At 36.2% G+C, this 144,179-nt stretch overlaps 3 protein-coding genes, 2 long non-coding RNA genes and 3 other non-coding genes across 9 annotated transcripts; 6 read left to right on the top strand and 2 right to left on the bottom strand.

Annotated features, from left to right (window-relative positions):
- Nucleotides 1-14,335: 14,335 nt before the first annotated feature.
- LOC117568682 (uncharacterized) lies at nucleotides 14,336-14,913 on the bottom strand. The gene is made up of 2 exons (XM_034249490.2): nucleotides 14,830-14,913; nucleotides 14,336-14,773 (listed from the first exon to the last, which is right to left on the bottom strand). Exons 1-2 carry the CDS (start codon nucleotides 14,884-14,886, stop codon nucleotides 14,423-14,425), a joined length of 408 nt encoding a protein of 135 aa, XP_034105381.1. The 5' UTR covers nucleotides 14,887-14,913; the 3' UTR covers nucleotides 14,336-14,422.
- Nucleotides 14,914-45,113: 30,200 nt separating this feature from the next.
- LOC127565662 (uncharacterized) lies at nucleotides 45,114-46,406 on the top strand. 2 transcript variants are annotated; one of them, XR_007954994.1, is made up of 3 exons: nucleotides 45,114-45,434; nucleotides 45,524-45,765; nucleotides 45,880-46,406. It is a non-coding gene; the product is annotated as an uncharacterized LOC127565662 (long non-coding RNA). The 2 variants fall into 2 exon arrangements; XR_007954993.1 differs by having other exon boundaries at nucleotides 45,867-46,405.
- Nucleotides 46,064-46,136, top strand: Trnak-cuu (transfer RNA lysine (anticodon CUU)). The gene has a single exon. It is a non-coding gene; the product is annotated as a tRNA-Lys (tRNA).
- Nucleotides 46,255-46,327, bottom strand: Trnar-acg (transfer RNA arginine (anticodon ACG)). The gene has a single exon. It is a non-coding gene; the product is annotated as a tRNA-Arg (tRNA).
- A 2,741-nt stretch (nucleotides 46,407-49,147) lies between the features above and the next one.
- Nucleotides 49,148-72,463, top strand: LOC117568148 (uncharacterized). The gene is made up of 4 exons (XR_004572125.2): nucleotides 49,148-49,293; nucleotides 53,096-53,148; nucleotides 71,976-72,006; nucleotides 72,118-72,463. It is a non-coding gene; the product is annotated as an uncharacterized LOC117568148 (long non-coding RNA).
- Nucleotides 67,013-67,689, top strand: LOC117568147 (general odorant-binding protein 56h). Its single transcript, XM_034248555.2, has 2 exons — nucleotides 67,013-67,170; nucleotides 67,241-67,689. Exons 1-2 carry the CDS (start codon nucleotides 67,114-67,116, stop codon nucleotides 67,601-67,603), a joined length of 420 nt encoding a protein of 139 aa, XP_034104446.1. The 5' UTR covers nucleotides 67,013-67,113; the 3' UTR covers nucleotides 67,604-67,689.
- On the top strand, nucleotides 68,424-68,495 carry Trnae-uuc (transfer RNA glutamic acid (anticodon UUC)). Its single transcript has one exon. It is a non-coding gene; the product is annotated as a tRNA-Glu (tRNA).
- A 15,615-nt stretch (nucleotides 72,464-88,078) lies between the features above and the next one.
- On the top strand, nucleotides 88,079-94,342 carry LOC117568145 (toll-like receptor 7). Its single transcript, XM_034248554.2, has one exon. The coding sequence runs from the start codon at nucleotides 88,885-88,887 to the stop codon at nucleotides 93,178-93,180; it is 4,296 nt and encodes a 1,431-aa protein (XP_034104445.1). The 5' UTR covers nucleotides 88,079-88,884; the 3' UTR covers nucleotides 93,181-94,342.
- The last annotated feature ends 49,837 nt before the right edge of the window (nucleotides 94,343-144,179 follow it).

The following is a 144,179-nucleotide window of genomic DNA, read 5'->3' as shown; positions in this document are numbered from 1 at the left end:
TACCCTTTACTCATTGTGAATAAAAGCAAAACAGTGCGGTATTCATTTTAAAATATTCCAGATAGATATTTGGTATATTGACATAATACTACATTTGAAATATGTCATAGAATAATGTACCACATTGTCAGCCAAAGCAATTAAGACCAGTTTGCAGTATTCGTTTTATTGCCATTACAATATTGTTTTTACAATTTTTATCCGATTGCAATCAAATTCTCAGGAATCATAAATACTTTACTTATGTATAATTGTCTATACCAAAATTTGCGAGCTTAGATTTTTGATATTTTGAGGGGTTTGAAGTGGGCGTGGCCAAAGTTTCAAACTTGATTTGCGTGCAAACATAACAAAAACTCTCTTTTATAATCATTTTCAAAAATGTTGAAAAGTGTGGTAATAACATCTCTTAAAATATACTAATTTAATAAACCAACAAATACGAAAATATACCAAAAAGTGTTATAATACTATTATCGAATATATCATAGAGTACAATATACCAAAGGATATATATGGTATAATGTTATAATACTATTATCGTATGTATCAAAATATACCAAACAATAGCAATGAAGGACCGACGGCTGCAGCCCGTTTTACGATATATTAAATGGTTTTCCTGTGGATAGTCGGTACAACGATAGATTACTTGAAATCATTTGCAAGATTGTAAATAAATAATAAATGTTAATACAAATGCAAGTACATCTCTTTCACAAGCATTGATAGCACTATTAAGGATTTTCATAAATGACATTTGCAGGATATTTCATTGTCAAATTTTACGCAGTCGAGAAGTCGAGAGAAAGATACTTTGCGCCATCATTATGGACAGAGTTTTATGATATAAGTATTTAAACGAGCTACAGAAACATTTTCATGGCTCATTCGGGAAATGTAGACGCGAAAAACTTAGAGCCAGAAGTTGGTCGTACGTCCTCATTTTGGCCATGAAATATTGTTATATTTAACCTTAAATCAACTGTTTCAAAAGTTCATAAACTTAAAGCGCCAAGGGGGGGCTGAGTGGGTCCGCCACATCTCAACGTTTGTGTGGTGCAGGCAAGGACAGTGGGGAATAAGCAGGGGGGGGGGGAGCGCCAACCAGCCACTAAATTGTTTACACGCAATTTCATCAAAACAATAAATCATGCAGTTGAAACGGCACAACAAAGGCGGCGACAACGCCAGCGTCAACGTCAACGTCGCCGTCGTCGTCGGCGTCTCTGCCGACGTCAACGTCCGTTGCTGGCGACGTGACGTCAAGTTGACATTTGGTGAAAATCAAATCAAAAGCATTTTTCCGCACAGCGGAAGTGGCGCTAGCTCAGCTCCCAGTTCAAGTCAAACTTGGCAAACACACATTTATAACGAGTGTTGTGTGTTCCGGGTGTATGAGTGTGTGTGTGTGTACGTGTCGTTGGCAATAAACTTGACAGCCATAGTCATCAATCCTTGCAAGAATTCTGCACAAGAGTCAAAGTTTCATTCTTCTTTTTCTTTGTTGTTGTTGCTTGCAGCTTGTCCCTTGCTCCATTCACATTTTTATTTAATTTATAAGTATAACATTTAATATTAATTATACGCCCTGTAAGCCCATAGCCCATAGAGTGCTGAAAAGCCAAGCGCTTAAATAAGTACGAGTATTTGTCCATTGGCCGGTTACCAGCCGCTTTTCATTTCATTCATAAACTATGCATGTTTATTTGTTCTTTCTGCTGCCCACAATGAGCAGAACATAAAGCCGGCGCCTTCTACTGCAAAGCCAGCGGAGCACAGAACACTGAATTGCTTCTTCCTTTTTTCGTAACCCTTTGCTGTAGTACTTTTAGTATTGTAAAAGCAATGCAGGGTATCTACAGCCAAGCAGATGCTCTATAAAACAACTTATTGTGAAAATTCGACTCTTTTTAATTTCAATGGCTACTGTTGAATAACAACAAGGTTATGTAAACACTTCTAAATTTATTTTTGAAATATACTTTGATTCATAAAATTGTTATCTTAAGTTATGCTAAACAGAACAAAATTAAATAAAACCGTAAATTAAAAACATAGGTTATTAAGTGAAATTCTTAAATTTTTCAAAAATAAATTAATATAATGACACAGCGACACTTTTGATGCCTATGCAAATGTACAAGGCACAAAATTTTGTGCATTTAATTTGCTCTGGAAAAAATATCAAAAGAAACTGTTAAAATGCATTTTTATGATATTTTCTTCAGTACAAAAATGAGTGTCAAAGCAATTTGAAAGCTGATTGAATTATAAATAATGAAATATACTATTATATTGTACTCCACATGAGATATATTATATAGTATAAGTATATTTATATTGAATTACATTGACATAAACTTTTAGCTTGCGAATTACTATTCGTGAAGTGAAGTTATTTCTTAACATAGCATAATTTAAAGTAGAATTAAAAAATAAGTAGATAAATTACCGAGTACGCATTTGGGTAAATTGAAAATTATAAAATATAAATTTATACTTATATAAGTAAATTGATGTGGAATTGAGGTGGCCTTGAAATAAACCTATGGCTTTCGAATAAAAAAGCTAAACGTTATACAGTTATTTATCTTAATAGATAATAGAATAAAAAGATTTTATAGATAAATTGCCAAGACATCCATAGAGTTTGGAGTGTTCAGTACGCATTTGGTTAAATTAAAAATTATAAAATAGATTACTATACTATAGTGTAAAGTATAGTTTACTAATAAGTAGATTGATATTGAAATGCATTATGTAGACTTGAACTAAACCTAGAGCTTGCAAAAATGTACTATTGATTAAGTGTTATATAGTTAGCCTATCAAAATACATACATAATAGAATAAAAAGTTATTATAGATAAATAGCCAAGATTTCAATGAAGTTCAGAGTACGCATTTGGTTAGAGCATTGAAACAAATGAGTAAAACTCCATAATGCTTACATTGTGGTTGCTTCTGGCTACGGGAAGACTGCTCACACATATATTACCCATACATATACATACATAAAATTGCCAGTTCAAACGCATACTCACACATAGAGCTACACCCACACGTAGACGTCCAGAGCGCAAGTTGAAAATCAGCACCGAGTTTTTATTTGCATTAAGAAATTATAATTATGGCAGCTGGTTTGCGAGCTGGCTGCCTGGCTGCCTGGTTACTTGCTTTTATCAGCTTTTGGGGTTACTTTCGCCCTTTTGCCATAGTTGTCTGCCTTCTTTCCCTCCCAGCCTATCTCCCGTCTTGCCACCCACTCGTAGCCCTGGCCCTGACGACGCTGCTGGCTGGCTGGAGGCGGCGACTGCGTGCGTCATAGAAGGAAGGCGATGGCGCACACTTTTTAATTGAAAAGTGCAAAATAATGTTAAAGAAAAGTAAAAAGTAGTCGCGAGCGTAAAATACGCTCCCAAGTACATATTATAACCCATACTCGCTTCTACTTCCCTCTTCCCTCTTCCATTTCCATTTCCATTCTCAGCCCCAATCTCAATCCCAAGAGGCATGCCACTGTTTGTACTTGCTACGAGCATTATGCGTCCGGACAGATGAATGCAGTTTTTTTTCTATTTTTATTTTTTGTTCAGCTGCGCAAAGGGGTCAGCTTCAATGAGGAGGGAGAAGAGGTGTGAAAGGGGCTTTTGCGTTGCGTTGCTTTGCTTTCCTTTGCTGGGTCGCTGGCCTGTCGTTCCCTTAGCTGTTGGCATAAATTCTGACTTCTTCAACGGGGCAGATAAGTCCAAGACATAGGGAGTTTAAGACGGAAGAAGCTGCCAGAGCACTGGCTTAGCTCTTTGGCAAACCCCTACAGAAATATCCCTTAGTACAAAGTGTAACTATGAGAACGACTATGACAAATATTTGTTATTTGACTTAATTAAAAAAATTATTTTAAAGAAATATTATATTTTCTTTGAGAAGACAGAGAGACACTGTGCTTCAGAGACTGAGATAGATTAGATTGCAGATCAACATATTTATGATTCAATAGGTGAATGGTGCATTTAATAATATAATTTGTATGGAATGTATTATAACCCACATTATTTTTGATAATTTAATTAAATAATATTCTATTGGAATAGCTTTTTAATGCTTAATGCAATTATGCAGATTGCAGAGACAAATAATAAAGATAAATCAACATTATTGAAATTTGAATCCGAGTATGTTAGATTTACTTCGAGCACGATTATTTATTTATTCTTTAGGAAAACAACATAAATATATGTTTGCTTTAAAGCAATTTGTTGGCATTGTGCATAATTGTGACTATGCTAATAACTGTTTTTCTTATAGTGAGTAATTTTTATTATAATTTTAAAAATATATATGGGTAACTTTATGTCGAAAATGTTGCGTGCGGTACTATCTAAAGTGAAAAAATATACTAAAACATTAAATTATTTTAAGGTAAGATGAATTGAAAGAAAAAACGCGCAAAAATCAAAAACAAAATCGTTAATCAATATTTAAATGATAATATAAGATGTTTTTAATCTTAAAATGCAAATTTAGCATACAAGTTTTGATTCAATATTGTTTCAATCTAAAAATCTTATTTCAAGATTGTTCTTTTTAAGAAGAAATCTTAAATCAAAGCTTTTTCAACCTAGATTTTTTTCTCTCTCTTTGAATCATATAGTTCCTGATTGTCACTTTAATTAGAGCTACAAAAAAGTTTTAAATTAATTGAACGAATTCGTGAGCAAACCATAAAATTAACGATTTCATATCTTTTATCGTAAGACACAGAGTGTTCCTAAAATCAATCCTAGTTTTAAATATAATGCTAAGTCAGAGATAAACTTTACCTATTTTGAAAATTTTTGTTTATGTAAATAGTGTTTGTCACGACAAATTCGACCAGAGAATTATCCATATACATATATGAGGAAAATTATAAGATCTAAAAAAGTTAAACTGGATAACATTATATGATTGGAAAGAATCTACATAAAAATTGGTTTAAATATATTTCCCTAGTCACTTTATTTCATAGCTTAATTATAGTTTAAATACAAATGTTTAAATGGACTGAAAACTGTCAATGTGTGGTTTGAATATATTTAACTAATTATTAATCAAGGCATAATTTGAGCATAAATAAAAATAATTTGATAAGCTGCATAGTCAACTGGTTTCGATAGATTTTAAATATGTAAAATGATGATTAATCAATCAGCCTCTTGGACAAAATCACTTCATATATTCACCAATTACTTAGCATAATCTCACGCTTTATTTAATGCCTTAAGCCTGAGATATCGCTCCTTAATTAGATGTTACAAATGTAAAAGTCACGCTAGCAGAATCGATGTGAGGATGGCAAAATATTCTTCTATTTATCGACAATTACGTCACTTAGAGCACTTGTAGTTGTGGCTGGTTTGATGTTGGCAATTGAATGGACTTTACTTAAGATGCATAACATTTGCGCTACTTATGCAAAACTGAGCTGCATTCCAGCCACATAGCTCACCTGGCCAGGCAATCTATCTATATAGCTTGTTGTTGGCTGTTTGGTTGCTGGTTGTTGGTTGTTGGTTGTTGGCCAGCTGCAGTTCGTTTGGCGAAATGAAGCATGTAATTCAGAGTGTGGAGCGGATCGCAAAATGCTCTACAAGTAATTTCAAATTGATGGCGCGAAAATTACGACAATCGCTGCGGGGCCAAAGTCAAGAAGCCACGTTAAGCGCAGCAGCGGAACCGTTAGAAAGCGCAACTCAAGCCAAGTCAACTGTGAAATAAGCTTCAAGTTGCCGTCTCTGTTGCTATTGCTGTTGCTGTCGCTGTTGCTGTTCCTGATGATGGCTAAAATGTTACACAACACAGCATTTCATTTTTGACCCGGGGAGCTAATTGTGCGCACAATTGATGATCTCAGGCCGGGCGCAGAGTGGGCGTGGCTCTCACTTTAGCCAGCAGCCGCATAGAGCGAGCACAAAAAAAACGAAGACGAAGACGAAAAAAAAGAAAAACTTAAGAACTTGCAGCAGCTTGTGAGGCGCCTGCTAGTTTGGTTTAGTTAGCAAATTGGCCTACAAACTTGTCACCATTTATCACACTCAGTGTCAGCATATCAAACAGCAGGCAAAACATTTTTGCCAGCGCGTGTCTGGAACATCAAAAACTTTTTGAGCAACGCTCTACAAAAATGCGTGTCGAGAACACAAAATGACACTTAAAGGTAAGAGGTATGCATGTATCAAGAGGGCGGTGGTTGGGGGGAGGGGAATTCGTCAGGGGAACACAACATATGCACACCCTGACGAAGACTTAAAGTCAGAGTCAGCCTCACACTCAATCAGGTATCATTTAGACTCTGGCAAACCATCAATCTTCGATGGCGTCCTGAGCTACTTTATCTTCAATGACATGCAGACATACTCGATACTAGATACTAGATATTCTCCTACTTACAGATATCGGGCTGGTAGGCAAATGTATTTGGATTTGCCAATGGCTTTTGTTTGCCCAACAATAACAATTGATGTCACCACCAGCAACAGCAGCATCAACAGCAGCAGCAGCAGCTCAACTAAAAGCATCAAAAACGTAAGAAAAACGCATTTTATGTCACATACTTTCAGGCGACTGTGGAAATTGCTCTCAATTTGTGCATGGAAGGAGGCTGAATGATATATGTAGTATCTCTGTATCTATCATTTTGTTTGGGGCGAACTTCCGCCTGTTTGCTATGGACACAAAAAGTCCCAAAGATAAACACTTCCATAGTTATAATGTTTGAACTGCGCTTCAAAGTCATCACGAACATTCATATTTATTGATTAATATTGTATGCTCCATAAAAAAGATACAATACACTGCAGAGGAAAAGAAAATTTTGTTAAACTTTTTTAATTAATTAATTATCAGAAATGTTTAGTTGTAATACATTTATAGATATTGATTTAATTTATATTGTTATTCTTTACCTAATTGAATATTAAAATATTGGAACTCAACGTTTATAATATACAGCTTCGAAATTTAAAATATATTTTAATATTAATTTAATATTATAGCAAAATTCAAAAATATCACTTCTCTAAAAAGATTTTGCCGAAATATTGGCTTAACATAATTTTACGATTGATATTGTAACAAAAGTATCATGAGAATAATTATTTGCGAATATTTATTGCCGGAAGCATAACTTTTATTATTTGCAAAAAAAAATGTAAAAATAAAATAAATAAATTATATTTTATTTATTTCGCAATATAATTATATATTCAACAGTGGCAAATAACATTGCCATTTCATACAAATAAATAAAAACTAATTGTTGTATTACAAAATGTTTTTCCTAATTGATAAAGACATATATGATACTAATTTTTGTTTTACAACATTATTTTCGTGATCAAATATACATATATTCTTATACGTTAAATTAATTTTATTTATTGAAATATTGTTATATTATATATTACATTCAATTGGTTTTGGTATCATTGAATATTAAATGTATTATCTATTATACTTTTTGTTGTCTTTTAAAATTGTTTTCTATATCAAATATATTTTAAATCTATTTTATTTATTCAATTTAATGAATATCGTAGAATATATGAAAATATTGTACAAATACATATTATTTTTATTATTATTATTAGCTTATGATATATTATTAAGTATTATATTAAATATTGTTAGCTTCTATTATAGTTTTATTGCTATACAAAATGAAAAAATGAAATGAATATTTCTCCTAAAATAAACTTATGATTTTGCAAACGTCTTGGAGATCAACTCTTTAACACTTGATGGATTTTCTTTAGTTGTGGGAGGAGGGATCCAACCCTTTGAGAGGGGCAAATTCGCTTGTTCAACTGCAACACGTAGTCGAGTGCAACGCTTTGGTCTTTGGACATTTCACATCTGCCATGCCTTGAGGAGACGTGCAGGACTCCAAGAAATATTTTTGTGAGTGATGCCAGACCACATGATTCCGAACCCTTTTGTGGGCAACCCATAGCTAAAGCCATTGACACTGAAGCGGCACGCGCTTTTGTGCGAAAATATGCAATTGAAATGTTAAATAAATAAAGGCGTAAATACTTGAAGGGCAAAGCAACGACAAGCACAACATTCAAATGCTGTTGCTCTTGCAGGGGGTAAGGAATATACTCATGCATATAGCGAAAAAATCTGTTTCTACCCAACGATCTCGGTAAAGCGAATACTGAATGCTCTATGATATAATGTATAAAAGTAAATATGGCTGATTATCTACAATACTATATAATAATGCTATTCATATTCGTTTAATCATTTATTCAATTAATATTTTTTATTATGTATATTTATCGAATGTTTTCTAAAATACTGTTTATAATTTCTATGAATAGGATGCCTTTTTTATTATTTTGGGTTGGAAGACTAAAAGTATTATTAGAATTATTAGCAATAAATGACTGATTTTTGTTTTAATTATTATAATTTTGTTTGAGTTTGTTTACGATCGCCTTGGAGTTATTTCTAGGCTACAGTGAATATTTTCTTAGCGATGACAAATCTATGTACAGAACAACGCGGGTGACAATACCGTAATACCCAACTCTAGTATTATATAGAAAAAAATGAGGAGAGGCCAGAGAACGTTATGCATTCCATAACTTTGGAGTCGTCATCAGACGTTGACGTTGAAATGAATGAATGAAAATATGCAGGCAACGTGATTCTCGGGGCGCGACTCCGACTACGACTCCGAGTCTGGGACTGGGACAGCAACAACAGCAGTAGCAGCAACAGCGACGGTGACGGCGACAGCGTCGCCATATTGTTTTGGGTGGGGAGGTGTGCAAATAGAGTCGGGGAGCTGAAGAGTTTTGGGGCGCCATTGGGAAACGTTACCGTTAGCAATGCCGTGGCAATGGCAGTATGGTTATCGCTACCTGTTACCTGTTTACGGCCAACACGACGGAAGGCAACGAAAGGGTGCAGAAGTAGGGAAAAGGATGTTAAGTCAGAGTATATAGAGTAAGGGAGAGAGGGAGGAGTTATGGTGGCTCCAGGAATATTCGCATTTGCTCGTTGGTATTTTCTGTCGAGTTCAGCGTAAATTCATTCATTTCCACTTGAATTTACAATTATGCGAAACTGTTGTTGAATGGGTTTTGACTTGGGCCATGGGTTTTTGCAAGATTGTGTGTGTTTGGAACTGAGTTCTCTCTCTCTCTCTCTCTCTCTCTATCTGCCTGCCTGTTCGTTGTTGGCTTCATTTATGCATATTTCCTGTATTTGCCATTGGCATCAGCATCACCGGCAGCAGCAGCAGCAGCAACAGAAATGGCAACAACCTCACTATTTAGCTTTTAATAAACCCTGCTCCAGCTGAAGATGACTGACTGCAACAGGAGCCCCAAGCTTATAGCTGTTAGTTCCCAGCTTCCCAGTTCCCAGTTATGTTCTCTCAGTTTCTAGCTGCGTTGCTGCCAATTGTCAACAATAGCGGCGAAAAGTTTGTTGCCAAGGTGCGTATGGAATCTCGATGATGGGATTTGTTTACCGCATGTTCCTGGAATGTAATTAACTTTACGAGGTGTGCATGCAAATACATTAATGTATATGCAGCAAATTTCTGCCTTTTTGGTGCATATTTCGAAATATTAATGCATCAAGTCTTTAATCATTAAAATCTTTTTGGGCGTTCATCTTAAAATATAAACAAATTATTTGTTACTAACGAAAATATATTTTTGGTAGGTGAATATAGAGTAAATTAAAAAACTGATTATTTATTATTCAGCATGTTGTATTCTGTAAATAGTATATCTTTAAATGTTTAGGGATTCTAAATATGTAAGTTGTAACGATAGTTGAGGAACTTATTTGATAGTTTGTTTGATTAGGCCAACTCGGCAGTACTGTGCAAGAAGTAGTCGATGACAGCTCTCCGAAAAGGAATGAATTAAAGAGACTCATAACCATGGTCTTTAAATTTAAGAAATACGTATAATAATTGATATAAATAAAAATATTGAGTAGGTCTATAATCAGCATATATAATATATATACGTTTTTAGTTAAGATTTGAAATTATTTATTTATAAAGTCAGGTAGTATGGAAGTAGTATACGTATTAGTAAATAAGATATATCGATAGTTTAAGCAACTTTCCTATTATTCGTTTGAATTGGTAGCACTGTTAAGGACTGAATAAAAGACACAAAAGTCTTTAAATTAAACTATATAAAAAGTATTTGTTTGTAATAAAAGCGAGCAGAACTAACATACATTTAGATAGTTTAAGAAAATGCATAACTACTCATCCATTACTCAGCATATTTTTACATTTTTTGTAAATATTTTTTTCAAATGTTGACTAACAAAGTTTTGTAGTATGTTAGTAATATACGCATTAAATAATAGTAAATAAGATATATCAATACGCTAAGCATTTATTCGATAGTTTTTTTTTAAGTTTGCAGCACTGTGCAATAAAGAAACACTAATAAGAAATAAATAAAAGACACGCACAGAAGTCTTAAAAATTAATATATAAAAAAATATTCGGTATTAATAAAATTATTGTTTAGTTAGGTAAACGTAATGGAAGAATCTATGGCAAAATTAATATTAAGTTTAAGTTTAAGCAAAAATGTAAGTCCGAATTGCAGTCAACATTTCGGGATTGATGCCACTTTAACTCAATTGTCGATTTGCCTATTTTGTGCTTTATAAAGAATTTTTGTCTATTGATTTCAATAGCAAGCTTCGCCTACTACTAATCAGGCATATGCTCTCTCGACATTTTTGCAATAAAAAATGTTTTTCAACAAGTTAAAAAAAGTAAGGAAAATAAAAAACTTGGTCCAACTCAAATGTCGCTTCCGGAGGGTGGCAAGTTTTTGTTTTTCCTATTTTTTTTTTTTTTTTTTTTTTTTTTTGCAGCCTAACTGCAGGACACTTCAGTTAGTTGCCATGATGCAATTCAATGTCATATCCTTGAAAGTTGAAAAACTGACTGCACGAATGGGGCTTTCGACGAGTCTATGGGAATATATACATATATCTCTCTCAAAAAAGTTGCTAAAAAAAGCTAAAGTTTTATTATTGAAAGTTCATCGATGAATGTGAAAAGTGGGAGGAAAAAAACAGTCGCTGGCAAGGATACTCAGCTGACTGCAGTTTGGAGCCAGTTTCCTTGCGGCTGCTTACAGCCTATTTCCTTTTATACATTTTCAACATTTTCAATTTCTTTTGTGTATGCAATGCCACATTGTAAGCAGTTGTCCTGCAATCCTACTCTACTAATTTCCTCGACCGGTCTTGCAAACGAGTCCAGACGACGTCAGCGGCATATCCTGCCAGCCTTCCAGCCTGCCAGCTTGCCGGCCTGCCAGGATGTCTGGGATGTCTGACTCTCTGCTTAGCCAGCATTTGTATGTAGGCAATGCGTTTGGGGGACGCCGTTGTTTGCATTTTTATTTGTATTTCATTTTCAATTGACTACCAGAAGGAGCAACAGCAGCAGCAGCAACAGCAGGCGCAGAGTAGAAGCCGCTTCCACCTGCGGGGTTACCTGAACTTTACAGTTAGCGCTTTGTGTACTTCAGCCATTCATCAGAGTTATTTACTTTTTAACGAGTTGATTTCATTCAATTTGTTTGCCTAGGTTTCAGTGGCTATTACTGACTGCAAAGGAAAAGGGTTGGCTCAGGTTGATTACTCTGACATTGCGCACTCTTCAAGGATCCACAGGCTAACCTCATGCTTGGTAATAATCACAAGTAATGCTTTATCTTATGCATCGCAATTTAACAAATCAAATTAAATTAAACGAATATATTGGTATATTATGTATTTGATATCTAATTGTATTTAAATTTTAGTTTTGGCAACTTCAATGTTATTTGCTTTGACACTAACAACTTACTCGTATTTACATAGAGCGACCCAATAAGTCGAAGAAAATCGAATAGCAAACGTTATTTTGAACATAGAGCTAGTTTTTTTTTATATCTAGAGTATTTATAACATGGTACATTTTAAATGAATTAGTAAATCGTTATATCAAATACAGCCTTCGGTATATTTCAGTATTTTGTTCAGTAATTAAGTCTATTTTAAAAATAAGACTTCGTTTTTTTACTTTTATTGTTTATTATTATTATTATTCTTGAGTCTTTATGATTTTAAATGTTATAGTATATCGATATACGAAATATAGCTTTTGGTATATTTTAGTACTTTTCAGTATATGTTCATTCAGTCATTTTAAAAAAATACCGCATTGTTTTGCATTTGTTGAAAATGGGTAACGGGCATCCCATTCTACTGTAGGCTTCTTACTTACTTATTCTTTGGCATCTTCGTCTCAAAATTAAAGTTCGAGTTGCCAAGGGTATTTTACTGATTTTAAATTTTAGTTTGTTTTTCTTTCGCATTATTTGCTTGCCATCTTCGTTCTCGTGTTTCTCGCTTGGGTCGTACCAAGTTTTCAGTGCCTTTCGGCGTTTTTCGGTTTCAATAAATATTTTTACAATGCACAAATTAAAAATTCTTCGTTATAATAATAGAAGATGGCCCGAAAAATGGCAAACAGACTGCCCACAAGCTGTGAAAGCATCGTTTGTCTATTTATCAACAAAACTTTGTATGCCCTCTGATAACAACAAGAATAACAGCAAATAGCAACAGCATCGAAGTGTCCCGGTCCTGGCCAATTCGATTGAGATTGTTGCCTGTGGCTATGATTTTATGAGCATTCTGTTTGACTTCAGCAAGCGTTCGGAAATAATTAAATTGTTCACATTTTACAGATGCTCCGCAATGTTCTCCAAGTACTCTACTGACAACCAAACCAACAGAATGTTCAAAAGTACTAAGCGTATTTTTTTACACAGTGGCGCCATCCGTTGGACGTTAGCAGAATGCCAATAAGTAGCTTAAATGAAAAAACTGCACTAAATATTGGAGTTTGTGAAAGTTACAAGACTAAAGCGAAAATATTAGATAATTGAGGAAATCAAATTTAGCAACTGTCGCCATCTGCTTCGAATGTTCTTAGAAGTTTTCTGCTAAAATTTGTTCCTAGTTAGTTGCTTCCAGACCTCGAAATTTAAACTGATGTTAGTTATTTTTTTGATAAAGCTTTTGTTAGAGAACAAATAAGAATTCTACATAAATAAATAGTTTTAATTTAAGAATGACCATGCATACAATGACATAAATCCAGAGCGTTATGAAGTAATTATACCCGCTACCCATAGGGTAGAAGGGTATTATAACTTTGTGCCGGCAGGAAATGTATGTAACAGGTAGAAGGAGGCATCTCCGACCCTATGAAGTATATATATTCTTGATCAGCGTCAACAGCCGAGACGATATAGCCATGTCCGTCTGTCCGTCTGTGTGTCTGTCCGTCTGTCCGTATGAACACCTAGATCTCAGAGACTATAAGAGATAGAGCAATAATTTTTTTTCGACAGCAATTGTTGTGTTTGCACGCAGATCAAGTTTGTTTTTTTTGCCACGCCCCCGCAAATCAAAAAAAATCAAAATCGAATAACAAGCGTAAATTTAAAGCTAGAGTATATACTATAATTAATATAGTAGTTATGATTCCTGAAAATTTTGTTGCGATCAGATAAAAATTGTGGAAGTTATTAAAGAAATACTTTTGTATGGGCAAAAGCGCCTACTTACTAGGGCTCTTAGTTTCTTTGGCCGACAATCTGGTACATTGTGCCGTCTATGGTATATTTTGAATGGTGTGCTGTATCGATATACCAAACATACCATTTGGTATATTTTTGTTATTTTTTAGTATTTTCGGTATATTTTAAAAATAATACCGCAATATTTTGCCCTTATTAAAAAAGGGTAGCGAGTATCTCACAGTCGAGCACACTCGACTGTAACTTTCTTACTTGTTTTCGTATTTTTTTTACAAAACGTTGAATAGGATTGTATTGCTTTTTCGTAAACAGTAACGTCATTTCTAAGCAGGTATTCAATTAGAACTAAATTATATATTTGAGTTTATAAACATTATAAAATTTAATATTAATACAAAATACTTTTCTGGGCTATAATGAAAGTTTCGTAGTGTCGTCAAGAAACCCGATTAAGGAACGTTACAATAATTTTAGCGATAAATACAAAGTTCGAAAATAAAATACTTTAACTCAACTGTCTAGTATGAACTTATATCGAATTTGCTAAATAATTAATAATTTTAGTTCAAAAAATTTTTAAATCAGTTCTTATAGTGAGTTATCTTAAAAATGTTTGCAATTAACTACTCCAAAAATAATTTTTTTCTACTAATGTTCAACACCCTGTTCATTAAATTTGTTGTAATTTTAGAAGTTAACTTGTTTTGCTGTATGAATTCGATTTATTTTGCTGATTTAAGTGCATTGGCTTGACAATCTGTTAATCTATGCAAGTGCAATCTATATATTCAACATATCATTGGCGTGTTTCTCAAAGCAGACCATCATCTTGAAGGCTGTGTCGCAGGGATTGCTGCCAACGATACTGCCACAAGCAGTGAGGGCATTTTGCACCTGAGCTTTAAGATTGGCATCGGGGAAATGCGCCAATATCTGGTCATTCAGCAGAGTGCCTTTGTCATTCATAAATCCAAACTTCACAAAGATGCATTGGGTGGCACACTTCATGTTATCCTTGACATCTTCAGGCTTCAATTTTCCCGATTTTAGATCCATCAAGTCTTGTGTGCTGACACCGTTCTCAGTCATGCAATCATTGAGAACTTCAGCAGCCTTCTCAGCGGAACTGGCCTACATAATACGAAATAAATTACAACCCAAATCAAATTTGAAAATGTAATACCAACCATAAAGAATCCAGTCAGACAGCTGAGCAGCAACGCCAAACTAAATGTTGTCTTCATTTTGCGTTAGTTTCGAATGCACTAAGTGAAACTCCAAACTGGAACTGCACTTTTATAGTGAATGCCCAGTTTTGTAACTGCATTAGTCAATCTATTTGTTCTCCAATGATTATCATCAGCAATCGGTTCCGCTTGGCGAGCAAGTGAGAGCAGTCAATGTCAATGCCATTGCTACTGTTATGGACTTACTTTGTGTATGGTGTAATTAATAATGTAATCAAATTATTTCGTATTTATTTTTTGAGAGTGACTCTGATTTCCACGTCATCAAGAAACTTTTTTACTATTTTTTATGTAATGGTAAAGTTCATTATAGAAAACAAAACTAATTATATACTTAACAATTCTATTGAAAATAAACATTAATTGCTCTCATATGTTCATTATTCATCATTCATTAATAACAAATACGTAAATTTGGTGATATTTGTCTATTTATTACTCAAATAACAATACTACATTAATAAACTATTTCAATTAATAATAATTTTATACAAAAAAAAGTATCTTTTTTAGAGTTTTATGAAAAATAAAATTAGTTTCAAATTTGTATTTGTTGAAAAACAAATAGAAAATTTGAAACCAGAAACTAATTTTCTTTTTCAACTGCAATTCGTAACGACCCAAACTCTAAATTGAAGCTTCACTATCTTTCAATTTTAATTACTTCAGTGATTTGCCTAATATTACATAATTCCTGGTGCATTTTCCCATCATCTATAACTATTATTAAATGAAATTGTTTACTGCAAATGCCCCGCAGAAATGCAACAAAATCATTTGTGTTTTGCATTTTGTCATTGAATATCTTGATTACCTATTTTGTTGTTGTTGTTGATGTTTTTATTATTTTTGCAACAATTTTGCGTTTTGTGTATATTAATTAATAACGTTTTGTTGTAACTGCTATCTAATTTTTTCTGTGCACGCGCTTCATTAAATTCTGCATATTACATAATTTTGTATAATGTTAATTGCATTTTTATGACATTATGTTAATTGGCTTTGTTTTTATGATAATTGTGATAGTTATTATTATTATTAATATATCGTATAGTATATTTTCATTGAGTTGAACATGATTTCAGTCGCTAATTGAAATCCTTTTAGAGTAATTAGGAAAATTTTAATGGAGTCCTGCCACAAGAGGCAAAAAGTTCGGTTCTATTCTCTCCTGTTCACGCTGCCAGTTGGCAGCTGCTTTCTCCCTCTTTTGTGGTGTAGTTGGAAAAACAAACTAATTTAGTAAATTACTATTTAGTGGCTCTTTTATGAATGTACATACTAAGCGAATAAGTATTTTGTATGTATAAAGATGGCGATGCTACCTGGCCGCAGCTTTGGCCACACACAAAGGTCATTTTCGGACTTTGAAGTTGCGCTTTGAAATGCGCCAAAGGACATTTAACAAATGGCATGCTTTGTGCTTATGTTTTCCTCCTCTCTCTGTCCTTTCCCCTCTTTTAGTTTGAGTGAGCTTAAATGTACACGTATGTGTGTGTGTGAATAGGTGTGAGAGCTAACTGGGTGAGAGGCGGGCGAGTGGGTGTGTAGTGGGCGTAAACATTGCAATTGCTGTCGAAACATCAAAGCAATGCGAGTTTTCCAGCTGACTTCATCAGTAGATTGTGTGAAGTATGCCAAAAATGTGTTGTAAACTGTCCAAATTTTTCTCGTTTTGCTCGCCGCACATTGTTAAAATAAGCAGTGTCGACTTATCAATGCTTTATGATATTTTCATTTTATTACTATGGCACAAAATGAAATCGAAATAAAAGAGTTAAAAATAGAAGTAATATATATGCAAAAATAAATGTTTTTCTTTCTTAATTCTCTTTTTAACAACAGCCTAATTTTCTGCTGTCGAAATTGAGATTTACATCTATTCAAATTAGTTACAGGGTATTCCATATTTCGTACTCCGATTTCCAATATTCTTTGATCGAACTTGGCTAGTTGGCTGGGTTGTGGATGGTAGTCGAACTTAAAGTAATGCCGTAAAATCGAATGCTTAACAAGCTCTTAAGCTTATGGCACGTGCTGAGCTTGAACCAACGTTGAGTCCGTTCGTTAACGCGTTTTTTTTTTCTTTGCGCCAAATCAAATGTACTGGAGAGTAAAACAATATTGGCCAAGCTTTTAAAATACATTTTTCATGCACTTCAATTTAATTGACGCGTGCCCTTCTACTCTACATTTCTTTTTTTTTGTTAGGTAAGTCTCGCGAAATTTGAGATCACAAGTTTCTCCAAATTTGCTGCAAAAGTGAAGAGCGAGCCATTCAATTAGTTTAACACCCTCAAGGCATTAAAATCGAGGGCAGTGATGGGTACAACTGAAGGGGAGGAGTGCCGTAACAATTGGCTCTCATCTTACAGACACTTCAAAAAAGGGGGCTACTGATACTTGAAAAGATACAGTGGCAAGTCAATGAAACTAGATATGCACATTAAGAAGAGCAATCCGCAAAGGAGGGGCATTAAAGTCAGGTTTAATGTTGTAAGAGAACACAATGTTATAATTATGAAATTTAACTCACACATAAATATTTTGTAATATAAAAAGTAATAAATATTAAATAATTTGCAATGTCTTTAATAAATTTGTATTTCCGAAATAAACGATTAAAGGAAAAGTAAAAAAGTATTTAAGTATACCAAAATAATATACTAAAAAATTCTAAATATACAAACATATCATTAATTAATATACTGTTCCGAAATTATATAGAATATAGTAATAATATACTAAAATATACACAGTTATAATACCCTTTAACACTATGAGTAGCGGGTATAAAAACTCAGTAATAACTTCTCAACATGCCCGCAAATACGTTTTTGAAAATTATACCTTAAACTTTGCTTGTTCTTAATGTAATTTATTTTAAACCTGTGTGCCATAAGAATGCCCAACAATATTTATTTCTTCATCTAGAGAACAATGCTTGGGAATGACGTAGAGGCTCGAACAATTGTTGATCTTTCTAAGAGTTTGCCCAAGAAATTTGCACAATTTACAATGCTTACCTAGCAAAAGCTTTTACAAGTCTTTGCCTACGCTCTCGGCTCCTGGTCTCGTTAAAGCCTGACACATATTATGGGCGACGAAAAATAACATAAATACAAAATGCAGCCAAGCATAAGAAGCTACCATAGTCCATTGACAACTACGTGAATTTCTCCAGTCTCCCCCTTGACTCATGTGACTGCCCTTAAGGTCCTTTAAAATAACAAACTAGACCGGGCAATGCCTTCACACTGGCTATGTAATATGTCCTAGGGCTTAGCTTGCATGTGTCCTGCTCCTGGTCCTGGTCGTTGTTGCTGTTGCTGTTGCTACTGCTGCTGCTATTTTGCTGTTGCAGGAGGCTGTGTTGAGGCCATTGTCTGACTGAGGCTTTACAACTCATAAACAGCAGCCCCGCAGCCGCCTAGTAATAACAGTTTAAGCTTGAGGCACTGCCCGAAAATTGTCCACATCTTCTTGTTTAATTTTTTTTTTGCGCCCTATTATTTTTTTGTGTTGCCCTTACTTATGTTATAAGGTACTTATGGTAGAATATGGAGTATGTCTAACTCGCAACACAAAGTTTAATTTCTGAACATAATTGAGGGAAATACAGAAATTTAACTCGATCATAATAATTATATGAGGGATTTAGGAGGACAAAAATTGGTGGTAGCTAAATTATCAATATCATTTTTAATTCTTTATACTCGTATTTTAGTTTATTTGCTATATAACAATATTTGATTTAAAATATCAAAACCTTTTCTCTGTAACAAGCCTATAACTTTAATTTCAATACAGATATATTAACATTGTTCCTTTTTCCTTAATTTTTAATTCCTTATATTTAGTTTATTTGTTATATAATAATATTTGAAGTATAACATCATAACACTGCATCTGTAACAATTTTATTACTTTACTTTGACTAACTAACTATTATTCCCTTTTTTGCTTTATATCCACTGCTTATAGCCAACTTCAAATAAATAAATAACCTATTTATTTAAGTTTGTAATATTGACATAAATCAAAATGAACCTTTTTATTAATGTTCTGCATAATAAACATAAGTATTTAAAATTTTACTACTTGGAGAATATATCACTCAATGAAATATACTTAATATAATAATATATAATATAAGTATAATCATATATAACATAATCTAAGACTAGTTAGTTACTGTTTGGAATTTCTCATAAAATAAAAACATACTACATAATAAATTCTATAAATATTCTTTTTTGTTTTGCTCTCTCTAACTGCATATTAGAGTATTCAGTATTCGCTACTCGGTTGTATGTTTGAGCTTTTTATTTTGATAACAAGCATTTTTACATGTGCTAAAAAACAAGTAAACCCCAAGCCCAGCCATGATGAGGAAAAGCGACCCGCGGTCTCCCCAATTTTTTGGCCTGCCCGGCTGCATGTGCGTTTATGACTTCATAATGAAAGCTAGACGGCAGTCAGGATGCTGGGACGATGACTTTGGGGAGGCATAAGTCGCATTACCAGACAGCCCAAACCCCCTCAGGCGGACCTGGGTTGGCGGCAGTTGCATTGCATTGAGTGGTGAAAAGTGTGGTGAGGGGGAGGAGAGGGGAGATGCTTGCGTTGTTGTTGTTATTGTTGTCGTTGTGGATTTGCGTAGGCGTTGCGTTAACATGCGACTAAGTCCTTTTATATCCTGCAGCATTCGCTTTGGCTACATACATATCTTTAGCCTTAGACTATCATCAATTGCTGTCCCCATGGTGTAGTTAGGCTGCCCCCGCCTCCTCTCCCCATCACCCCGCACCATTCCATTCATTCTTATATAGGCCAGCAACAGAATTTAATGCCGACCTCTGGGAGCTATTGTGGCCGTGGTAGCCGCATCTTGGTCGCGGCCCGAACTCTATGCAACTTTTATGCTCATGTGTGTGTGCACCACACATACATATGTGTGTGTGTGTGTAACGGACAGAGAGATTGGCTGCTGTTTTATAAACAATTTTAAATTGCTGTCCAAAATGGTCTCGGCCCATTGTAGGCAAATTGTTTTATATGCGCCGGGTTCTTCTGCACTTTATTGACTTTGATGGCCATGTGTGTGGAGAGAGGGGGGGAAGGAGAGAGGGTCCCCGGGAGGGATTACTTAGCATAATCTGAGCGTAACTGAAACTATGTGGCTCCATAATGCGCCACATTAACTTTGCAGCACCAAAATATACACATAGATTGCATAAATCACGGTGAAAATCAAAAAACATAAAAATAAACCCAAGATAATGCGCAAAAAATTAGAAATAAGCACAAAATAATAAACCAACTTCAAGTCACAGAGAAAACAAAAACACCAGGAAAGAAGAAAAATAAATAAAAAGCAAAAAAATAAGGAGGCAAACAAACAGTCGAAGTTGCTACAGAGATGCGGTACGATGCGCCATGTGGCACGGCAACGTGTATGTGGCACACATGTTGCAACCACACACACAGCACAGTTCACAGTACCAGAGCCAAAGGCAGCAAATAGCGAACAGTCGCGGCCACCCATCCACCTGTCCGACCATTCAGAGCTCCACATTTGATGCCCCCAACTCCCCGCGCTTTCGCTGCCACCCATTCACCTTGGCATAGCACCTAAAGAGCATAGCGTCTCTGCAACGACCGCATGATTTCATCTTTCGCTTTCGTGCAGACAACTTAAGCGAGAAACTCTCAGAATTGTGAATTACATAACTATATGCTCTGTCAAATACTCTATAAATATGGTCAACAAACATTTTTCATATAAATTGGGATGATTTCCCGTATCGAAAATCTGCTTATTCATAATTATTAAATTGATTAGAACTCTGCATATAGCATTTGAAAGAACATTAGGTTTATAACATGAAATACTAAAAAACACTTTTAGGAAGTGTTATTAACAAGGCTAAGTCTAAAATGAAATCATAAATTAACACGAAAGTTCTGTTTTGAATATCCTAAATTTAGTAACTCTAGCGTCTAATTCATACATCTTCTTGATTTCCTTTTATAAATATTAAATGCATATATTCGATTCTATAAATATACTAAATTTTGGAAGTCTGGCATCTGAGTCATATATATTATAGAATCCTTTTTATAAATACTAAATATATTCGATTTTAAAAAATATGAATTATTTCTACATATAGGCAATTATAGATTATAGATACCTCTTTATGTTTACTAAATATATTAGATTTTTAAAAAAAGTGTCAAATTTGTTTAAGTACTTTTAAGTATTTTTAATATTCGAATATTTTTGTGGGACAGTTTAATATATTATAAGCAATTTAAATTAATTCTATTGATTACTCTATTGTTTTAATATTTCACATATCAAGCATATATGTATAAAAGAGAGTGTATTTGTAGCTCGTTTTCTTAATCTGCTTTTTTTTTCATTAAATTCGCCTAAGCAGAATGTTAGCCCTGCCGTGTGTGTAAGATGATTTATGGAACAGACTTCATAAAGTTCATAAATGTCGCGGCAAGCAGGCGGCAGGCGGCAGACGGAATGTGGCGGGTAAGGCGAAAAGGAGGTGTGTATATATGTGACTGTAAGTGCCTAAGAGTGTGTGTGTGTGTGAGAGTGTTGGAAATACTGCGACAGACAACGCAACAACGAGAAAGCAGTCAACACACTCGTGCAGTTGACACTTTCACCTAGACGAAGAGGAGAGTTAGAGTAGAAAGGAGGGAAATGGGCACATTTTTGCGCATTTAATTAACTAAAATGCTATAAATATGATTTTAAATTAATTTACTTGCGTGCATTATTAATTTGCAAAGTGTTCGCTTTGTCAAGAGTGAGAACAGCTCATGAGTATACAAATTTTGCATGGAGTTGTTGCTCTAGATGCTTGCCAGAGATTAATGAAAATACAGCGTAGCTACCTTATAAATAGATGAAGTACAGATACTTTAGGATACTTCTCAAACTTAATATGTTCTATGAATTTCGATTATGATACTAATTTCATCAAGTTATTGTTCTGTAGAACATCTCATATACTTGACTGGATTATCTCTTGTCATGCTGCTTGAATAAGCTCATTCCTGCGACTGAATGTTATTACTTTGGAGAATACCATTTTGAAACTAATTTCTTGTTGTCCTGACACTTGCCACTTTACACTTGGCCCCCAGAGCGACACACAGGCACTCAGCACCCGGCAAACTCGCATCTCGACGACTGGCAACTGGCAACTGAGAGAGAGAGAGAGAGAGAGATGCCACCACATTTGAGCTTTGCCATGGGGCATTTTTCGGCGAAGCAAACGGATGACAAACTGAAGGCGGGAGAAGCGAAAAGCAAAGAGTGAGAGGAGAGAGGGGAGGGTATTAAATTGTCTGGTCGCATATCACGACGTAGTCAAATTTCCGCCGCCAACTGCAAATACAGCTCAGGCGCAATCTCCAATTTCAATCAAAAAACCGCACGCGTTGCGCGCATCCAATGTTCATCCTGGTTTTTGGTCCTTGGTCCTGCAAGCTTTCTACATACACACACATACACACTTACATTTGACAAGCGCAGGTGCATGGATGCGACCTCAAAGCTGCAACGAAATGAAAGTCAATTTTAAGGTTGATACATTGTGGACCCGTTGCCATGAAGCTGGCAGCCTTGCTGACACATGGAACAGGTGATAAGCCACTCAGCCGCAGCCAAGCCGATGAAAAGTGTCTACGGCGTAGTATGGCGGATTGCTTTACAGACAACGTGCATTGATACCCTGCAAATTGAGTTGCAAAGAACATCAAAGTTAGTTTCTTAAATTTCTCAATTCAATAAATACTAAAAACGAAGTTTTTAAAGGACTTATTCCAAATAAGTTATATTGCTTAATATGCTCTATATGACTAAAAAATAAATAAGTTTTTGAATATATCACTTCAGTAATAAGCACTACAAATTTAGAAAATTAATTTCTGAAATTGTTGAGTAACTATTCACCAATTAATAATGAAAAGATCGAATGGCTTTTGAGGTCAGGAAAAAGGTGGATACATTTTTTAAAATTAAGAAAAATTGCAAGATTAATTTCCAATTTATTTATCGCTTTTAATATTAAAATTTTGCAATACCTATTTCTTTTCAGTTTTTTAAAAGTATCTGAACTTTTATGATTTTAAACTATGAAGAATGTCAATAGTAATTTCCAATTTATTTATCGCTATTACAAGTCTAAATTATAATTAAACAATATCTATTTCTGTCCAAAAAGGGATGCTCTATCAATGATATATTTAATAATTCTATTCTTAGAATTTAGCCTTACTCTCATTAACTTAACCAAACAAATTACTTTTACTAAGCTCCCCGTTTGCATTCGAACTTGTCTATGTCAAATGTTCTTACTCATTTGTCAGCATTGATCACATTAGCTGGAGCTTAACATTAATTTTCTGATTGGCAGCCCCATCAAAATGTTCGCTCATAAAAATGTTGACAGAATACTTTTTTTTCATTTGTTGATTAAAACCTAATTATGCTTTTGCTGCTGCGAGAAAAAGAAGGAATTTTAAATGTGTTTTGAATATTTATGATTTCGTTAAAGAACAAAAACAAAATGCACGCCCATAAGTGTGAAAACTTTCCGACTTATATAAAAAAGAGAAGAAAATATTGTCAACAAAAATTTTGTTGTTTGGCACAGCAAAAAAAAAAACAAAAAAAAACAAAAAAAAAATGGGAGAAAATAAAGAAAAATAAAAAATAAAGCGACAGCGAAAGAGGCACCGAAAATATCACGTAATATAAAAACCACTTTGATGAATACGCCATGTGCATATAAAGCAGCTCTTCCTCTGCTGGGGCTGCTGTCAAACTCTAAAGGATAAAAGGCGGGCAAAGCCCAAGTGTCGCTAAGAGGCGCAGGGCGTGCCGCACACGCAGTCGAGACACGGCGACGCCTTTGTGCCGCGCTCCGTTACAGACAGCGTCGCAACAAGAAGGACGCGATGACGATGACGACGACGACGACGACGACGTCGACGTCAGCATAATGAATAGCAAGGTGCTGTAGTTGGATCTGACTGGGTCTCGGTCTGGGTCTCGTTCTGGATCTGGGTTTGGGTCTCGTTTCTTTGGTTTTGTCGAGTACACGTTGTACTTGTTGCCTTGGCACTCTTCGAGCTGCAAGTCAGCGTTTTCAGAGCGTTGGTAACGCGGATTACGCGGCGTATGCGTAACTCCATTGATTGGCTCAGATTGAGTATGGCTGGCAAACTGCTGCTGTAAAAGGTAGTCGAAACTTGGGCATGCGTCAAATATGCTCATAATTGCACAAGCTGCCAAAAGGGATAAGCCCTGGCATGCTGCTGCCGCCCTCGAGCTGCTCTCAACCAGCTGCCAGCTGGCAGATGGGCGTGGTTGCAATTGATAAGCTCCGCGGCTGGAGCTGAAATTGGGGCAGGCGATGGGGAATCAGCTTCATTCGAGGAATTTTTATGAAGACACTCGCGTTGTGGCATGTGGCAAGCAGATTTTCTTCATCATTACAAAATATCTCAATTTGTGGTGGTTCAAAATTGTCATGGGTAGGTAAAACTAAATAACTTTATTCTGTTTTATAAATAAAGCACATTTCAACATGTGATCAAATTATATGAACTTCTTTAGCTGTACAAGTTACAAATGCTAATGAAATATTTTTAATAGTGGAAATCAAAAAGCGAAGTCAAATATTTTTGTTTTGTTTGCCTTTCAACGGGAAAATAAATACTAGGGAAATCCTAAATGCAAATATAAGTAAATAGAGAGAATATTGAGAGAGAATAAAGTTCATTATAGAGAAAATAGAGTTACGTCAAAATATTGAAAAATAAAAATGACAACGAATGTTGCTTATAAATATTGTATTGTAAATTTTTAGTAGATCAATCGAATCTGTTCGCTGCTATAAGCAAGTAATGATGATGGTTTTACGTGACGAAAAACGGAAGTGATTTTTATACCCGCTACCCATAGGGTAGAAGGGTATTATAACTTTGTGCCGGCAGGAAATGTATGTAACGGGTAGAACGAGGCATCTCCGACCCTATAAAGTATATATATTCTTGATCAGCGTCAACAGCCGAGACCATCTAGCCATGTCCGTCTGTGTGTCTGTCCGTCTGTCCGTCTGTCCGTATGAAACACTGGATCTCCGAGACTATAAGAGATAGAGCTATAAGTTTCGACAGCATTTGTTATGTTTGCACGCAAATCAAAATTGTTTCAAATTTTTGCCACACCCACTTCCGCCCCCGCAAATCAAAAAAAATCGAATAACAAGCTTAATTTTTAAGCTAGAGTTACGAATTTTGGTGTACAATAATAATAGTATTTACGATTCCTGAAAATTTGGTTGCGATCAGATAAAAATTGAAGTTATTAAAGAAATATTTTTGTAAGGGCAAAATCGCCTACTTACTAGGGCTCTTAGTTGCTTTGGCCGACAATCTGGTATATTGTGCTGTCTATAGTATATTTTGAATGTGGTATCGATATATTAAATATACCAAATATACCATTCGGTATATTTTTAGTATTTTTGTAGTATTTTCGGTATACAGTAGAGTCTGGTTATAGCGACTTTCAAGGGACCGTCGTTATATCCGGAAGACCCACTAACCAAAAGGAGAAAAATAAAATTTTGTTTATATTGTGGTTGCCATAGGTTTTTAAAATACAACTAATTAATTTTTTAATCAATTTAATTTGTATGGGGACCCACCAAGTCATCGAGCTTTCGTCACAATAACTGGACCTACGCTATAAGCAGCGTCGTTATAACCGATTTCTACTGTTTTTTTTTTTAAATAATACCCCAATATTTTGCACACTCGACTGTAGCTTTTATAATTCTTTCTTTTTGTTTTTCGGAGAGGCGTTACTGACGTTGCGTTATGAATCTTGGTTGTGAAGAATTTATTAGTTAAATATAAACCGGAAACATTTTTTTTAATCGAGTAAAATGCTGTTTATAAAATAGTTGGATCTAAAGAATATATGCGTTTAAGTACAAAAAGCTATTTTAGTAGTGCATAATACATTTTTCTTTATGGTAAAAATGAAAATCTATAAATATAATATTTAAAATGAATTTTGCTTTTTTTTGGCATATATGATAAGCTCTGTTTAACAGCGATCCACAACAAAATTTATTGCTTTAATATTTGCATTCTTTTCCATAATATTGTTTAAACAAATACCTGAAAGGAAAGAAAAAATCGGACAGTGTGTTTGCTTAACCATTACGTTTGCATATGCATTTGTTACGTTTTCTTATTTCGAATAGCTTTTCTTAGACGTTTCAATTGCAATTATTTTGGCGCGCAAGAAACAGGTCACAACTTCCAGAGGCTGAGCAACTGCGGCTGCAACTGCCTAGATTCATGAGCTACTCTTGTAGGCAACCATAAAACCATGAGTGTATAACACATATGTATGCATGCAGAAGAGGGAAAAGCTACTTATGCAATATGAAATAAAAACGCAGGCTCATCAAAAATGCCAGAGCAATCAGGTTGAAAATCAGCGCAACTACGAGAAGAGCCCGAGCAACGACGCATCGCCGACTAACGGCATACAAACACTACTTAAAAATTCCACCTGCCTCATAAATTGGCCTGGCCAAAGGGGCCAGGGACAGGGACAGGGCCAGGGGTTGCACCTCAAAAAGTATGCATTGGGGAGCCATTGTGCCTCCATCCGCCCCCTGCCACACAGTTTTAGAAATATGGCAAACAATTATGCGCTTGAGTTTTATTACAAATGCCCGGCAGTTATATAAGCACATAAGAGATGGATTGGGGTTTGTTTTTGCAAAGTGGAAAGTGGAGGGGGGTTAAAGGGTATAATATTGCAGGCGATAATAACCAGGTCTCATATGCATCGAGGGGGTTTCCTACCCCGACCTCCGGTTGACACTCTCCCGCACTGTCAACGTTGTGACAGGCAAAACGGAAGCACAGGAAATTTGTACCCTTTTTTTTTGCATTCGCTCCTCGAGTCCTGAAGTCCTTTGTTACTTGCCGGCATTATCTTAAAATAAGTAAGCTATGTTCATACCCTAACCCCATCCGATATATGCACACACATATAGTACGTATCTGAGTAAGTCTTGCATGCCACCTCGTTTCATATTACGTCTTGAGCGTTTGGACATATGACTACAACCCCAAAACAACATTGTCGTCTCCTGCCTTTGGGGGCCAAGTTCTGTCCTCATATGCGAACGGGTATGGGGATGTGGATGGAGAGGGGGAGAGAGAGAGAGAGGGAGAGAGAGTCAAGGGGAGGCCTGCGCATATTTCAGCATGATACGACAGCTTGACAACATTAAATTTGCATTGCTCTTGCCGGAGTTTGTTTATGGAAAACGAACGGCAGGCAGGGGCGGAGTGTCAGCCAGTCAGTCAGTCGAGTTGAGGCAGACTCAACATATGCCCTATCCCCAACCAATAGTCTAACTTATACCATTACAATTTCGTGCACTGCACCTCCCCTGACATTACTGGCCCCCGCCAGCGATTGCTTACAATTAAAGTGATTGAAAAATATTTTCCAAGCCATTTTCTGCGCAAAAGTAGAGGCAAATGTATTTTCTTTTTCCTATAAACAAGATTCTCAAAGTAAGAGTGGGGTATATTGGTTGATTGGAAAAGGTTGTTAATCATATGTGATATTTATAATGTAAAATCTAATTAGAGTGGCAATTCATTTTACGAGTGAATTTATGGGTAGTTAATATACCAAATTTTTATTAACAGAGTCCATTAACTTTTTTGAAAGAAGTATTTTCGTTCAATGTAAATCAAACCGATATTTCAATTTATAAATTTATTCTAAACACTTCTTTACAATTCACTACAATTCATTAGCTAATATGTGGGTAGTGGCTTAATTGCTTTGATTTATCATCTAATATATCTTCTACTATATGATATATTTTTAATTTAATAGTATCTCGATATACGAAATATACATTTTGGTACAATTTTTATAGGAAATGGGTATCAGGTATATATGTATATATATCAGGTATCGAGCACATTCATTTGAAGATTCTTCACTTGTAAATTAATGAATTCTAAAAAATGAAATTCATTCAATATGATATTTTTCCTACATTAGGATGTTTCTCATCTTCAATAGAATCGACAGTAAATATTATGCAACTTCTCACAGGGTATTCATTAGTCTAGTTTTCGCTTGCTTCATTGCATTTGAACATTCTCTCTGCTGCCTTTGCGAAATTAACTTGGAAAAGTGCAGCCACGCAAAGTGGCCTGACGCTGGTTATGTTTCTTTTTTTTTGTTATTGTTATTGGGTGGGGCACAGGACTTGGGATGGATTGTTGCATGCATTCAAGCGCAAAGTTGCAGATACAAAATTGGCTAGCGGGTAGTAAAAAGTGATTGCCACACAGTGAGAGGCAGATACACTTCAAAGAGGGGGGCGGCGATGCCGTTTGCAATGCGGCCTTTATGTCATAAAGGCCAATTATGTTAAAATGTTGCTGTTGGGCCAAAGCCGAAAGAAAGTAAGAAAAAGCGTTGAGTCCTGTCGCGACAATTCCGTTTACTGACAGCTAATAATGCCGCATTGCCTGCTATAAGGAAGAACTACTACTATTCCCCTTTGTCGCTGATAGCTGTGCTGCGTATGTCCTGTCCTGCGATATTTTGGGGTCCTGTTCCGCTCACCCACAAATGCATTGTCAACGCGTTCGCCTGATGTACGGCGCTTCCTGTGTCAGTTCCGGCCGTGCACGCGACAACTTTCCATTCCTCGTTCTGATTCTGATTGTGATTCAAGCGCTGAGCCTGCTTCTGGGTGCAAAAAGTTTGCGTTACACTCGAATGCATCGAATGCCCATCCAGAACTGACAATAACTCAAACACTAGACCTAAAGGGAAACCATTGGGCGGAGGTCACAGCCTGCTTCGGTGGTTGCCTGGTGCTGCAGTCCTGCTTGGGCTGGGGCCATCTATCGCTTAGCAAATGGCTGTGATTTCCCATTTTTTGCGCAGCGAGACGAGTTGAGTTCTTGTGATTAATGTTACGGACGTTTTGTGGTAGGAGCAATTAGAGCATTGACAGGCCTTAAAACGGGGCGGAGTAAGGTTAAGCGATAGAGAGAGAGAGAGCGGGGAGGAGGCACAAAAAATCATAACAGCTGCGGCGACAACGACTGTGACAACGAGAAGGCGAACGACAAAAGCAAATGGCATGTAAAATATGATCACATTTTTAGACATCAACTTTATTAATATGAGTACACGTTTCAAGGGTCCTTGATGAAGCAAAAATTGTTGATTATGGATTATGGGGAATGAGAAGAAGCAACAACCAAGAAGAATAGATTCTCTTGGAATAAACTGAATAAGATTGGGGTATAAAGGAATCGCAGATGAGATAACAATTCGGTAAACTGAAAATTATTTCATAATTTTTAAGAATTTTGTAGAGCCATAAAGTAGACCGTGTTTTCCACAATACTTATAAATTAAAGTGCAGTATAAATCTTACAACATAAATATTTTACTAATGAATAATTTATTTACATAATATATTTTTATACTAGCCATAGGGTTGCTTATTTGGTATTTTCTGTAATCTATAGATTATTGTCCATATAAGAGTATAACGATATATCAAATATATCCGTCGTTATGTTTTCAAATACGTATGTATATTCTTCAATATATTTTCATATTTTTTCAGTGTATTAATTGGATATATTTTAAGAACAATACAAAATTATTTTTATTAAAAATGGGAAGCGTCTATTTTACAGTCGAGCACTGTCGACTATAGAGTTGTTAGTTGTTTGTTTTTATTGTATATAAAGGTAACTTATATGGTAATCAAAATAAAATAGCTAAGTCTTAGTTTGTGAAAAAAAACGTTAAAAATGACTAAAACATTTTTTGAGGAAAGTCTTCTTGAACTTTTTCAAATAAGATAAATACAATAGTCATAGAACGATAAAGAGTTAGAAATACTGAGTGCATTCACCTCAAAGTGTCTTAAATAATAAACATTTAATAATAACTTTAGCCATATTGAACTTGTTGTTTTTTGAATGATGATGAAAACTTTTAACACAGTGAGTGTTTTGGTCATAAGGCAAATTAAACTACGACACAATATTCATGCCGCATAGAGCAACAACAATGGCAAAACCCCATGGCAACTTGCGAAAGGAAAAGCCATTTGCTGTGAACATGAAGTGGAGAATAGGGGTCGGGGTAGGGAAACAGAGAGATGTGGTGTTAGAAGTAACAACAAAACAGTCGCATTATTCCCTCGACGTGTTTTTGGTGTATGTATTTTTTAATCAAAAGCCGCAAATTGCCGCAACGCAAAAAATGACAATCAACCACCCCACAGAGAGAGAGAGAGAGTGAGAGAGAAGGTTGCCCAAAAACCGAAACAGACATCGAGAGAGAAACCCATAGACCGGAGACCAGAGACCGGAGCCCAGAGACCAGAGCCCAGAACCCAGACAGAGGAGTCGCGTTGCTGTCCAATACATTTAACGCCTGGCTATATAAAAAAAAATATTACAAAAAAATGAAAATGAAAAAGAAGCGTTGGAAATGGCTCTGACATGTTGCCTTTGACATGCATTTGACATTTGACAGATCGCGCATAGTGCAGACCCAGGCCAAAGCGAGACAGAGAGACAGTCAGACGGACAGAACAACCCGAGCATTTCAAATGAAATGACTAAATTATGTGCCAAGTGGTGGAAAGTGGAAAATGCCAAAAACGGAGAAAAAAATAAAGCGGAGTCAAATTAAAAATGCGTTTTGCCAGGTAAATTCCCATTCACAGGCACTCGAGCGTCAACATTTAACTGTCATATCTGACAATTGAGAGATCCCGGGGCGAGTTGTGTGTGGGTGCTGGATGCGTGCCACAGATTGACATATAGTCGCTTATAATGCCTGCAACATCTTCTTATCAGAGCGCTGAGCGTCGAGTGGCACTTGAGGCATTTGGCTTTTGGGTAACCCTTTTTTTTGCGTCTTTTGCCCCATCAGTTTGATTGACAGACCACAGCAACCACCAAGGATATATGAGCACTGCAGCATCATCATCATTGGCAACAGCAACAGCAATGGCATATTTGAGCTGCATATTTGCTCATTAATAGCGATAAGCGTGTTAAAGTTACAGTTAATGCGTAGACATAAACCTCTGTAAGAGAATAAAGCTCCGATTACCGAACCACCCCACTCCGCAACACTACAGTGGGATCATTGTAATTGAATTAAATGCAATTAAAATACACTTGTTATATATAACAAATATATATATATGGATAACAAATTAACCAGAATTGAAAAAGTACTTTAAAATTTTTAATATTTTTTGTAAGTTAAACATAAGTCCATATTAATTTTTTTTTTATATTTTTTTTTTAATTTATAGTATTGATTAAACAATTCGGTATTTAATATAATATACATATATAATATACTACAACATTAAATTAAAGAATACGGATCTATTATTCTGAGGATATTTATAATACATATTTTGTAACACAAAAAATAAATAACGAAATATAAAAAATTGTATTAAAATTATTCACATTAATGCTATTATTTCTAAAAACGTTATATTATAATTGCTTGATATTTTGTGTTATTCACTAAGAAACTTTTGTAGGGAAATTGATAGAAAAAGTATAATATAATGATATAAGCAATGTATATTTGTAAAATACATAAAAACTTAAATTAAATATGTGCATAAATTATTACTCAATAATTAAAACCAATTCATGTTTTATGAGTTGCAAACAATTTATGGATTAACACATTTTAAGTTACTAGTATTATTTATATACTCTATATCACATATATCTATAAATACATACATATATATATCACAAGTATTTTATTAGTATACAAGTTTCGTCATCACTCTAACCACTGTGCGTAGACCGCTCAACCCTTTCAACACGCACTGTGCACGCAATTCATTAAATTGAAATATTTTTGCAGATCGATCATTGTGCCGGAGACGAGTCGTGGGACGAAGAGTCCTTTGTGAGCTGAGCTACCCCGTTGCAGACAAATATGCAAGCCTTTTAGGCACCAATTATTGAATGTGACTGGGCAGCAAGCACAGTTGCGCTCCCACTCCAACTGCACACCCCCATCTCTCAGATCTATTAATCTCTTTTATTGTTGTTCAAAGCGCAGAGGATGGAACAGGAACACTTGTGCAAATATCAGCAGCAGCAGCAGCAACAGCAAAGACGATGCCAGTTTTTGGGCATGTGCAAAGTCAATGCACAAATATAATGAGAGACTGAGGGAGTGGAGGAGTACTATGCACAGTGTAATATAGAGAGAGAGAGAGAGAGCACTCACTATACCTATTCCCCAGCACGCAGCACTCACTCACCCAATTTGAGAGACCGTCAAAGATGCCGCGCGTGTGTTTTGGACACGCGTTTGCCGGCTTACAATGCACGATGTTGTTGTCTGCTTGGGGGTTGGGTTGTGTCTGTGTATGTGTGTCGGTAAGGGTTGCTTGCAATCCACATTTACAGCGAGTGTGGAGTGTGGGTGGTGCGTTGCATGCATGCACACATTCACATCTTTGCTGATTGCATTCCCCGGCTTACCTACTCACCTTGTTTGTTGCACAGCATGGGCGAAGTCCTTGCCAGCTTTACCACGTGCGGCGACTACGTGCCGAGGTATTGATGTGGGTTATTGTTATAGGCCTTTTACCGTTATTAACATTGCGCACAAATTGGTATAAATTCTGCGAAAACGCACGACACACACAGAGTCCGCTCCTCCTCACTCCACAGTGTCCACAATGGATCCACCACATCCACCCGAACAGGTTGTAGGCGCAGTCAAGGATAATGGGCGCAGGCAGGACTCATGCACATGCTGTGACCCCGCTGGGGGTTGTGGTTCTTGATGAATACTACAGTATACATACACATGCGAGTACTATACGCAGACGGGTTGTCTGCACAATTGTTCTTCGAGTTGCGACTCAACTTCAAGTAGACGTTAAGGAGCGAGCAAACCCGAAAGAAGCCAGCCCAGAGCTACCAACCAACCACACGGCACACAACGCACTGAGAGATGTGTCAAGCACTGGTCACAGTCACCGGGATGCATTCATCTTCGTCCCCCATGAATGCATGAATATTAAGTCCGCACTCTTGACAAGCTGGGAAATACTTATAAGCACTCTGATAACTTAAGGATATTGATTTTGATCAAAGACAAAGCTGTTTACTTGATTGAAAGCTAAGATACCATGAAGGTTGTTATTATAATACTGATTATATTATAATACTGATTACTTCAACATAATACTCTTTTTTACTTTTAAATTTATTCCATATCATACCAATTGAACTTATCATTTAAACTTTGCCTTACAAACTAATTTCTGTTAAATAAATTGTAATTAAATGTTTCTTAAAAAGTTTTTGATCATGAAAATTGTATTCTGAAGACTTCAACTCTGTTGAAAGATCGTTTGCATCTTGAGTCCCCCGTTGATTTTTCCAACTTTGACAATTTATCATATGGAAGCCTCCTCAGTGCCATACTCCAAGTAATAGACACCTCAAAGAGAAGCGTAGGCGTTTCATTATGTCTAAGACTTGTACCATTAATTATTTTATTTGAAAGTAGAATCAGTTCCATTTTCTTTGGGCATTATCCCAGCTAAGATTTTGTAATTTATTTTGATGTACTCGTACCTCATGCTAGGATTACCCGTCACTTCCTTTAACAGCAATTTTTGTTCTCACAGCCTGCGTTGACATTCCGCTCAGTTTCTTATGTTAGCCCATCTTGGGAGCTACGCCCTAATTCCAGCTATTTTTTAACGGCCTTTTCTTCGTTCTCTCACTCTCTCATTTTTTCCACCATTCGAATTTTTCAAGTGATTTAGTGCAATTAGTATAATTAACACAGCTCGTAAGATGAGACTAAGACGACATTTGACAATGAAATGTGCGCCACATGTCTTTAACCAAGTTTCTGCGCTTTGCTGTTCTGTTCTGTGCTGAACCTGAAACTGAACCCCGTAACCGAACCCATACGATGGATGCTTAAGCCGACATGTGTTGCCGCCTTAAGTACCCAAAATGATTCCCCGGAAAGAGATTCCCTCAAACAGAGCAGAGCTCAGTGTGAAATTTGAAAATAAAAAGAACTTCAAATTATTTATTTTCCCATTCAGCGAAGGATGTGTTCAAGTCCTGGAGAGCACGTCACATAAAAATCTCTCAACCAAAAATAACTCAAAGAAAGTACAAATTGCGTGAGAGGTATAAAATCATTTAATTAATTAAACCTGCTATTTTATAAGGGGTACAAAGTCTTTTAATTAATTAGAGCTATAGCTGTTATCCTTAAATAAGTTTTAACAAGTCATAATAGTAGGACAAAATTGTTATATAATTTTAAGCATTGGTTTATTCAAATATATTTGTTAATATACATATATAATTTGAAATCCTCTATCTCAATTTACTTTTGCAAAAAAAAAAAATGTATTAAAACTTATAACTTTAATACATTTGCATTTTGAAAGTGCTTATATAATATGTGTATTATCTCATATTATTTTAATACATATGTACCTTGTTTTAGTTAAAAATATATATTGAGTGTAATATTTAGCTGTTAATTCTTGACCTTGATCTGATTAAATTCCCTGCCCCTTTTATTTTATTAGTTCATGTAAATTTCATTAACGAAGCAGACAACTTGAAGCTTGTAATGCAACTGGTAAACTGCATTAATTTGAAATTCGGAGATATGTCTGACGTTGCAAGAGTGATGATGTTTTGAGGCAATGAATAGTGAAAACATTTTCAGAAGGCCACTCGTCAAGTTGACTGTACAAACAATTGGATAATTGGAAGTGCTGTTGTCCGATACGTTGGTAGCTTGTCATTAAATAGTTGCGCAAATTGCAAGAGTTGTAAGTCAGCTGCAGATAGGCGAAGCACTTGCATGGGGCATGCGGCATGTGGCATGTGGAACGCAAGTTTCCTGTGCGTCACAAAAGTCAACACTTTAGAGCAATTCTGAGCAATTAACATTGACAGTAAATATGGAATTTGTGCAATGCAAAGGCCAAAAATGCCTACGAGGCAAAGAGGTAAGAGTGGCATGCTCAGGTATCTCTAGACTCCACCTGAGCATTTGGGCTGGGCACATCCTGCAGCAAAAGTCAACTTCATTTGCAAGTCAACAGGCTGTGCAGAGCACTAGAGAGAGAGAGAGAGAGAGAGAGAGAGAGAGAGAGAGAGAGAGAGAGAGAGAGAGAAAGAGAGTACAGGGAGGTGACACATCAGCAGCATTCATCAACATTCACAGTGAATACTACAGGATGTTACAAGACAGTGCAGTCTGCTTGCTGCCAGTGTCGTCTACCATCAAAGGGGTTTAAGAAATCTTAATAACAATAATCCATTCAAATTATAATTACCAGCAATAAGTTACACTAATATCAACTTTTAAAAGCTGTAAATAAAAAATATTTGTTTAAGATCTTCTTTTCCTTTTCATCCCTACGCAAAGATGGAGTTTTGACTACGTCCCTGAGTCTAGCAAATTTCGAAGTTTACCATAGTTGAAATATCTTTCTTTGCTGTTGTTTCACATAGGCCTGAACTGAGTTGCCGGCATGCGATGTTTGATTTGCTTTGGCATGGAAAAGGGGGACAGCACAGCACAGGACAGCATAGGAGAATGGAGATTGGTTGGGATCGGAACCAGGACGTGTGCGTGCTTGTCAGTGACAACTGGAAATTAGTTTAATAGTCCAACTGTCCAACTGGAAGCAGTTCCATGGCTAAACACACACATTTTGTTGATAGTCTTAGTTATGACATTTATTTTTTAGGTACACACAAATTGCTTTCGTTGTGCAACCGTCGCGTCGTCCCCCTTTGGCTTGTGTCCTTTCTCTCTTCCCAATACCAATAAATATGATACGTGCAACTGTTAAATTAAGCTAATCATATAGAGCATGATAACCATAATCAACTAGTAGAGTCTACATTTCTATAGAAAGAGAACGCCCAATGCATTTCGTATCCCAAAATTACACTTCGAATTCTAAGATAATGACATATTACACTCATTGTTCTGGGCTTTATTTATCAAAAAATATCAATGGGGTGTTTGTTGTCATAAGTTATTTAATATTATTGCTTTTTCATTTGGTAAGTATTTAATTGAAGGTCATGATTATTTACACTCGGGCCTACTTATATTTAGGTCAGTTGAGTACAATGCACGTCAATAAAGTAAATACATGTATGTTGAAGAGTAATTGTTAAAGACATTATACGTTTTGTTTTCTATAAATTTGTAATTATAAAATGTAAACAATCCTTTGACAAACAAATTCCCGTTTTGTTTCTTAAGATTTTTTTTAATAAAATTAAACAAAACAAGTAAGAAATTTACTGTCGAGTGTGCTCGACTGTGAGATACCCGCTACCCATTTTTAATAAAGGCAAAATATTGCGGTATTATTTTCCAAATATACCGAAAATACTAAAAATATTAAAAATATACCAAATGGCATGTTTGGTATATCGATATAGTACACCATTCAAAATATACCATAGACGGCACAATGTACCAGATCGGCCAAAGTAACTAAGAGCCCTAGTAAGTAGGCGTTTTTGCCCATACAAAAGTATTTCTTTAATAAATTCCACAATTTTTATTATTAAATTTGAAACAAACTTGATCTGCGTGCAAACATAACAAATGTTGTCGAAAAAAAATTTGAGCTCTTATAGTCTCTGAGATTTAGTGTTTCATACGGACAGACACACAGACGGACAGACGGACATGGCTATATCATCTCGGCTGTTGACGCTGATCAAGAATATATATACTTTATAGGGTCTACCTGTTACATACATTTCCTGCCGGCACAAAGTTATAATACCCTTCTACCCTATGGGTAACGGGTATAAAAATTTATGTGGCAAGAAACGTCTGATGCTGTCGGGCCTTAGTTGCTTTGCTTGACAATTTGGTATATTATGTAATGGTATATATTGAAAGTAAAATTATACCGATATACCACATATTATGTTGATATACCAAATTTAAAAGTATATTGATATACCAAATATAAAATCCGGCTTATTTTAGTATTATTGGTATATTAACTTGGTATATTTTAAATATAACTCAGTTCTGTTTTGGTTTTATTAAAAATGGTTAGTAAAGAGAGCACACAAACTTGTTTTTATTAACACTATTTATTTAAAATTGAATTCACAATTCATAGTTTTATTACAATACTAATTATTGAATAATTTTTCACTCGATTATGAAAACGATTGCCAAATAAATCAATTTCAAGTAGCTAAATTCTAGAATTTCGTTTTGAATATTATTCCACGAAATACTAATTATTTTACGAACTAAGTCTTAACAGTTTCCTTGTTTTATTATTTTTATATTGCCAATTATTTTAGAGTTGTGTTGAAATTTAGACAAATAACAACACACAGTGCTAGACATTTTAATATTATTACAATGCTTTGTGTAGCGTCTTTGAGCAGTCAATATTTAATTGTAATACAATAGCTTAGCAACCATAAACAAAATGCCTAATCAAATCAAAGTTAGAAACTGAGGAAATTTAATCGCTTGATAGGCTTACCCCCTGCACAGTGCCGCACCCCTCTTCCCTGAGGGGGCAATCAGCTAACCAATGGAAAAATGAAATGCGCAATGAGAATTTGTGCGACATCAAACGAATTTCCCAGTTAATAAATCTCATTCTCAATTGTACCAAATACGTAGTGCTCTCCATTACGCTGCAAAGTGATGCTATGTAACAATGCGGCTCTGGCATTGTGCCAATAAGATGAATGCTAATTTAGTAAACGCAACTGGACAGATATGGATTGTAAAATGCGTTTCGTTTTTAATCCAATTTGCATATAAAATGACACAAAGCCCGCTAAATGCAACCCTTAATAAGTCACCAGGGGACTCGAACGGCGGTCGAGCGAGCACTTGAAAAATATTGTATAAATCCCAAAAGCAGCCCACAACGCACAACGCACCACCAAGGCCACCATCACCATCATGATGAGGCGATGTTTCCACCACTTTACAATTGTCAAGGTTGGGCTCTATTGCTTTCTCAACCATTGTCAACTATAAATATGCCAAAGTTTCTGGTTACCATGGCCCATTGGCTCAACCCTCCCAGCAACAGAACCAAAAAAAAAAAAAAATTTAAGTATTGTCAATATTAGTAAATATTAAAAAATTTAGGGTTGCCAACAAACTTTCTGTGGGGGGTTGCTCTCTGCCTAATGAAATGCTAAATTTCTGTAAGCCGCAAGTATTACAGTATTTTCAAGGTTCGTATTACCCTTCGTAATTCTCATTCTCTGTGTTCTATGCCAATTTTTCACTTTCCTTTCTTTGTGCTATATATTGCGACGTGTGTAATTTTTTATTAAAGACATTAGTCAAATAAGTGCATATTCCTATAGTCGTATGTTATATTCCAATAGACGGGACGATCTGGTTCTCATATAACGCCCGCTGGGCATTCATCTAAAATGGCAAACGCCCACGCCCAGAACCGAGGGCCGAACACCCGTCGCACCACCCCCCAAAAAACGCCGAGCAACAGAGTGCGTCATTTGTTACGTTTATTATTGTATTTTTTTTTTATTTTTTCGCTTACTCGGAATACCCTGGAATACTGCACAAGGAAACGAGTAATATGAAATGATTCCATTTCATTTGAGTTCCAACATATTCGAGAAGAATTTTCAGTTTTACATTACTTAAACTTTTACTTTCACATATAATATTTTTTAATATGTTATTTTTTACATTTTGTAATATATTTTGGTATTAAATGATAAAGAGCGAATTCAGCAGGTAATATTGGTCAGTAATTGTACAATGTATGCGAAACTTTTTTATTCCATTAATTACAAAAACAGCTAATAAATACCAACAAAATACGGGCACACTAAAAAAATGAGTAGTGGCAATATAGGTATTGACGAATATTTGACGAACAATATTTCCCAATCCGAAAAATAGTAAACAGGTATCACTATTACTGATTAGAGCTATGGAACTTATGTTTCATTTGTGGCTGCAGGGTATCCCGCAGTCGTTTACGCCAAGCTGCTGAATTGTTCTTGTTTCCGATATAAACGGATTTGGTTACGTGGCACTGGCACTTGCCTGGAGAAAATTAAACTTTTCGCTTCGCTTTTGTGCAAAACACAAAAACATTTTATGCACTTATGACACTCGCACCGCCCCCTCACATTTCCCCTTTCCGCTTCTCCTGCATCACTCCATCATGCAAGCTTGCAAAGGAAACTAACAGAGCCACCCTCAAACAGCCCTTTTCCTTACTTTTCACTGACTTTTTGTGCATGGACCGAGCCCAGTTTTCTTTTTCTTTTTTTTTGTTTCGTTATTGGTATCGCAACTCTCTGCTCTATATTGGCTTCATTTTTAGTTACTCAGCTGTTCCGCAGTTCTCCCTTTTTATTGTTTGCCACCTCCTCATGCTACGCCGCCACATTTTAAGGGCAGTTGCAACAAATGTGTTGCTGGGGTTAATGTTGCGCCTGGATATATCAGTGTCTGTTTCAGAGTATTTCGTGTATTATTGTTGTCACGATTTGCACATATTTCATAAATTCGGGCATATTGCTAATTTGTGCTCTAAATTTGTGCAAATGTGTATTTATTTGGTTAGGTTTCGGGTTTTGGTTGTGATGGCTTTTTATTGCATTTATTGTTTCCTATTTATCAAATTGGATTTTCAAATGGGATTCACGTTTCAGCTTATTTTGGTTTATGCGATTTGTGGTTGCATTTGTGGCATCAACAGAGTTTCCCGTGTTGGCAAACATCGCTAATCCATGACCAAAAATCAAAGAGACTGCATTGATCAGGTCAATCTGTCAGCATAATTGATATTTCTTTGTGTTTGAATTCATATTTTAATTCATAAATCAAAGCCAATTTAAACCGAAGTAGTTTTTTCAAAGCTTTTCTCGGAAAATAAATACCTCCATATTCTTAGTGATAACAAAACATGAAAACAAACTCAAATCAGTATTTGTTTCATAGAATTCGTTGTTTATTTACTTATCGCAAAGATGTTTTCTTGCACTTATTAGAAAAATTAACTAGAAAAAATTGAAACTTCTGTAGAAGTACTTCAATCAATAAGTTCAAAAACATTTAGATTAACAATAATATTGCTTTGCTTATATTAAAGTTCCAAGAATACAAAAAAAGGTTAAATAAGAGAACTGCTAATATTAAATAAATAAGAGAACTGCTAATATTTAATGTTGTATCCCTCATTTTCAACAAATTCAACACATTTTACTTTATCGACACTTTTAAAATTTACATTGTTATTTCTAATTCCTTACGTCTCTTTACAAGTTGAAGCACTTCAACACTTTTGCAATCTGAAATAACAAAAAACCCTTTGTCGTTGTAGAGGCCTAAGGTAGACTTCCCCCTTAAAGTGGCTGTTGATTTATGCTGATGGCAACGTCAACGGATTCTAGGAATAAGTACATCGATCTATTGCATTCCATGTAAATGACGGGCCAACGACAACCACAGCCAGTTGTCAGCTGTGCTGTTGTGTCCCTTTGACAGGACAACGGGACTGCAGCTTGCACTTCCTGTATTTGCTGCACCTTTTGTGTGCCCGAGGACAACCACCAAGCAAAGGGCCACAGACTAGCGTGAGGTCTAGTCCTGGCTCATTTGACTGCCTGTCACAACAGAATGTTAATGTCCATGGCATATTAATGGTTTTTCGAAATTATCCTTTTGCAACATTGAGAAATTATTCATTTTTACGGGTGGTTTTCATATTATTATTATTGCTATTATTTTCATTATTGAGGTTTGGCTTTGTTCGAGTTCAACAGCTGATGGACCCTCTACCTGATTACAGAACTAACGTGAAATTTGTTTGGGAATCCTAGAACAATGTTAATCTTCAAATCTTGAGCTCTTCAGCCATTTGTCAAGGGGCGCATCAGTTTGTAATTCTATACCCCGACCTATAGCTCAACTCTACCCCTAACTCTCGTCCCATACCTATGTACATATGTATGTATAGCATAAGTGCGTGTTTCTAACACTTTGTTGCAGATTTTGTGCATTTATCATGCATGTGGTCGGACGTCGTGTCGTTGTCTCGATTTGGAAATTGGAGTTGGGATTCGGATTCGGATTCAGATTGGAAATGGGATTGCCGCAGAAAAAAGGGGAAACTGGAACGCGTGCCGTGGCATGTGGCTTGGGTTTTAGTATTAAATTGTTTTGCGGTTGCTCTGATAATCAGGACAATTGTACAATATATTTTATTGGACGGTTTGAGCCTCTAGCTCTTCTTTATTCTCATTCTTCTCCCCAAAATACCATTCAGTTCTTGTATTTTACTTAAATTCAACTTATATATAATTCAGATGAAATATTTGCTTCGATTTCAAGTATTTATCAAACTAACTACAGGTTATTTCATATTAACAGTGGAGTAAAATTTATATCGTCTATAAACTTTTACTTATACAACAAGAAATAATAAACCATAACAAAAATATATGAAATCATTTTACGACGATTCTATCCCGACATTTGAATATATTTTATTTTTATATTCTAATATCTTGAATGTATTTCCCGTCTATTGAAGATTTACTGAGTTTATTTACTTGCTCATTCGATGGCACTTTGCAACTCTGAACTTATCCAACACTTAAAACTGCAAATGACCAAACATTTGTTTGGACCGAGTGCCCTCTTACCTCAACCGTTATTGATCAAATTTGTTGGCTTCAAGATATATGGCCCCGAACCTTAGTGCTACTCATAAAGTACAAACAGAGTCCGGTCAGTGCCTATGATAAATTTGGCATTTCCGCTTTGGAAACTAAGACATCGAAAGGCAAATAAAGGAAGGGATTCTGAAGTCGCTCCCCTGACAAAAAAGAGAAATAGCTGCAATGCATACGTCATTTAACCCCTTTACGCCATATTTTTCATAAGCTTGGCCCACTTGGTGGATTCAGTGTTTGGGTGCGTCTGCCGTGGCTTTTTGCTATACATACTCCCTTCTAAGGAGTATATTCACTATGAGCTGGAGTATGTCAGTTAGATAGACACAGATATATAATATAAAAAAATAATAAAGACAATCTTGATCTACAAAATGGTCTACAAATATCTCATTAGTTTCCAGTTTGGAATACCAAATAATGATGTAACATAGAGAAAAGAATTTATTTATGCCACACTGCTATTTCAATGTTCACATTTGTATGAAATGCAATAGCCTAAATAATATAATATAATTTCAACATTTTTAGTAAGTTTGTCCGCTTGGACATAAACACACTCGCCATTATATAAAAGGGTATTTAAACTTCGTTGTTTACACCATTACATTTTCTCCAAATTTTTGTTCTTTTTTTCTGGTTTGACAAGTGTGCTAAATTTGAGCAGGCCAAAAGGATGCGTCGTCGTCTGGTGATGCTGCCGATGCTGTCCTTCGGTTGATAAAATATATGCGAATGGGGGCGGCCCGCATATATAGAGACATTTATTGATAGATAGCAAACGCATCGCTTGAACCCTTTTACATTTGATGAACGTATCGAATTCCCCATATTGCCAAAAGCTGCTAAATTTATGGCTCTTTGATTTATTTTAACTTTTAACACGCCCAAACAAATGCTGCCAATGAGCCTCGCACTCCGGCTCAGAAAGAGTAGACGGGATGCGGTAGACGGGGGCGTGTCGAATTTTACGGGGCAGTAATGCTTTTTGTTGCTATAGGGTTGCCTATAGGGTTGCCACTCTGAACTTTGTCTCACAAATCTTGTAAAGCTGTTTCGAATATTTATGTTTGACTTATTGAATCTTTAATTGAATGCCGAGAAGCCTCCAAAAAAATTCTGACTTTACTTCAATACATTAAATACATAGATATACTCTATTAAATTTACTAGAAAATTGTATTTCTTATTTTATAGTATAAATCGAAATATTTTGACAGCATTTTGCGACTCATGATTTAAAAGAAAATACCTTTAGAACACTGAATTCTTATATTGTTTCCAATATATATTTATCTAATATTACACTTACTTATTTATTTTTAAAATACATTAATAAAAAGTTACTTAAGAGATCTAAATTATAGACTATAAAGTATTTGTACCGACTTTGCGTAAATTGATTACTTTTTATACCCGCTACCCATAGGGTAGAAGGGTATTATAACTTTGTGCCGGCAGGAAATGTATGTAACAGGTAGAAGGAGACATCTCCGACCCTATAAAGTATATATATTCTTGATCAGCGTCAATAGCCGAGACGATATAGCCATGTCCGTCTGTCCGTCTGTGTGTCTGTCCGTCTGTCCGTATGAAACACTGGATCTCAGAGACTATAAGAGATATAGCTATAATTTTTTTTTCGTCAGCATTTGTTATGTTTGCACGCAGATCAAGTTTGTTTCAAATTTTTGCCACGCCCACTTCCACCCCTGCAAATCAAAAAAATCGAATAACAAGTGTAATTTTAAGGCTAGAGTTGCGAATTTTGGTATATACAATAATTACTATAGTATTTATGATTATTTATTTGGTTGCGATCAGATAAAAATTGTGGAAGTTATTAAAGAAATACTTTTGCATGGGCAAAAACGCCTATTTACTAGGGGTCTTAGTTACTTTGGCCGACAATCTGGTACATTGTGCCGTCTATGGTATATTTTGAATGGTGTACTATATCGATATACCAAACATACCATTTGGTATATTTTTAGTATTTTTAAGTATTTTCGGTATATTTTGAAAATGATACCGCAATATTTTGCCTTTATTAAAAGTGGGTAGCGGGTATCTCACAGTCGAGCACACTCGACTGTAACTTTCTTACTTGTTTAGTTTTGTTAGAATATTTTGTTTAAAGAATATAAGTTTGAATATTTAATTAAATAATTCAATACAATATAATTTAACCTAATGAAAATAATTTAATGGCGTATACATAACTTAAACTTAACTTGGACTTTAACATCAAATGAGATAAAACACAAAAGTAATATTTAAATTATAATAGATTAAGGGGTTCTCCATTTCAGTATTTATTACAAAATAAATTGTCATTCCAGGATTTATGGGTATATTTATTTAGTTCTATTAAAGGTTGTAACAAATATGAAAAGCCATAAACGTTCTCAAGATCAGGTTTATTTTCCAGGTTTTTTGCCGTTCAGACTATTATATTATTTTTTCCTTTAAACTTAAATCACACGAATTCTTCTTTTGAGTCTTTTGGTGCGCATAATTATGCTGTCTACCTTAAATCATTCAATTGTGAGGATGCCATGCATTAACCGCACTTCATTTCCCCCCTTCCAAGTTTTTGCTCATCGTACACCCCAATCAGAAGAGAACTCTATACCATTTGCGTATTACGCTTCATTATGCAGATTTCTTGGCGTTTCGTTATTGTCGTGTCGACGTCATTGTTGTTGTTTTTTTCAGGCCGCCTTATTTGTTATTGTTGCATGGCTTGCGGCTTGAAAAAATATTTTTATTTAATTTATTTATGAATGAAACGGTGGTTGGGTTTGCCGCTGCCATCAGGCAAAACTGGGTAGGCTGGCAATAAAGGCAATTGCCACACACGCCCGTCTCGCCACCCATTCAACCCACTTCGACCCGCCATGGAATCGCTGGGATTTCAGTTTGCTGGTGCCTACCGCATTGTCACATAGATAAGCCGCGTCTGGCTTAACTCATAAAAAAAAGTGCCAGCAAAAGGATAATAAAACAACAACACCAACAACTCAGGGGCTGACTGGATGGCGAAGGATGCAGTCGAGGCTGGCAAAAGGCAAAATCTGAACGCGTGCGGATTTAAAAATTTCAACAAAAATAAACAGCAAATAGTCATAAAAGGCAGCAGCAAATGGAGGAGTCGGCGATGGTGGGAAATATCTCCGAGAAAGAACAACGCCTCACACATGATTCCACACAGAAAAAGAAGCAATTAACATTGAATGATCGAATGGAAATACCCTGCAAAGAATCTTATATCAACACAAATTATAGAAATAAATACAAATACTATTATATAAATAAATACGATTATGTTCGCACACATATTTGTAACCTTGATTTTTAAATCATTATACCCCTTTAAGGCATTTAAAATGTGTACACGGTATAGAACAAAAATATTTCCAAATGGATTTGGTTTGGGCAATGCTTTCAGTTCAGTTCAATATATAATGACAATAATCAAAAATTCTCAGGCTACTCATTCGGCTTTTGTAATTTGCCGCACGCCGTCGAGATACGAGATACAAGCAAGAATCGACACCGAGACGAGATGAGAGAAATGAATTTAAAAACAATTTGCGGTCGGAACACACAAAAGCAACCATGAGGTAAACCGCAAAGACAACAATTAAGCGTAACAAATGATTATGAATAAACATTTTTCTACTATGCTACGGTTACACATACTCCCATGTAGTTCATCACACACAAATCTTTGTAACACAAATCTTTGTAACACAAATCTTTTCTATGTGTGTGAGTTGCCCTGAGAAGCGGAACAACAGCAAAAGGTGAACTCGTTGGCTGGTAATGGAATTCTGGCCGTTGGGCTATTTTTAACCGTACTACTTCCCTTTGTTAACTTTAACTTACCAGCGGTGTGATCTTCAACGAGTTGAAGCAATCATTTGTTACAACGTTTTATGAATGAACGCTAAGGTATTTCTATATTGAATTTATTCATAAAGTAGCCTAAGCTCGCTACACATTAAAACGTATACAAATGAGTTAAAAATATATCTCATTTGTATCATCTATAGATAACCATGAAAGGCACCACCGCACATGGTAACCAAAAACCAAGCATAAACGAAACTGAGAAATCTAAAAATAAATCAAAAGACATAAAACACTTGTACAGAAAAAGCAACAAAAAGCTCGTACAAATTATAAAAAGAAAAAACGTGTGTGCGTGTGCTTAAGCTCAAATGAACTTTTGGTGATCTGGCTATCAACTGCCCGGCTAGCTCAGTCGGTAGAGCATGAGACTCTTAATCTCAGGGTCGTGGGTTCGAGCCCCACGTTGGGCGAAAATCAATTTTTTGTTTTTTTATTATTGCTTATAAAAATAATTGATTATTTTTTTAAATTTTAGGTATGCATGTAAGATTGATTTTCATAAAATAGTATTTTGTGCAAAAAAGCATCCGATCCTGCCAGGAGTCGAACCTGGAATCTTCTGATCCGTAGTCAGACGCGTTATCCATTGCGCCACAGGACCGTTGAATTCGTGCTTGGCATGAATTAAATAACAAGCAAGATTTATTTTATGAGTATTTGTGAGCTTTTGCTTGCGTGTTTGTTCTGAATGAAAAAAAAAAACAACAAACAAGTAATTTAAATTGACTTTCCATTTCACAGCAGTACAGCAATCTCGATACACGACTAATCAAATATGCTATGTTGTACCTTGGAGTGAAAGCTGTTTTGTTAAGCGACCTTCAGCTATTTGCATGCTGCAATGCACACACACGCGTGCCTCTCACTTTTTCTCTCTCGTTCTTGCTCTTCCCATCTCGCTCGCATTTGAAATTCGCTTGCTGCAATGCTAAGAGGAGGTGGTCCAGTGTTTTGGCCCCGTGCCCAGCCGCAGGACAATTTATATTACAAAAAACTTCACGCAAAGCTCGTTGGATAAACAAATAGAGCAGACCGAATAGCCTCTCCTCTCCTCTCTTGCTCTAGCGTCCTCCGCCTGTTCAATTTTTTTGTTTCTCGCTCGCACTGCTCGGCGCCTGTAAAATATTTTCAGCATGCAGTAAAAATTAGAAGAGGGGATAAACAAATACATTTATTACATGCAAATACAACAACAATGACGTCGACGTTGCCATCGACGCTTTTGTTGCGTCAGTCTCGCCAACAACTCACACCAACATCCCCCTCCACCCACTCACCCTCCAGCCCGAGGGCGCAACGCACACACGTGACTTTAAAGCTCGTGGGATTACATTCAACGCAGTTTTGTGCGGGATTTTTGGTATGCAAAAAAGCTTAGGAAATTAATGCGCCGAAGGAAATGCATTTAAATTATGTGGCTGAATGGTTGGCTTGGCTTCGCATGGGTTTGGTTTGGTTTGGTTTACGGGTGGTGGTGGGGGTTTTGGGGTTTCACAGCCGTAGGGAGAGTGTAACCGGAGGTGTCCGTTGTGACAGCCACAGCCACCCGACAACCGACCAAACCACCCGCCCTCCCGCATTAATTTATAATTTCACCCAGCGACGCGACGCTTAACAAATTTAATGGCGGCTTCACAAATGAATACAAATTGCAATTTGAACTTTGAGTTTTACAAATTTCGTAATTAACAGCAAAACATTTTGCATCATAATTTCTGAGCCTTGGCAAAAGTATTTCGAAATTTAATTAAGTTGCATTGGCCACGCCAGATTTGTCCCAGGTCTTACACAGCAGGGAGGCAGTGGGAGACACTGGGGTGTGGCATGGCCAGTTGTCCAACCCTTTTTCGCAAATAAAGTCTTGGGCAAAAGTTTTTTAATGCCTTTTCCAGACGGTGGAAACACATAAATTTCCATTGCCCGAGCAAATAAACATTATGCTGCAGTTTTACTTTTCATTATTTTTTCTGTTGTGCCTTCAAACCACACTATGCAACAAAGTAGAATAAGTTTTATTTTTCACTGAAAAAGCTATTGAGTAAAGGTAAAACTTAAAAATATAATTTTAGATGATAATATCTCCAAGATATTACTTAAAACTCATTTCAATGAAAACGGTGGAATTTTCTATGATCTTCGATTTCGTAAAAGGTATTCTATTAACTGGTCAAAATTTGCCCGATATTATATGTGCGCATAATAAAGTTTCCTATTATCAAATTTGACCGAATCGATTGTTTCTTAGTCTCATTTAATTGTAACTATTTGTTATCTCTGTACAAATTTGATTTACATATATCAAACTAACGTTATATCCGAAAATAAAACATACAAATAAACATAAAATATACATAAATATAAAGTATTTGATGTTTTTAAAAATGATTTGAAGATGGTTGTGTTATTTACCCCTTGTTATTTTTTTTAAAGATATTTGTACTATTATTTGTGAACAGAAAATAAAAAAGTGTTATAATAATCGGACAAATTAGCGAGGCAAAGGATTTCTGTTATATTTATTCACCCACCGTAGATTGGAATTTTGAAAATATCGATTGATTTTTAAATATCGATATTCTAGTTAAACTATTTACCAGTGTTGCCTAGGTTTCTTTACATATTTTTGAATGATTTACATACATAAAATTTAAATCTTGTTTTTAAATGATATTTGTACACATTTTTATAATTTTATGTTGAATAGTGTCATGATTGTTTTTCCTTCTCTGGGTGCTGTGCGCTGATTTGATTCACCTTCTGCTGACGTATGACATTGCAGCATCAATTGTTGAGAATACACGTAATAAAATCGTCATAACGAGTTGCAGAGTTCGACGCCGAGGTTGAGTATGAGTTTGAGGTCGAGCAGCCATTTGAGGCCGTTGCTGTTCTTGGTCATTAACGGCGTTAAGCCCTTGGCCCCCTTACTCTGCACCGGAAGGATGTCGTGGCTGAGTGACGTGTGTGTTTGCACAACTGACACACGCACACACACACACACACACACACACACAGAGGACACCCAAACCATTACAAGAGGCAGCATTCATCCTTGCTGGCATTGTCATTAGCGTTGCTCGAGCGGCGTTATCCCTTTTTAATAAGGTTTACTCAGCATTTTTTATAGTACTGCTGATATATTGTATGTTTATTATGTGAGATTTGGTTTTTGTTATGTGCAAGCAATTGTGCAAGCTACAACCCAACTGAACTTTGATTGGGTTCGTTGGGTTGGGCTTAAAGTGCAGTTAGCGGCAAGCTTAAACATTTTACCGCCTGCTCACAAGTCAAAACAAAGTCAAATTTGTTTTATCGGTAGGGTTGCACAACTAATTGTCAATTGTATATCGAATATTGATTACTTGCTTAGTATTTTTTTTTTTTTAATTTTCTTCTTTTGGAAATATTGTCTTTTGTTATTCGGTCACATTATAAATTTATAACTTATGTCAAGTCAAGTAATTGTTCTTGAAGTTTTCATTTGTGGTCTGACATTTCAACACGAGGAATTTCAGTGTTTTTTTTTTTTTAATTTGTGCCATTTTTATTATCAAGATAAAATTTTTGGTGAGTAAATGTGTAGAATTGAGCATTATTTTCAGAAGAAAACAAAAACTCACAAAGAGAATAAGTTTTAAAACGTTTTTAGCAAATTTTTATTCATATACTTGTACAAAATAAAATTACAAAATTATTTTTGCCACTTGAGTGCATTTTATGGCTGTAAGACTATTAAATTTCTTAGTTTAAAAATGATTAAAAAATAAAATATGATTCATATTATGAATTTTGCATACCGAATTTATCCAAAAAATGGAGCCATCGATGAAGCTCGATTCGATTGTTCGACCAAAACAAAATCTATCGATGTAATCGATGGCCCAATCGATTGTCTTCCATCTCAAATAGTAACAAAAACAAAAGCTGCGATAGAGAGAATAAGAAGAAAAAACATGTGCGTTCACTTGAAATTAAATTGTTATCAAATCGATCAAAGCCGCAGCATCATTATCTGTGCATTAGTCGTGGGTACAGAGTAACAACAAAAACAAAAAGGGAGGTAAAAAGCATAATAATAAGAGGAATACATCAACAGCAACAAGAGCTGACCAATGTGAGCTGAGTTAGTTTGATATGCGCGTGTTTTTCATCTACTCTTCGTCTTGAGCTTTTTTCTTTTCCTCATGGTCATGTAAGTGCAGTGCTCAGTGCTTAAGATGAAGGGGAGAGAGAGAGAGTGTCCAGTGTTTTGCCAGGGCGTTGAGTGTTGTTTCGTGGCACGGCGCCTGGACAGGGCTGCAATAACTTCTAATTAATACACGAAAAGCATAACGAAAGCTAATTATGAAACTAATGAGCTTGTTGGCAATGCAAGCAGCAAGAAGCGAGAAGCAGCAGCAACAAGAACAACATGAACAACAAGAACAAGTTGAGCAGCAACAACAATAACAACCTTAAGTGTTAACGACGCTGTGCTTAACAAGCTGAGCGCCGCCGTCGCAGCCGCCGCTCCAGGTGCGAAATACCATGAAAGAGTAAACGCGAATGGACGCTGCCAACAAACACACGCACGCACGCCAAGTTGTATGTATGTGAGTGTGTCTGTGTGTGTGTACATACATATTTCATTTCAATTTCCTTTTTGGTTGCGCGTCTTTTTAGCATACTTGATTATGGTCTTTTGGCCAGCAGCAGTGGCAGCAAAGGCAGCAAAGGCAACAACAGCACAAAGAAAGGGGGCTGGGCACTGGACGTCGCCGGCCATCAGTCACTTATGCGCACGGCACGTCACTCAAAGCCAGCGCACTCACACATTGTGAAGACACACATGCAGCTAAATAACAGAGCGGGACGTTGAGTTAGTTGCAGTGCCACAGAGCAAGTGAGGGAGAGGGAGAGAGAGAGAGAGGAGTCACCCAATCCCGCTGTCTTGCAGTCTCGCTGTCCACTCGTGGGGCTCGCCTCACTCTGAACGACTCGTCCGGTGCGACGCCGCTACTGTTATTATCTTGTTAACTCGTTGTTACGTCAGTCGTTCACTGAGTCTGCTCTTGAGCTTCTACACACACACACATATGTTCATATAAGCATATGAGACTTACCCAACACTGATGATCATTTGATTGCCCACACTGAACGGGTCAAAGACGAAGAAGGTTTTTAGCTTAGGGTTTAAATTTATACCAAATTACAGTTTGTAATGCACCAAATTAATGATTCAAGATGGTTAAGAGTTGCTTAACAACAACATTTAGAATGGGGACTTGAGTGCCAAAGAAGCTCAAGAATGAAGTGTTAAAGGCACAACCAATTTCTCAATGAACATTTAAACGTCTTTGAAAAAATTTATTTTTGAGTTTGAATCTCGAATTTTTTAATTTTGCATATTTATTTACTTAAATCAATCAATGCACAGTTTTGCAGATAATTTTAATTTAATATATTTACTTTTAAAAGCGTTTTATCCAACATCTATGTATGTTTCCGATCTTTTGAAGATAAATTAGAGATACGTTGAAGATTTGTAAAGCAATTTTAATTAATAATTCAATTCTTCCATTTTCATCTATAAAATCATATTGTATTTTTGATTAATAAATATATATATATAAAAAATATATATTTCAAGCAAGGAGCTTCTTAACTTCCAATAAATTTACAGATTCATATTATCCTATACATTTGGTTTTACTAATTGCTTGTTCTACCTAAATTTCTATAACGCCCAGATACATATGTTTATCGAAATACGATGACAAATTGCTCAATGCCACATTTTCACCTAAAACGTAACTGTGGTGCGTCTAAGTGATGCCCCCCTTTTCTTTCGGAGAACCTAAAGATCAAAGAGGAACTACTAAATTACTTGGATTTGACTTACTTAACGTTTTGATATGAGGTGTGAAGGATATACAACAAGCACCTTCGAAAATATCTCTGTCATCTCACTTACAGTCATCGAAAGCCATTTTCCCAATAGCACCCAATTCGAGCCGATCAATGAGTTCGACTTGAATCCGCAAATTGAAAATGGAGTCAATGTCAACTCTGTTAAAAATCATGATTCACAATTTAAGAAAATACTAAAAGTTTATGAACTCATTTTTGATAGCCACAAATATTGTAATTTGGGCAAATAATTTAGTATTAGATAATATTAACTCAAAAATATCGCCGCGACAAAATGACTGAAAATGATGTCAATATCGATATTATATCAAACTCCCTATCTCAGTCCCTGCGCGAGAGTCGGAGGCATGTTCAGTGCCAATGGCATGTCCAGGCTCAGGAACCGGACCTCAGCCAATGCTGATGCTCATGCTTGTGATGTGTAATAATAATATACACACAGGTGTCCCAGGCTTTTGCTTTTGGCCGTGGGGCAGCGTCAGCGTCAGCTACAGCTTCGTTTCGTACTTCATCAATAAACAGCGTCTGAAACAAGTGAGGTGAGGCGAGAAGAGGCGAGGTGAAGCGATGCGATGCGATGCGAGATGGCGCTGCATGTAGCACATGTAGCGGCGATTACGCGTAATAATCATTATAATCAAAAGTCGCAACACGAAATGAGTTTCGACTTGTTGTTGTTCTCGAACTCTTGTTATTGTTATCGTTGTAGTTACCGCTGCTGTTGTTGTTGTTGCTTTTGCTGTTGCTGTTGTAGTTGCCTTACAAGGATAACCAGTTAGGGATTGTTATGGTCGAGTGGCGGTGTGCGCTCCATATAGAATTGATTAATATTGGTGCTGAGGCATTGGGGGGCATAGGAAGCGGGCTGTGGCCGTGTGTTTGGTGGTTTCGTCATCTCATTACAACATTGTGGGCCCAATGAATTTTGTGGCATTAATCTGTGGGCTCAATAGGCGCAGCATTGACGCAGGACGCAGGTCGCGGCCCAAATTAAACTTGCTCTGTTCGCTTTCCGACTCCGAATCCGGCTGTGGCGTGGCCCATAAAAAAAACTTTGTTAATCATAAGTATGAAGGAAGTATTTTGCTCCAGAGAATGGGAATGCTGTTTCCCTGATGGTAGGTTAAGGTTCAGTTACCGTTTCTCTTACGTCCAGCGTCAGTAACCAGGAAGTCATTCTTGTTGAGTGGGCTTCAGTTCATTTATTCCTGAGATCGCTAATGAGGTATCCTAACTTATTTTTGAATGGGGGAGAAGTTTGTGAAGATTCACAATAATCATTTCATATCTAATGTATAGTTTAAGGATTAATTAAAATACTAATTTTATGGTATTTAATTAAAACGAACCTTTATAAAAACACTTGTTTTCATTATAAAGTACTTTGTCGCATCGACATTCATATTTTATTGATTGTTGAACAATTTAACATTTTAATTTTCTTTAATTTTATTCACAGTTTTAACTCCCAAAGGAATCATACAATAGAAATCTACATTAAGTTATGACTCGGTAAGCTTATGATCTTAATATAATTTAATATTATTATATTATTATTATTAGTTTGTATTGTTAATAATTAATTAGACTCGCTATTGGAATATATATTCTTGATCATCGTCAACAGTCGCGATGATTTATCTATGCCCGCCTGTCTGTCCGTCTGTCTGCCCATCTGTCTAAATAACTACCTTGATCTCAAAGAAATAGACCTATACTTTTTTTTCTAGATTACTTGTTATATTAATATACCAGATATTTAGGAATATTTTAGAATAATAATTTTGCATATATGAATGGTAATACTGCACAGTTTGGCTTTCATTGAGAATGTTTTTTTCACTGTCGAGAAATCTGTAGTTTTTTATTTGTTTTTTTTTTTTCCATTTGGATTGTGGTATAACAGAAAGTTAGTTAGTCAGGACAATGAACTTAAATATGTGTATCAAAGATTGCTTTGGCAATTTAAAAATTCTAACGCTTCGGTTCATTGCTGCCAATTTAAGATTATTGTATTAGGTTATGGTTCTGCCATATCTGTGTGCTCATATTTTAATCTTTTTCTAAATGTTCTCATTCACACGTATAATATTATGTTTACCGTATCTGGTGTTTCCGCCTTTTAGTATCCCATTCCATGCCATTGCACTCGTATCATAGTGCGCACATCTCAGCATTTTTCGTTAGTCACTTCAAGCCGCTTTTATGAGACACTTCATAGCTTGGCTAGAATATAACCTTGACTCAGCTCAGCTTCGTTCATCTCTCGGGCCAAGCCCAACCCCTTTCTATGATATGCGATGTATATCGCATGCATATTATGGGTAACAAACACACAGCGTCAGGTAGAGCTGAGAGTTACCACAGCTTGAGCTCTATAAACACAAAAAATAATAATTAACTGACCATCAAATCAACAGCACGTACACCCTACGTGACCATCATTTTACGAGTGAACACTGTCCCGCTGCCTCCCTTCTTCCTCCTCTCAACTCACAGCTTGCAGGTTGCGTTACTCATTTGCTATATGTGTTATGGATAAGTTTTGGTCTAGGAATACGTGCGAAAATGAAAACTACATCAAAACAAGAAAACACTGATGGTCAAAGTCAAATGGATTGCGGCAGGGTGGATGGCATCATCGTCATCAGACGGAGGAGATGAAAGGTGAAACGGTTAAGTGCCTGCTCCCGCACTTACCGCATAATTAATATGGCGAAATGCAAGCGACTGACAAAGGGACAGAACAAACAGGACAATAGGCAGGCAGGCAGGACAATGTGCTGTCAGTGCATTACAAGCACTCGACATTTGCATGTGATTTACGCACTGTGGCAATCGCTCAGAACTTGAAAAGCATAATTAGAGATGGGCGAAATTTCAGGAACGTAAAAGATGAGTGTGAATAAGAAGTGTCGAAAATATTGGAGTGATTGTTCGAAGTGAAATAAATTGAATTGAAAATGTTATTTTATTTTTATATTTTATTTAAAGTATACATCAAAGTAATCTCTCAGAACTCGAAAAGCATAATTTGAAATGGAGAATATTTATAGGGAAGTTTTGGACGTTATTTAAAATGACATTTTTCGATATAAAATAAATATTTCATTTAAAATTATAATGTTATATTACTTTTATATTTCAAATGTAAATATATATTGCAATTGATAACTATAATTAAATGTACATCTTATTGAAATTACAGTTAAGTATTTCGATTGATGATGATTGATTGATTGATATATGTTATCAAATCAATAATAATAAATAAAGATTGGGAGGACTCAACAGTTCTATATATATGATTATTTTAAATAAATTTCTAGACTTTTTGTTGATTAAGGTTTGTAAGATTTGTCAATCAAATTGCATGTCAATTCGTGTCACGACCAAATAACATCTCTAGCACACGGAGCACGGAACTTGAAACTGGAAATTCAGCCTCCAAATCGCAAACACTCGACGCCCTAAGGCAAAGTCAAGCCATAAAACTTAGGCTTAAGTGCAAATGCGCTCAAATCTGCACTTAGACAACTAACTGTGACTGTCTCTCCCTGAGTGTGTGTGTGTGTGTGGATGTGTGAACGCATGCATGTGTGAGTGTGTGTGTATTACTATAATTAAATTGAAAATTACTGCCAAGCAATTGCAATTGTCCACACGACTGGACAGTGCCCCTGCGTCCTGCATCTCAGGGTCGCCACTATAATGTTAATAATGGGCTAGTGTGTGTGTGTGTGCGATTGTGTGTAGTGATGTGCGTGCGAGTGTGTAAGTATGTGTGTGTGTGTGTGGCCCTAATCATTGTCTGTGCATCTGTCTATGGCAAAATGTTTTGGGGGTTGGGCTCGGCCTCGCATAAGTTATAAATTATGCATAGATGCATAATTTACAGCTCGTAAGGTCAGACAGTTGCATTTGCCAGCTCTCAGCACCAGCCCAAACAGTCCCCCTCCCTCTCAGACCTACACACTCGATTGCAACCCCAACCATAGCTGAGCATTTGGACAACTACCATTAGTTGTACTTGCTTGCAATTGCGGTAATAAACCTGATGTTGTTATACTCGTATCTGCAACCAAATTATTCCCCTCGCCTATTTCCATCATAATAAATTAGATTGATTTCTATACTTCTTGTTATTCTTTTGAGTAGTTGCGTATAATTAGAAAAAGTTTTCAAATAGTAAATCAAACTTTTTCATTAGTAAAGTGTTGATTACTTTTTTGGATATTCATAGAATATAGGATTTCTATAAGCCATCTGGAATAAATGGTTTTATTAATTTGTATAAGTTATTTTTGCAAATTTGAGTGAAACTCCATGAAAACAACATTTCTTGTTTCTTTTATATAGTTAAGTAATAATATGAAATTACTAACTTAACTTTAGGATAAAAAACGCTGATTGCAAAGGTTTCTGACTACTTGAATTGTTAATATCCTGAAGTTGAAGTTATTTCTATATTATCTTTACAAATTTATTAATTTAATTGGTTGTAATTTACTTGCTTTTTTCAAACAAAATTTATTATTGGATATATTCGATATAACATATAACATATGTATATAAAAAAGTAAAAAACAAATATTTACTTAATAAAAACATGTTTTGTATATTTTTAAATATACTCAAGGAAGCTTCGTGTTAACTTTAAATTATAAATGTGCCAAGCAGGTATCACGTGCAACGCCTTTTCACGTTCATTATATCTTTAAAACGCAATCAACTGTTCTGTTTTGATTTTCAAACACATCGTTCTGACTTTTCGCAAACCAGCAACATGAAGAGCTACAACAAGAGGAACAACAACACGTTGTTGGGTTTGGGTTTGGGTTCCACTTAAGATACTATAGGTGTAGTCAGTGCACATCGCATCGATTGTAGTTCATTGTACCATAGACAGAGCTGAATACGAGAGTGTTTCTGTGAGTGTGTGTGTGTGTGTGTGTGTGTGTGTGTGTGTGTGTGATTGTCTCCAGCGCAACCCGCAGACACCTCTTAACCACCTTTGAGAACTTGTTTTTGCATTGGTTTTAACCACATCATTTTGATGTATTTTGTGGCTTGGATAGTTTAGCATTGTTGCCTTGTGTAGAGTTGTTGCTTTTATTTTATTTTTATTTTTATTTTTACTGTATCATCATCACGAGTTGCACGCACGAGCTGCGTCTGCGTCTACGTCTGTCGCAGTTTTGCATACAGGAAGGGATCCAGTCAGTAACTAGGGAGTATGGTAAGCAATTGGGCAAGGGAAAGAGAGGAGAGAGGAGGGGATGCCCAAAGTGCCGACAAGTACAACGACGGGTACAAATTATCATGCATGTGTTTGTCTTCATTTCTTTGTCTTATTGCATTTTATTCAAATTTCCTACCGTGCGGTTTTTACGTTTATATCGTCGTCGGCATCGATTTGCAATTCGCAATCGTAATCAGCTCGAAGGCAACTCCACAGAATGGGAATTCTACATACGATAGTATTTACATACTTGTATGTAGTATGTGTTTCTCTCTTTTTGCTGAGTTTGATTCCCATCAGATTTGTCTGAAGTTTGTTGTGCCAGTTTTCAACAACGGTGATGTTGAATATTTATGGATTGTATGTAAAATGCAGCGGTCAAACTATATGTCAAACAAATAGATCATAGCTCAAATGCTAGTGAAATGTCAAAGAAAGCACTAAAATTAATTTTGATGTTATATTGACTCACTGGAAACATTTAATGATACAATTAATCAAAGAAAGATAGTTATGGTATAAAATATTTATAGCTAAAAACAAACCATTCTTTTTGAAGATACATGCAGTTAACTGTTGAGGCAAATTTTAATTTATTTTAAACGATCGTAATATTCATTACATTTCAGTTTGGAATTTTGTTTTTATAAAAATATGAACTTTTATGTTTGTATATTTTCATGTTTATCAAACCACACTTTTCAGAGTTTCGAAAAGTAATTTTAAAGTTATTTGACCGAACAAATTTTGAGAATTTGAAAACAAATCTATTGTTAACCTGAAATAAACAAACCCACAGAGTGGGTCAAGTATGATATTATAATATTTATGCGATAACCACATTGAAGGACCCTTCACCAAAGACTCATCTGTAGCTCTATAAAAGCGGGTCAAGCCACCATCACAAACATAGTTACAGTTCTGTATTGTGGTCAAAACGAAAAGACTAAATATTTATATGACTTTGTAATGGCTGGCAAACGATATTTGCATTGGCATCCACTTGAACCCTTTTGACCACCCATGAAATGTGGAAATACCTTGGCATTTTATAACTCCCGAACAAGTCACGTGTTTTTCCCTCTTCTTTCTCTAATGTAATTTTTTGTGTGTTGGGGCAGATGAGAAGGAAAAGAATGAAAAAACCTTTTGTCTTTTACTTTATGGTCCGTAAGGGTCGACAGCTGTGTTTGTAACCAATTTGCTATCGAATAAAAAGAAGCAAACACACAAGGTAGTAGCTGGGAGATGAAACCCTGAAACATATTTTACACTCATGTAACTGCACTTCAACTTTTCGAGTTTTTTTTTTTTTTGGCATATTTTAAAAGTTTTTCATTTGCATTTAGTAGAGGACAGCTGGGTGTGTATCTGTGTGTGTGTGTGTGTGTGTGTGTGTGTGTGATGAGTTCCCTCTCATAACAATTTTCACCTGTCCAGGAAAAGTAAAAACTGGCTGGCAATTAGGCTTGGCCAAACAATGAGACAGCTTGCTGCTTGCTGCCCGGAGGCAAGTCAATGCATTGATTTGCGTCAGCCTTAATTTGATGACTATCTAAGTGACTTGACTGCGACATGCTGCGTGCTGCTGGTGACACACGCACAATTGTGGAACGAAGGCCATTCAAAATTGCTTATCAAAGTTGCACAATCAAATGAGAGATGAAGTGTGGGGGAAAAGGCAGCAAATGCCGCACAACGAGGCATCTGGATAATGGGTACTCGCATCGCACTCGTTGTACTCATATTGCTTATTCAGGTTTCGGAGTATCGAGTACTCACCAACTTGACTGCAATGTCATACGCACTCGAGTGCGAACGTGGCATAGACAATCAGTCGGTAATGTGTGCAAAACAAATCAAGCAACAGCGACTGCGACTGCGACAGGCGGCATATATCATACAGCGAACGGTAAAGATATAATCAAAAGCAGCACCCTGCTTTGGTTTTACATGCCACCAGGGCTGGGTGAATGCCTTGCAAAAATATATCAAAGCAGAGAACGTACTTGTGTGTCATCCATAATTGATTTGCCTTTGATGTTTATTCTCTCGACAATTGGGTTAATGTTAACATGTTTAACAGCTCTTACACGAATGTTAACAGAAATGTTAGTAAATTTACCATATTTCAAAGATTTTAATTTCACTTAATTTTTAAACTATGTGACAAGAGTATAGAATAAATATCTTTCAATAAAAATATATTTATTTATTAGAATTTAAATATTAAATAACAAAATAAAAGACACAACAAATTTTACACTGCCATTAAATTCTAATATTTAAATTTATTTGTAAGGATAATCTATCATTTAAAATGATTACAATTTTAGTTTATATATATGTTAAATATGTTCATTCATTAAATATAAAATGCAATTTAAAATATATTCTTAATATAAATAAATAATTATTATTATTTTGTGAATATAAATAAATAATTATTATTAAATATGATAGAAACGTAATAATTAACAAAATTGTGTTTAATAAAAATACACAATCCTATCTTGGGCATTTCTTTCGAATAGAAAATTAATATTAATTTAATTAATACATTTTTAAGAGTTCCATTAAAATTTTAAATGGGAAAATTATTATAAGCGGAATATGATGTTCATTAAATTTTTTTGAAATTAAATATTTAAATTTATTATATAATTTTTCTAATTATTTACATTTATAATGAAGAAAATTCGAGTAAATTTGAATAAATATTTAAATTACTTTAAAATTATTTCATTGATTTCGAATATTAATGTATTTTTTAAATACTTGATAATTATATTTAGTCAATACCTCTAAAAATGAATTCGTAATAATATATATATTGTTTACTAATTCTTTTATTTCACATTTAAATAATATGTTTAAGAGATGTTAATAAATAAAAATAATAATATTCTTCTATTTAAATCACTTTAATTCTAATGGAAAATAAAATGCAATATGCTATATATTTCCATTTTATAACACTTTGTCGTAACTACTTTTTTTTTGCCGAAAGTAACCATCCCTAGTTCGGATTCGGTTTATGAGAATATCAGAAATCTGTCTCGCGATGTAACTCTGCTGTTGTTGCCTCAGGCTTTGTCGCTGCCGGCAATGTTTTGCCATCGCTGTCGCTATTGCTATTGCTGTTGCTGTTGCCGTTGCCGTTGCTGTCCTGGGCCGTCTTCGCACTATTTTTCATTTGATTGCGCCGCTGCACATGGCTGTCATCTGCCAGCCAGAGATGCGGCTCGAGCCGACCGCCAACCCGCTTTGAAAGCCAGCTGCAGCTCAGCTTCTTAGACGTCGAATGACGCGACGCGCGCCCGCATATCGATTTCAGGCGCATTGTGCCTGTTTGCATACAAATATCCTAAGGACATGTTACAGATCCCTATCCCCCCCAACAGACTGCTCGCTCTTCGACGCTCTATGCTGGTAACTGGTGGCTGCTTTGGTTACCCTTCCCTGTCACACGTACGCATGTAAATTGTATTTGTGCGCAGCCCTTGTCGTCGTATTTAGTGTTCCCTGCTCGGGCGACAGTTCCTGCTTCTCTGCTGCGTCTGCTCCTGCTTGCTCCTTGTGCTTGATTTCATTTGCTGGGGCAATTGTCTTCAACGGCGCTTGCATCGACTTTATATTTTTTTTTTTTTTTTTGCCAAAAACTTTTAGTCTTCTCTCCACACTCAAAATGCTTTGCTCTTTTGCAACTTGTCAGCCAAGTGGCAGCCATTTTTTTTTTGCGTTCATTTCTGTTGCTTCATTTTCAATCTCTCCACACTATTCCCACTCTTCTCTCTCTCTCTGTCTCTCTATTTGATGCATGTGGCAGGACTTTTGCGCTTTTGGCTTTTGTGCGTGCCTTGGCCTCCGCTTTTGCCTGTCGCTGACATTTGATGTTTAATTTCAATAACTCTGTGCGTTCGTTTTTTAATTTTTTTTCTTCTTTCATTCTTTTTTCTCCCAACATTTTTCGTCTCGCAAGCATTTGACTGTCTTTGACTGCCAAATAGCTTCAAGTGCTGTGAATGCTTACGCTCACACATACACACTCACACACACACACTCGCACTCACACTCAGTCGATTTCAATTACAGCTGCCAATGGCGAAAAGTGTTGCTGTTGAATTACATAAATTAAATTTTTTGAAGAGGACAGACAGAACGAAGTCTGTTGTCAACGCTCTAAGCCCGTGCGGGGGAGGGGGGAATACGATATTATAGGGATGCCGATGGAATGAAGCCAATTGAATGTGCATCACGTTTTATTGAAGTTATCTATCAGGCTACACAAATTTATATTTCTTGCTCAATTCAATAATATGTTTGATGAAAATAATTGAAGTACTTTTGAAAGTATGAATATGACTTATATGTATGTTCTAATACATAATACATACTCATATGTAATATTTATATTTATTTATTTATGTTTATTTATTTTAAATATATATTAGTTAGTTAGCTCTAGTTTTGAAGATAATGTCTACTTAATATAACTTTTAACCAATAAAATTACTTTCAGTAGTTGTTGGGAATTAATATTAAAGAAGTGAGATAGTTACAGTTAAAAATACACCAAATTAATATACCGAAAGAATACTAAGATATACCAAAGATGTTTTAAGTATACCATACAATAAAAAATATACCAGATTGTCAATCAAAAACTAAGTGTTTATAGCAGCAGACGGATAGACCGACATGACTATATCGTCTCGGCTTTATTGCTAATCAAGATCAAGATATCACTTCTTTTGCCTGTCACTTACATTAGTTAGAGGCACAACAGTGTTCCCATATATTGAATTTTTATAATGTTAATACATCTATTCCATTAGAGACTCCATCAACATCCATTAACAATATTTAACAATAGCTGAGAATTAGATGATCTTTTTTTTACTTTTTCATTACCTTAGTTTCTATTTCTACTAGAGAGCCAAAATCCGTATAATCTGTATCAATAATCAACTAATAAGCGATATTTAATAGCAGCTATAGTAGATGCATTTCTATGAAGCACAAACATAGTTATAGATATAAAAATTGTATTTTGACTTAAACCTAATATTATGATGATCGTTATAGATTAAAACTATTTGAGAGTAGACTTATTTTCTTATTCTTATCTGCTCTTTGCTAATTTCTTTTTAATAAATTCGGTCTCAGGCTTGTCTAGATCAATTTTTCAGTTAGTTAAACACAATATTGCGCCATATTCATTGTGTTTTTGTTACAAAAAGTTTCTGTATATCGACTTATTCCGCTTTCAGACTGTTTCTCTCCTCCAGATCTGTTGCTCTTAAATGCTTCCGCTCAACATCGTTTGCCGGCTTTGTCTTCCCTCCCTAAATATGTAATGAAATTTGAGTGAAAAACCAATTACTCTACCACAATGCCCGAAAATAATTTTGATTTCATTTCCTGCAGTCCGGCACTTTTGTGGTCAACGTTGCAACCACTGCAACATTTACTATACAACAATATGAACAATAACAACAGCGAAGTAACAGCAACAAAAATGAAAAGAAAGAAAAAGGGAGTGTGGAGGGAGAAGAAAACCTTTAACAGACAAAGAACTCACGTGGTCTGGGCCATTGTTAAAGGTCAGCCAACATTTAGGGGTTTTCACTTTCTGCCTTGAGTCGAAAACAAAAAAACAACACTCTCAGCGGGAGTTCCACAAAACATTTTGGGAAAAACACAAGCGGGAGGTGTGAAATAATGCCAACTGAAAGAGAGCACAAGGAAAAGGAGAGCGGAGGACGGAGGAGGGGCTAAAATGAGTGATGAACATATGAGTTAGAAGTTGGCCAGAACAGAACCCCGTAGCCAAGTCCGATTGCGATGATCAAAAGTTCCGACCAAGCAGGCGGCGGGCTTTAAGCCATGGCTAACACAGTTGTCAGTTCTTGTTTCTGCTATTGCTCTCGCTGCTGTTGCTGTTGTTGTTGCTGTCGTTGTCGTTGTCTCGCCAGCTGTTAATGAACATTCAACTGGCTAATTAATTTTATACATTTATTAAACTTTCGGCCCCTGCGGAAGCGTGTGGCATGAGGCATGCCACAACTGCTGCCATCGTCGCGCTCCACGAAACTATTTACCATACAAATCTAATTTTATCAACTTTGTCTTTTGCCTGCTTAACTAGCTACACGGACTGGCGGTTGTCCCACGTCCTGTTGCACCCAGCCCCTTTCTTCCTTCACCTCCCTCCTTTCTTTCCTTTCATCCTTCCAATTTCTCTTTGAGTCCTTGTTGGTCTTGGTCACTGCTTCTCTGTGTCAAAACATTGTGACACAGTTCTGCTTTCTTACAATTTGCTCGGTCTATTTTCTCGCGCCATTCTTTTGGCTCATTAACGTTGGCCTTTGTTTTGGCCCTGTCATCATCTGCCGTCTGTCTGGAAGCAGGCGCCAGTCATCCAGCTAGCCAACTCGCAGCCAGTCCTTTTGTAATTTATAAATGTCCACAATACGTACGAACTCTTGGCCATTTCTAATATCGGCCCTGAGCTGCTGTCGCTGCTTCGGAGCTGAGCTGTGCTGGGATCGGCATGTAAATCAGGTCAAAACAATGCAACTGACAGGGAATTGTGCTGTTGGTACTGTACTGTTCAGTTACTTGGTTCACTCATTCAGTCGTTCGTCCTGCCACAATGACACATTCAGGACTCTTGCACAGTTTACTTCATTATTGGTTACTCAGCAATTCATTCACAGGACACACCTTGTAGTTCCTGCCCGACAAAGTCGCTCTCATTCCTCCTCCTCCTCCTCCTCCTCCTCCTCCTCCTCCTCCTCCTCCTCCTCCTCCTCCTGCTCTTGCTTCCTCTGTCTTTTGCTTTTGCTTTGCCCTTTTTATGGCCATGTCCTTTTGCTTATCCTGGCTGACTAATGACAAGCAGAAGCAGAAACAGCACCAGCAGCCGCTCGCTCAGCTAGCACGTTGCCAATTCGTTCCCGTTGCCCCGGTCTTTTGTCAACGACTCTTACTCATAGTCATTGGGCCGCCTCAACATTGCTCCGCCCGTTTATCCCTCTCCAGCTCCCGCTCCCTCTCCCGCTTATCCCGCTGATGTCGCTCCTCCATTCAGTTCCAGTTCTTTGGCTTTAATGGCGCTTGTCTTCTTTTGCTGCTGCCCGTGCCTGTGCCTGGTAAAAAGCCAACTAGGGGCTGACTCCGACTCCGACTTCGAGTCGAGTCCGAGACCAAGTCCAATGGGCGTGCTGCCACAAGCACTGTCAGTGGCAAGCGGCAAGTGGCAAGTAGCATGGGCCAAGCAGGTGCGCATTTTATAACAAAAGCATAAATTATTTCCTACTGTCAGCATTGCTTTCATGCGGCTTTCGACAGTCGGACAGACTGTGAGACAAGCTCGTCCTGTAAATGGCACTTGCCTCCACTTATTGTTTGGCTATTGATTTGAATTTGCCCAAAGAATTATACAAGTTATATTCTCTTAATCGCATCGAGGAGGGGCAGGGACAGGGACGGGAAAGGAAGGAGATTGTTTCGGAGCGAACTACTTGTTTAATTGTTTTTCAGTTAGTGCGCACTGGTTTCCATAGAAAGTCCACTCGATTTGTTTATGCAGAATAAATGCACAATAAAATATAAAACAAACAAAGAGAGAGCCCGATGAAAGACATTTCTAGAGCGACAGTTAATATTTATTGCTTCATAAGCTTCTTGACTTCCAGGGCTAAAAATACAAGTGCATTCTAGCCTACTATAAATATTGCTTGTACATGATAAATTTCAATATTTTCTTTGTGTACTTTTACATATATATTTTTCAATTCTTTATTTACCTTAAAATCTGTGTTTGAATTTGAAATTAAATTGTAGAGTAACTGCTCGTTGATTACCAAACGTTACTCTTCAGTTTATTTTATTAATTGCTAATCATGTGACTTGATTAGAGCTAAAATATGAAATTACACATTTAATTGAGCTTTGCTTCGTGATTTTGCTCTAATTGCATCATTCCAAATTTTGCTTGACCATAACTAATAACACTTTAACTGGATAATTTCAAATTAGAGAGAAAGAGAGAGATCGAGAGAAGCGCTGTTAAAAGCAAAACAGAAAGAACAGATAATTTCAATTATAATTTAATAATGACCTTGTCGATAATCTGCAATTGTCAGGCTGGCCTTAAATGTAACATATACGTATAGTATATTCGGAAATTAAAGAGCCGAAATTATCAGCAAATTTGTTGGTCAAATGTGGAAAAAGCGTACAACAAATAGCGGGGGGAAAAGTGGGAAAATTTCGTATGGAGCTCAACGAGATGAATAATTTACACAAAGGCTTAAACAAAAGCTAAAATTTGCCAGCCGCACACAAATACAAATGGAATAAATACAATAAATAAATAATTGATTTGTTGTTTAAGCAGACAGTAAATTGTGTTCAACCTTTTGTCTGTGTGTATGTGTGGGTGGGTGTGTATGTGTGTGTGTAAATGAAAGTTTGCTGGTGGTTATCCGAACCAGACTTTTCCAGATACATAGAGTTATAGATATGTCTGTTTATTTCAACTGAAATATAATTACAATGTTGAAAAAAAAATACAGCAAGTATTAAAGTAATGATAGTATGTAACATACCCTATAAAAATGAATACTAAGTTCTGTAAATATTTATTTATATTGATTTAAAATTTTTAACTTATTATGGAGTTTAGTATTACATTTTTACTGTAACAAAATACTATGTTTATACCCGCTACCCATAGGGTAGAAGGGTATTATAACTTTGTGCCGGCAGGAAATGTATGTAACAGGTAGAAGGAGGCATCTCCGACCCTATAAAGTATATATATATTCTTGATCAGCGTCAACAGCCGAGACGATATAGCCATGTCCGTCTGTCTGTCTGTCCGTCTGTCCGTCTGTCCGTCCGTCCGTATGAACACCTAGATCTCAGAGACTATAAGAGATAGAGCTATAATTTTTTTTCGACAGCATTTGTTATGTTTGCACGCAGATCAAGTTTGTTTCAAATTTTTGCCACGCCCACTTCCGCCCCGCAAATCAAAAAAATCGAATAACAAGTGTAATTTTAAAGCTAGAGCTACGAATTTTGGTATATATATAATAATTACTGTAATAGTTATGATTCCTGAAAATTTGGTTGCGTTCAGATAAAAATTGTGGATGTTATTAAAGAAATACTTTTGTATGGGCAAAAACGCCTACTTACTAGGGGTCTGAGTTGCTTTGGCCGACAATCTGGCACATTGTGCCGTTTATGGTATATTTTGAATGGTGTACTACATCGATATACCAAACATACCATTTGGTATATTTTTTTAGTATTTTTTAGTATTTTCGGTATATTTTGAAAATGATACCGCAATATTTTGCCTTTATTAAAAATGGGTAGCGGGTATCTCACAGTCGAGCACACTCGACTGTAACTTTCTTACTTGTTTTAATCTAATTTAATAATTTTAATATTTTTTATTTAAATATTTCCTTACCACATTTATTACAAATAATTTAATTTTTTTTTTCAATAAAATAAATTAATCATTTTTATTTTTAATAAATATTATATAAGCCTATGGCTAAATAATATAAATATCTTTGAACTGTATTTATTTTATGTTAGTTGATTAAATTTTTTAATTGTTTTATTTATTTAAAGATTTATTTTGTAATAAAGTTAATAACAATTTCTAAATTCAAAAATTTCATTGTACAATAATAGTGCAAATTGTTCTTTATTTTTTTGTCATTATTTTAGTTTGATTTGTTTTTCATTATATTTTAAAAATATTAATATTTAATTATATTATATGGTTTTTATTGACCAATATGTCTATTGAACTAATTGAACTCTTTTTATTTTAACAGATTTATTGATTCATCTTATTTTTAAATTGAATTTTATTTCAAAATGCATGAACAAAATGAAGTTGTCACAATTTCATTTAAATATTTGACCTTAATTTCAATGCTCATGTATCTCACTTCCTGTTACATTTGTAGTAAGCTAGTTATCATGCACTTTTTACGCTGAAATGCGGTTGCTGGGTATGTTATCGAATGGAAATTCTATTGCGCAATAATTGTGCGCATTGTGCGTAATCAAATACTGAACAATTGCAAAAAGTTTAATTGCTTTAATTGGCCTCACTTTCGTTGCGTTGGGAAGCCCTTATAAAAGCATTGACTGTTTTGGTGAATTCATCACAGTCACAGTTGAAACTCAATTGCAAAATGAAGGCAGCTCTCTTCTCAGCCACTTTGGTCGTCCTGATGGCCGTTGTCGTCCAGGTAACGTTGTTGTCTAATCCTTTGATGCATAAACAGTTCTTTAAGAGTGCGAACACTTTGCTTTTGCCAGTGCCAAAATCCAAATTTCCAGCAGCTAATGAAGCAATGCATGGACGAGACAAAGATGACGGAGGCGGAGTTGAAGGAATTCATGACGGGCGGCATGAAGAGCACGACCAATGAGAACCTCAAATGCTACACCAAATGTCTGATGGAGAAGCAAGGTCACATGGTCAATGGACAGTTCAATGCGGATGCCCTGCTGAACACCCTCAGAAATGTGCCGCAAATGAAGGATAAAATGGATGAGATAACCTCCGGTGTGAATGCCTGCAAGGACTTGAAAGGCACCAACGATTGTGATACCGCATTCAAAATAACCATGTGTCTTAAGGAGCACAAGACGATGGGACCTCATCCAGGTGCTCAATAAGCTTGGTTATTCGATAAAGAAGGACTACTCTTTGGACTCGAAAGTGTTTTACAAGAATTTTCAATAAATGTTGTTTGTGTTTCATATTGCAGTAAAGCAAATTTCTGGTGATGGGGTTTTTTTCACATACATGAATGAATGAAGCAAAAAAAAAAACAAAAAAAATTAATTGGAGAAAGATGTTGTCAATAAAAAGAACTTATTGAAAACACAAAAGTGAAGTGCTAATAGTAAATTCATAAAGTAATCAAATTTAATATTTCGATGCAATACAAAACAATTAGGAAAGCTGCATTCGAGTGTGCTCGACAGTGAGATACCCTCTACCTATTTTGAGTAAAAGCAAAATAGAGTGCAAAAACCAGATTGTCATCCAATGCAAATACCACTAGTAAGTAGGCATTATTGACCATAAAAAAGAAGCTTAAAAAATACGCTTGATATTCGATTTTGTCACTGAGATCCAGTATTTCATTCTGACATAGATGAACATGGCTATATTGTCTCGGCTATTGACACTAATCAAGCGTATATATATGTTATGTACGTATATGTACATATACTTTATAGACTTGGAGATGACTCTCTCAGGCACATGTAGTTATAGCACCTTTCTATCATATTGATAGTGAGTAATATTCCAAAGAACTTAAATTCAAATATAAAGAAAAAATGAAATGTACACAATTTTATTATACAATTTCAATTCGAAGAATTCAAATTTAATATTCGAAGTGCCATTTTAAGAACATGCAATGAACTAAAATACATAAGTGAAATATTTGCAAAATATACAATGTATAACTGAACAAAAATTGTATCCCATATGGTCTAGTGGCTAGGATATCTGGCTTTCACCCAGAAGGCCCGGGTTCGATTCCCGGTATGGGAAATTAATTTTTTTAAATAAATAAATAAAAATAGTAAATTATAAAATAAAACTTAAAAATATTCAGCTGTGTAATCTATATTATAACATCCCCCCAGCATTTTAGAATACTTATTAAAATGCCATCTCAGAGATCATGTGACAAAAGCGATTGTGTGTAACCACTTGTGAGTTGATTAGATTTATTTATCTTAAGTGAGATCGATGTGATATTGTGTTCAGGCTGAAGATCAGAAATTCCTCGTATAAGGTGTGTACAAGGGCCAAGCCCAGCTCAGAGCACAGCATCCTACACTAGAGAGGTGACAAGCAGGCTGACCACGTTACATAATATGCACAAGATGCGTATACCGAGTATTCCCCAAATGCATTTCCCAGTGTGATTTATCAAGAGTCGCCACAGAACGCAGCGATGCACGCACGGACAGTTCTAGGAAGCAGCCATTGAGAAGCGACAAGCGACAACCGAGAAGCAAGAAGCTGCAATCGAGTGAGCGACAACCTGTTTGGTACAAGACAACGCGATGTTGTCTACGAATATCATTTGTCAATTTTAATAAGTTTGAAATCAAGATAATTAAAACAACGCGCAACTGTCTGCGGGTGAAATGCGGGAACTCCGGCGAAACTTCTCCGGTAACTGGTTGGGTAAAGCGGTGGTGGCTGCAGTTGAACCCCAAATGGAAGCGAGCAAGGCAATCCTTTCCTTTTTCTTTGGAACATTGTGACACCAATTACCGCTAATAAATCATTTTCACGTGTGCGTCTGTGCGTGCCCCATTCCCACAACTCTCTCCCTTCCTCAATCTTTTTCTCTGTATTTCTGTACTCGGGTAACATATGAGCTGCGCTTAATGGCTACAAGCGAGCAGTATGTGAAGGGACAGGGGCAATGTAACCATAGAAGATATAACATAAATCAACGCCGCCAGTCTTGCAACGTCAGTTCATTGCACTTGCAACACGGGGTTGAGATGCTGAGATGGAGCACATGAGCACATAGCTGAGCCTGTTGCAGGTTGACAAGCCCTGCCTGGCGACATGATGAGACAACGAAATTTTCCTACGTACATATGTGAAAGAAAGCCAAAGAAATTCTTTGAAGGACAGTGAATGCTCCCACTCCAGCTTCTTCTTGTGACCATCCCACACCATTCGACCAGTCAATGACAATTTACAAAAACGAAAAAAGATTCTTTTGGTCGTCTGCGCATTGGAGATGTAATCGTGACACGAATTTTTGTTGCCACAAAAGTTGAGAATGGAATTTGCAATAAAAATCTATTTGAAAATGTTTAAAATGATAATACCTCGAATTTAAGAAGACTTAATATTTTTTTATGATAAATTTCCTTACTTTTATTTAGTTTATGTAGTTTTTAAGTAATTTATTCTCCAAAAATTAATGTATTATGCTTCTCACATTGTTTTTCTTTAAACTCTTTTATTAAACGTTTCTTAGCTTGGAATCCGTTCCTTATTTACAGTTTTGTTACTAATATTATAATCGAGTGCTTTTATTATAATTAATTTTCCCTTTTTTTTTTTAAATTCTTGTTAAACTTGTGTTATTCAAATCGTGACATCGTGTCACGATCGAAAACACGACACGATGCCATCGCTTGCTGCGGATTCAGTTTCAGGCGAGGCTGAGCTACTTTGAATTGAAAGGTCGAGTCGTAGTTGGAGCTGTAGCTTGGATCGGGCGTAGCCATAGTAGCAGCCGTATGCATACAAATTTGTTGTGCCTCCCCCTGGCGTCTGTGTTGCCCCCATCTTGGCGTCCCTTGGCCCTCGTCAGGGAGAGACCTGGACACACCGCACTTGAAATTGTGCAGCTTGGCCATGCATATAATGGCCTGGCCTTTTATCAACTAACAAATACAGGCAACAAAAAACTTTGACGATGGATGACTCCAGTCCGCAGTCGTCGACGTCGTCGTCGTCGTTGCCTGCACTGGAAAACTCAATTTGAATATTGTTGAAACTGAAAACAACACAAAAAGAAGCTAAAGAAAAGCCAAGCAAAAGCACAGACCGAGTCGACCAAAGACTCCAATATTCCAAGACACAGAGAGTCAGATGAAGACGAAAACGAAGACGACGACGAATACAATGAGCAGGAGGAAGAAGCAGAGCAAACGCTCATGTGCCACATGCCACATGATGAAATGCAGTCAAGTTAAAAAGTGTCACTTGAGTTATGAGTTCATTGTTTGTACGTAGTTACGATGCCGCATCACAGAAAGGGGGAGTTAAAAGTCTCTCTCTCTCTTTCTCTTTCTCTACCTCTCTCACTCTGCTTTTCAATGGGATATATTGTAAAAGTTGCTGTTGATTTGGGTTTACGCTTTTGTTGTATCTTTGAAAGGGTTGCTGTTGTTGCCATGTTTCTCTCTCGCAATCGCTTCTTAGTGGTTGCCACTGGAGACCAAAGTGATGCTGGATGACTTGGCAGTCTGCTTAGTCTTGTTTATAGTCATGTCTCAAAAACTACAACTAAGCCTAGACTATCTGCACATTTAATAATATACCATTTCTGCAGCTGAATCTCATGTTAGCGCGCTAAATTAACTTGTCATTGCGAAAATGAAAAGCTACAAAATTAATTGAAACGGGCATAAAAATGAAACAACTTCAAAATGGTTTCTAATATCAGAATATGTACATTTTTGAAATTTTTAATATGAAAATAAATTAAACATACTAAGAAAAACAATTGACTAAAATTTTTGTAATATAACATTGTGTTTTCATATCAATGTTGTTCCAACTAATAAAACTACAATTCATTTTTTAAATTAAAACTTTAAAAATGGTTATTATTATTAACATATGCATAAACACATTTGTATTTTGTAATAGTATTCAAATAATTTTAATACAATAAGAATACAAATTATAATTATAGCTATATAATGTATTTATATAACTACAAAATATAATATATTGATTTTAATCAATTGATTTGATCAATGGTATTCATATTATTAAACTAAACCTTTTTTTTGCCAGCTCATACAAACGCTACAAAATTAATTTTAACTGCATATTAGGAATTTATTATTTTATTTTAATTTTGAATACAATTTGTATAATGAATATAATATCTACAATTTTTCAATATTTTTGTTGTATTACCGCATAATGTTATTAATTTATTTCCATCTAATAAATCTTTTTTTTATCACCTTAAATTAACTTGACATTTCCGCACATAAAAAGACACAACATTAAGTAAAGCTATGTACATATTAGACGTACATAAACTATATAAGCGACTTAAAATTGTTTTTATGTTGTTTTCAATTTTAAATATGAGTAGAAATTCTAAAACATATTTAAAAATATTAATTTATATTAGTTCAAATTTTGCATTTTATTTTAATTCTATTTTTTTTCTTTTATAATTAGTCTTTTTGTGTTTGTCGTTAAATTGAATGCTTCTTTAATAATATTTTTATATTATCTATTTCTTTACAGATTTCATATATCTAAAAATTAAATGGAATATGTAAGTATGTAATCTTTTTATCTTTCTTATTTTCGCAACCGATGACAAAGCTGAAGAAATTTAACTGGATGTCCGACTAAAAGATTTCAAAAAAACCAAAACAAATTGCAGATTCATCCGAATATAAATGGTAAAATTGTCTAAGAATTTTTAAAGTCCACATTAATGCAGCGAAATGGATTATCTAGTCTGTTATTGGATCAAATTATGTGTGGATTTGGCTGGCTTTGTGTCTATTCCCATGACTTGACCGCCTTTCATGCTCGTATTGTTAGCGATTTCGCATGGAGTCGAATCGAAGATAAGTTTAGTTTTAACCTTGCATTATGTTCATAAATCAACGTACGAGCTCAAAGAGCAGCAGTCACAGCAAATTGCTAACATCCGGGTAATTTGAATAAAATTGTGTTTATCACTCGGGACGCGGCGGCGTCAACAAAAATGGCTCAGGCTCTGAAAAAGGTATGCGTAGTGTTGCTCTTGAGAGATACAACTATAAATAGACCGACCGACTGAAGGGGGAGCAATTAAAACCCGAATATTTGGGTTGAGTTTTTCGGTATATATTTAGGCGCGCTTAATTATGGCAGGGGAGAGAAAAAGTAGGCGTCTGGTAATGAAGGTATTGAAAAGGCGGTGACATGCAACCGATAATTAAATTCCAAACAGAGAGGCAAGAGCTCAGTTGAGCTGAGGCATAGTTCCCACATCATAAGGATTTAGCAATAAAAATGAAATTGTTACGTATGTAAATTTGAAGAGGGGTTTGCTAGGTCGGTGCAGCAGCAACAACGGCAGCAGGCTGATCTATGTGGTCGTTACGTGTCTATGCATCTTGAGCGGGTAGCCAGAGTTAGGAGTTAGGAGGGGTTTTCCCTATACAATTGTGCAGAGTTCCGTTACTTTTCTCACATGATGACGAGGACGCGGGGTGGAGAGTGAAACGTGTACCCGCACATAATTGTGAAAAATACAGAAAACTAAAGTGTCAACTTTTGGGTTGTAAACGTCTCTGGCAACCTCATACTCCCTCTACCCCCCCTCTCCATGTGACGCCTTTGTGCATTTGCTTTCTAATTTGGGCACACGCTCAGCCCAAGAGGAAACAACAAAAGGGCCAAGTGTGCGACGGATGAGTGGGGGAGAACGAGAGGGTGGGGGAAAATGGCATTTCCGTTTTTCACACAAACATTCAAAGGCAATTTTTCAAAATTGAAATTCATTGCATATTGAAACACCAGACCAACAACAACAACAACCACGACGCCTGTCTACGCGTCCATTATTCTTCATATCAGGCATTCGTATCTATGGCAATGCATCGCTAAATAAGATCGTTCACTGCTGATAATGTCGAGGCCTGTTCCTATTCCTAGACCAGGGCCAGCAGCAAGTGTTGAAAATTGCCGAGGGGTGACAATTGTTAGACCAAGCTGAGCTAAGATAACTGCTCGCGTCCAGTCTAGAGGAAAAGCGATATGGAGCTAACACCCATCTTCAAAATTAGTTCCAGTGCTGTCAAGTAATACTTTTTATGCCTTATATTGCGATTTAACTGACCCTCAATAAGATACTTCCAATATTCGTATCTCATTCCGAGTGAGTCATTTTATGGGCTCATCAAAATATTGGGTTCAATTGTGAAAGAAATAATTGGAAGATGTACAAAGATAGTGGCAATGTATAGTAATTTTATTTTAAATTAAAATCAGTCAAACAAGTGCTTCACATAAAAAATAATTGCTTTATATTAACTTTATTGATATAGATTTCTTATTTGAATCAAGTTCAAGCTTGTAACTTTGGACTCTTAAAGTAGTTTGTTATTAAACCTATGAAATTTTTAAAAAGTAGACTTCAATTGATATCATATTTTTCCTAAGTACTAAATATATTTTTGTTGATGGCTAGTTGTTAAATTTCTGTATACAAAAAAAAGTATAGTATATATAATATATTTTAGTATTTATTTAATAAGTGAACAATACGGACAAACATAAATAAACTGTGTTTATAAATCTTAAGGAATATTAAAGAAAACCCCGATAAGAAATAATGCCAGCAGCAACTGATTTACATATTTGCCAAAATGCAGTGAAAGACCATATTGAAATACCAAATGTAGTCTTCGGTGTATTTTAGTAGTTTTTCTGAATATTCATTTGTTTTATTCTTAGAGTTCATCTTACAGTAGCCTTTTTACTTGTTATTCATACAAATAGGATAGGATAGTTTTTGAGTAGAGTAGTCTCGCAGTTTATGCTTATTTGAAGATCAGGACCTGTGGGTAAATTTACTAGTATGTTTTCCAATTTGCTCTTGAGCAGCTTGAGGAATTTGTTAGGTATAAAAAAATGTACCTAAGATACCCTTAGTTGTCCATCGAATATTAAATATGACTAAATCAAATTTATTTTAGTCCAACAAAGCACTTAATAATTCAAGAGCAGAGCGAAACCAGTGCGGTTAAGGGTAAAACTCGAATCGTCAGCTGAAGGGGTTTTTTGTGTGTGTTGAACCTCAGTCGGTGACGTTTGTAACAAAATTAAACCAATTTTCTCCTACCCAGTTCAGTTTTGTGGGCGAAAAGGAAGGTATCAATAGCCGGGCGAAACCTGACTCGCAGCTCTCACTGAAAACATTCGAAATGTAAACAGGACCCCAACAATTGAGTGAATGTCTGAATGAAGGCATGACAGCAGGCTGGTTGGACAGACGGACGTTGCTTGTCAATCAAATTGTCGCGAGGGACGCACGCAAATTTATTAAATCGATATGCCGTCAAAATTGAAAGTGGTTCGCTTCGGTTTTTTGCATGTCTGGGACCTTGACAGGGCCGCAACCCAGAGACGGGACATCGATGAGGGACAGGAGAGATGGAGGGCATGAGGAGGGATAAGTTCGCAGCACAGACAGTTGAAAGCCCAATCTAAACATTTGCATTGATTGCATTTCGCTGAAAAGTAAAGATACTCTTTTATTCTTTGTTTGCCTGTCTTTTTTATTTAGCAAATATTTGAATGTCGTGTAAAATTTAACAGTTGCCATCTGAAAATTAGCCAGACACTGAGAGGATGAGGGGAAGAGAGTGCGATTGGTAAATCTCCAAACTTGGCTGCAACTTTATTGTTATTACAAGCGATTTTCTAAAATAATTAATAGCAAAATGTGCGATGACGACGGGGGGCGGGGCGGTTGGTCGGTCTGTCTGTCACTGGCAGAAATTACAGAATTACGGAGCATGTTGCGCGGCGAACAAACAAAAGAAGAGGAAACGTAGCAAGGGAAAGGGAATAGGTCAAAGGACATTCGGTACACGCAGCACACGCAGGACACCCAAGCAATTGTGCATTTTGTCAATGGGAATTAAATTGGCAGTCGCTAGACTTGACTCTCTCTCCCTCTCTCCTCGCTCGCTCGCTCGTTCTCGCTCTTGACTGGCACTCTCTGAAATGTCAATTCAGTAATGCTGATACACTTAGAGAAAAAATAATAAATTTCTAGAATTTTGTTGCAACAATTTATTCTAAAATGTTTCAACTAATAGAATAACCCAAATTTCAAAATGAGGACATAATTCTTAAATCAAGACTTTTGTATCTTAAGTCTATTTAGTTTTTCGTTCGTATAAAAATATGTGTGTATGATCGAGTCTTGGAAATAGTCAAATTTCTACACTTTTAGGTTATAGCATATTGTTTTTTTATGTAAGTTATTATCTTATAACAATGAAATTGGCAACCATATAACATATTCTTAAAACAATTCACAAACTCGCTTTATCCAAAAGAATTTTAAGAATTTTCTCAAATTTAGACTTTAACTTTAATCTATATTTTTTCGACTCGTTGCTTTGTTTTTTTTGTATTTACCATAATATTCGTTTTTTTTATGGAAGAAATATAGTAAAATTTATACATTTTACTACATTTAATAAAAAATATATATTTATAGGTTTCAGCCTATAGTTACTTCAATTAATAACTTATACTAAAGTAAAATTAACTACCTACCAAAATGTGAATGACAAATAATATAAATATATTATATATATATATACATATATAGAATTGCATTCTAAAACGCACTTCAAAAGGACAATGTAATGTACTTTTTTAAATATAGAATTTCATATTTGAATCAAGAATTTTATATTTGAAATTCTTGATACTAGAACGAATGTGTCTTGATTTTTCTCTCAGTGGAGAGCCTGGAAGAGTCAGGGCAAATCGACAGGATATCCTCAAAAGCATCGCAGAGGAGAGAAGGGGAGGAGAACTAAGGCTCAATTGTGGGCATGTTGAGCGGTTGCTCGAATGGCTTCGATCGCTCAGTTGGCTGGTCATTCCCATCATTAGCGCCTGTACGTGTCAAATTGATGCTGTTATTGTTGTGCGAGTGTCTGCGCGTGTGTGTGTGCCTGTGTGCGTGTGTGTGTGTGTGAGAATAGTATTTGACATTTAGCTTAGCCGCGGGTGACAAATTTAATGGACGTAGCCGAGCATCTTTTGTGAATGGTCCGCGGGGTGGAGGTGAGGATAGGGAAACACTATTGATTTTTGCCCCGAACTCGCAGCTATTTGACTATCTAATTACTGCTGTATGCGGCACAGACATTTGGCATAAATATTTTGTAAATAAAATGAATCCAGTACACAATGAACTCGTTGCCCCAAATCGTCGGACAGCTGCCAGCATTTGCACTGCGGCCACAAGATAAAGGAATTAACAGACTAAAACAGTCCAAAACGACCTTAAGACCCGCAATTTCACCCTTTTCTCGGGACGAGGGAACGCACTCGGGATGACGATGACATGTGTTAAGGCGCTGAAAATGCTTATCTGTAGTTCGTGCCCCACGAATCGCACAACGTTCCTTCCACACACATACATATTTTCTCCTTGCCACATTCTGTGGTAGATATGTTCCTTTTATTATTGTTATTATGACGGGAAGCAGTTTTCTATTACAGCGGCAAGCAAGTTGAATTTTTATTTGCTCATAAAATCTGTTGAAAGTTTCCTTTTTTGGGTTACTCACTTTTTTAAGCATTTTAAGAGCGGATGCTAAACGCTTGTTGCCAAATTTCATTGCATTATTCGAGCACTCAAAGTTCAATAATTCACAGATAGACATTTCCGTAATGCAAATCATAAACCAAAATGAAAATAATCTTAAATTTAAACTCGTGATTTCTAAAAGTCTTTAAAAATATCGTTGAATGAATTTGGTACTATTTGAATTTGAACTAATTTTTCTTATATATTTCATATTGGATAGTGAGTTCTTTAATGGAAAACTTATACAGCATAAAAAAAAAAAACAATCGTGAAATAAATGTTCTGATATTTCAAATTCTGGACAAATATTTTTAAATGTGATTTATTTTTTTATGAATTTTAATTGCCATTTTTAATGTACTTTTTAACTTTCCAAATTATTTTTATATTTTTGTTTATATATTCTTTATGTATTCATAAATTTTATTTAATTCTTGAATATATTTCCTATTTAAAGTATGAATATTTCAAAATTATACATTATACATTAAATACTTATTTGTATTTCGTTTACATTTAAACATAGCCTTCCTTGCTTTCGACAATTCACTTACTTTAATTGGTCACTGATTTCCCGTACACGTGAATCAGATATTCAATTCCTCTGCCAACACGTTCAACTCGATTGAACATAAATCAATTAATTGTAGACAGCTTGTAAGCAAATCGAACTCGTAAATTATAAACAGCAATTGTATTGCATACGCAGCCAAGTAAAGAGAGACAAAAACTTCAGACACTTTGAATAAGGTTGCCACAAAATGCATTTAGTTATTTTCAACATGTCTCTCTGAACAATTATCAGAGTATCTATGCCTGACCATTTCCATAATACTATCTCAGATGTCCAAGCACGAGCTTTGAGTGTGGCTTTGTCTTCGGTTTTTGGTTTTCGGGCTTTTGGCTCTGCTCTCATATAAATTATTTTTGATTGATGTGGCTCGCAGTGCAGCACGTGCAACGAGCAACTCGTTGAAATTCGTAAGTGAAAAGAATGAAAAAGTGAGGAATGAAAAAGTCCAGATTTTCGAAAGTAGTTGACTATAAGATACCCAACAAACTGATATTCGATTTTAGAGCAAGGAAACCTACAACAGATTATCACATTAAAAAATTTCACTATAAATAGCAAGATTATTTCAGATTTTGTTTTTTTGTAGAATATTTTAATGGCTAAGGTATATTGATAAAATATAATTAAAAAATTTACATTACATTTTTGATTTCATTTCAATAAAAAAAATTGTTAAAAAAAAAATTCAATAAGTCATGCCATTAATTTTTCGTTTTTTGGTGAACTGGACGTTATACAAATTAAAATGTTCATTTGAAGTTTTATTGTACTTTTGATTTACTCATCTTAAATGCATTTTCCAAAATAAGTTTCTTTAAATATTCTTTAATTTTGTTTTTGGATTTTGTTTATACATTTTTCTATGAAAACATTTTCTATTCATTTACCCTTATATTTTGTTAGTACATTCCTTTCATGTTTTTGTTATAACAATTAATGTTTTTTTTTTTATTAAATGCATTTATTTTGAAGCAGTTATTCCCTGTTTGTCCTCAATATTTTGTACAGGGTATAAAAGCAGAAGAACTAAGCAATGTGTTGATGATTAAAATGCAGCCAAGGTTACGTGTGGCGTTTTCTATCTACCAGGAAAAATATGCTTTAATTGTCTTGGCTTTTTTTCTGTTTTGGTTTTTTTTTTTTTTGGTTATTGCTTAAATCTTATGAGTAAGAGAAGAGTACGTATGATTTTTGAGTTCTTATGTTCTTAGAATTAACGAGCTGAGCTACGTGCACGGCATTTTCAACAATTATGATTATTTTTTCAGTTATGCCCTGCATGACAAAATACCCACAGCAAAAGTCGAGTTATTTATGGTTTAGTATGATGACACGAAAGTACGAAATAGTTCTGGTGTTTTACCGTAAACTAGTTTAAACGCCTAGTTCTAGGAAAGCGTCCAAATGAAAATTGTTAAATTCTATCTGGAAAATAGAACTCAAGAGTTGCACGTGTCCAAATTGAAGGCACACTCCCGCTTAAAGAGAAGGGAGGCAACTTTGTTTAATTTAGTTACCGAGCCTCTTAAAGTGCTATAAAACGCGTTCAACTGCGCCTCAGTTTCAGTTTCAGCTTCTACTTCAGTTTCAGTTTTTCCCTCCAATTTCACCTGGCTGCTGGTTTTATTAACTTGGTCAAGTCATATGCGAGTATGTGTAATTGCTATTATTTCTTTTCTTTCTTTTTTTTACTACGGTCGCTATGCTCTCTGTACTCTGTCGAAGTTTTCCAAGAAGCGGCGCTCATATTTTCTTCGACTGCCTCTGTTCACTTTCTAGGGAAGGCGTCACAGTTTTCTGTGAATGACTTAAGTGCTGGTTACCGAGTTTTAATCAATGGCAACGAGATAAAACGTTCAACTAGAAGCGATAAAAAACAAACGAGCGGAAGATACGAGAAAGATGCTGAGATTAATCACAGCTTCTTATAAAAGATTTTTTTAAAACTAAACTGATAAATTATCACGAAGTGCGGGCATTTATTAGCAGTTTTTATTACTGCACTTTAAACTCAGTTGTGATTCACGGTTTTAGTTATGGTTAGTTTTAGAATTTTGCTGAAAATATTTAAAGGTATTGAATGGGAAGAAGTGAAAAATATGATAGGAAATATTTCCTATTAAAGCGGTTAATTATTTCGTAACCTACCGAAAAAATTTGAAATTTTTTAATAATGAAGTTTGATGATTTCGTTTTGTTAAAAAATTGGTTTGCTGAATTTTGAGTTTTGGTTTTATACAAATATATACAAATTTTTCAAGTTCTAAGAAACGAGAATAAAGGGAAAATTTGATGGGAAACATTTCCAAATAAAGCGATAATTACTAATATTTTTTACTGTTATCAGATGTTGAAAGAATTTTAATTTATTGAATAATGTAAAAAATATAAGGATAGTTGAAGTTTGAGTTTTGAGTTTGAGTTATAAAAACTATACAAACTTTGGAAGTTCTGAGATTTTATTTTTTTAACTATTAAGAATATAATTTTGAAAATTTGTGTGTCATAAGAGTTTAAAATGTCAATATATAATTCTAAGACACAATTTAAAAATCAACCACTATAGAAATAAAATTTCAGAGTTATGGTATATCTGACAAAAATTGTTGCCTTTAGTTTCTTCTTTAAATTTAAAATTCGCGTTCTAAGGAGATTGAGGAAAAGCGAGATGGAAACAAATATAGAAACGGAGGTTTGAATTTCGTTCACAACGCAGAGAAAACGCGGCACTTTCAGTTTAATTGGAAAGTAGAATATGCAACACTTGTGAATGAAAACGGAAAAAAGGCAAAAAAAAAGGGAAAGAAAATCGGAGTTGAAAAGCAAAGCAAATAGATCAAAACATCATCGAAGCGATTGGAAGAGAATGTGGGTGGAAAAGAAAAAAACGCGGAATGAAATTATAGTTGAGCCACAAGTTGGAGGCAGGAAAAGTATCTGACGAGAACAGCAGCGCTTCCTTGGCTCCTTTGCAAATAGGCCTTAAAAATCAGCAAAGGACGAGAGGCAAAAATCAACAGAATGTGGCCACAGGAAACCAAAACCGTGTTGTGGCGGCGGCCCATGGCTAAACAAAGTTGCACAAGATTGTGCAACAAACAGTGGCAGTGGCTGTGGCAGCCAGGAAGAAGCAGTGGCAAAAACTGCAGTACGCTCTTCTGCGCTGCGCTGCATTGTTGTGTTGTTCAGGGCGGTTCTCCCTCTCCCCCTCTCTCACCACTTTCCTTCTCTCGATGGAGCCTTAACTCGACACAACAGCCCACTCACCTGTTAGTGCCAGCTTGTTGGCCACATCGCAGCTTCAGCTTCAACTTCAGCTTCTGCTCCTATCTCCTTCTGTTGTTGTTGTTGTTGTTGTTGTTCTTGTTGCTGCTGCATTTCCAGCTGAGTTGTTGCTTGGCGAGTTTCGCAAACTTCTGGCGTTGTGATTGTGTGCGGCATAATTGCATGCGATTATGCTGCCTGCTCAGCTGTGCAATTTATATCATGGGACCAGCCTCAACAGCGACAACAACAACAACAACAACAGCAACGAGAATAACAACAACAAAGCCACGATGCAGAAGAAGAGCTACAACAATAATAATAACAAGCGCAAGTTCAGCAATCTTCACACTTGTTCCAGCTCCAGCTTCGGCTTCAGTTCCAGCTTCAACTTCACTAGCAACGCACAGTGGTTGAAAATTAAGTATTAATGCCTTACTCATCAGAAATATAATCGGTTGGTTTAGTATTTGGAATAGAAATAGAATGTTTTTTACAGAAAGAAACCAATATAGAAAAACTATGAACAATACATATGAACATACATATACAAAAAAAGTGAAGTCACATTTATTTAGGATGCATTAAATACTTTCAAATTCTATATTTTTGTGAGGACCGATGTAAATTTTCGAATTTTATTTGAATCATTTTTATCAAGTAAGAAAGTTACAGTCGAGTGTGCTCGACTGTGAGATACCCGCTACCCATTTTTAATAAGGCCAAAATATTGCGGTATTATTTTCAAAATATACCGAAAATACTAAAAAATACTAAAAATATACCAAATGGTATGTTTGGTATATCGATACAGCACACCATTCAAAATATACCATAGACGGCACAATGTACCAGATTGTCGGCCAAAGCAACTAAGAGCTCTAGTAAGTAGGCGTTTTTGCCCATACAAAAGTAGTTCTTTAATAACTTCCACAATTTTTATCTTATAGTAGTTATTGTATATACCAAAATTCGCAACTCTAGCTTTAAATTCGATTTTATTGATTTGCGGGGGCGGAAGTGGGCGTGGCAAAAATTTGAAACAAACTTGATCTGCGTGGAAACATAACAAATGCTGTCGAAAAAAATTATAGCTCTATCTCTTATAGTCTCTGAGATCCAGTGTTTCATACGGACAGACGGACAGACACACAGACGGACAGACGGACAGACGGATCAAGAATATATATACTTTATAGGGTCGGAGATGCCTCCTTCTACCTGTTACATACATTTCCTGCCGGCACAAAGTTATGATACCCTTCTATCCTATGGGTAGCGGGTATAAAAATTCATTGCAGACATTTTTATTCTCGTTATCCGTATTATACATTACAGTATTAGAATATTGTACCTCTAGCAAATTAAAAAAGTGTATATTATATTCTTGAACAGCCATGATATATTTTTAATGGTATAGTACATCAATATAAAAAAATAGCTTTTGATATAGTTTAGTATTGCTTTTATATTAATGTGGTTTGTCTTAAAATTAATATTGCCATGTTCTAATTTTATTAAAAATAGGTAGTAGTTTTTTCACAGTCGAGCACACTCGAGCTTTCTTGTTTATTTTTCTAAAAGCGAAAATGTATCCATAGGTTATGTACTTTTGGTTTCCATTGTATTTAGTTATACTAAAAATTCACGAATTCAGTAATTCGATTGTCATAATTAGTAAAAATATACAAAATATTTAAGTTTCATTTACTTATTGATATTAAAAAAAAATAAAATAGTTTTAGAGAACTTCTAAATTTCCCATTAAAGAATTTAATAATTCAAAAAGTTTATTTTATTTTTGAACTTTTAGAATATTATTTCTGATTTGTTTAATTTGTCCAGTTAGGTAACAGTGCACCTATCTTTATTACCATTTCGTTATTATAAAAAAAAAAAAGAATTTCAACAATGAAATAATATTAAGAAAAAAATGTATTTCCTATGAGCGGTGTTTATTCTTTATCCTATGTTGTAGGTTGCAATTTTCAACTGTAGTTGGATTTCATTTTTTTGCTCTTACTTCCATTGACTTTATTCCACTGTGCAACGGTTGCTCAATTTGGTCGCATCCTGTTGTTCAATTCCCCGTCGCCCCTCGCCCCCTTTTCCATTTCCCCCCTCGCTGGTGCTGCTGCCATTTGGATCCTTTACCAGCGCCTGTCAATTTCAGCTGCCGCTTTTGCCGCACGGCACCGAAAATTTGTTTTTAGTTCAATTTTTGGTCAAAATTCTATGTCCGGCCGTGAAACTGGCCTCGGCATATTTTATATCAACTCGGTGGTTCAGTGGCTATCGCTCGTTGGGGGAAGGTCAAGAGAAGGGGGAGAGGGGGTGGGAGGTGTTTCAGCCATGGCCATGTGGGTGCAGCGACAGCATTTGCCATTTGCGCAATTTGTTTTGAGCTTTTGCCTCATGACAAATTCCATTTTTCGGGAACCTGCAACAGACTTGATAATGGAACCGAGCCGAGATGGACTCTAACCGACTTCCCCTCCTCCTACTTCTGCTTCCCTTTTGTGCTCTCCTCACTCTCTTGTGCTCCATTGAATCGGAATCGCTTTAGGGTTCCCATTTTGCAGCCTGTAATCGAAAATATTGCGCCACGTTTGTCGCACTTTTGGTAATTAAACATTGCCGACGCATTTTATTGTCCGCTCTCTCTCTCTAATTATTTATGCATACATCAGCAGCGAGCAGCGAGAGCAACAAAGGCCTCGAGATCCATTGAGAATTAACGGAGGAATTTATCGCGCAATTTAATGCACATTTACGTAACCATAAGTACAATCTATGTATATATTTTAATACTGATATTCTTTGCTCTATAAATTGAAATATAATACCGCACTATCGTCGACGTCAGCTGATAACCCTTGACTTCTTCGGAGTCTCCTCTCTCTCTCTCTGCATTCCCCTCAAATAGAGCTGTTCCCGACATTCTTCGACTGCAGATAATTCATGGTGGGCTTCCACTCTCCTCTGCTCTCTTCTCTTCTCTCAAAGATAAGAAGTCATCACGCAAACAGTTGTTGGACTCTTGTAGACTATCTTGGGGTCGATGGCCATTACAATAAATATACTTAGTTGCAGATGAAGCTGCTACTTGCCCATAAATTGTTGTGTTATTCATATGCGTACATATTTATATAGTGTCACAAACTGGAGCACAGCTCTTGGTTCATCTGAGGTTGAACCTTATACAAATATAGATCATGAATCGGCAATTAGCTAATAAACTTTTAAGACTTGTAAAAAAGCTTTTAGACTTCCGTTGCTTTTAAATTCTCATTTCCAACTGCAGATTATGCATCTTCTTCTTGTCTTGAACGAAAATATGATGGGTAATTTAAGATCACTTCAAAATCTTTTATATGTTATTTTAAATTAAAACTAAATAACATTTTGTAAAAACTTTAAATAAATATTAGATAGAATGCAACAAGAATTCAGTAAAAATAAGCAATAAAAAGAAAGAAATAATGTACAAGGTATTATTTCGTTAGTTGCACTCTTATCTTTTACACAAAAATTGTGCAATTATGTGGAATATGTAATTACAATAAAAATAAATATCTTTTTCAGTTTATTTTCATTTAATCTTAATTGAATGTGCACTAACATTTTATAGTCAAACCAATATCATATCAATATTTATGCTGAGATTTACGTCTTGAAACTTTATAATAACAACATACTACATTTTTGTAAAGTGTTCAATTGAACATTTTCATACAACATGATAAATGAGATGAATACTTCCACTCAAAATATTGCCTCAAGAATTATGCAACAATCTGAAATGTGCTTTTATATGCAATACATTCAATATAAATGATTTACTTACAATCAATAAATTTAATTCTGCTACATTTGTAAACTTATTTTATGCACTTTTCTCAATTAATGACTAAAATTCAGAAAAAATCGATTACATACAACGTTTTCTGCTAGGAACTTTAGCATTTTTGTATTATCAGCAGATGGAATTAAAGTTTATCAAACTATGTGACTAAATGAATTAACAGAATTCTCTAAATACAACTGTTTCTCTTAAAACTTATAAAACACCTTTCAGTGCCAGTTGTGTATTCATATTGCGAACAGTCATGATTTAAGGATTTTATACAAAGAAATGAGATCACATTAAAAAATGTGTGTTGCATTGCTGTGAGAAATGTTTTTTTGCACGTTTTCATCATACTAAATATATTATAAAATTGATGAAGCCAAAGGCCAAAGCAGCCAGCGCTAGTAAATTTTAATATATAATATATATTAAGAATAAATAATAAATTAATAAAATTGATTAGCGCTCGGCTTAGAGTTTTCTACATTTTCAAGCTTTACTTTAATTCAAATATATTATTATTATTATATTTTCATTTTGGGCACTTAATTATCACTTAAATAACTAAAATTCCTTCATTTCATGCCGTAGACCAAACTTTGAAAAATATTTAATTGCTGATAATTGTATTTATTTGACAATTTTTGTTTTTCAGTTATTTATGAAACGCTTAAAAAAGGAAGTGTTGTTTCAATTGGCAACTTTCATTCAAACGCCATTTTTAGTAAAGCTGAAATCATTATTTCAATATAACTAATTTTAGAATCTTGTGGAAAATTTCTCTTACAGTTATTAGTTTTTGAATTTTAGTGGACAATAATAACTATAGAATTTATAATTCCTGAAAAATTTTGTAATGCAAAAAATTTCTACGGCAATCGGGTTTCAGTTGCTTTGGTGGATAATCTGGTATAGTTTTATCTTTATGGTATATTTCGAATGTAGTACTTCATCGATATACCAAATATGGCCTTCGGTATATCGTAGTATTTTTGTTGTTTATTAATTCGGCATATTTTAAGATTAATACCGCACTGATTTGCTTTAATTTACTGTGGGTAACTGGTATCTCACAGTCAAGCACACTCGACATTACTTTTCTTACTTGTTTTTATTTTATCTTATACTGGAATAAGTATATTTTTCACTCTTTTTCCTAAATATTTAAACTTAACTTTTACTTGTTATATTGCAAAAAACTATGAATTGAAACCAAAAGATTGTATCGCGTTAGTTTTGTTAAATTGCTATTACCAATAAATAAATATATATTTTAAATAGTATATATCTTATATGGGTAAATCTTTGGCTATCTAAATTGAAAAAGCATACACCAAAGTATTTTTTATTTTGAGTAATTATGAATTTTATATCTCTTGATTAGCACTTTAATTAGAGCTAAGAAATATTTTGCTATTATTTTTCTTTTTTAATAAGATAATTGCCAAAATGAACAATTTCGGTCTGAAACCAATAAATGAATACATTTATTATATTATCGTAAAACAGAAAGAGTTTCTAAAATTAATCTAAGCTCTAAATATAATGATAATCAAGAGCTCTAAGAATAAGATTTTTTTTATTCTTAAAATTGTTTCAGTTTATATTTTTCAATTGTAAATAGAGCATGCGACAAATGCCCTCAGAAAATTACTTTAATATGTTTTTTTATATATTTATTTTTTATAAAAATATCATAAAAAAGCTTTAACTTTTCACATTGCATGTCAAAGACATGTTTTTTGTTTGTTCTCTCATTAAGTTATTGTTTTATTTTTAGAATTATAAATAGAAAACATACTAAACGAAGTCATCGCTTCAAATCAATGCACTTAGCATAGAGTCCTGTTTTGTCCTGCCACTGAACTTATTGCTGCTCCCAAAGCCTTCATCATCAGCGGCCAACTTAATATGAGGTAGCATTTTGTTGTTGCTATTTTTACAGCCGTGGCACATACACACACTCATAAGCACACACACATGCAAACACAAGGAATAGTAAAATGGAAACAAGTTGAACAAGTTTCCGACACCTTTTTGCAGCAGCCAAAAAAAGAAGATGAGGAGAGAGAGAGAGAGAGAGAGAGAGAGAAAGAGAGAGACGGAAGAGAAACAATGGCAATGTGTTGGGACTTCGTCTAGTTGGAGTTGGAGCTGAGAACGAAGAGAAAAAGAAGCAAAGGGAGGGAGGGAGGGGGTGTGAGTAGGAAGCGTGCTAACTTAGTTACAAAAAGGAGACGAAGACGGGCGAAGCAGAAGCAGAAGCAGAAACTGAAGCTGAAGCAGCTCTGCACCTTTGGCAATTTACTTGGCTTTTGTAGATTTGTTGCCGCTTGTTGACGACTGCCAAGGACTAGGAATTGCTGCCAAGTATCTATGAGTGTGTGTGTGACTCTGTGTGTGTGTGTGCAGACCGCAAGCATCTTCCGGTCATGTGTGGGCGCTGGTTTCCCGCTCTGTCAGTTAATGAAAAAGTTGCCATGAATAATAAATGCATTAGACGAAACTTGCAACAAACAAAAAAGTTACATTCAACATTCGTCTGATAAATACCTCAAAGAATGTGTAGAGTATCTTCAATGATAAATAATAAATAAAACATTTTTCAAAATGTCCGAAAATGTGGCAAATGATTCGAGATACTTGAAGTTATGGCCAACTTGGCCTTGGCCTTAAAGAGCGTGAGGAAATACAAACAAAATCTTGAGGGAGACTTCAAGAGCTATCTATGGATAGAGATGCAGATGCAGATGCAGATACAAATACATTAACAGATACAAACTTAGGATAAAGGTTGATCTAAACACTCTAAATATAACGCGACTGCTGCCACTTGAGAAACTCGCGCCATTCTCAAATGTATCTGACAGTGCGCTGTGTATCTTGAAGTACGTGTATCTAGAGCGTGTGTGTGTGTGCATTAGAGTTGCTGGCAATGTGTTAAACATCTTTTAGCGTTGACAAAATTGCATGCCACCCTTGCTCCGCTTTGCCTTGCAGCTGCAACAATTAGAAGTTGCCTCGCAATAGGAAACGTATCTGACGGATGCGCCTTCAAAGTTGTTCCTGCTGCTGTTGCAGCAATAAGAAAACTACAGTTTAACCGAGTGCTGAGTGATGTGTTGAGTGAAAGAGAGCGAGCGAGAGAGAGAGAGAGCGGCAGCTTAGGCAGCACAATTTTAGAATTTTAGAAATGAGCAGCGAACTCCCGCGGAGTAAATAATTTTAACTAGACATTTAAACATTATAAAACAAATTCAACATTATAAAAATATTGTTATAATTAAACCCATATTTAAACACATTTGGAAAACACAACTCTTTTTTATAAACATACAACCTTTGTTTACTTTGCTGAAATTAGATTTGAGCCGCTTTGCAATTTATTCAATTTGAAAAACCACTCAAGAACTCACTCAAACTTGCGCTCTCACATTGAGCATGGCACACTAGCGCCAACCGGCCATGCAGCGGCCGCAAAAGTAACTAAACGTCATGAGAGAGCGGGAGAGCGAGAGAGCCACACATCGTTTTATCGAGCCGAGCGAGCACATGCGCCTCCTTCGTGCAGTGTGTGTGTTTTAACGCTCTCTGTCCCACTCTCTCACTCTCTATGGTTGGCGTTGCGAGTCGTGTGCGGCAATTGTAATTGTCGTTAGTCGAACGGCTTTGACTGTGACTATTGGCGAAGTAGGAAAACAGTTCGAGTGCGAGCGCCGTACGGTACGGACGTGTGCAGCACGCACAAAAATTTTCAAATTGAATAAACGCAAAATCGCTAAAGAGCAAAGAGAAAAAAAGTAATACCAACCGAAAAAAAATAAAGTGCAGAAAATGAAAATTGAATTGGATTAAAGAAATGCCAAAACAGAGCAAGTGTTTAAGATTGCGAAATACCCAAAAAATAAAGCAATTCAATTAAAGTGCGTAACTTCGTGTGTGTATCTTTGTGATGTGTGTGTGTGACGACTAACAGTGACTAAAAATGTCAATTCCATGTACACAAAACTAAGCAACAGCAGCATTGTGCATCGCATTAGATACCCTAGAAAAACAAAAACAACATCCCCTTCCCCCACCCATACACACACACCTACACAACACCAACACAACCAAAAAGCAAACACAAATGGAGCCTAGGCTTCAATTACTGCTCCTTGCGCTGCTCGCCATCAGCGCCAGCTGCAGCGCTGCCAACGACGACAGCAGCGCAGCCAGCGTGATGTTAGGCGGCAGCAGCAGCAGCAGCGGGAGCGGCAGCGTCAGTCTCTCCAGCGATTATACTTCGCTGCTCGCTGCCTCGTCGTCGTCAGCCGCACAACTCCCCGCTGCCTCCTCGCCCGCACCCGCGCACAGTGGGCCGGTGAATCAGTGTAGCTGGAGCTACAATGGCAGCAGCGGCATCGTCCACTGTGCGCTGCGACTGATTGAACGGCAGCCAGGACTCGATCTCCAAGGAGCCGATGGCAGCAGCCAGCTGACGATCAAGTGCAGCGATTTGTATCTCTTCGAGTCGACGCTGCCCACAGCGGTCTTTGCCCGCCTGCAGACTCTGGACACTCTACGGGTGGAGTCCTGCAAGTTGCTGCAGTTGCCCAACAACGCCTTCGAAGGACTGAGCACGCTCAAGACACTCAAGCTGAGCACGCGGAATGGAGAATGGGGAGCAGCGAAAGTCCTGGAACTCTACCCGGATTCGTTGAACGGACTTAAACAGCTGACGGAACTGGATCTGAGCGATAACAATTTGCGGGGCTTGCCTGCGGGTTTCTTATGCCCGGTGGGCAATCTGCAGACGCTGAATTTGACCAGGAATCGCATTCGGACCGCGGAGCAATTGGGTTTCGCGGATCTCAATTGCAGCGGGGCAGCTGCCACGGGAAGTGGCAGCGAGTTGCAGCTGCTCGATGCGAGTCACAACGAGCTGCGCTCTATCACAGAGAGTTGGGGAATCTCGAGATTGCGGAGATTGCAGCACTTAAATCTGCAGCACAACAACATCTCAGAATTGTCCGGGGAAGCCTTGGCTGGACTTGCCTCACTGCGAATTGTGAATCTGAGCAACAATCACCTGGAGACGCTGCCCGAGGGACTTTTCGCAGGCAGCAAGGAACTGCGTGAGATTCATCTGCAACACAACGAGCTGTATGAGCTGCCCAAGGGACTCTTTCATCGCCTGGAACAGTTGCTGGTTGTCGATTTATCCGGCAATCAGTTGACCTCAAATCATGTGGACAACACAACGTTTGCCGGTCTCATTCGTTTGATTGTGCTGAACCTCGCTCACAATGCTTTGACCAGGATTGATTATCGGACATTTAAGGAGCTTTACTTTCTGCAGATCCTGAATCTGCGCAACAATTCGATTGGCCACATCGAGGACAACGCTTTTCTGCCCCTCTACAATCTGCACACCTTGAATCTCGCTGAGAATCGACTACATACCCTGGACGACAAGCTCTTCAACGGGTTGTATGTGCTGTCTAAGCTGACGCTGAACAACAATTTAATCAGTGTGGTTGAGACTGCGGTGTTTAAGAACTGTTCAGACTTAAAGGAACTTGATTTGAGTTCCAATCAGCTGAACGAAGTGCCGCGTGCTCTGCAGGATTTGGCCATGTTGCGAACGTTGGATTTGGGCGAGAATCAAATACGCACCTTTGACAATCAGAGCTTTAAGAATCTTCATCAGCTCACGGGATTGCGTCTGATTGATAATCAGATTGGGAATATCACGGTTGGCATGTTTGCCGATCTGCCGCGTTTGAGTGTATTGAACCTCGCTAAGAACCGCATCCAGAGCATTGAGCGTGGTGCCTTCGACAAGAACTACGAACTGGAAGCGATTCGCCTGGACCGCAATTTCCTCTCCGACATCAACGGAGTGTTTGCTACGCTTGTGTCGCTGCTTTGGCTGAATCTCTCGGAGAATCATCTCGTCTGGTTCGATTACGCCTTCATTCCGTCGAATCTCAAGTGGCTGGACATCCACGGCAACTACATTGAAGCCCTGGGAAATTACTACAAGCTGCAGGAGGAGATTCGAGTCAGGACTCTCGATGCCAGTCATAACCGCATCACGGAGATTGGTCCCATGTCCATTCCCAACACCATCGAGCTGCTGTTCATCAACAACAATCTGATTGGCAACGTCCAACCGAACGCTTTCGTGGACAAATCAAATCTGGCTCGTGTGGATCTCTACGCCAATCAGCTGAGCAAGTTGCAACTGCAACAATTACGCATCGCTCCGGTTGCTGCCCCCAAAGCTCTGCCCGAATTCTACCTTGGCGGAAATCCCTTCGAGTGCGATTGCACCATGGATTGGCTGCAGCGCATCAACAACCTGACCACACGGCAGCATCCGCGTGTCATGGACATGCCTAACATCGAGTGCGTCATGCCACATGCTCGTGGCGCCGCCGTGCGTCCCCTGAGCACTCTGCGTTCTCAGGACTTTCTCTGTCGCTACGAATCGCATTGTTTCGCTTTGTGTCACTGCTGCGATTTTGATGCCTGCGACTGCGAGATGACTTGTCCCCACAACTGCACCTGCTACCACGATCAGATCTGGTCCACGAACGTCGTGGATTGCGGCAACCAACAGACCATGGAGCTGCCACGCCGTGTGCCAATGGATTCGAGCATCGTTTACCTCGATGGCAACAATTTCCCTGTGCTCAAGAATCACGCATTCATCGGGAGGAAGAACCTCAAAGCATTGTATGTTAATGGCAGCCAAGTGGCATCGATACAGAATCGCACTTTCGCCAGTCTGGCCACATTGCAGCTGCTGCAACTCTCCGATAATCGACTGCAGACGTTGCACGGCTACGAATTCGAGCAGTTGTCCGCGCTGCGTGAACTCTATCTGCACAACAATCAGCTGGGAAACATTGAGAACGCAACTCTTGCGCCTTTGGTCTCCTTGGAGCTACTGCGTCTTGACGGCAATCGTCTGGTCACACTGCCCATCTGGCAGCTGCATGCCACGCACTTTGGTCAGCGCTTAAAGAGCATTTCGCTGGGTCGCAATCCCTGGAGTTGCCGCTGTCAGTTCCTCCAGGCGCTCACCTCGTACGTGGCGGACAACGCTTTGATTGTGCAGGACGCGCAGGACATTTACTGCATGGCTGCCCCTGGAAGTGGCAACACGGCTCTGGGCTACGAGGCAAGCATCGCAGCTGCCACCGAGAAACGCGAGCTCGACTTTAACGCCACAGGCGCCGCTTGCACCGATTATTACTCAGGTGGTTCGATGTTGCAACACGGAATTCCAGAGTCTTACATCCCGCTACTTGCTGCTGCCTTGGCGCTTGTTTTCCTCCTCGTTGTCGTCATCATTGTGTTCGTCTTCCGCGAGTCCCTCAGGATCTGGCTCTTTGCGCACTACGGCGTCCGTGTCTTTGGTCCACGCTGCGAGGAGTCCGAGAAGCTCTACGATGCGGTGCTCCTCCACTCGGCTAAGGACTCGGAGTTTGTTTGCCAACATATCGCCAGCGAACTGGAGACGGGTCGCCCCGCATTGCGTGTCTGTCTGCAGCATCGAGATCTCGCCCATGATGCCACACACTATCAACTGCTTGAGGCAAGTCGCGTGTCGCGTCGAGTTGTCATTCTGCTCACACGCAACTTCCTGCAGACCGAATGGTCGCGTTGCGAGCTGCGTCGCTCGGTGCACGATGCTCTAAGGGGCAGGCCACAGAAATTGGTCATCATCGAGGAGCCCGAGGTGGCCTTTGAGGCGGAGAGCGACATCGAGTTGTTGCCCTACCTAAAGACTTCGGCGGTGCATCGCATTCGACGTAATGATCGTCACTTCTGGGAGAAGCTGCGCTACGCCCTCCCCGTGGATTACCCCACGTATCGGGGCAACAACTATACCCTAGACCACAACCACGAGCGCATCAAGCAGCCCGCCAGTCCTGGTCTGCTCTATCGCCAGGCGCCGCCGCCTGCCTACTGCGGTCCAGCGGAGGCGGCTGTGGCAGCTTCCGCAGCAGCTGCTGCTGAGCAGAACTACTCGACTGCCACCACAGCCACGCCCAGTCCCAGGCCACAGCGTCGCGGGGAGCGAGAGGCGGGAGGGGCTGCAATCGGACCACATCACTTGCATGCGCAGTATTATCAGCATCACGGCATGCGACCGCCATCGGAGCACATCTACTCCAGCATAGACTCGGACTACTCCACGCTGGACAACGAGCAGCACATGCTGATGCAGCAACAGCAGCAGCAGCAACCTAGCAGCTTGCCCCTAGATGCCCAGCGAGCGCAGACCTGGCGACCACAGCCGAAGCAGCAGCTGCAGCAGCAACATGCGGGCACAATGGTCAAGGCGACTCCTCAGCAGCAGACGGGACAGCAGTCGGGAGCACAGTCGGGACAGCAGCAAGGTCCACATGTGCAGGCGTATCTCGTATAGAGCAGAGGAAGAGTGGGGTAAGAGAGTGAGAGAGAGAGAGAGAGAGAGAGAGACACAGCGAGACAGTAAGAGAGATAAAGACAGAGAGAGAGAGAGAGAGAGAGAGAAGAGGGGGAGAGCTAGAGAGTTGACAGTGATTTCTTTGGGGACTGGTTCCTGTGCATCATTTTAATTACTAAAATATGTGCGACTAAAACTAAGCGAGAGAGAGAGAGAGGAAGAGAGGGAGACAGCAGGTAGTGTTATTTTGTTTAGTCAGTGCAAAGTCAGTTTAGTTGCACTAAACAAACATAAATCCAAGTACACTAAACACACACAAGATGCAACTCAAAGATACAAAACACAATTGCAGTTCCCTCTCTCTTTTTCAACTCGCATGTGTGAGGAGCGAAACAGCAACAAAACTCTAGAAAGAAAGACAGAGAGAGGAAGCGAGTGCTAGAGGGCGCCCTATAACAATGTCAAGCTGCAAAGTTTTCTAAAGTTACCACTCGAGTGGAACTTTTGTTTCTTGTGGTTGGTTGTTCGTTTCCCCCTCATTCATTTTCATTTTCTCATTTTCTTAGCTGCAAATGCGTTTAGAGCATTTCTCTGATAACTTTTTAATATGCTTTTAATCAGTTCAAGCCAAAACAAAACAGCACAAAACTACAGCAAACAGAGAGAAAAGCAAGCTTAAGATTTATGAGCTGAAAACTTTCCAGCTGAGATTTTCAATCCTTCGCATGTGAAAAGCTAATGCCGGAGATTGACTTTGTTTATTCGGGATTTTGTTTAATTCTATTAAAATTCCATTTTAATTCGAAATATTTTTAATGCACTTCCAAAGAAGAGATTCAAGTGAATCGATTTGCTGCTTTAAATGAACCTTTATTTGCTTACACGTACACGAAAAAAAGTCTGGCCACACTGGCATTGCTCTGCTCTTTGAATCCTGCTCGATGCTGCTTTGATCTTTTGTAAATATGAGAAAACTTGATATGCCTAAAATAGAGTTAAGCGAATGCCACTGCAAATACGTAGTCTCCTACAATTAATTCAATAATCACATTCGAAGAGAAAACCACTTGTAAACACATTCACAAAAGAAGAAGAAAGAAACTTAGCTAGCAAACGGTAAAAGTAAAAGAACTTCAAAGAGATATTTAAAAAAAAATAATAATAATGATACTAAAAACTATGGCAGTAAAGCTCATTTTAAACACTTACGCTTACCAAAATATTGTAATAATAATGATAACTCTAATAATAATAGTTGGGTTGAAGAATGAAAAAAATACTACATGGCGTATACACAATATGGAATACTAATATACTACATAATTACATATAAATGCGTATATGATGTGACTGTAAAAAAACAAAAAAATGTCGAAAAATACTATAAAACTGATATTATATAACTACGTATATATGTATGAGATAAACTTTATATAAATGTAATACACACACACACAATGTTTGACAACTGCCTATAGCAAGTACGAGAAAAAAACACTTGAAAGCATTTATTTCAAATTTAAAGCAACAACAAATATCTGAATACTTATTGTATGTAATGTTTAAAGATCATCAGCAAAAGCAAAAAAAAAAAGAAAACTCGCCTACTCGTCATTAAATTTTTAGCAAAACAGTTTCAAAAACACAAGCAAATTAAGCTATCGATAACTAAAGAACCAGCTAAGACATATAGATAGATACAAGATACAGTTTAAGAATGTGAGAAAGATACAGTGGAAGAGAAAGAGAAATGTGTGTAGATGGATGGATAACACTTGTACCAGTATAAAAGCCCAAAACTGTTATTTATTTTTTATTTTGTATAATATATAAGTTATTATTTAAAGCCCCACTCTATAATATAATATGATGTACTATCTATGGATAATTCTCGATAATTCTTGTGAATAACTATTTATATATTGATATATTATATATATATACATCTATGTACGACAAACAACAAAGATATTTTTCTGTTTCGCAAGCGAACAACAAATGCAAAAATGAAAATGAAAAACCTTTTTTTAAAAACTCAAATTCAACGTGTCTTTTTATTTCACCGATGATGATGATGTTGGATGGTGGGATTTCACTCTTTTATATTTTTTTTTGTTCGTTTTGCTAATTTAATTCATCATGCACATGAGTTGCTCTTTTTGTAATCCCCATGCGGCACAACAACTATGTTGCATGACTCAATCGGAGGGAAAGGGAGAGAGACACAGAGAGAGAGAGAGAGGGAAGCTGCCTCGGCGGCGGCCTGTCAAAGTCAACTGAGCAAACGTAACTCATAGAGTGATAAATCATTTTTTGTTTTTCTCTATAATAAAATATATGAAACCAAAATACAAATGCGCCAAAACTCGCCCCCTTTACCTTTATTTTTTTTTTTGTTAAGCGCCAGTTCTCTGCATAGTTGCCCCTACTTTCAGTCTGGTCGAGTCGAGTTGAGTTGAGTCTCTGTCAGTTTGCGGAGTGTTTGTCTGCCTAAATGACGGCATGTCTGTGCATCACATTGAAGGGTAGCAAATACACTCACACTCACACTTATATTTCTATGACGTTTTGGCATTTATGCCAAGCTCAACTCTCGAGTGCTACCAAAGTGCGATATGCCTCCGTCTTGAGGCACGAAATACGAGTACTATAAAAAGAGCTGACTAACTGAAGACTGAGCTGAGGCCCAACACTTGTTGGAGCTGCAGCTAAACAGTAACGAGTTGAAAGACATTTGCTCTTCACAATTGGTCGCAAGAGTCTCCAGTGACCTGACCTTAGCCCAGGTGAGAATTGTAAAGCGATTGTGGCCCCGCAACTGAAGGATAAGTATAACAGCTTGAGGTGTAGCAAAAGAGTATTTTTAGGTGCTCTTGAATAATAAAGAAAGTATAACTCATCATTGTAAAATATTGCAACATTTTGAACCTTTCTTTACACATTAGGTGTAAAAATATTGTTTTTGAAATTGGTAAGTTATTACTTGTTTCTTGTAAACAAAAGGTGCTGAAATGTTTCAAAATTATTTATAATATTCATTTATTAGAATAAAGCAAAAATTTCAGAAATATTTTAATAATATTTATAATTTCCTTTCAACATTCTTCCTATGACTCTTCCTATGACGTTAGGCCAATCAATTTTTCTTGTCAATCACACAAATTTATCAATTTTACAATTTATTTTACAATAATATTTTGAACATTTATTAGAATATTTTGAAAAGTAAAGAATAACAGGTTTACTAGAACTTTTCTATATAAAGAACATAATCTGCAAGAGAGTAAAAGCATTTAAACATTATTCAAAATATTTCGCATATGATTTGAATTTCCGGAATATAATAATAATAGTAAAAACTAAATTGACCGCTTTCCTAGATGAATATAAATATTTAAATCTTAATTTTAATTCATATTAGTTTGGCAGTTCTATTTTGAGTAAAAATATAAGCTGTATGTTATATGAAATGTTAGGTTATTGATATTTTGATTTTAACAAACATTCCAAGGAAATACAAATTTATTCTGGTTTTGTATTTATATGCAATACCATAACTTCTTTAATAACATTAAATTAAGTTCTATATTGAGTTGGTCCAAAGTGATATTGATTATTCAATTAAAAAATACTATTTAGATTCAACTTATTTATAATCATTTTAAAGGTATTCTGAATTGCCAAAAAAAAGTTTTAATTTTATTTAATTTTATTTCATGCATCTACGCTAATTTTTAATTGAATTAAACGCCGTTAAAAAAATACATATTTCAAAAAGGAACAAATCTCATTATTTTGTTTAGTTTCATTTTGTAATGTCGAATTCGGATTGCATTAAGCTGAATGTTTTAAATTATTGTATTTGCTTTGAATAAGAACAAATGTCATCAAGCAGGTTTTGTATTTAACAAATCGCAAACGTTTGTTTAAACTTTTTTCTTTGCTTTAACTCATTAAATTTGTACGTGCATTTTCAATATAATAAAATGCCAATCATTAGTAGAGTTCTATGCTACTTTCTAAAGAAATTGCAGCTGCTGTATTAGCTAAAAGTAATTAATTATCTAAAGTGATGATTCAATTCTATTTGCAAATTAGAGAGATTCTCTTTATTTCAGTTTTAGTTTCAGTTGCGAGTTCTGGAAAGTAGCTCAATTTCTGCCAGCAACTTGCACTTAATTTCGTTTAGAGTGCCAAAAACGAGAAACGATTTGAAAACTGTGTAGAAATGAACTTTCATTTGTTTGTTTCCCCCTCTTAGAGTTCTGCCCTTCCCCCTTTAGAGTCGCACACACCTCGCTGCTCTTGGGAAACTTTTTTAATTTGCTTTCATTGAGGTTGTCGTTGGCTGTTTGCGTCAAAAGCTGTGCCACACTCTACAACATGCAACTAATAGAATTACAAAACCTACAAAGAAACACACACAAGCACACACACACACACACAGTCATGGAGTGTGTGGAACCCTCGGTTGCATGTAACTATAAATGCGTATCTAGATACAAATGGTTGCAGACACAATGTTGCCCCAGTTGAAGGTTTTCAGGGAATGCTAACGTCGAGTTTCGGAATTTTTCGTGAAATTCATTTAACAATTTCTTAATTGTTTGCAGATACACATCTGGCACGCAAGAGGGACAGAGGGGAGGGGTGAACGCTTTAAATCAATGTAGGCTACACCAACAACAAGAAGAAGAAAAAGCAGACGTAAATAAGCGTAATATCTGTATCTTTGTATCTTCTGTGTGTGTCAGCGTTTGTCTAGAGCCATATTACTTACTAGGCAACTGATCAAAATTCAATACGTGTTGCAAATATCGAATTTCCATCAAAACAGAAACAAAAACAACACCCATAAAAAACATTTTGAGGGTTGCACAAAAAAACATATCTCTATATACAAAAGTATTTCTCATATGGGGAAAAACGTTGTGTTTGGCAAAAAAAGCAGAAAAAAGCGGAAAGAAAAAAGAAAACCAGTAGCTTGGCCTCTTCTTTTGGGCTCGCCTGCTTATTATGATAATAAATTTTTATGCTGCAAGAAATAAAACCAAGTGCACGAAGGAAGAAGAGGAGAGGGATAAAATTAAATAAAAAAACGTATCTGAGACGCCCACTCCGAGAGTGTTCGACAAGAAGAAGAAGAAGAAGAAGATGAAGGGAGGATTGGAAGCGTAACGTAAAGTGAATTAAATTGAATTGAAAACTCTAGCAAAATAATAATACAGAAAAGGGCTCCGACCGGGGCAAGTTTAAACGCTCCGAAAGCGACCGGACTCTGTCAGCACTTGCAATCAAATTATTTAAATGTAATAAAAAAGGTTCGCAAAATATTTGCGGAGAGAAAAAAAAAACAGGAAAACACACACACACAACAAATTTCTGGTGTCAAATGTCTGGACAGAATGTGGGCCAATATTTTGCATAAAGATTTAGCACAGACAAACAGCGAAATACGATTTTATTTGATATACATACTTGCAGATACACAAATTGTTGCTGCTGGGCATTTTTTTTCCGCCCGCTTTTTGTTGTCGTTTATCTGAAACATTTCCTTTATGTATTTGTCACACATAGGAAAAACGCTTTTCGTCACGTACCACGCACAGAAATAGGCAAATAAATCTGTGAAATGAACGCTAACGCTTCGGTAACTATAGCGAAGCGAAGCTCTCTTGTACATTGAGATACATTTGTATCTTCCACTATGGGGAGACGACACAGTTTCACAGTTTTCAGTTTCCATCCAGCACATAAACAACGACAACTACAACGGCACAAAGGTGAAAAGTTCAATGTAACACTGTGCAAATCAAACTGTCGGCCAAAACATTTTCCACTTCTCTTCTCTTCTCGCTTTTCTTTCAAAAGTGGGCGAAAATACAAGAAAAACCCATTGCGCCTGGGCATATTATTTCGTTCTTTTCTTTGCCCTGATAAATAAGTCAAATTTAATTATCTCCTCTGAAGCAGTCGAAATGTTTTGCTTGTGAAATGTGTTCATTAGCGTTGAATATCAGCTGTCTGATTTACTTTAATTTTTCTTTCATTTATTGCGAAGTATTCAACTAAAAATAGCTTTGAATAGTAACTTAAATGGTAATGCGAGTAAACAAATTTAAATAGAATAAATGGGAGAGTCTCAATATTAGCCCGAATAAAATGTAATTAAATTAATTATGAGAAATATAAAATACATAAATAAGCGCACTAACAAAACTTAATGAATACAAAATAATAACAATTACAAAATCATAATAAAATGGTTACAATACAAAATAACTCTTAATAGGAATTCGAGTAAATAAATGTGTAAGGAATAAATAAGAGCATCTTAATATTGGTATGAATCAATTGGATGGAAAAGTATGTTTTGTATATAAGAAATTGTACAAAGTAAATGAATGCATTTATGGGTTATAAAAACACTATTAACTTCTGAATTTAAGATTCATTTGCGCAATAAGTTAAAATTAGAAATTCTAATAAAAAAGTAGGAATCCTTTAAAATTTAATGTTATCCAGAAAATTTATACATATGTATCCTATTTTTTTAAATTGAAAATGAATTCATTATATATTCATTATTGATCTATTTTAAAAAATGCCAAATGCCAAATTTAATGATTATAAAAGTCTGAAAATTTCTGTATTTCAATTTTCTTTTATGCATTAGCAACTAAAAAAGGTGAATTATATATTTTACATATCGAATTTTGATTAAAGGATAAACACTTTAAAATACTATTTTACCATAATAATAATTTGCAAAGATTTGGGTTATAGAAAATATAAAACATGAAATAAAATACTAAGAATGTTATCAGATTTTACAGGTTATACAAAAACTAACATTGGGAATCATACTTTTACGCAAATTATAGTTATACCGAGTAAAATAGTAAGCTATTTTAAATAACTACATGAAGAAGGTTCTGATCCTTTTATTTTTCCAAAGGTACAAGGAGAAAATATGTTTTGACTGGCTATCGGATTTCGATTAAAGAATAATAATAATAACGATTTGTGAATATATTGCAAATTTGCAAATATTGAAATTATGAAAATGAATAATAATAATTAATGGTTTTACAAAACACTTGTATTAGTAACTATATTTTACGCAAATTGCAAATAAGTGCATTATAAAAATATTTATAAACTGTTTTATGGAACTTCATTAAGAATGCCAACAAAATTAATTTGTTGTTAAAATTGTTGTGTGTTAAAATACCGTCAAATTCTTAACTTTCCTTCATGCATTAAAAACTTTAGAAGGTAAACATACATATATTTGAAATGACTAATGAATTTTGATTTGCATTATAAGTTGTATAAGTTGACAGCAGATCTAACAATGTTTTGGTGGTACTTGAAGTGATAAATTTGAGTAACAAAACATGATTGACATTAAAAGTGCCGCATTTTAAATTAAAGTCGCTCTAAAACTGAAGGAGCAAAGTAAAATTGCAGCGTTAAAGTGCTTTCTTCATATGCTGTAACTATGCATAATCCAATATATTTATAACTAGCCCTACTAAACACTTCTAACTTTTGGGGTTACTTCACAACGCTGAAGTATGCTCAGGGAACTTTGACCTGATGAGGCCACTGTTGTACTCTAAAAACCTTTAGCACACTAAACAGCAACAACAAGAGAAACAACAAAGCAGAGCGACACTTGAGCACACAACGTAATAACAACAACAGGAAAAACAATTAAAAAAGGTAACCCGAAACTGGGCAGAGACAGAGAGTGAGAGAGAGAGAGAGAGAGAGAAGAGAGGGAGAGGGAGGAACTGAACTCGACTCGAACTGAACTCAACTGAGCTCCTCAGCCATAATTTGTAATTGTTTGAGCCCACGCAAAAGAGACAATATGACAACAACAACAACAACGACGACGACAAAAGTGTAACAGTTTTTTATTGTTGTTGTTAAAAACAACAAACAGAAATTAAAACACATGTGCACAAACAAACAAACAAACACACGAACAAGCCAGGCTGCGACACATGTGGGGCATGCCACACATACACACAGACACACATTAAAACCCTTGCCACAGGGCCACAGAACATGCAGATTTTACCGTGTCTGTGTCTCTGTGTATGCGCTTCTTTAGGGGTTTTTCCTTTTATTTTTTTTGTGTGGAGTAAATGAACCCAGCAAGCCAAAACAAATAATTACACCGAGTAGGGGCAACGACAACAACAACAACAACACGAACAACAACGACAACAATAAACGCAAGCAAAATGCGAACAGGCTTCGCCAACCAGGACAAAGCTCGTCCTGCGACATTCTCGTTCTCGTCCTCGCCATGTTGAATGCGACGCTGAATAAATGCTGACAATGGACGTGAAATTATGACAAACACATACACACACACACAGATACACACACTCACACACACTCACATGGCAATAGCTGTCAGTTTTATGTATGTGTTTGCGTCGTCTGTTGGCACTTGTGACATTTGCGTTATGGCGGGACCCTTTGGAGCTTATTAAATTCGCCAAGCTTAGCACTTGGCTGAGAGCCTTAACATCAGCTTGGCCATGTCTCGGGTCTCGGATCTCGGGCCTCAATTGGGTCAGATTCAATTTGGTTAACTGCTTGAAGAAGTCTAGTTGTTGTTAATCCACAGGCCAAGCAAGTCAAATTAATTATATGTAGTGCTACTTTAGTACAGAAAATGGTTTCACTTTTCTACATGAAGCACACTTTTTCCCTCTGCACAACCATATTTTAATAATAGTGAAAAATATTCAACGTATTTATAATTTCAATATTTGTATTACTGCATGACTCACAACGTGTATGATTAATTGGTTTATTTGTTGTGCATTTATAATTAGTGTACAAAGCTTTTAGACCTGTGCTTATTCAGATGCTACAAAACAAAAAGGAATGACAGTTCAAACTATTCAAATACAATATTTAGACTAGTCGTAAAACTTGTTTAAAGTACAATATAAAAAGCAATTTTACGAGGTTTTGAAATTAAACGAAAAGAGTTACGGTCAAGTTAACATTTTAGGTTTTAAATAAATGATTTTGTTTAGCATAAAAGTTTGCTGATGTTGAGTCTAAGTTGCTTTGGTGAGCAATGTGGTATATTGTGTACTCTATAGCATATTTGGAATCTAATAGTATATTTATGTATCGTTTTACTATATTAACTTGGTATATTTTAGGATCAACCTAAAATTATAACGATTTCCTAAAAAGTGGGTATCTCATAATCGAGCACAATCCTTCAAAATAAATATATGATACATATGGGAATAAAATTCTTCTTTAAATCATCAACAGAATTTATTTTATTATATTTAGCACTACAAATTCATAACAAATATAAGCATAAAAAAAGTAGAGTGACATTTTGTTACTTCGCAGTAAAGATATTGTTCAATTTTCACATTAAATAAACAAATTACTAGTTGATTTTTTTCAACTTAAATTGCAAATAAATTTTGTTACCAATTGTCCTTTAACTTTGATGCTAAATTTGAAAAATGAATGATGCAAATATGATTTTCTGCCTTTGCTTTGCTTTTTCAATGAACTTTTTTTAAAAAGCTTGTAAATCGCTTTGTGACCTAGAATTTATTTTGTCTTTGGCATGTGAGCGAATAAATTGAATCGCTTCAAATTTCTTTGTTTTGAGTTTGCTAAGGAAACAAGCAGGATAAATTCGATTTGCCTAAAATGCACTTTGAATTTTAAAGCTTTAGTTTCAAAGGTTGCAATTTTAGTTCAATTTGGGACACACAAGTTTTTCACCGAAAAATAAAACAAAACTCAAGGATATTCGTATGAAAAATCAATAAACATGGGACGTGGGTTTTGTCGAGCAGCTTTAAAGTCAGAAAAGGAGCCCAAAGAGACAGAAACATGAAGAAGCGGCGGGGAAGAAAAACAAGTTTAATGAGCCGGCTGCTTCAGTTGATGGACGTCTTACACGCAATGCAAGAGAACGATTTGGGCAGAAGGCAAACCCATGGCAAGAGGAGTGGGGGACATGAGGGGGCATGAGGACGACACCAAACATGTCCTTTGCTTATTAAATTTCGTTGAGCAAGTGTCAAGGCACCCCAAGCAAGCAAAATGCAAGCAGGAGAGAAAAAAATAAAACGCAAACAAAGCAAAGTCAGAACCTGCCCAGGACAAGACAGGACAAGAAACACACGCACGCAAAGGACACACAGAGAGAGTGTGTGAGAGGAAGAGGGAGAGTAGATAGTTAGATAAAGATGGCTGAAACATACGGGCAGGCGAAACATACTAAATATATGTATGCGAGTGGCGGGGGGAAAAGAAAACGCATAAAATGCTACGACTTGCTCACGAGCAATGGGATTGAAGACAATTCAATTGAAAAAGGCAACCAAACGATCGATAATCTTTAACACTGACCACACACATGCCAGCACAATTTTCTAGTTCTCAATGCAGTCTCTTTGCTCAGTTGGTCACTCGGTCTCCGACTTAAAGACTCCAAATACTGAGCGAGCAGAGTGTGTGTGCCTTTTAATTCGGTTTACTTAGCGTCAAGTGGCCCCCAAGCAAACTTGAAGGACTCTCTTCAAGTCGAGCCACTCTCCATTCTCCATTCTCCTTTCCCGACTGTTAGGCGCTGCTTTCTTAATTTTGTTTGACTTTTGCTAAAGTTTAATGATAGACTTACATGTTAGCATTGCGCCTAAGCAAATGCAGACACTGCGCCAATCATTGCGCCAAGAACAGAACTCTGTTCAAAGAAAGCAGCTGGGAAAGAGTCAAGAAAATGGCAAAGAGTCTCGAGTGCGGAGTGCTTTGAAATCGGTTGTAATCAGTTCAAGAATTGGCTTGATTTCAGGAATGTGCAACGAAGTAAGCGCAGATGTTGCAAAGATTTCATTGCTGAAGTTATTAACATCTCTAATTTAATAGTACTAAAACTATTATCAGCCAAAGTGCTTTGTTTTAAATAAGTTTGTTTAAGTTTATACTACTTTATACTTATTGAACCTCCATTTAAGATGAAACTAACAACAGGCAATTAAACATTGAAATTATTTTTTATTAACAATTAATAAAAAGTTCAAAATCTAAAAGTTTGTGTGGTGAAAAAAACATTATTTATAATTACAAGTTTTTGGGTTTAATCATAAAATTATTAAGTACAGTTTTTGAAGTTATAATTATTTTCATGAAATCATTTTTTTATTACACGTAAAATATTTACAAGAAAAACGAAAGTAATAAATGCGTTAATCTTTAATTTATTTAGGTTAATTGGTTAGGAACTATTAAAATATATTGCATATATATGAACAAATAATATTTACTATTATATAGTCATCATTAACTTATTGAATATTATAAGCGACACATTAGAAAATAAAGAAATGCAAACTTTAAAGTTATTAGATAATAAAATGATATACATACATTATTATTTATTATTTAATGCTCCACACTTGGTAAAAAGCATACATACAATTACAAGATTTTATTTATTTATTATGTTTTAGTAATTAGAAAACCATATTGTAGAGCATCCAACCCTTTGTCATTAGCAAAATGTTCTCAGTAATGCACACGTGCAAGCTCTCTATCTGAGTAAACAAGGAAGTAATTAACATTTTCGGGCATTTGGAATACTTTTTTTTTCTCTCTCTCTCTCTCTTTCTCTTTCTGTTTTTTTTTTTGAGGTGCTGTTTCCACTTCATTTACGTTGCTTACTCAAATTTCGGGGCTGCCTATTTACATGCAGCAGTGGAAAAAAACTTTTCGAAAAAAGCTTTTTTGTTGTGTTTTGTTTGCCTGCAACGTTGCCCTCGGGCTGCACTTTATAAAGTGTTAATTTGGTTGAAACCGTTTGTTGGAACGGGTTTAACCCTTGGTTTTTTTGTTAAGTTTACTCAACAACACAAAAAATACATAAACTGCATCTGCGTCTCATAAAACTTTGATTTGCGTTTTGAAGCGTGTGACAACGTCTAATGCCGTTATACGAAAATTTATTAATAAATTTTATTAAACAATAAAATGGTTTATGAGCAACAACAACGCTGGGGAAAACGTGCGTCTAGCCTAATCAGAGACATTTTATGTGGCACTTGGGGAACGCGACCTGAACTGATGGTCAGGAGAGGTGACTTTATTATATGTTTTTGTATTAAAAATGCATAAAACTATAACCACATAATTAGCTATTATAAGTTGAGCTGGGCTAATTTTGCATGCAACCAAAACTCAGCCCGAAATGTTTAACTATGCTTATTTTTATTTAAATAAAAGCCCATAAATGTTTATACGCTACGAACTAACTTTATGGTGCTCATAAAATCTGGAGCATGAGCTTACCATATATAGAATGTGTGGCAAGTGAGCAATACACTGAAATTTAGTATTCAGCTGTTGCTGAGAGTTGGTATAAATATTTCACATATTTGTTATTACTTATTAAGCAATTACAAGTAATTTATAACTTATAAGTTATTACTTATAGTTTTATAATAAATAATTTCTTAAACAAATAAGAAAGCTAAAGACGAGTGAGGTCGACTGTGAGATACCTATTATCCATATTTAATAAGAGCAAAACAATGCGGTTAATTTCTTAAATATTCAAAATTGATATACCAAAAAATACAAACATATAGCAGAGTGTTTATTCGGTTCATCGTTATACCATTACATTTAAGTATTATTATTATTATTATTTATTTGGATTTGAAATAATTTATAACTTTTTTATTCTTTATCTGCAATTATTTTAATACTAATTTATTTCATTATCAAATAAGAAAACTACAATTGATCGACTGTACTGTATTATTTTTTAAATAGATTAAATTAAAATACCCAATAATACTGAAATATTCCCAAGACTATATTTGGTACATCGATATACTATTACATTTAAAATATACCGTAAAGTATACTAAATTTGCACTTATATATACAGTATCTCTAACGGGAATAAAAATAATTAACATCGAATTTTTCTTAGGGTATACAAATATTCCAAAGTATTTTAGTATTTAGCATTTGCTGAGAGTTGGTAGAAATACTTTACATTATTATTGCTATTTATTAGACAATCAATGATTCATTATAAGTCATCTTATTGACAATTATCTGGAATTCTTTTTTAACAACTCATTTCTTAAAATATAATTAGCATTGAATTTTTATTAGTGTATCAGACAACACTCGAAGTCGACATCAAGAACTGTCCGATTGCCTGCCTGCTGAGCTGCCAACTGACTGTCAGACTGTCTATCAATACAGACAATGGGCCACATGAAATCCATTGAGTAATATGGCAAATCCGCGAATGAAACTTGTTTCTCTTTCTCATATTTTTCAGTCATAGGCATTCGCTAGAGATCTTATCGAAGTCACAACTCAAGTTACAAATTAACTTGCCCGACCAAAAATTTTGGTCATTTATTAAGAATCTTTATTATGCTTGTGATCAAAGACAACAAAAAAGTTTCCGATTTCATAAGTCACAAAAAAGCGTATTGTATAAGTTAGTCTATAAAATCAGCACGCGTAGCCAAAACGTTTAAAATTAAATGCCAACGATGGGGAGATGGATGAGATGGAGAAATGAGAAGAGCGAAGAGAGAATAGAGAATAGAGGGAGATGATGTGAAGACTCCCCCACAGTGAAATTTATTAACTTTACGATAGGCATCTTGGCCCTAACCAACTTGGTTATTGATTGATATGGCAGATACGCTCATACCTCGAGTCCGCCAACAGAACAATCAAATAAAATAAGAAAATGTAGGCAACAACAGCAAAGTTGAGACCCAAACACAAGCTTGCGGCTATTTTGATAAACGAAGACCTTATGGGTTTTTGATGGCCCGTTGCAAGATAGACACACATAGTTGTGGTTAAAACTTAACCCATTGTTTGCTTTGGCTAATAATAGATGTTAAGTAAGCTAATGAAAGCCACTGAGTGCAAACTTGTGTTTGCTCCCAGAACTGAAAATCTATTCATAAATACATACAATAAGCTTCTCGATTTCATTCTCAGTTTAGAGTGAGAGTTTCTTGCTTTTAAAGTTTACATTTATAAAGAAAGTTTTGATGAATTTTACTGCAAATTTTAAATGTCATGTTTGCACAAAAATATTCATAAAATAAATATTATTGCCTTTCAAGCTATATTTATTTTGCTTAAGTTTATGAAACTGTCTAAATATCTTCTCAAATGTCAAAAGAATGCTTTTAAATAATTTGCTGTGTTGACTGCCTTTTGTTGACTTTAAGAAATCAATTCATTGTGTATTACATTGCAAGTGTATAAATGTTACTCTTTATATAAATGAAATATAAATTTTTGTATGTACTCTTTAAGCCAGTTTGTATTTTTGGCATTGCTTTTGTTGGCTCAGTTAGATAAGACCCTGATGCAAGCCGAACCTAATTTAAAAACTATTTTATAGCATGGCTCAATTAATATACGCACCATCAATGATCCGACAATGATCATTAGTCTTGTTTTATATTATTAATATCAGCAATGGCATCTACAACCCGCATGATATTTTTCCACATTTTTAATATGATTTTTCATTTTGAATTCGATGCGATTTGAATGGCATGCAGTTGCAGGGTATTAAATAATGTTGTTTGAAAGCATTCACCTTGAAGCATGATTTCGCCTATCTACGCACATATCTAATTTTGTTTAATAAACATTCAATATATTTGTTTATTTATTCAAAATTTGCTCGTCAGGTGAAACAGCAACAAAAACCAAAACGCAGAAATGCAAACTAAAACTGAAAATGAAAATAGAAAACGACATCATTTGCTTATCTAACCCGCAACATTTTGTAATGAAAACAGACCCAACACAGACCTATACCTATACTATATATAAACTTATATATGAAAACCACCTGACCAACCCGAAACAAACTGAACTGACCAAACACTGGGCTCATTTGTGAGTCAAACTTGAGTTTTTGTTATTATTACTTTTTTTAGTGTCGATTCGAGCCACAGACTCACAAGATAGGCCCAAATAGATAGATGAATGCTCACTGATAAGACGCTCGTAATGAGTACACATTTTATTATTGAAATTTTTAATTAACTATTGCACAATAAACGAAGAGAGGACAGCAAACAAGAGTCTACAGCCAAAAAATAAAAAATTATGAAAATAATGCTTGAATGTTGTTTTTTCTTTCATTCATTAAAATTTATGCCTGTTGACAGTTTGAACCCCATTGAAAATTAACCCAACTCGACCATAAAACGCATTAAGTACGACTATTTGGGTAGCGAAAAACTCAAAATAATTATAAAGAATGGTTCTCTGCATCGGACAATGCGTTTGTATACACATATACCCTGTAATTTTATGACTAGGTACAACAAATATTAATTAATGTGAAGTACTATGAAGGACTTTACAAAGATACGGTAAACTGACTGCTAAACTGATAATACTAAAAATATAGAGGTTAAAAGTGTTTTTTGGTATTTTCTCTTCAAAAATACTAAAAATATTTCTTGGCATTTACTCTCAATTTTTATTTTATTAGTTTCTTTCAACCTTAAAATTCTCTCTTAATTTTGTGCAAAATAAAATGGAAATTAAAGACGATATTTATTTATATTTGTTTTTAATCAAAATATTTGTATTATAGTACTTAAACCGTAGTTTCCCTCTCTATTTACGTAATATTTTCAAGTACTGATTATTCAATTTAGTTGTTTTATGAAATAAAAGTACAAACACACAAATTAGACTGGTTATTAACTTGAATTATCTAAAAAATATATTTCACCAACAACTTTTATTTGTTGTAGATCAGATACAAGTTTTATTTTTTTACAGGGTATCTCGCAGTCGCTTGGCTGTCAGCTAGCTCATATTTCCTTCTTGTGTTTCTTCATATTTTACGATTGCATTTTTTATTGCCTCGACCCCTGGGCTTGAATGCTCCAGGAGGAGTTGGTGGCGGGGAAATGCGTTGATTGCACGCACCATGCAGGTTGGCATTTTATTAATGAGATTAATCAATTTTTTGTTTTTCAGTTTTCAGTTTTTTGTTGTTGTTATTGTTGGCTTTTGGTTTTTGTTTTGCGTTTTGCGTTTTGTATGTGTTTTTATTCCTTGCGTATGTGTTTTTGAACTTGTGGTCTAGCTGGAGTTGGGAGTCTGGTGGTGTTTTTTACGATGCCTTGGCCAGGGGCTTAATATTTATGTGGGAGTCGACGACTTGGCCGGGTTTTCAGTTGACGGCCTTTTACGATCTGTCAACGCCGTCCCTATGTGTAGAATATATGAGCTCAATTGTCTTTTTTACGACTGCAGCTCATTTGCCTCGCCTTCTACTCTGCGCCGCACCGCGTTGCGCCGCTGCCTGTCAACAGTTTATACAAACAGCAACAACAGCAAAAGCAAACATTTTATGTTCACTACAAAATGTATGAAATGTACTGCTAATAGCAACGTCTCCTAGACTAGAAGGGAGTGAAGAGAGAGAGGGAGTGTAGTGTAGGCGGCTGGTTGCTTCGTTTCACCATCAGACAAGTACAAACAACTAAAAGGTGAAGCGGAAGTTTTATGACTCCGCTCTATGCATGCACCAGGGGACCAGGTTGCATGCCCCGACTGTCAGTCTATCACAAGGTGTACAGAGCATGTTTGGAGGAGTACGTTAGGTTTTAGGGTTAATGTGCGTATCAGGCGCCAGCTCATGAAGCGGGGAGTGGAGAGTGAAGCGCTAAGAGTAAAGAGTGGAGCCTGCAACTGTGGAATACCCAAAGGTGCAACCCGGAGATTGACAGTGTAGCAGTTAGCAGTCATAAATCTTTGGGGTGATTTCATTATAGAAGTTAACACAGCTGAAATTGCAGCATTTGTTGTTAAATGAACCTAACAGGGATTACAATTTTATAGATAACACTATTTAAATTTGCATAGCACGTGGATAAACACGGTAAACTTTGCACACTAAAGCGAGCTTAACTCAACTAGAAGCTTAAATATTTGATGTTGGTATAAAAACATTATTCTGTTTAGCAAACATTGCTTTGGGTTTTGGATTATTTTAAGACTCTCACTGGGCATAAAATTGCATTGCTTCGACTTATTTTCTTTTTGTTTCGCAAACATGTCTTGCTGTTAGATGATCAGGTCCGTTAAACCGTCTATAGAAAATGAGACAAAAACTCTGCGGGCCATTTGCCAAAGAGCTCAAAGAGCATTTGACAAACTACTGCAAAAAATAAATAATAAAAACCGAACGAAACGAAACGCAAAAAATGCACAATGACAGCGATCAACAATTGCTCAACAAAAAGGCAATTAAATTCCCAGAAATGTTCAGTGCCCAAAAAGCCGCTAGAGACAAGCGAGAAACCACAATGCAACATTGCCTACATAACATAAAAGCGCAGCAGAGGGCGGACAAATGGAGGGGGACAAATCTCAGTAGTCATAAGTAGCCGAAAAACTCTCTTTGGTCTAACAATGCAACCGATTGCCGCTGGATGTTGGCCCATTGAGCGGCAGATTTAAGGTCAACGAAAAGAAACAAACGGAGGCAAAAATAGCAAAACAAATAAAAACTCGGCTCGGACTTCAGACTTCAATTCAGTTGTTGTGTTGTTGCTCAGGTAGACGGACGTCGGCGATCGGCGTCATCAGGTGGCATGACAGTTAAAATTAGGTAACACGGTGAAAATTGGAAAGTTGCCGCCTCTCTCAGAACTTTGAACTCTCCGACGATCCGACGAAACACAGCGAAATTTCTTTGATGATGAGCCGACGCTCCAGAAAAAAATGCTGATGAAGTAATTTTCGTCTAAGGCCGTTTGCTATTTAACTAAATATTTTGATTAAAGCCCTGCTGCTGCCGTTGCCGCTGCTTTAAGCCACGGAAAAAGGAAAATCAATAGACTTCCGCTGCGTGGCTGCTGTCGCTTTATTTAAATGGCAAGTTCACGCCCGACGCAGTTGCCATCGTCGTCATCGTCTCGTCTGTCCATTAAAAGCAAATTCCTCAAAACTTTTGGCTGTCAGCAGCAAACAATGTCAACATGCCCAAAAACATGGACCCCAAACCCGAACCCAATTGCAGCGTCGCTATCGTCCTGTTTTGCCTGGCTTGGGTCGGGTCTTTGTCCCTGTTACGGTCACCCTTAAGAAAAATCAACGAAATATTCATGCGAAAATTTGTTAACTTTTTCTCGAGGCTTTCTCGCAGCCACGCAGCTACGACACGTTGCTTGTTGGCCTCGGGACAACACAAAAGGGCTAAGCTATACAATTTTGGGGCCATCTATCGTTGTCGCTCTGGCTTTGGCTCTGACTCTGACTCTGGCCTCTTCCTTTTCCCTTTCTTTCATTCTTTTTTATTCATGAGCACACAAAAATAATACAAATGAAAATAATAAAAATACAAATTGAAAGGAAAACAAAACACTTTCGGCTTGTTGTTGTTCCAGTGGGGTTACACCCACCCAAAGAAAAAGAGAAACTCTTCTCTCTGTCGCCAAATAAAAATAAATATATTATTTTACACGCTGCCAAGACGCGCGCCAGACGCTACACACAGATCTAATTCAAATTCAGTCGAAGAAGTGGCAAAATAATGTGCCAGCAGGGCGTGCACCATGTGGGTGGCAAGCACAGTCCTTGCCACATTCCCTGCCACACTCTCCACTCGCTCAGTTCAGTAGGAGGTTGTAGGTTGGACGATGGGGTTGTCTCGCCGCGGGGCGGCGCCCGTGACGACCATAAAAAAAAGGCAGGAAAAAGGCGACGCCGGCATGGGCCACCCATTTGTTGTACCGCACTCTTTCTAACCTCCCTCCCCCCTCCCTGAAACACACACATGGGGCAAGAATAACTCAACTCACTCATTCTATATGCGATTCTAACGATTGCTGGCTGAAACCAATACGTGTCCTTCTCCACCAGATACATTAACATATTTGTTTTGTCTGCTTTCCTTGTACGAAGAGCGCATTTCGTGTTTCGTGTTTGCGGGCGGACGGGGGTCTTAAAGTGCCCAAGAAATTATGGCGACAATGCAAAATATGAAAAGCCACAGAGACACCACGCACCAAGTCCGATTGTCAGACAAAACAAAGCAAATACGTGTTACTATTGTCAGTATGCGACTACGTTATACCCTGTACATTTTTTAAAGCGTGTAAAATTATGAAGTTTTAATAGTATTATTTTTGGAGCTGTTTTCGAAAGTACTTTAAAACATTTCAATATAGGAAATTAAGTATAAAATGTCGTTATATATTTAAATTTAAAATTTGTAATTTCATTCTGTGAGAAATAGAGAGAGATGCATATAAAATATTCCAGTGTAATTTAAGGAATTTCATTATAAAATAAGAATACTTTAAAAACCTTATATAAATATATTTAAAAAAAAATTATTTATTTTATATATTCTATTATAATTTCTGTCAAGCACTATTTTAGTATTTTACTATTGAAAAAAAATGTTTGGGAAAAAAAAAATATTTATTCGACATCGGAAAGCTTAAAACTTTTGAATAGTTTTAAATCTGAAATTCTCACGTCTTATCATTCAACAATAACTAATGATTTGTTGAAATGATTTCTAGGAAATATTTTCCGCAGTTTCCACACATTGTTTAATCCAATTTACGAGTATGACTATATTTGTGTGAAGCTGTACCCAGTAATTTGCTATTTTGCATTAAGGTGAGTGAGCACTTTGGCTGCTCTCACGTCCGCCACTGAGCTGCCATTTAGAGAATATACGAGTGTACTATATAGCATATATCCGAGTATACACCCAATCAGCACATGGACATGAGGGTCTCTAACAAGTTCTGGCAGCTATCACACAGTTCGTGCGCTCTCACTCGCACCCGCACAAATTGAGTGCTGCTCTCGCTCTCCTTCCTTGTCTCTGACATCCACTTAGAGAGCTCAGGCATAAAAAACATATGTTGCCGGTTGGGTCCTTTTACTCCTTCTGCTCCAAGGGGGATGGTTGGGTTGATTCGTTGTTGGTTGGTTGTGCTTTTTCCAACAATTGGTTTTTAGGTGGCAGTCGAGCACATTTTAAGTGGTAATCATTTACGCTTCGCAAATAAATACCGAGTTTGTGATTTGAATTTTCTCTCTCTCCCAACTCTCACTCTCTCTCTCTTCCTCTCAAACCAAAATTTCAGAGTTTGCCAGACCCATCTGCCAGTTGTTCGGTTGTTTTGTTTCTTTTGCTCTTGTCGAATCGCTTCTGTTTTCTTTGTTTTGTTTTGTTGTTCGTTTTTTTTTTTTTTGCATTTGGGGGCATCCTTCATTGTTTTGTTTTTGTTACGATTTTTTGGTAGCTTTCGGTTTTCGGTTCTGTTTTCGCTTATTTTTGTAGCTTTCTCTTACTCTCCTTCTCTGTTCTGTTCTTCGCTCGTTCCGGCGTGTCATAAAAATCGGCGGCCTTTGAGTGTTGTAAATTTTAAAGGTAACGCCCAACCCTTCTGCACCCTCTCCCATTCCCCTCCTTTGTATTTTCTTCTGTTTGGTTTGGTTATCAAATGCTGCAATAGGTTCAGTTCACAGTTTATAGCGCGACCCTGCACATTGCAGATTTAAAGTTAAGTCTCCGCCGGGCTTTACACCTTTTTGACACTCGGGGCTTTACTTAATGAGGGTTCGAAGGGGTCTGCGCTTGATTTTTATTGATGCCGCCCCAGACTAAGCACGTGGCAATTGCGTTGGCGTTGGCAATGAAATTGTCAACTCAATCTAAGCCAGCTTCAAGTTGCAATTACCAAATGAAAGCGAAATGCTTGCATTAAATAAATACGGCCAAGAAACTTACAAAATAAAACTATAATACTTGAAATGGTTTAAGTGGAAAACTTTAAAAATCTCCAAGAATTTTCATTTAACAATAAATTATTTTCTTTTTTTATGTAATGCTATGATTTGAAAAGTAATACCTTTTAATTTAAAAAAATAAAAGTGCAGATGTAGAACACTTCTTAAGTCTTTTTTCTACTCAATGGTATATTTTGCATATAGTAGTATATTCAAAGTAAGTATTTTTATACCCGCTACCCATAGGGTAGAAGGGTATTATAACTTTGTGCCGGCAGGAAATGTATGTAACAGGTAGAAGGAGGCATCTCCGACCCTATAAAGTATATATATTCTTGATCAGCGTTAACAGCCGAGACGATATAGCCATGTCCGTCTGTCCGTCTGTCCGTCTGTCAGTCTGTCCGTCTGTGTGTCTGTCCGTCTGTCCGTCTGTCCGTCTGTCCGTCCGTCCGTATGAAACACTGGATCTCAGAGACTATAAGAGGTAGAGCTATAATTTTTTTTTGACAGCATTTGTTATGTTTGCACGCAGATCAAGTTTGTTTCAAATTTTTGCCACGCCCACTTCCGCCCCCCCGCAAATCAAAAAAATCGAATAACAAGCGTAATTTTAAAGCTAGAGTTGCAAAGTTTGGTATATACAATAATTACTATAGTAGTTATGATTCCTGAAAATTTGGTTGCGATCAGATAAAATTGTCGAAGTTATTAAAAAAAATACTTTTGTATGGGCAAAAACGCCTACTTACTAGGGGTCTTAGTTGCTTTGGCTGACAATCTGGTATATTGTGCCGTCTATGGTATATTTTGAATGCGGTACTATGTCGATAAACCAAATATACCATTTGGTATTTTTTTAGTATTTTTGCAGTATATTTGGTATATTTTGAGAAAATACCGCAAAATATGTTTCTTTTATTCAAAATGGGTAGCGGGTATCTCACAGTCGAGTACACTCGACTGTAGCTTTCTTACTTGTTCATAATATATTACCGACCACTTTTGCACAATTTTGCATTTACTGAAAATGGGTAACGGTTTATTTTACTTGTTAGTTTATATTACTAAGATTTTACTAAGCCAGATGTGACACTTCAATATTGCTCTACATAAGAGATTTAGACATATATTAGAAAAGGATTAATCTCTTGGGTTGTTTTTTTTTTCAGAAACACTTGTTAAGTTATCAGACTAGAATGGGTTTCAGTGCCAACTACTTTCGCTGTTAACAATTTGATTCTGTATATTTGATAAGTATCTGGAGTCACCTTAAGCAGCTAAAACTTTAAGAAGCCGACATTACTTTCTTATGACCAATTTGGTAAAAGCTACCAAGTAATGCGATAATTTTGTTTATGACCAATTGATATTATATGATTGAATGTTGCCTTGGGTCAATACTAATTATCTAAAGGCACTTAAAGCAAACAGGGTTTACGAGTTTTGTTAACCATTGATAGTTGTTTGACTTCCTTCATGCTCAGTCATTAGACTTGCCGCCTCTCCCCACATGGCTATTCTAATTCGTGTATTCCAATTACCTTTGGAGTTAGTGTTGTTAAACTCGTTTCGGGTGTCTAGTACTTTCATTGGAGTCTAAAAGTAAAAACCAAAAACGAAAGTTCAATTTGTGGTCGCCATGAGAAATGGGCTCAAAGAACCAGACAAGACGAATAGAGTATAGGCTATTTGGTAACCACACAACTGTTGGCGGCTGCAGCTTCAGCTTCAGCTTTAACCAAGTCAATCGGGCCAGAACGGAGTGAGGTCTAATGAATTGACCGCGTGTGCGCAACCGCAGTTAATGACACACACGCACGAGGAAGAGGAGGGAAACAAGAAAACCAGAAGAAGTGGAGAAAAAAGAAAACTGAAAAGTCAAAAACTCAAAACGCGAGTAACACGATCAGGTGCGAACAAAATTATCAGTCTCAAGACGGGGAACAGACAGATGCAGATGAAGTCGAAGTCGAAGTTGAAGTTGGAGTCGAAGACAGAGCAGATGCCACAGCCAGAGGCAACAAAGGGAGAAAAGGAAAGAAAAGAAGAAAAAAACGAGCTAAACAAAAAATCAAAACTTGCCGCGAAGTTAATTATAATTGCCTGGGCAAAAATATATAAAAAACAGAATCAGATGAAGAAAGAGAAAAAAAAGGTTTGTTCGGTTAGTCAGATCCACAGAGCAACAATAACAAAAGGCGAACGCAAGTCAGGTCGTTGGTTTTATTGATTCGACAGTGCTCGAGTATTTTTGTTGTTGTTATTTTTCGGTTTGGTTTGGTTTTTTGTTTTGAAGTGTGCGTGTGCCGGCATCTTAAATAATTTTTCATTTGAAGCACGTCGGGGTCTGGAGGGAACACTGGCATAACTCAGTCCAGCTTATGAAATATCATTCAATGTGTGTCTGTGTCTGTGTCTGCGATTTCAGTTTTCATAATTATATTTAATTTCAAGGTTGCCTCCACATCGGCTGAAAACAACAAAATAATTGCCTCGAACATAATCGACGAGTCTCTGGCAACTGCTTAACGCCTTGTCAGAACAATGGCCTTAACTCAATGATTAGGCTCCATCCCCTCCGTTCCGTCTGCGTCCGTCTGCGATATATGCTCAGATACAGATACAGATACGACAACATGATGGAGTCCAATTGTTTAGCTGTTAGATGTTGTGTGTGTAGGCGTGTGCCCGGTGTAACCGAGTGCTGGGAATTAGCTCAAGTGCAATGCTCATTCACTCATTCACTCATTCACATATGTGTGAAGCACAATTGCGATTCAAGCAAATACTCTCGACGTCTGTGGATAATGGATTTGTTATTGAGGAACGCTTGTGTGAGAATTGATTCCGTATCATATGACTATGAAAAGATATTGAGTTGCAATTAGCTATACAATTTGAAGAAGTTTTGAGACATTCATTGAGGTTGATTAGTTGATATCAAAGTCCACTTGCAACTCAATCTAAAGCATGGCCACATTCTGTCAGTGAAATCACGAATGTTCATAAATGTAATTTACTATTTCTTTACTTGTTAATAGCGATGAAGTTGTCTACAACTCTCAGTTCGGCTCTTCGATATTGACATATCAATTTCTCAAGCCATGTAAACATATCAAATCGATCGTGCAACTTGTCATGCCCAAATAGACCCAAATGCCAATGGTTGTCAGACACTAAATGAAATTGTAAATACACAAACACTCGGAGTACGATGACTGCGACTCTGTGACGCATTGTGTTCAAAAGAAATTAACACGAAATCGAATAAAACATCGCCAGAACACAAACAAACTCAAACAAACAGCATAACATCAACATCAACAACAGCAACAACAACAACAACATCGGAAAATTGTAACCAGCCAAGCAGCTCAATTTGATTTTCAGAGCGCCAACAAAAGTCCGTGTCAAATATTGTTGCGCGTTGTTGTTGCTGTTGTTGTTGTTGTTGTTGCTGGGCTTTCAACGCCTGCGCAAAAGTCAAGCGCGACAAGCATCATAAATTGAACTACAACATGCTAAACAATGACAACAACAGCAACACGACTCTCTGTTGCTTTTGTCGTGCAACATTGCGCCACACCCACCCAACAACAACAACAGCTACAACAGCAACAACAAGAGCACTACAATTTAGTCAATACACATAGATATGCATCTATGAACCGGGTTCAGGTCTGGTTCAGTTCACTTCAACTCAGTTTTAGTTTTCAGGTTCTCTCCACTTATTGAATTTCACACGCAAAACAGAGTGTCTAAGTGGCAAGGCAGCAAGGTGATCTGGCGCTGCAGCTCCACCTAGACTCTGTTTTTTTCATTTTCTTCTTGTTTTTTTTTTTTTTTTTTTGGCTCTATGCAACACATTGTATCGCAATTGCCACGATCGCTTAGTCATGTGTAGAGTGGAGAGTGGTTGGTGGAGACCATGTATGCCATGATATTTAGATCGTTTGAGTATTGAGATCACTCACAATGCCGACAGAGCAACCAAACGAACAACACAAGTTTCAACGCCAACTCCAGCTGGGCTTTTATGTTTTACCTGTTTGTTGATGACTTTTTCTGACATTGCACTGATTACACTTCTAAGTGCGCTGCACACTAACGTCATGCTTCAATTTTAGTCGATTTCGAAACACATTATTGCGTCGATGCCTAGAGAAATATTTAGAAAACGATAATTTAGAATATGTTACGTTGTGTTGAGTAAAAGGAGTGTTGGGTAAAAAGTTGTTCTAAAATAAGTGAGGCATGTAGTGAAAGAATTTCAATTTCTCAATAAAACTGAAATGAGAGTAGACTTTTCATCTTAAATCAGATAAAAGATACGAATGTTTGTTATATAACATTTATAAACTTGAAACTTTAACAAGATTCACTTCAAATTTCACTTTCACTTAAATCCAAATTTAACAAAATTGAGTTCAAGGTTTACTTTAGATTATAGAAATATTTAGAGCATAGGAATATTTCCAAATCTAATATACGAAAACAACTTGGTAACAAAAATCACATTACGTATTGTGCTATTTTATGTTTAGGCATTTATTTTTGATAATCAAATAAATTTAGCACAATCCGCTTGTTTACATTTCTTACGTTGAAAAACCAAATTTTAAAAAGCTTGGGGTTATTTCCGTTGCCCTTTAAGAGTTAATCTCACAGACTTGCTTAATCGCATATTCTTGTTAGTTGTTTCATCTCAACTAATATAATGGCTTGTATTATCTATAGCTTTGCTCTTGACATTCAACCTTCACGTTGAACTTGCAGCAATCAAACGATTTGCACTCAGAACAATGAGTATCGTATTGTGTTACACTCTAAACACAGAATACAGATAGTTTCATAGTTTTCCCCCTTTGTTGATCCATTTAATGTTTAGTGCATAATCGATATGAGTTTGGAAACGATAATCAAGAGCTGACCCAAGGGAGGGGCGAGTGCATTAGAAGGCTTTAAAGTAGAGCACAGAACTGAACTGACCTGAACTCAATAGAATAGAACAGAGCAGAGCATTGATCTTAATTATAAATATTCATGCAACAGCAGAATTCCCAGTGTGGCATTTACAACGACTATAATAAAATGCAAATGTGTCAATTAAAGTGTGCTTTATTTTGACAACAGCAAATGCTTTGGACTCCGTCCCCCTGCTGTCCCTCTTCTGTCCCTATTGCAGCCTGGCACAGTTTCATTTGCAGTGCACTGCGTGGATGTCGTTGTGGATGTCGATGTGTGGATGGATAGATAAATAAGTATATAGAGACAGCACTTGGATGTCAGTTGATGTGTTGAGTGTTGCTTGCTGCGTTGCCTGGTTGTTGACCTCACACACACACACACACACATATATATACATAATACATATGGTTGTATCTGTGTGTGGTTGGGCATCATGAAGTGCGCCAACAAAGCGTAGTTTCACTTACAATTAAATGACGTCGACGACATTCCAACAATTGTTCGCCACAAAGCAACGGGACATCAATAAAAACGAGACCCTTGAGTGTGAGCTGAGGGTCTGTGTTGTGTTTATATATATAACTATATCTGTGGTTAGATGAGGCCAGCGATCGGTCAATGTGCCAGTTGAACTGCCCGCATCAGTATGGCAATCAAGTCGCTCAACTTATGCAATACACGAGACTCGCACAACACTTAATTGAGTTATTATTACAATTTGCATAAACAAAAGTCGACTTTGTGTTTCTAATTAGTCATCGAAGCGCCACACGTGCGACAGTCTCTTTCTCTCTCTCTCTCTCTCTCTCGTCTCGAATGCAGCGATGCGACCGGTTTCCTCCTCCTCTCTGCTTCGCCCCTTCTACCACCTTCCTGCTCGATTGCCATTTCGTACATTTTTGATTGACGCAATGCATCGAGAGAGGCAGCGAGCGTTGCGGTTTCCGGTCGTCTGTCTGCTACACTCAACTCAGTCCACCTCAGTCCAGTCCGTCGACGCGTTTCGTTTCGGTTTGGTTTGGCTTGGCTTGCTTTGCTGCACACGAAAATTTATGTTTATTGACGTTTGTCAACAATTTATTTAAATTTATTGTGACAACTTTGTTTCTGTTTCTGTTGTCGTGTTTGCTGCCTGCCAGCAAACAAACACACTATATGCGACTTACATCTATGTAGATGTCTTGTTTGCCTCTTCTCTAAAAAACATCTTGATGTATTAATCGATGTGACGCTAACAGGGGGGCGTTAATCATGCGCAGATGATAGATGCCGTGTGCTGCACATTTTTGTGTTTCATTCGTGTCTTTGGGCTGGAATTCAAAGGTGGTTCAATTAAAATGAGGAGGGATGAAAGGAAAGAAAGAAATATGTAAGTTATTTATGGGATATCTATGAAAGCAACTGCATGAGGCGTGACTATAGTTGTAGTCTCTTGATTGCTAATTAGGATAGTAACAAGTCCATATTCTAATGATAGAGAAAAGAGAATCATTCAGTAGATTAATACGCTCTGCAAGCAAATGATCAATACAAAAGACTGTAGAGTAGTTATATATGTTATATTGGTTATAGAGATATCCATTGATTACTTATTATATGAGATAAATTGAAAATACATTGCTATCCAAAATTATGTGACACCTTTTAAAGTTTTGTACCAGAATGGGAAAACGAAAAAGGTCGAAATAAAGTATTAGGAATAATAGCACAAAATTATGCTGTTTTTGACTCTTTTGCATCTACCGTTTTAAATTCAAATTATCATTAAAACAAAATACGTATACATGTATTGTTGGTCATGGAGATAACCTTTGATTATTTATTATTTGGCTCAACGTATGTTGTACATCCCACTTCAAGCCCGACTGACCGAGAGGCGCAATGAATAACGTGCGGTGACGTGAGATCGTGAAAGATCGTAAGATCTGTAAAATTATACATATACATATACATAGGTATTAAAATAGACAAAGATAATAGTACCAAGGGAATAAATAGACAAGGTGCTACTTATAATCAAAGAAAGATTATTATATTATGAGCAAAGAATATGGAAAAGATTAATATTTTACTACAATGCAGTAGGGAAATAGGTAAAGAATGTCCAGTGTTTCTAGTCGGAATCCTAAAACAGATTTGGCTAGTTAATTTAGAGGGATTCAATGATAATAACTATGTAGTTTATACTAAGTAAATACTGTTTACTGCTATACTGCTGATGCTGATCTACTTCTGCAGACTGCTGATACCTATAGCTTTCTGCCAATCGACTTACTTATGCCAACCGATACCTAATCCAACCGATAAATAATCTTCCATCTTTGCTACATACATATATATTCATATTCATATACATATAGTATATTCTATAGTATTTGCAATTACACAAAATCACACTCATCTTAGATCTTCAACTGACTTCTTTCGCAGCCTGCTTCCCCCATCAGTGATTTTGCTTCCCAGATATATTTGCAGACTTGCAATCATTGATGACTAAGCTTCTTCTCTCGACTGATGCCTATCGACTTAATAATGCCAACCGATACCTAAGTGTTTATCGACTAGCCTCCACCTCTATTACTCACATATGTACATATGCATATGTACACATATGTACCATTCTATACTTATCCTGACCTATTTCCCTTAGACATTAGCTCACACTCATCTTAGATCTTCAACTGACTTCTTTCGCAGTCTGTTTCTGCCATGACTAATTCGGCTTCCCAGGAACATTTGCAGACTTGCATTCATTGATGACTAAACCGAGCTAAAGTTTAGTATAATTCCTTTTGCATTTAATTTATTGTTGACTGTGTGCCCTGAGGCAGCCTCGTAAAAAAGCAGCAACCCTTTTTTGAGGCCATGGTTTTTGGGGGATTGTGCCTTATTTACTATACGTTAACGTGCCTCAACAACCAACCTGTACCCAAATGCCCAACGCTAGTGCCCGATGCGCCTGTGGCCAAAGAGACTACAAAACAAGCGCAGACATAAATCATAAGCGATGGCGAAGCGAGAGGAGGCGAGGCGAGTTACCCAGAAACAGAACCAAAGATACGGATACAGATACGTGCTGCAGATATAGAAATGGCAGTCAAAGTTTTTAACAAGCATTTAACGATTTAATTTGGCAAATACAAAAAAATAAAATACAAAATACACCAAAAAACTACCAAAGGGTTCAAGAACTAACCAACGGATATTTATGGGTCGAAGGCGCAACCTTGCCAGAGAGTTGCAGAATACCAAAAAAAAAAAAGAAAAGAAAAAAAGCAAATGGAATGAAATGAGGAAACAGAACGCGATTGGGGAATTGCTAACTGCGGCAACTGTTGGCAGCGCTATCCCCATATGCAAAAATGCCCTAAATGACCAAACGAACGGAATGCGAAAAGGGAGGCGGCAACTCTCTCTCTCTGGGTTTGGGATTGGGATTGGGTTTAGACTTGAGTTCATGTCCCGCATGGGTATGAAGCATATGTGAATGTGTGCTGCTGCCGACTGCAAATGGAGCACATAAATTATATTCCATTCGATGATATTTGCGTTTTGCTGCTCTTTACTTAAAACCAGGCTAAGGCTGTGTCTGGCCGAAGGGAGGAAGCAGGATTTCAACTCAGACTCGGACTCTGACTCGAACGCGGACCAGGACTCTCTGGGTGCAGAGTAATTTTTAAGTTTTCAACTCTGGCACAGTCAGCAATTTGCTATGGCCATATTTCTCCAGACTACATACATGCATTTTAATGTGTGTTTTGGCTTTTGGCTCTTTTTAGTTAGCATTCTTTATTTTCCAAATACCCTGCAGCTATCGACATTTTGTAGGCGGTATCAGAGTGAGTCATTTGATATATATTTCTAGTTATTAAAGTATATTTAAATATAAAAGAGTTTATTTTGCTATTTTCGTTTAATCTAATGACTTCTAAACTAAAAATTAAAAATGCTTCTATGATTTATAATGCTTGATTGTTGAACGCTTTTATTGCAAATAAAATTACTATAACATACAAATTTAATACAAAATATATATCAATTATTAGAATTATTCTACCTGAAATAAAAAACTAAATGAATGCAATTATATAGCAATTATAAGAAATTTTTTTTTACTAGAACTGAATGCACAAATTCGATTTAAGAGGAATTAAATTATAAGATATTTTTATATTTCTATTGTTATTTATGAATTATTTATTCTTTGATTTTAGCTTTAAATTTGTTTATCTTTTCTACCAACTGAAAGCGATTTTTTCTAATGGTTTCTCAACTTAATAGAAGACATGCTTTGATGATTGTCAAACTGATTAATTTATACTAAAATTACTATTAAAATGTTCATTAAAATATGTTTCGATTAGTGACTGAAACAATTAGAAGTTATATGTATATTATTATTTTTGAAATATTGATACTTACATTTTAGCTTTAAATGTGTTTTTCCCTTCCGAAAATGTTTATTTTATTGACCACTCAACTAAACAATCGACATTTTTCATTCATATTAATTGATTGTTTAATCCATACACTACTACTGAAATTCTAAAATGAAAATATGTAATGATTATAGAATTCTGTATTTCAATTGAACTCGAAGAGCAACCACAATTTTCAACTAATATGATAGTTGGAAGTTATTGACCAAAAACTATTTATTCATGCACCAGTGTTTTTGTAACAGAATGTTTATTACAGCGTAACTGTGCAGTCAAGCAATGGGAATTGGTTCAATCCTTCTTGTTTCTATTTGCTTTCGACATTTGTGAAATGTGCCTTTGACTTGGTGGCTTCAGCTGCTGCAGCAGCCGCAGCTCAGTTTTCAGAGTTCAAATTAAAGGATTCAAGGCTCGACCGCAATCATTTATCGACTCGTAACGTTTGGCTTTTTTCTATCTATCCGGCTAAGTAAATGCGCCATAATTTATGGAGCCAAGCACCATTAAAATATATATCGGTGCGAGTGTGTGTGTATGTGTGTGTGTGATATAAGCCCCGTCCATAAAAACTGGCACTAGGACCTTATTCCCTTATACTTTTTTTGTTGTGTGGTCTTTTGGGTCATTTGTTTTGCAGTCGGTTTTTTAATTTATTTTTATCTTTTTGCTGCTAATTGCACTTCTCAGCAATTGATTTAAATTATATAGCAAATGTCCAAGCCGGTAATGCAGGGATTTTATGTGAACTTTATGCTTTATTATTTTTCTACATACATTCTTTTTATTTATTTATTTTCATACGATAAATTTTTCATAAATTTACGGTCACAATTGGGTTAACCAGCGTTGAAAAACGTTGCAATTAAGCCCCACATAAAATACGCAACAAAAATATGAACTGAGATAAAAAATGTATATACTATGTATGTGTGGCTATATACTATGGAAGGGAAATAAAGGAAAACGAAATGGCAAGTTTATTAAAAAGTCTGTCAGTGGCATATGTGAATATTGTCATTGGTTTCCATAAATGTGACATAAACAAATGCATAAATTTCAATTTATGTCCTGCAAACTTTAAATACACTTTTTGCGACAACATTCGATGCAACCTGCAGCACAAATCATATCATTACACTGATTTTATATGCACTTTTTCCAGGGATACCAAAAACATTTCTCTTTTTTTGTCTTCATATTCCACTTTTTAGCAAAACTGCATGATGAAAAGTTTAATCTTAAATTAGCATCACAATTTAATATGTTTTATTATTATTTAAGTGAAATAGTTCCCTGAGAATGAGATGCAAGAGTGAGGGCGAGTGGGTGAGATACTGAAAGACAGATAAACAGCAACTTGTTAGCCATAATGGCCAGTAAATTAAACATTTAATTTATTAACAAACAGTTGTGCTGCCGGTCGGCAGTGACAAACAACAACAACAGAAACAATTATAATGACAACAACAACCACATAATTTGCAGTGCAGACAACTGCAGCAAACGACTTTGAAGAGCAGCTTCTACTTGGAATAAACTCGGAAAATTGTTTGTTTTGCATCGAGCATTAAGCAGTTGATGAGGCTTCTGTTGTTGTATTTGTGGCAGACACAACTCAAGTTTTTAATAGCTTAAAAAGTACACACGAACACACACACACACACATACACGTATACACAGAAAATATGAGAACAAATTAAGGCTGTTAAATCATAGCAAACTGTGCCGCTAAGTGAGTACACTCACGAGTACTTGGATGCATATTCGTTTGCTCAAGCTGCAGCTGAATGGAAACGACGAAACAAATTGCACTAAATTGATAATTAAGCATAGTACGGAACGAGTTTGGATTACGGCTTCTGCTTGGGATTATCAATGGGAAAGGCAAATCTCAAGAAGAAGAAGATGATGAAGAAGTAGAGTAACTGCTGTCAGTCATGAGAAGGCAATTTGTGCATATCTAAGCAGAGTGAGTGAGCCAGGCTACATCAAATATGAGCACAGATAATGAGCTATAATGAAGCAATGCAGCTTATTAGATCTTTTGTTTCTAGCATATTTGAGTAAAGTAGTATATTGTTAGCTCGGAATATAAAATTTATAATTAGAAAACGTGTTTTTGAAGTTATTTAAGAAATAATGTTGTATGCCAAAAACGACATCTGCTATCCGGTCTGTTGGTTGAAAATCTGGTATTTTATGGTATATTTTAAATGTATGTATTTAGTATATCGGTATAATAAATGTAAACATTGGTATATTAAAAAAAATCAGTGCGTTTTTTGGTATATTTAAGAATAATACCGCACTCTTATTAAAATGGTCTTATTTAAAAAGGGTGTCGGGTATCTCACAGTTGAGCACACTCGACTGAAGTTTTTTTACTTGTCAGTTAATAAAATTTTGATGCGATCAGATAAAAAATGTATAAGTTATTTAAATAATTTATTAAAATATACTAATTTAATGGAAAAAACGCATATTTACTAAATGTAAGATTTGGCAGACAATCTGGTATTTTTGGTACTTTATGGTATATTTTGAAAGTAGTATTATTTAAATATAAAAATAACGACTTTCGATATATTTTAGTATTTTTGTGGCTTATTAGTTAGATATATTTATTAAAAATGAGTAGAGGGTATTCCTCATTCGAGCACACTCTACTGTAGCTTTCTTGATTGCTAGTTATTATAAATACAAAAACATATTTCCTGTCACTAATGTAATAATATAATAATATTTAACTAATTCAAAGCTATTCGATTAAAAGAAAAGTTTTTTTTTTGATTTTGTAGAATAAAATAATAGATGTTTATGAATTATGTTAATATCTTGAGAAATTAGTATAGTATATGTCAATTTTTTAATGTTCTTATTTTTAATTTTGAATTATTTACTTTTAAACGTTAGTTTTTTTTTAACCTTTTTATGCACACTGTTGCCTATAGGCAACATTGAATTCCCATTTAAATTTACGTAAATTACGTATTTATTTATATGTATATATGATAAACAAATGCTGCTAATAGGCAACATTGCAGTAAGGACATACCAAAGGACCTAAATTATCGAAAATCCCCAGTTTAATTTGGTCATGAAAGGGTTAATTGTAATGAACTTGTTGAAAGACTTTGAATATATTGAATATTTGCTTTTTCCGATTTTTTAAAGGATTATTTATGTTTAATATCTGAGCGCTTTTTTCAATTTTAAATGACCCACTTAATAAAGATGAGTAAAAAGTTCAGCTTCCTTTCAAATGGAAATGCGGCAAAACGATACAATTTTGTCACATTTAATAACTACTTTAAATTCAATAAATTATCATTTTATGGCGTATTCGCTTCGCCAGCATTTTCCATTGCGTTCTTTTTTGCTATTTTGCAAAATCCTCCGCAAGCTGATCTGACTTCACCCACTTAAGAAGTGACCCACAAGTTGAGGCGACATTGCTCCAGTTCTCTTTGCTTTTTGTTCAGCACTTGACTAATATACTTGGCGGCCGGCAGCCTTTGGTTACTCAATTTATGAGTTTTAAGAATGCATCATATATCATTATAATTGTCAATAATCGTTCGATTTATTTATATTTTCTCATATGTGCCATGGCGCATTTTATGGCCATTTGCCGGGTCCCATAAAAATGCGACATTCTTTTTTATTGTGTCTTTCCAGCTGCTTATAAATCATGCGAATATGTATATGGAAAGCACAAAAAGTATAAGAACGCAGTTTACAGTTCGCAGTCAACGACTGTCAGATACTCAGTGCTCTACTTTCGCTTGAATATATGTATTCATTTAATGCCTTTAAAATGCATTAAACTTAGTCAACTAAGCATTGCTGTCTATAGTCAAATTATTCAAATAGTTGATAATCTTTTATTTCAAGGGTATTTCTACATTTTGCATTGCTCTACATAAGATTTCGCAGAGTCGTAACGTTTTATTAGGCATAACTTTTTTTTGCGTTTCCTTCGGTTAGCGACGCATTTGCATAAGCGCAGGTTGAGTTCCTTTTTGCTTTTCTTTTTGTTGTTGCTTAGATCAAAGGCCGCCGTTATCAATATTTAAAAGGCAGCAAGTCAAGGTCACATGGCCAAAAGCAACAGCCAAAAATATATAAAAATTATGAATAAAAGCGGCTGGAGAAAATTTGTGCGTTGTCGCCGTTGTTTCAGTTTTTTTTTTTTTTGTGAGGGGAGGCGAGCAGCAAACTAGCTAACTGTCAGCGGGCTTAACTTTACAGCGTTTGCATGAATAAAAATTTAAATAATTTATAAAATTTGTTACTTATGGCGCCCGCCACAACAAGCCCCCTCAGGCCAAGCGCAGACAGCCGAGAGTAAATATGCTCGCAAAACAATGTTTCGCCTCTACCCTCAAACCTAAGCAAAAACGAAAAAGAAAATACGATACTGTGGCGTATGCGTAATCCAAAAATGCCGGTAAACGTGGTCTGGTCTCTGCATCACCTTCAGTTTCAGCTTTAGCTTCTCCACTCCAGCAGCAGCTACTGTGTTCCGGCTTCTAGTCCCAGCGCAGAGAGCTTAAGCTTTACGGAAGTCGACTGCCTGCTTTAGCTCCTGCTTTTGCTGCCTTTTGTTGTGGCGTGCGTTTTATTTTTATTTTTTTTTTTTAACGAATTTTTATGATGTCTATGGAAGTGGAGAGAGAGAGGGAGAGGGAGCGGGAGCAGACATTCTTTTGTGCCACCGCTGTGGTACATTAAAAAGCGTCTACTGGGTCCACTCCTACCCACTCCGCCTACTGTCTTCTGTCCCCTTGCATATTTTAGTGTGTAGTGTGCCAAGTGGCGTAATTTTTGTCTTCCCCCCAACCTTCGACCGAAAACTCTGGCGTGATAATAGCACGAGTTTTATGCTAAATGGAAATTTTCAGCATGCAATTTGCTTGGCTTAGCTGAGAGTCCTCCCAAGCATATACAACAAACACACTCACACTCACATTCGCTGCGTCACCTGAGCCCTCGAGGGGGCCTTTCCCTATGTTGTCAGTCTATTGATTTGTCGCTTGGCATTCGGGCTGACGGTGCGTGTGTGTAATCCCATTGACTTGCCCCGCTTGGCTGCCTTATTTTTGCGTAATTTAATAACTTTGTTTAACATAATTGTCAATTGAAGCGGCGACATCGCCGTTTATAGGCCGTTTAATGCGTCACATCGATAACAGCGGCGGCAACACGACTTAAGCCAACCCCCACATAAAGTGTAATGAGCTTTGAAATTTGATAAAAAAAAAATGCGAACCAATAAACACAACCGAAAAACAAAATCCGTGCAAATGCTGCCTACACAATATCCTTAACATTTTTTTTTTTATTTCAATAATGAAATAGCTGTGTGTATATTTTTAGATTGCGATACTTACACACCTCCCTCGTCTTATCTTGTAAGAATAAAATATTTATTATGGAAAGCACTTGTTAAGTAGCTGATATCAAAACCTTAAAGGGAAAATACATGCGAAACGAAGTTTAAGCTGTGCATAATTATTCGCTTAGCTCATATTTCTGCATGACTTTAACGTTTATTTATAGATTTCGCATTATGGCAAACATCTTCAAATAAAAATGACTTGTAATTAATTCAATTTGACTGCATAATCAATACGATGTAATCGTTTTAAATTACATTACATTAAACAGCAGAAAGTTTATACGATTTAAGCCGCTTTCATGTTAAAGTAGCTGCAATAAATTCATGATTGCCAATCAAGTTGAGGCCATCTCGAGCAAAAAGTTCTTGTCTGAATGCTGCTGTGTCGACTGCTATTTAAGTCTGGCCAAATATCTCAACTCATTTAATATTTAAGTAGCTGGAAAGCATTTTGACAAAATTGTTATGAATTTGCCACACGCACACATAGACACACACACACGCGTGCACACAACAACATCTTTTTGCTGAGTTGGGCGTTATAAAATTTTAATTAGTCGCCTGTGCGCTGCATGCCACCAATTTGAACTGTTTGAAAAGTTTGTGGCACACAGTGCGTATGCGTTATTCATATGCCTCACACTCATCTATGCGAGTCAGAGAGAGAGAGAGAGAGAGAGAGAGAGAGAGTTCGTGGGTGTATGTTGGCTTGGAGTTTGCCGCTATTTTTGTATACTTAGCAGCGAAAATTTGCTAAAGAGGCAGCTTCACAACAAAACAGTTAAACCCAAATTTAAATTTAATTTATATACTTGGAATTTTGAGGTAATACGATATTTATACTCAATATAATAATAGCCAAAAAGATTTAACAGATGGCATATTTGTTAATTTTTTGTAATTTTAATATATATATATAAATAATCAATCAACAAATTTCGAATGTTTGAAAAGTTAATTTATAATTTTGTAAGATGTGAATAATGAGAAAATTATTCAAAATGTTTTGCCCACTTAAATAATAAAAGAGAGCTTAATATTTAAAAGCATTACAGTACTTTCGAATATCTGTGTTTTGTTTCATGTTATATAAAATAACTAAATATATACAGTGTATAATATATTTGTTATATATTTGTTATCAATCAATCTACTAAAAACTAATTTGGGATGTTATCGCAAGACTTTTTTTTTTAAGGTTGTTGTTAATTTGTGCGTTTTTGATTTCGCAGCTGTAAATAATAATTATATGTTTTTATAGAGTATCCTTTGTTTTATACGATTCATTTAATGTAGCATACCTCACGGAAGGACTCAAGTGCAGTGATGTTCCCGTTGGCGGCTGCATCTTTTACACAAATGACAAACTGACGTACGTGACATTTATGTGAATTGGCAGATGCTGCCAGCGGGAAAGCAATGAGCAGGGACGCAAAACGCGAAAAGAAGAGGAGAGAGGAGAGGAGGCATAAATTGTAGGCCCAGCAATGACACATACATAACATATATTTGTGTGTATTGGAGTAACACATAAAATGTATGTCAACTTAATGCTACACATATATACTATATATACGTATATGTATTTATGCTTATGTGGAAATTTATGTCATGCTAAATGATATTTGTATAGCGCATTTAGTTGAATGCTTAAGTGGAAATGTGTAAATGGCAGCGGAGGTGGGGGAATTGTGGTTAAAAGAAACTGCAAGGATTTCAAATTGAATGACATGTCAAGGTTCTGGCTATGACTTTGTTAAGGACACGTCGTCGGGTTTTTGCTGAGCTGAGCAGAGCTGAGCTGAGTTGAGTGCTGCAGCAGCAGCAGCATGTCCTGATTTCTGTTCAACTGATGAATGAAAATGAGCTTTAGTAAAAGTTTTTAATAGGTTTTCCTCGTTCACTGACAACAATATACATTCGTATGACTGACTGAATGAGGGCTCACCATAATAAAAAAAGAGAGAAAGGCGAAAAAATAAGGGAGAGTTTGTACAGATTTTTGTTGTTGTTACGAGTAGTAATGGCATTTTCTGACAATTGTGCCAAATAACTCCCTTGAACTGCAATAAAATCGCATCACATCCCACATCACAGCAGGTGCCTCTAAAGATGGCATCGTGCTGTTGATGGGATACCCTATTCGTGTCGTGTCGTGTCACGCGACCATCTCTAACCATCTCAAGTGGCTGCAGACTCCTTTGCCACCTGCACTTAACCACATTCGATTGAGTTGAAAGTGGGAGAAAATCGCTTTCCGAATGAGGCCGTCGTCGATGTCTTTGGCCGTTTCATTAAAATGTAATGAAACCTTTCGATCGATTGCGCATAAAAATGTTTGCTATTAAATTTTAAATACGCCAATGCGATTGCACATCAGCAGCCTCCCACCCCCCGCATCTATGTCTGTGTGTAGAGAAGTGTGTGCAATAAAATGAAGTTGAACAAATCGCATAATAAAAAGAAGATACACAAAACGGGCAGAACTCTGAACATGGAACGCGCATGGGTGGCAACTTGGAGGGTTCCAACAATTTTTGGGTATGCGCCATAAAATTTTCGCCAAATGTCATTTGATACGAACACGCTTATCACACACACACGCACACATTATGAAGTCGTAATAATGTGAGTGTGTGCCTGTGTGAGTGGTGTATGTGAGTGTGTGTGTGTTTGTTTGTATAATGTAAACGTAACGCACATGTTAAAGGGCCACGCGAAACCGCACAACAAATATAAACATATCGAACACAACGAAACACGGCAGCAGCGAGAGCAACAAAAACAACATTTACAAGAATGACAGCTACAATAATAACCCCATCACGTATACGCAACGTTGTACGGCTGCTCCACACACGTGTGCACCTCGCTCTGTTGGCTGCTGTCTGCTGCCTTCTGGCTGCTCTCTCTCTCTCGCTCTCTTTCTGTCCTCTGCCGAGTCCGCGACTCGCCTTTGATAAAATGACATTAAGAAGTCGTGACAATGCCACTAACTGAACCCAAAAAGGAGACGCCGCTGAAAGCCGTCAGCTTGAGCAACACTCGAGTTCCACGACAACCTCTCGAACGCACACTGATTCGCGATTTGTTTTTATTATACGAAATGTGAAAAAATGCAAAGGAATTTCGTATTTTAGTAAATTATTATCTATATTTTCTCTTTTTTTTTGTTATCTCTAAAATTGTTTCTATTTATTATGAACTTATACGTTTTGTTGCATTTCATAAAACCTTGGTTGTGTTCCAACTTCACTTTGGATATTAAACATAAATTATTTTAAGCTCTTGTCAAATTTTGAGTATTATTCTAATTTCTGAAAATGATATTTCAAAATCACTTTTCATATTTTTGCATTTTTAAAATTATTTATTTCGAAACAAATGTTTAGTATTGTCCTTACCGATGTGCGTGTGTTGAAATTAATTTTAAGTGTTGTCAAGTCCTAAGAATTTAACATGCGTTTTTTATTTCTTCTTCACTGGAATTTACTTGAGTTACTTTTATGTTGTCTTCTATATATAATATATCTTTATATTTTAGATTCTTTAGAACGTTGTCGCAATAATTGAATGTACTAGAATAATTTTCATAATTTATACAATATTTCCTTACTTTTCTAGCTGAAACTAACTTGAACTATTTTTAACAAATTCTACTATGTAACTTGTACTTGTACTGTACAGCAACTCTTGCACCACTGTGCTCTGTGGATATGTGAGTAAATGTAGGTGAATGTATGAGTGTGTATTTTCCATCTCCATTGGCTGTGTCGTTCCAGTCACTCACTCGTCCGCGACTATCTGCATTGTAATGTCCTTTGAGATACGACAAAGCGGCGATTCCACTCGAAATAAACTTCACCATGCTGTGTTGAGTCCCTACTCTGCACTCCCCTTGGCCTTGGCTGTGTTTGCCTCAGTTTGCCTCAGCTTGCCCCAGCCTGCCACAACCTGCGCTTCAGTGTACAGTTGTGTCAACAAAGTGAACGTGCCAATGTGCACATTAGATGGAGTTTTCCATGTCTGCGGTGGAGACGGCGGGAGGAGAAGTAGGAAACGGGGAAGGGCGTCAAATTAAATAGAATTTGTATGGTAGCACCCCACCGAAAAATGTTGTGGTCGCCAGTTGTTGTTGTTGTTGCTGGCGTTGTTGCTGTTGAGCTGTTGCTGTTGTGTCCCAGCATTAAATTGAATTTGTCTAATGACAAGTTGTTGCTTTTTTGGGGCAACACTGTCATTCTAATGGGCGAGTACTGAGCGCAATAACTGTTTGCCTAACGGCCGACAGTTAAAAGTAACTACTATAAGCTACAGGTACCCCCTAGAGGTTTCCTTCCTCTCTGCCCCCCCTCTTCCACTGGTTTAGATAGCAAAGAGTAAAACAGTTTTGTGGTTTGCCATCATCCTTTCCCACCTCTCCACCCACCAATGCAAAAAGAGTCTAATACGAAAACGCATGTATCAGATATTCAATGGCATTTTAATTGTGGTCAAGCTGAAATATTTGAGCTATTTTCGATGCACATTGCAAGCAAATGTTCAGAGTCTGAAAGCATTCATAAATAGATGAATCGGGGGAAATGTTAGATTGTGAATAACCACACAAAAGGAAGATATCAATTATATAGGAATCACATTCCTTGCGGTGTACATTCAATCGAATATTTAAAGTTGACTGGCAACATTTAAATGTTTATAGATTTTGATGTAGCTATTAATTTAGATTGAGATTTTAGATGGAAACATTTTGTGGCAATACATTTTTTCTTGATTTAAACATTTCCGCAAAATTACCTAAACAAATGTGAAATTCCGATAAAAAAAAAAGAAATGAGCTGCATAGAATATCATAATAGTTTATTTTCAAAAAAATCGTTTGGATATTTAATACCAACAGCACATGCACATTTATTTTAGATTATTTGAGTTGAAATTGCAATTTTGAGGACCACTCAATCGAGCAACAGTAATTTATTTTTCATTGTGATTTCAAGTGGCAAAATGTCATATTACACCTTTTGGAAGTTCGCTCAACGACCACGTAACAATACACCGGGCACACACTCTACTCTCTATACTCATATCTCGAATATATACATATATACATAGATGGGTGTTGCCTGCAACTGTCAAAACAAAATATGAAATTTGAGCAGATTTAAGTGAAAATGTGCACACGAAAAACACAGAAGGCAACAACTCTCCACGTACATAAAATGCGGCCAGTGTAACAAAGAAAACTCATAACGTATGTTTGGGTAGTTGAGATTTTCCGACACAGATAGCATTGCCTCGGCTCGAACAAGGGCAGCAAAACTGGCCAACGATGACCAGGACCAGGACCATAGAGGCAATAGCAATGGCGGTGGCCGTGGCGGTGGCGGTGGCAGCTACCCAAACATGCCAACCGTTACATAGATATTCATAGCTGCCCTCGTGCCCTCTGCTATGTTGTACCGCCCACTACCTTTCAGTGCTGGCCTGGCCTGGCCTGGTCGGTGGCTGGTTCGAAAATTGTATGAATATGAAAGTGATGAAAAGTCGACGATAACGTGCCAAGGTCGTTTCCGGCCGCGTGTATATGAACCGCACTGCCGCAGCCGGAGCCGGGGCTGGAGCGCCCATCCGTTGACTTCAAACAATGCATTGTGGTTAGTAGGTTGAGAATTCTGGCTGTCCACATAGCTATGGTGTTTGGGTCTTAAAGTAAAACACAATTTTCCGAAGGGGGGCGAAAGAAAAAGGAGCTGTTAGCGGACGTTCGTCAGTATTTTCAATTTGTGACTCACTCTACAAAGTTTTATTAACTTGTTGTCGACGTTATGTAATGAGAGGCGAACTTTAAGCACTTGCTGTACTATAATGCTAATCAGAGCTGGCATTGGAATGAAATTGGAAACCCTTAAAGAACCTACCTGTTCGTTAGATGAGAGAGAATATTTAATTACCACAAAACGTCAAAATTAATTATGACAGCTGTCAGTTGAGTGCCGAAGCTCAACTGCTGCCAGACTGCCAGACTGACTGACAAAACAGAAATGTGAGTGAATTTGTGAGTTCAGTTGGAGCGCAGACAATGACCGAGTTGAATGATGATAATCATCGTGAAATGGGTCAACCGTACCAAAAGTGACAACAGACAATCTGCTGCTTCTACCTCGACTCTTGGACTTCGTTCTGTATTTTCCTTTACTACATTCCGTTGCGTCTGTTCTGTTCTCTTTGGCTGCGTCAAGAATCGAAGAATAGCCTCAAGCTCTTAGTTGCATTACGGTAGATCAAACTGTGTCAAACCATCATCAAATTATGGTCCAGTGTTTGTTAGCATTCCGTTGCAGCTAATTAATTTTTGTATACACCATTTCTCACTATAATTAGTATAATGTAATATTATAGAAAAGTTGCAACGTTAAATCTAAGAACTAATACGATTTTATTTATGGAACACATTATTAGAAAATGAATTATTTACAATTATATAAGTGAAGAAAAGAAAAAAGACATTTTCTACTTGAACAGATGAATTTATAGAAAAACAACTTGCGATACCGCTACACATTTTCAATAAAACCAAAATAGTGCGGCATTATACTCAAAATATATCAAGTGAAAATAATGAACACATTCAAAAATATACCGAAGGATATATTTGATATATTAATATACTAATGCATTCAAAATATACCATAGAGTCCAAAATATGTAGATCATTATTAGTAAAAGCAAAAAAAAATTAATATCAACCTAATTTAAAAAATTAACAAACTAATTAAAAAATTCTAAAAATATACCCAAGGTTTTTTTATACCCGCTACCCATAGGGTAGAAGGGTATTATAACTTTGTGCCGGCAAGAAATGTATGTAACAGGTAGAAGGAGGCATCTCCGACCCTATAAAGTATATATATTCTTGATCAGCGTCAACAGCCGAGACGATATAGCCATGTCCGTCTGTCCGTCTGTGTGTCTGTCCGTCTGTCCGTCTGTCCGTCTGTCCGTCTGTCCGTATGAAACACTGGATCTCAGAGACTATAAGAGATAGAGCTATAATTTTTTTTCGACAGCATTTGTTATGTTTGCACGCAGATCAAGTTTGTTTCAAATTTTTGCCACGCCCACTTCCGCCCCCGCAAATCAAAAAAATCGAATAACAAGCGTAATTTTAAAGCTAGAGTTACGAATTTTGGTATATACAATAATAACGATAGTATTTATGATTTCTGAAAATTTGGTTGCGATCAGATAAAAATTGTCGAAGTTATTAAAGAAATACTTTTGTATGGGCAAAACGCCTACTTACTGGGGGTCTTAGTTGCTTTGGCTGACAATCTGGTATATTGTGCCGTCTATGGTATATTTTGAATACGGTACTATGTCGATATACCAAATATACCATTCGGTATATTTTTTTAGTATTTTGCAGTATATTTGGTATATTTTGAGAAAATACCGCAAAATATATTTCTTTTATTCAAAATGGGTAGCGGGTATCTCACAGTCGAGAGCACTCGACTGTAGCTTTCTTACTTGTTTGTATATCGAAATACTCTTATATTCAAAATATCATAGAGTACAAAATGCCACAATTGTCAACCAAATAATTTTTTTTATTTATTTGTTTATTTTTACTACTTTCATTCCAGAATTGTCAAAGAAATCAGCTTTTTATTTATGTCTTTATTTTATTTGTATTATTTATTTTTAGATATATTTTCATTAGATTTTGCATTGTCAGCTCGTGCTTCGTATTTGTCGAGGTTTATCTTATTGATCTTAACAAAGTATCTTGGCATTTGTATCCGTCTAAGCTTTTACCCCTAAAAACCATTCATAACTTGCCACTCTCCCTTTTAGCATAAGCTCTTTCCATTCATCAAGCATTTGCTGCCTGATTATGCGCCATTCTATGAGCTTAATTGTCATGCATAAATATCAAATGGGGAATATTTTGTGCTGATAACGCAATAGGCTCCAAATGGCAATTAACGCGCCAACTCAAATGCAACTGTGAGCAGTATTTCTGTGTTAAGACTGGAACTGGACTGAAGTGGAGTGGAGTGGAGTGAGTGCGTCTGGGACTAGTTCTGGAGTATGCCATATACAATATGTATATGCATGATGAAATGAGCAGACAGACAGATGGATGGGATGACTTGTTGGATGGACGGACGCATGCATAAACGAAATTAAGTCATTATTTTAATACGCGGCGTCACTTGCGACGATGCGCAGCGCCTTCGTTTGATATATGGGCGATGTTTTGTATGCATAATTTCATTATAATATACGGCGACGAGTCTCTAGAGTGGACGACCGGACAATGGACGGTGGACAATGGACATTTGTGCGTAGTACTCGAAAGTGCGGCCTGTCCGCACGGCTCTGACCCGTCGATTATAAATGGACGTCTGTTTAAGTACGCGAAACGGCAGCCAAGCGTGGGCACAAGGTACAAGAGAGGTTAACTCTGCTTGGGTGCGAGGGTGTGGGGGCGCATGTGCCACGCCTACCAGGGCCACAGCTGCGATGCGGGTGCCGCCCACGTTTTGAGCGGCTTTTGGCTCTACGTTCTCCGCTCTCCGTTCTCGACTTCCGTTGAAGTCGACCCAATTGGGCATTTGCATTTGTCGCCACAGACTGTCTCGCTCCATCTCCCTTCCACTCTCCCTCTCCCCCTCTCTCTTACCAGTGTTTGTGTGTGTGTCGTTTTGTGCGTAATTATGATAAGAAAAGGTTTTTACTTAGACCTTTACCTGCCACCTACTGACGCACTAACTGACGGTCTACCTGACTGCTGCCTCATGCCACTTCTACTCTTGCTTCTGTTGCTGCCTTTTACCTTTTTGGCAGCCTATTATTTCTTTTACTGTTGTTGGAATTGTTGTTGTAATGATAAACTACCTTTTCTTGCCGTCGCTGCTGTTGTTTTTGTTTGAATTTGACATGGTAATTAACCCGCGACGTTCAACTTTGCCCAACCAATTGCCTCTTCTTGGCTTCTGTATGTATGCTGCAAGTGTGTGTGTGTGCGTGTGCGTTTGTGTGTCATTCGAGTTTGTTATGACTGTGTGTGTGTGACCATGTGCGTTTCCTTAAATTAATCAACATTCAGCTCAATTTTATTAATTTGCCCATGTGACACTAACATATTCGACTATCTAATGATTTAAATATTTTAGACAAGTTCAACTAATAAATGCGATAACACTTTTACCAAATTTGTGTTGCCAAAACAGCTTGCGAATGTCGCGAAAGCAAATCTAATAATATCAAACGTTAAAAATGTGCGTTTGAGTATTCTTTAATTAGGCAATATGTCATATAATATTGGAATATATTACCAAATTTACAGCAAATGAAATTTAACTAAAAAAAAATAGGAATGCAACAAAATGAACATTTTATTTTTGTTTTTCGTTCATCAGATTATTAACAGTTCGTTTAATAGATATTCCAAATACTTACAACCTGCTTTTTATATACGCTATTCATAGGTTAGAATAATATTAACATATAAGTTTGTGTTGGAAGGAAATGTGCGTAACAGGCATAAATGTATGTATATAAAGCGTTAACAGCCGAGACGATCCTATAGACTATAAGAGCACGTGTTATGCTTGAATACAGATAAAGTTTGCTTCAATTTTTTTCCTGCAGTCGAATCTTAGCCGCTTTGGCTGAAACTCCGGTATATTTTAACCTCAACAGTATATTTCGAACGTAGTATTTCATCGATATACCAAAAATGACATTCGGCACAATTTAGTATGCGGTATATTATTTGGTATATTTTAAAAATAATAGCGCACTATTATGCTTTTATTAAATTGTTACTCATGATTACGGAAAAATACAATTATATAATATTATAAACATATAAATAATATAATAGAAAATTTGTAAATAAAATTTAAAAATAATAAAACAGATTTTTATTTCGAACGAGAATATCAAGAATTTACAAACATTAATTTGCTACCGTCTTCAAGTTAACATCATGACGCTTATTTTGTTGTTAACACATGTTAACATGACTAATCAAATTTTTTAATGTAGATCATGTTAACAATATTTTTGTTTCCATTGTATCCCAATAGATAAAAAAGTTTCTTTTTGACTGATTCCACTAGTAAGCTTTTTTCCTTTTTTGACATACAAAAAGCATTAAAAATAGCATAACTAATTAAGCTACCCAACGACTGGTAGTTGAGTGTCATTAATCTCGCCAGAAAAGGTTAGATATAAAACATAATTTAATAAATTTGCCAACCAAAATAAGAATGAATAAATTTATAGCGTGGGCAGTTGATTTCCACTTGTGATATTCAAATATTCCCAAGCAATGTTGATTTTATTAATTGGATTTGCTTTCGATGCCGAGTCGAGTTTTGAATTTGAAATCGCAGATCGAGCTTCGAATATTCGAAAGTGTTAGATTGTTTGTTATTGAGCTTGTATTACAATTTTGATTAATGCGCCAATGGGCAAATATCGAGGGGGTCTTGACCCGGGACTCGACTCTGTTCCGATACCTGTCGCAGTTATTGTTGCCGATGTTGATGCCGATGTTGATGCTGATGTTGATGTTGTTGTCACGCCGCTCACTAAACAAATAAAATTTTAATTTTTATACCACGGGGGGTCAGTTTTTGTTTCTGCTCAAATCTCGTAACTTATGCATGCGCGTCGCATCTCATCGCATCGCATCGCAACGAATCTTGTCGAGCGATTGGAGCAGCCGTTTGGGTCATCGGAATCGAGTGGCGCCACAACTTCCTCCCCACTGGGCTTCAGAGGTCTTGGGTCTTTTTATTGAGGTGTCACAAGCACGGCCCGAAAACAACTCTGTTGAAAAATTGATTTCAAATTGAAATTGAGTTTTTAGCTCGATTTTTTTCCTTTGCATTATTTACACTGACTTCTTTCTTTTTATTGTTCGTCGTGAAGTCGTTTGCTAAGGCGCCGAAGTCGTAATCAAAATCATAAAAACAACAAAATAAATATATAAAATTTAGAATACGACGTAGAACCGTTTTAATTGGTCCCCCAGTGAGCCAGAGAGAGAGAGAGAGAGAGAGAGAAATGAAGGAAATGAAAGATGGAAAAGCCAGACGACAGCAATTATCAATTGTGCTTTCAGCTGCCACAATAAATTCCTGCATATAATTGATAGCGTTTTATAGTCGTATATTAGATAATTTATGATTATATGCCATGCTGATTTGTTAGTGTGGGCTTCTACAGTTCCTTGGTATGATTATTCTCATGATAACTGAAAATGAGTTATGCGGTCTGCGTTCTCTGGGTGGTTTATGATTTCACGAATGAAGCAATACGATATTCATGCAGATACTGACAGTAAATATTTGGAGTGATGCTTTTCCGAATCGTAGAAAGTCAAATTTCTTAACTGAATATTTATATGCTGCAGCCAATTAAATTTTAAATATTTTCTTTGTTGACTATTGATTATGCATTCTATACATAAATGCATGTAAGACTCTTTTATATTTATGATACATTATTACGCAGGAAGTGTGTGATTCCTGAAAATTTGTTTGTGATCAGGTAATTGCTTGTCAATCTAGTATTTTTTGTACTCTATGGTACGTTTTAAAAATATATGTAAGTATAGCAATATACCAAAAAATCATTTTTTAGAATTTGGTATTTATGGTATATAAATTCGGTATGTTTTTAAGAATAATACCACAATAAAAATGAGAATAAGAATAAGAGAATAAGACGACTCGTAGATTTCTTATTTATTTTGCTCACATTTAGTTGATACTCACTTTAAGTTTTACTCTCACTAAAATACTCGTAAAATCTTCTGGTACATTTTTATTATAACATCATTTTTCTCGATTATCTAATACTTTGTCGCCCTTTTAAGTCTTCTTGTTCTCACATTCTCTTTCTTCCAAATGTCTTTAGATATTTTGTAATCGTATACCATCACTTAAGAAACATTTTTTCTGTCTGTTGCTCACATAAATTAATAAGGAGAAACAATTTTAAACAAATATATTTCTGTTCGAAACCGCACGACCCATCATTAATCACAGACCGAAAGATATTCGCCGTCTTGTGTCATTTTCATGCATGTCTCCTCCAACTCCCTCTTTAATTCCCTGCTCTCTTCTCTTCTCTCTCTTTAGCTTATTGCCTGAATTACTTAAACTATCTGTCTGCCTACTTGGAGCCATTTTCGTTCATAATTATTTGGATTTATATTTTTCTCGTTTTCTCTGATTCATTTTAATTATTTGCCTGAGCTGCAGAGGCATAAATTTTATATAAACGTCGCGACGGTGGCTTTTTGGCACGCGATGTTTTCTCGTTTTTACTGTGATATCGTTTTGTTTTCGGTTTCCACCAAATGTCAAGCCCTTTGCCTAGATATTGGGTCAATATGTCAGCGTTTGCATGTTTCGTGTGGCCTCAGACATGCATTAATTATGTAGATAACTTCAACTCTGGCTTCGAATCCGACTACAAATGTTTAACTCCAACTGAGACTGAGACTGAGACTGTGAGTGCATAGCTTAACCGGAAAAAAAATAAAAGCACAAGCACTGAACACCTATATGATACCCTATAACAGAAATATGAATTTATAAGATTTGTTATTTGTATGTCTATAAAAATATAGTTTCATATTAGTATTAACACGTTAAATTTGCGTATAACATTATAACAAATGAAGATTTATTTTAAATCTGGAATAAAATTCAAACACTTTTATGTTTTTTTTTGTCAATTATAACAATCGACAGATATTATTTGAATAATTTTGATGATATTAGAATAACATATATTAGGTGTTTAGCAGACGGTAATTTAATAAGTTCTTATGTTCAATCTAGACAATACACAATACACACAGACTTGCTTTAATATGTGAGAAGTACTCGATCTGGCACAATTGATACAAAAGTTCAAAAGCATAAATCCACCTCCCACATTCTCACGCCTCACATTCCCAATACTTAACCATGAATATGACTTAAATTGCAGTTTGGTATTAGACACATAAAAATTTCAATTTCAGTTGCACCAAAAAAGAATTGAAAAGTATTTGTGAGTTTTCTTCAAACTATTTGCATTTAAAAATTGAAAAAAGTTTACTAATCAAGGCGTAAAATTTGTGATTGTGTTTTTAATTTGTCGAGCCGATAAATTATAAAGTTATCTCTCGTTAGTCGCCTAGTTTATGGATACTGAAGTTGGACTGAAATTTATTTGACTGCAACACCATGTTTTATGCAAATCTTCCGACTGAATTATGTTTTCATTTGTAGGCTTAACATTGATTAAGATTTTTTCGTCTTCGATTTTGGTTTAAAATTTATGCAGGTCGAGTTTGTTTGTTGTATCGTTGTTGGTGTTGTTTATGTGTTTGTCTGATATTGATTTGTTTCATTCCGAAGAATAAAAGTGAAAATTAGTTGCATATTTTTCACTTTCCCAAACACTTTTACCTCTTCGTTATTGTGGAGCTCTTAATTGGTCTGAAAAATGTATTTTTTCTTTAGAGATTTTTCAAAAAACCTTATCACAACTATTTTGTTTTATTAATGAAAAAATATTAAACAAAAAAGAACATCACAACATGTTATTTTACTATTAAATGTATTTCATATTTTATACAATACGTACATATGTATATATTTATATATTCAATTTAACAAACAGAAAAAAAAACATAATGTTAAATTTATTTTAAAAAAATTGAATATACAATTTTAAATTAACAAAATATCGATTTATATTTTTTGCTAACAAAACTATAAACGAAGTATTTCCGCATTTGCGTAAAGTACTTTGAAGATGATAAAGCTAATGATAGCTGATGTATAAGAACTAAATAATGATTTAAATATTAAAATCTCACTCCTTAAAAGTATTTTCACTTTATTAAAATTGACATAAATAATGAAATATTTGCTTGCATTGCATATATTGTAGCTTAATGAGCATAGTAAACTCCTTTGAGGATAATAAAAATGATGAAAGATGAGTTGGGAACTGAAGTGAAGGGAAGTCAAGTTAAGTTGATGTGTCACAGTAAAAGTAGCTGTCACATTAGCACCTTAACCGATGTAGACCCAAGATAAGTTAACGACAGTGACGATTGCTTGACCCAAACGGCCAAAAAACAAAACTCGACCCCCTGTCGTGGCTGAAGATGAAGATGAAGATGGACCCAGTGCTAGAGCCAGGGCCAGAGAGTTTGGCTGCTGCTGATGGTGGCAAATGGTTGATGGTGATGCTGATGCTGATGGTGATGGTGGCAACCTGCCTGGAAGCGACTTCTGCTCACTTTTATTTTTTCACAAACGGCAGAAAAACATTCGACAGGTAGTCAGAAATGTGGAGAAAATTATGTGATAACAAACAAAAAATATATACTTGTGTATAAATAAATATATATGCTCGTATCTACAAGTTTATTGCGAAAAAACAACAACAGCGAACGGCAAACGGAGAACAGCGAACAGAAAAAGGTCAAAAAGCGCCCAGAGACATCATAAACGAAGGCAGACTCTGGGCTCAGTAACGTCACAGGCAGCCAAAACAATAACTGTAGGCAATTTGGACCCTCGCTCACTCGCTTGGTCGCTGGCAACTGTTTATTTGTCAAACATTTTTCTCTTTTTGACATGTCGACTTCCAGCAGAGACCTCAATCCCGTCCGCAGCCAAGCAAAATGAAAGCCCAAACACGCGCAACATTTTCCTTTTTCTTTCCATTTCTGTTTTTTTTTTTTTTAGTTTTTTCGTTTTTTTTTTTTTGCTGGGACGACAACTCAAAATGGGCAACCAACTGGGACGAGAAGTTGGTTGAATTTTTGAAAGATGTCCGAAAATTGTTATCGATGTTTTTGTCATGTTGGCCTCAAATTAAAATCCCCAATAAACGGCAAAACTGTCATGTCCGGACCGTTGATATATTATTATCCTCTCGCAGCTCGCGGCCAGCATTGCATGCTAAGCAGTAAAGCAGCCAGGCAGCCAAGCAGTCGAGCATTCAAGCAGCCAAGCGGGCATCCTTGAGACCTTGAGGCTCAATGTCCTGTGACGTTTTTTAATTGGCTTTTATGTTGGACCGGAAAAGCATCAAATCAAAGCAAGTGGAAAATCAAACATTTAGTTTTAGCTTAAAGTTTAGCTTACATTACTGTTCGATTACATCAAAAGGGAATTAGTTAACATATGAATAATATAAAATATTTAATTTATTTATTACCATTTTCACAGAATTTGATTGCAATTTAAGCAACTGATGTATACAACTTAATCAAATCAAATATTCATAAGCATTTATATTTC

Source organism: Drosophila albomicans, chromosome 3 (genome assembly GCF_009650485.2).
Source record: "Drosophila albomicans strain 15112-1751.03 chromosome 3, ASM965048v2, whole genome shotgun sequence".
Classification (NCBI taxonomy): Eukaryota; Metazoa; Arthropoda; class Insecta; order Diptera; family Drosophilidae; genus Drosophila; species Drosophila albomicans.
The sequence above is the reverse complement of the archived record's forward strand: the minus strand, read 5'-3'. Positions and strand labels throughout refer to the sequence as shown.

Coding starts and splice junctions, on each gene's coding strand:
- LOC117568147 (XM_034248555.2), top strand. CDS start 67,114: ATGAAGGCAGCTCTCTTCTCAGCCACTTTGGTCGTCCTGATGGCCGTT. Junction 67,171..67,240: donor TGATGGCCGTTGTCGTCCAG/GTAACGTTGTTG, acceptor TGCTTTTGCCAG/TGCCAAAATCCAAATTTCCA.
- LOC117568682 (XM_034249490.2), bottom strand. CDS start 14,886: ATGAAGACAACATTTAGTTTGGCGTTGCTGCTCAGCTGTCTGACTGGA. Junction 14,774..14,829: donor GTCTGACTGGATTCTTTATG/GTTGGTATTACA, acceptor CGTATTATGTAG/GCCAGTTCCGCTGAGAAGGC.
- LOC117568145 (XM_034248554.2), top strand. CDS start 88,885: ATGGAGCCTAGGCTTCAATTACTGCTCCTTGCGCTGCTCGCCATCAGC.